Raw genomic sequence first — 113,332 nt, forward strand, 5'->3', positions numbered from 1 at the left:
TCTAGTCTAATTTAATTTAACATAGGGTTATCAAGCAATTCTCAATTCTTTTTTTACATTTGAACTTTTGTGTGTGTAAGTAGGCCTACATTTATTTATTTTTTATTTTTTTGGACTCATCTTTACAATATTCTAATGTAACTTGGCAGGGGCACTTTAAGCTGACTTAAGCTATTTCATGAATTAATTTACCTAGAAAGTTAAACACTGTGAGTTGTGTGTGTGTGTGTGTGTGTGTGTGTGTGTGTGTGTGTGTGTGTGTGTGTGTGTGTGTGTGTGTGTGTGTGTGTGTGTGTGTGTGTGTGTGTGTGTGTGTGTGTGTGTGTGTGTGTGTGTGTGTGTGTGTGTGTGTGTGTGTGTGTGTGTGTCCTTGTCTTGGAAGCATGAGGTCTTTATCTGTGCTGTTGACTACTACCTCTATTGTCTTGCACGGTGTTGAGAGGAATTCATCCTGACGTGGGGTGTCGGACCCACAGATACTCAAGAGGATTAACTGTTTAATCTGTCACTGATTCTTCTGCTGCCTCCAAATACGCCTTTGTTCTACTGCGTGCCATTTCAGTCTCCTGTCAGAACAAAATATTGCCACAAATGCCATCAAAACCACACAATGTGTGAATAAATATGAATATGCAAGGGAGATTGAAACAGGTGTGTTTTTGTGCGCGTGGGGGTGTGTGTGTGTGGGGGGGGGGGGCTGTTGGGTAGACTGAGATCATAATCTGTTTGTGATTGTGGTGACGTTCAGACAAACATGTAACTACTTCCTTTGTTTGATTGTGAATGTTAATCTGTGTAATATGTGTTTACATAGAAGCCATTGAGTACAAACTCAGACGAGGCTGGGACACATATACACACACACACACACACACACACACACACACACACACACACAGAAATCAATTACTGTGGATTATTAGCGACAAGGTCCCGGGATTGAATGACATAGGAAGCCCTCTATGTTGCAGACATAAGAGTGTATAAAGTGAGCTAAAGTAAGATTACGTCCAGAATAAGCACGGGCTGTCTGAATGGCAGCTTAGTGTTGTGAGACCAGACCGGAGGGTTTTACATGACTGCCTTTGATAAACAAAGACTTTCCAAACTACTGTTAGAGTTACATGCATTCCTCGAAGTACAAAAAGAGCGCTCTGAATGCCTTATCGACATGCTGCTTGGTCCTTCTGGTGTTTGTTATTTTGTATTTGCAACTTATGACATTCTCACAGCTCTCACAACTGGGAGAAGTTCTGTATGCATTAGTCACAATGCCCTTTCAGATAAAGACATAATCCAGAGGAAAATGTTATTGCTCAGGGGTTCAAACGTTAAAACGTTAGATCTCAGATGCCTCTCTTAATATGATCAATCAAATCAGACCATTAATAATACATAATAGTAATGTGCAGGGATGACGTCAAAACCCGGAATACTAATTCGCCACTGGTTCCCTCAAGATTTTCCTATGGGTTTTAATTAGGGGGGTTTTCAATATATAAGTAAAATAATGTCTGTGGTAAACATAAATTAACAAGACTTGTCAAGTCACTGTTATTTATATAGCTCTATTACAATGTACAATAGGCCTATTGTTTCAAAGCAGCTTTACAGTGATAACAGGAAAATGATTCAATGATGCAAACAGAGTTAATTTCGGCTGTACAGCAGCTCAAAAAGAAAATAGTTGTGCTGCTTAATACTTTTGTAGAAACTCTGATACATTTTACAAAAAGTTCAAAAGGAGAGCATTTATTTGAAATATAAAGCTTTTGAAACACTATAAATGTTTTTACTGTCACTTTTGATCAATTTAATGTGTCCTGGCTGAATAAAAGTATTTATTTCTTTAAACACCAAACTTTTGAACGGTAGTATATTGGACATGAAAAATTCTATAACATTGTATTTGCACTCTTGCTTCTGGTTGATAATTAACATGTTAAAAGTCTGCTTTTAAACTGCCTTGAACATTGATCCTTGACCCAATATGTATAGTGAAAACACAATAATCATGTAACCAGTTTCTGCTTCCATCTGAGATTAACAATAAATAGTGAGGAACTAATTTAGATTTAATTTATGTATTTATAGAGGTGTGCTTATGTGTGTGTGAAACTGGTTAGTCTCCCATTACATTATTTCTAAACATAAACCTGTTTGTACCTTCCTCATCACACGTCTGAACATTTCCATGAATCTTTTTACTGTGTCAGTTTGGTCTGTGTCTGAATGATCATTTGAAGCACAAGTACTACAGGTTTTGCTGTGTGTGACTATTGCCCAAATCGCCATGGCAGCCACCATTTTCTGTTTTTCTTTCCAGCTCAGAGCAAAACTTTCTGGGGTACTCCCTAAACATTTCCACCATTTCAGTCGCAGCTTTGAAACTGGCCATTCATAATGCTCCTTAAAGGTATAATTCATCTGAAAATACAAATTCTGCCATTATAAACTTACCGTCACGTTGTCCCAAACCGGTATTACTTTTGTTCTTCCATGGAACACTAAAGGAGAAGTTTAGAAGAATGTTCACGCTGCTCATTTCCATATGAATTCTGTCAAGGTACAAAAATTAGAGCATAACAACACAAAAAGCTACCATGTGTCTTCAAAAGACCTGGAATATAATATATAAATAATATACACAACTTTTATAATACTTTCATGGTGTGTTTTTGTCTTTTAAGAGCTTGACAACCCATTCACAACCAATTATACTGAGAACAGCCCAGAGATTCAGTGAGAATTTTGTGTTCAACTGTAGAAAAAAATAGGAATGACATAAGGGTTGGTAAATGATGACAAACACACAGGAAGACTATTAATGACTATTTCATTTTGCACTATTTCTGTATTTCGGATCATAAGATTATATACATTGCCTTTTAAAAGAGTCTGTGATTCAAGAGAGCTTCACTGAATCTTGGTGACCGCACAGTTTTTAACCATTCGGCTTCATAACATAGCTTAGTGTAAAGCCTGTGTAAAGTCCAGCCAGACACAAGATTAGTGCATACAAGGTCGGGTGTGGCTATAATGGCAGTATTACCTCAACACAACAACAGCGATAAAAACACTGTATTATAAAGGGTGGAGACACACAGTGTATGTTTCGTCTGTTTGAAACGGAGCCCTATGAGGGCTCATGTTTACATTTTCCCATGAATCCCCAGTGGTTTTAATGGTGTCTTGCAAACAATCTCCTCTCACAAGTGATCAACCTTTTACCTTTAACCAGAAATATTCCTCATCTCAACAGATGTTTCTCCATGAGGCTTTTTCCATCAGCTGTGACATCATTTGCTGACATCATGTGGCCAGCCCTCTCTAATACCGCTTAAACCCGTCTCATTTGTGGGGGAAAAATCCCACATCATCCTGCACAGCTGTAGGGTTTGTTGTTGTGACCAAACACCTTGACACCCCATTATACTTTGACATCGTTGATGGTGACAGGAAGCCGCAAATAATCAGACCACCTCGCAGGACCTCAATTAGCATTGGCATAATGAGAATCCTCTCACAGGTCTAATATCGATCATTATCTAAATGAGGCCTCAAGTCACGTGTGGCCACAAATAAGTGAGGATTTTCTGGATTTCACCAAGGGGTCAAAATTGTCCTTGTAAACGGACCTGAGACAGATAAGTCAAGATTAGGATTCAGGTTGGGAAGCATATCAAAAGAAATAATTGCAATTATTATTGGGAACATTATTCAGGCAGATGGCACCTCATTAAACTCAAAGGCATTACAACACAAACACACAGGCATAACAAAGTTTTAGAGGGAGTATTGTACTCGTTGTGTCAAGGTTATATACTGTAGTTAACTAAAATCAAATAAAAAATGTATTTACTTGAAATAAATAATATTAAACTTAAAGTTATTTTATTTCAACTAGTTGTCAAAGCAACATTTCTCATTTTTATCTAGTTTAATTTGATGTACTAAAATAATGAAAACTAAAACTGAAGTAAAAATGAATATAAGCATAATGACAAAAACGCACAACAAAATGACTAAACCTTTAAAATTAAAACTACAAAAATAAAACATTCAAAATATAAAATAAAATAAAAAACTATAATAGTATCTCAATAATACTAAAAAAACACTAGTGTCCATGATACAGATGTAAACAAGGCTTCCGACTGACTTAGTCATTGTCGTTTATTAATATTTGATGATTATGTGGTTTGTTTGAAACAGCAGTTTACATTTATATGTTCTTCACTCCATTAATAGGTGCAAGACAGAAGAACTGAAGGCTTGACTCTGAACTTGGCATAAGTTTACTGGCAGCATTTAATATTACTATTTGTGATTACAATACATTATAAGTCCATATAGGGATTGAAATGTTGCCTTGGGGCTCACAGCGTATTGTTTATGTCTGTTGGGCGTGGGGTGTTATATCATCGAGAAGGATGTCTGGCTCACTGTTAACAAACAATGTTGATTAGGTCTGATATTGTTTAGCCGTCTCTCCCCTTCAGGGATATCCTGTATCTCACTAACAGAGCAGAACATGGGTTGGTGTGATGAGAGGGAGACCTATGCGATTTGAATTCTGGCTCTGCTACTGATTATGACGGTCAGCCCAAAAACGCCAGTTCCTTCTGGTGATGTTGGAAAAGTACAGCAAGAAAACCAGTGAGAATACATACATTAATTCTTTCCAATTTGTATAATTATTGAAATATATTTCCAATGAATTACATATATGTAAGGGATAATGGCATGTTGCCATGAATAATTATGGGGATAAGTGTTATTGATGCATGATTGTAATACAGTTCCAATATATATGAATACTGTATATACAATAGTGACGAAAAGTGTGTTCATAATTTATTTGTATTAAAGCCTGGCCAAATATTATGTCCTCAAATTTGACGTTTCATTGCGTCATCACAAATAAAACAATTATCCATCCATCCATCCATCCATCTACAGACAGACAGACACCCTAAATTTAAATAAAAATCAACAAAGATTGAATGTTTGGCTACTAGCCTACTAATGTAGGACTTTCTAAACTCTTCCCACAGGGTTTCAAGCAGGTCATATTACAGTGTCTATTAATTTCAGGAAACTCTGTTTTCTCTAAGGCACTGGGTGTCACATGTGTAAAACAGGAAAATTGGCGATGAAGAGCGACAACCAACAAAAGCATCATCTCTTGGAACACATTAGAAACTGCAGCACAGCTGAGGTCTGAAACCGAGAGTAGAAACACTCAATGCAAAGAAGTATCAAATGCATCACAGTAGCCTCCTTCCTCTAAAAACCACCAGATTAACTTTCAGAACAGCATAAAATCAAATGCTGCTGCTGAAGGCCATGTGAGATTCTCAGAATGCAGTATAAAACTGTGAATATTCCAACTCCCATTCTACAAAAACCACAAATATTCATATCAAAGGCATTTATATTTAGTAATTTACATGTGCCTGTCCAACAGCAAACATTATCAAATGTTTCCGTGTAAATATGGTGCCATTAATGAAAGAACAAATTCATGTAGTTATGTCATGTACACATTATGCTATCTAAATGCAACAGATGTAACTACTCTGCAGTTTTTAAATAGATAAAATCCATTAAAGCATCTACATCTGTCTGGGGCCAGATGCTGTGGAGGAGTGACTGATCTGAGTCTGTACCACTAAATCTTCAAGTTTACATATGATATAATCTATACCACTAAAGATAATCACCCAGTTATGGGTAAAAATAGATGCATTTGACGCCATCCGGAACAAATGCCTTTAATCCAACACCTTTAATGTGTTGCCCTTAATCCAATATATATATATAATATGTGTTGTTTTTAGTAGTGGCCAAAAGTGATGTCCGGAGGGGATTTGTTTTCAATGACCCGACAAGTTTGATTAAACCATCAAATTAAGAGCATGTGTATGAAATACTGTGTACTGCTGTTTTATATAAATGTCATGTTTTCCTGAACAACATGCTCGGTGGAGAAAAATCATCAGAGTAAATAAGAGCAGCTGGGTTGTTTCATAGCCAATGTGTAGTGGCCTTTACAAAGCCACGCTTCAGGACAAGTATTGACTATTTCCTCGATCTCCACTGCACACATGGCACGTCATGCCATCACCGGCCCTCTCGTCAGCCGGCCGGACTGTTGTCCACTTATGATTCATTCACACTCTCTTTGTATATACACTATAGCTGCCACGTCCATCTGTGTCCACACAAACCCTCTGGGATGAATTCACATAACAGAACAAAACCTGCATCTTTTTGACAAACCAAATTTAATCAGATGCCATCTATGCTGGTATATAAATAATAAAAAAGCAGAACATAAATACTTTCATAACAATCATGAATACTTCCCTTCGGGCTGACAACACATCATGACGTGACTGTATTAACTCAGTAGTAGTCAGAAAACAATAAATTCCACACACAGCCCACACCCACACAACAACAGAGTCATCTTCTCCGCCCACTGTCCTCCCTCCTGACCACTGAGTCACACCCTTCTGCTGCTGTAGGACACAAGAACAACTTCATCGGCCATCACGGATCCAGATCTGGCTATAAAGGAGTCATACAAAGTGTAAATGCCTCTTTTGAAAAGAAGATGTGTTGATGCCCCATTCCAATTGTGAAATTATATTTCTGTTAGTAATCTAATACAATAATTAATGAGTATTAATTAAGGATTTAAAGGGTTGGTTTAACCAGCTCTCCACAAGTGATCCTTGGCTCTTGGACAACTCTTATGATTATTCTTTTCACTCCTCTATCAGAAATCTTGCGAGGAGCACTGTTTGAGGCAAATTTATGGTGAAATGATTGTCTTTCCATTTCCGTATTATGGCCCCAAAAGTGCTCACTGGACCATTCAGAAGCTTAGAATGGCACCTATAACCAATGCCATCATTATGTTTTGCAACAATTAGGTTGCGAAGGTCTTGAGACAGCTCTTTGCTTTTACCCATCATGAGATGTGTCTTGTGTGACACCTTGGCAATTGATGTGTGATTGTGCCATAGGTACTCTTCAACTGTGAGTGACGGAATCTAAAACAACGATTTTTAAGTAACTAATTTGCATTTTATTGCATGACATAAGTATTTGATACATCAGAAAAGCAGAACTTAATATTAGGTACAGAAACCTTTGTTTGCAATAACAGAGATCATACGTTTCCTGTAGTTCTTGACCAGGTTTGCACACACTGCAGCAGGGATTTTGGCCCACTCCTCCATACAGACCTCCTCCAGATCCTTCAGGTTTTGGGGCTGTCGCTGGTCAAAACGGACTTTCAGCTCCCTCCAAAGATTTTCTATTGGGTTCAGGTCTGGAGACTGGCTAGGCCACTCCAGGACCTTGAGATGCTTTTTACGGAGCCACTCCTTAGTTGCCCTGGCTGTGTGTTTCGGGTCGTTGTCAAGACCCAGCCACGACCCATCTTCAATGCTCTTACTGAGGAAAGGAGGTTGTTGGACAAGATCTCGCAATACATGGCCCCATCCATCCTCCCCTAAATACTGTGCAGTCGTCCTGTCCCCTTTGCAGAAAAGCATCGACAAAGAATGATGTTTCGACCTCCATGCTTCACGGTTGGGATGGTGTTCTTGGGGTTGTACTCATCCTTCGTCTTCTTCCAAACACGGCGAGTGGAGTTTAGACCAAAAAACTCTATTGCTGGCTTGAGCAGGGGGACTTGCGTGCACTGCAGGATTTTAATCCATGACGGCGTAGTGTGTTACTAATGGTTACTAATGGTTTTCTTTGAGACTGTGGTCCCAGCTCTCTTCAGGTCATTGACCAGGTCCTACCGTGTAGTTCTGGGCTGATCCCTCACCTTCCTCATGATCATTGATGCCCCTTGAGGTGAGATCTTGCATGGTGCCCCAGACCGAGGGAGATTGACCGTCATCTTGAACTTCTTCCATTTTCTAATAATTGCGCCAACAGTTGTTGCCTTCTCACCAAGCTGCTTGCCTATTGTCCTGTAGCCCATCCCAGCCTTGTGCAGGTCTACAATTTTATTCCTGATGTCCTTACACAGCTCTCTGGTCTTGGCCATTGTAGAGAGGTTGGAGTCTGTTTGATTGAGTGTGTGGACAGATATTTTATACAGGTAAGGATTTCAAACAGATGCAGTTAATACAGGTAATGAGTGGAGAACAGGAGGGCTTCTTAAAGAAAAACTAACAGGTCTGTGAGAGCCGGAATTCTTACTGGTTGGTAGGTGATCAAATACTTATGTCATGCAATAAAAGGCAAATTAATTATTTAAAAAATCATACCATGTGATTTTCTGGATTTTTGTTTTAGATTCCGTCTCTCACAGTTGAAGAGTACCTATGATAAAAATTACAGACCTCTACATGCTTTGTAAGTAAAAAAACCTGCAAAATTGGCAGTGTATCAAATACTTGTTCTCCCCACTGTACGTCACAAAAGGGAAGAAAAGAATATCACACTTTCGTTTCATACCGACTATAAAGTCCAAACCACTTCTGAAATGCAAGTATATTTCTCAGTGAAACAGGAGAAACATAAAGCGGGGTGGGATTTTATCCACCAGAAATGTATAAGATCACAAAAAGTGGGTGGAGTTTGAATTAATCGGTTATAATGATCTAATAGCCTGCACAGTCTTGGCGACATCAGCCCGAAAAGAAAGTTGTTTCAGAGCTGGAGCAAGTTATTATATTCTGATGAAAGATTATGAAGACAAAAATGTCTCTCTTGTGTATCTTGATAAATCAAGTACACACTGTAAAAAACAAAACAAGAAAATACTATTTCATTCTTTCTACTTCAAAATTTTACATTTAATTCAATTGAGGATTTTTTTTATAATTTATTTGTAAAATGTACTGTGAAAATTGTTTCAAAGTAAACTTCAGTGCTATAGACCTTAAGTAGCCCCGCCCCTTTTCAGCACTGCGCTGGTTGTGTTCCGTCTTCTGGTTTGTATTTCCACAGCATGAAGGTAAGATCTTACGGATTTATGAACGAGACGATCGTTCTAAAATCTTCCCGGTCTAATGACATTTGTTAAGACATCTGCTTCAAACATTAAAATGCTCATGATAACTTTTGTTAACTTTACAATACTGTAGGTATATCCACTTCACCAAGTAATTACTCTTCGACAGCGATGCCATAAACCAGTTCAAACTCAAAATTTCTCTGCCGCAAAAGGTCTATAATTAAAAAGTGTATTGAGAAAGTAAATCAGGTACATTTTGATTGTTTCTGGCCAAAACACATGTAATAGGTAGAGAATAAAATGTTCGTTTCATTAGAACTATCAAGTAAAGCAAATAAAAGTACACAGCACCTATGAGTGTCTATTAAACATTAAAAAAACATCCAGTACAGTGCCAGAACAATTTTCACAAGCTTTTCAGTTTTTGAAACTTAAACAGATCACTAGCAACTTTCCATCTGTTAGAAGAGAATGAAGTTAGAAATGACTTGAAACTGAGATGCTAGAAACAAATAAAAGTGGCTCAGTGCCAAACACAGACCGGTAGTGCATTTAAGCAACTCTTCTCGGTCCAAACATGTCCCAACACATCTGAACACTGGTAGTTTTCAGTAGCATATTTGAATATTAAAATGTCTTGAAACATAAAACCGTGCCTTTTTTCAAGTATTGGTCCACAATGTGCCTTCCAACATTCACACTTGTCTTTTAGCTGTCATTTGTCTTTTACACAGACCCAAACTCGGACATCCAGGTCTCATACTTCTCCAGGTCTGAAGCCGAGACGGATTTTGAGATCTTTTTGAGTGTAAGCTCAAAGTCCTCCATGGTGACTGGCATCTGCAGCTCATCTTTAGAAAGAGCACGGATCTCCTCCGGACTCAGACCCTGGATCCTCCTTCGCATGGCCATCATTGATGCATCTCTGAGAGAACAGACACAAGTTCATCAGTCAGATCAACATGTTTAGAGCTTACACAGCTTCATTTAAAGAGGACCTATTATGCTTTAGCATTTTAGCATGTCAACAATCAGTGCCGTTTTTTTAAGAGTGGCGTAAATGCACAAGGGATCCCCGGAGTATGATGCATGAGGGAACTCAGTGAAGTAGTCATTCTCCCGACTAAAATGCAAGTTTGATCTGTTTTAAATGAAAGCAATTTGCACTGATATGTCAGTGCCATTGTTTTGTTTCAAGATGCACACCATGTTTTTTTTCTCAGGCACGTTTATAAAAGCTGCTTAAATGTCCTAATTTATCTAAGGCCTAATCCTGACTTAATCTAAGCCCTGTCTGTGAAACCAGGCCATTAGGTGCCACGTTCATTACAGCATTACTCCTCCACCTGCGCGTGACATGATTAACAACAGTCCTATATAATTGAACCAATGTGGTTTAGACGACAGAGGTGCGACCATGTTACTGCGGTTTTAGGTAACAGTGGTGACTAGTTGGTTCGTTTTTCCAACAATGCATCATACTGTGGTAGTTAATCAGCAAAGTTACATTACTGTAATAATGTAAATATTTGAAAAATAATTAGGTTTTCATGCCTGAATGTTAAAAAAACACTTCTAGTAGACCCTTAAAACAAAATCAAGACTTTGTATAAGGGTATAATATGGCCTTATTTTATATATATGAAATAAAATATATTAAAATATTTTCTCTCACCCCTTAATATGCAAATACAAAACATATAAACCCAGACTGAATTGATTAAATCTTTTTCAGTGCTATTTGAGATTTGTCCCTCTAAAAACACACTTTGTCCTTTTAGCTGAAGCAGCTGGAGCTGGTTGGTTTGGTTCAAGATAACTCTTCTATTCAGGAATTTTCTGCAATGCTGAAGGAAAAATGAATGGAAAATATACTAAAGGGCCCCAGGCAGCCACAGTTGGGCTTGAGTCTGTTTGGCTCTGATTTTGTCGCTTTGCACTGCATTACATTTTTACCAAGGGCAGGAAAATGACATGATGCTTGAAGCATTCAGTTTGGACAAGGTGTTATCTGTAATCCTGAAAACATACTGTACCTGCAGACGTTGGTGATGTCAGCTCCTGAATAACCCTCAATTTTCTCAGCAATGAGGGGGAGATCCACGTCAGATTCCACTTCAACTTCCCGTAGGTTGATCTTTAACAGTTCTGCCCGTCCTTCAGCTGTGGAGTTCAGTAATGGTTTGATGAAAGCCATGTTTTTTATTTTAAAGATTATTAAGCTTTGTTTACTTTTTTTTATTATTGTTCTCCTGTTTTGGTAAAAAAAAAAAAAAAAAAAATTCTACAAATAGACAGCCTGTGTTCAAAATATTATTTTGACTACCATATTTCCTGGAATATAAATCACGTTTTTTTAAATAATCTGAAACATGCTGAGACTTATATTCCAAAGCAACTTGTATAATGCAATTAAAGTAAAGCAAAACAAAGCCAATACATTTGGATTCCAGCTGGTATGTGAGCCCAAGTTTATTTGGATAGCGCATTTCCCCACATACTGGTACATTTAGTTTGCCTTTAATAAATGTAATTTACAATGAATTCAACAATAATTTATGTTTGTTTTATATTTATATTTCTCATTCCTGTTCTGTGAATACCGTTAAATTGAAAGGATTTGTGGAGTGAGTAGAACTAATACATGTTTATAATGTCTGTAAATGTTATTTAATGTTATTTTACATTATTTCTGAAAATTAATAAATTGTGACTTAAGTGACAAATGTATTCTTTCTCTCTCAACAATGCAATATTGATCCAGTGCGACTTATTTTCCATATAATTTGGTCAATATATATATATTTTTTTGTTTTAAGTAAAATGTTATAATACAAGTTATTTTAAATCAGCAATGAAAATTCTAATAATTCATATTTCAAAATGTGCATAAGTATCATGATAAAATGCCAGTTTCGAAAATCCTAAAAATAATCTCCATTTTATTTATAAAATTTCTAATTTTGTCCTTTTGGTTTCAGGAAGAAATATGACCTTTTTGAAATATGACCTTTTTGTCTCTCAACATATTTGAAATTCTAAAATCCAGGCCCTTTAACTATACCAAAAGAGTTGCATCAGACAATGAAAGCTCATGAGTAATGACTAACTAACTGAACTACACAGCAGTGTGAATGGATAGAAATTAGTCAGGCAGGTTCATTTATGAGTGGGTGAGATGCATGGAGAAATCAGAGGAGCCGTGACTGCCTGGAGGATGTTGTCCTGTTGATGGGCGTTTGTGTGTGAGGGTGTTAGATTACCAGTGGGCAGTGGAATGTAGATCCTCTTCTCCAGTCGTCTCCTTAGAGCCTCATCAATGTCCCAGGGGAAGTTAGTGGCAGCCAGGACCATTACCATTTTAGAGGGATCGTCACTCTCTTGAGAACCTCCTACACCTGATGCCATTACACGGGTAGGCGTTAAAATACGGCTGCATTATTATATCATAACAGGGTCGTTTACTACACAAAACTCACCATCCATCTGCACAAGTAATTCGGACTTCACTCTGCGACTGGCCTCATGTTCATCTGATGTGCCCCGCCTCCCGCAAATAGAGTCTACCTCATCAATAAAAATTGTTGTGGGAGCATAAAAACGAGCCTGTTAAAACAAAAAAATAAGACTATAACAAGACAAACATTTTTAATTATCAGATCTTATCAGGTATTATCATGTTATCATACATGTACTTAAAGGGGATGTCTAATGCTATTTCATGCATTCTGGCTTATTTACTCTGTTAAAGAGTTGGATTCTCATGCTAAACATGGCCAAAGTTTAAAAAAATTAGTTGGACATACGACAGGGTATTTCTGTGCCAAATACACTACTTCAGGATTCGTATAAGTTTTGGAAAGTTTTTTTTTTTTCGAGTATGGCCCTGTATGACGTCATAAAGAGCGAAATTCCTTGTATGGGCACTTCTCCTGGAAGAGCGTGCACACATCAACCAGAGCCCTGAGAGCAAGAGCACGCACATCAACGTGCTTCGTTCGGGTTACGGAAGCCGTCGGCAGTGCTGTCATTTTGTTTTTAGACCACGAAATCAGTGTGTTATCCAGGGATAATGTGTACCTGACTCTTTATAGCTCCGCCCACGACACGCCTCCAGGAGCTTGACTGTTTTCGGAAAGAATCGGTACAGCGTATCGGTCTTTTATAAATCTGATAAAACTAAAGATTCTTCGGAGATATGAAGGTGGCAATACTACTCTATAGGAACTCAAGATTAACCTGAGATTGGCAAAAACTGTGCGTTATATCCCCTTTAATTAATTTCAGGAAGTTTTGTTGTAAAGTGGCTCACAATCAGAATCACGATTTTTAAAGAAGCAATATTTGACCCCTGAAATTGATTTTGCCATTAGTAAAGGCATATGTTTTTTTCTATAATTAACTAACTAAGCTTTTTTGCTATACTGTTGTCTAACTAGCTATAAAAGTACCTGTAAATAATACTAAAGATATCATGGCACAGTAAATAATTGGTCCCCATGTTAGAATACACAGGTCTCTACTGTCGATCCATGTAGATTTTGTATGCAATCGCTGTTTCAGTTTTTGGTGTTGTTTGAAAGTGGACAATGAACAAACACTATCACAGTGTCTACATTGCTTCCTTGGAGATCACTCACCATTTCAAAGAGGAGCCGCACCAGTTTCTCAGATTCTCCCCTGTACTTTGAGGTCAGTGTGGAGGACGACACATTGAAAAATGTTGTCCCACATTCGGTCGCAACCGCTTTAGCCAGCATGGTCTTCCCTGTACCTGGAGGCCCCACCATCAGCACCCCCTGACAGTTTAAGAACAACATGCATTGGTATCATCTTCACACGGGCACATATTTTAAAAACAACAACGATGCAGTTGATAGTTTGTGGAAAAAAACACTTCAGTAGACCAGATGGTATGTGAAAAACAAACTGAAGTAGAAATATATCAACCCGACTCAATCTGCGACGAATGATACAGTACTAATGAGAGCTTGTGTTGAAAAAATGTTCAGTCTGTCCTACATAATAAACTAACTTAACAGCGCCCCCTGGTGGACTAAAAAACTATCATCACAAGAAATAGACCTACATTTTGGCAAAAAACAATATGACAGACTATGCATCCATATGCATGTATGCTCAGATGTCAAACTCTGGCATTAGGTGCCATCTAACATATTAACCTTCCACGGGCGGCGGATCCCCTTGAAGAAGTCTGGCATCCACATAGGCAGGACCACTGCCTCTCTCAGCAGCTTTTTGGCATCTTCTAGATCTGCTATGTCATCCCTGTAGGAACAGTAACACATGACAGCTTGCCTGAATCACTGTCCAACACTGAATCACTAACTGCCACTGTGACTGACAGCTGTCGCTGACTCAACACACAACAACTACACTCTGGAGAAGTACGAAAACTAAATTCACGACGTCGCTATTTATACAGCCAGTGCTTAGGCCCAGAAGGAATTTGAGCTTTTTTCACATTTTCTGGGCTGATTTTGATTTTGTTTTGTTTTTTAGTGCAGAATGGACTCGAATCTGAAAAAATGTGCTACAGCGAACTGAAAGTACAAACTCTTTTTGGATGCTGAGAGGATAATCAAACTAGCCAAAAAAAAAAAAAAAAAAAAAAAAAAACATTGTCTCAAGTCGTTTCAAACCCGTAAGACTTCTGTTTATCTTAAAAAAGAAAAAAGAAAAAAAAAGATATTTTTTATGAAATGTGAGATTCCTGTCCCTCCATTGACAGCTAAGCAACTACCACTTTGTCGCTTCAAAATGTTCATAAAGAGATCGTAAAACTAATTAATTTGAATCGAGCGGTTTACTCCAAATTTTCTGAAGAGACACGATCACTTTATATGATGAAGAGATTTAATTTAGGTTTTTATTTGATCAGCGAACATAAAAAGAAGCTCAACCGAACTTGCTTGAAACATGAGAAAAAACGTCATTGGTTCTTGCGGAAGCTCAAACTTTCTTTTACCATATCTGATGTGTGCGTTGATGAATGTTTATATGTGAATGAAAGTCTAAATTAAATCTGTTCATCATATCAAGTGATCGTGTCTCTTCAGAAAAATGTGGACTAAACCGTTTAATTCATATGGATTGGTTTTACAATCTCTTTATGAACTTTTTCATAAAGTGGTAGTTGCGTAGGCGTGTATTGAGGGACAGAAATCTATCAGATTTCATAAAAATATCTTTATTTGTGTTTCGAAGGCAAATGAAAGTACATTTACATACTGGCACATTTTGTACTTTAGTATGTAGTGTTTAACAGTTATAGGTTAAATGTTAACAGTTATTGATTTACCGGTACTGTCTGATCGTGGTTATTTGATCTAATCACAATTATTTGAGAGAACTGGGATAATTGTGCAGTTTAAATTTCAATCAAATTTTTCAATTCAAATAAGGGAAATTTAGTGCATATAAAGATAATGCTGTTGCATCAAATTTTTCTGCATGGTAGGGAAAAGCACCACAGTGCCAGATTTCGGTATCACATCGATCCATTATTTAAAAGGGAAAACTCAGTTCTTTACTCACTCTGGTTTTGTTCTATTGAGCCCCTAAAGGGACATTTACATTTACATTTATTCATTTAGCTGACGCTTTTATCCAAAGCGACTTACAATTGCTATATATGTCAGAGGTCGCACGCCTCTGGAGCAACTAGGGGTTAAGTGTCTTGCTCAGGGACACATTGGTGTCTCACAGTGGATTCGAACCCGGGTCTCTCACACCAAAGGCATGTGTCTTATCCATTGCGCCACCACCACCCCTATATGGTGGACATGGTGATGAAAAACAATATGAGATGTGTAGAAAAATTATATTTTTATGCTTTTGTATTTGCTCAATACAGAGCCCCACACATGACATAAAGACAAAAATATTAACATAAATGCCACCAATAAGAATTCGTTCCCACAACTTAGGAATTTGTTTCCTCGTTTTAGTAAAATGATGGCCATGTTGTAATAGTTTGTTCCCTTGTTTTAGTTCAATCAGAACAAAGAACAAATTAGTATAACTTGACCGCAATTTAGTGAAACGAGGGAATGAATTAAGGGAATGAATTCTTAATACATGACCACGACATATATACATACATACATATACATATATATATATATATATATATATATATATGACGTGTTGTGCTCTGTAGCTCACAAACCTTTTGTGTTCTCTCACGAAATGTATCACATATTATTGAGATTTGCTGGGCTCCAGTGTGAGATTAAAGACCAAGATTTAAGTTAATTTAATGATAGTAAATGATCATAAAAACTGCATAAAAAACATTTATTTTGTAAACTATATGATCATAAGTACTTGAAAAGTAAAACTAGTAGTAAAAAGGCACAATACCAGTGGATATTGAGATTCCGGGACACAATATCTCTCTCCAGTGCATCCACCAGATCGCTGTCATACCCTGTGCCATCAAACTTCCTCTGTTCCACATCAGCAGCACCCTCCTGGGAATTCTTCTTACTCTGAAAACACAGACAGATACGACACATGATAATAGGTACCAAGACAAATTAAATGGTCCAGTCTGAAATGAAATCAACCACAATTCCAATTCTCATTTCTTCATCTTTATTTTTAAGAGTAATTTTAAGAATTATTATTATCATTATTATTATTATCTTGTACATTAGGCCTAACACTGTGTCTACACTGGACGCGAACGGCACGATGTGACGCGACAAAAGACAGTAGAGCCCATTATAATAAGTGATGAGACACGACAAATCCCTGACAGTAAATTGATGCCTTGTTCTATTTATGATATACTCCAAGCACTCGTGATACTTCTCATAGGAAGGACAAATGGATTTGCAATGGTCACTTTGTCGCATCCAGTGTAGACAGCTTCTAGCTGTTGCAGTGCGACGCAACCCATTAACGGTCGCGTTCGGTCTAGACACAGTGTAATAGTTTGGGTAACTTACTTTATCCTCCTTAGCTTTATTTCCACGGCCGTCACGGGTGTTCGGTCTATCTGATCTGACGTTCGGCTGACCCCTCCCCACAGGTCCGCGATGCTGCATCCCAGGTGACTCTTTCCTCTGAGGCTTTGATACAGGGACCGGCTTCTTCACCTGGACAGGTCCCCTATAAACAGACAGTCTCATATCCTCAGGTCCATGTGACCACATGTGCAAACAGATACACTAAATTTGTGTTAGTGCATTTTGTTTGGAGTTTTTGGTGCTTAATTTATATAATATCAATCAGATTAACTGATTTAGCCAATATAACTTATACATGTGTATAATTTACACTAACATTAAAAAGTTTGGGGTCGTAAGATTTTTTTGAAAGAAATTAATACTATTCAGAAAGAATTCATTAAATTGGGCAAAAAGAATCCTGAAAAAATCCTGGCTTCCACAAAAATATTAAGCAGCACAAAAGTTTTCAACACTGATAATAGGAAATATTTTTCAGCATCAAATCAGCATATTGAACTTAGCAAAAAAAAAACCAAAAAAAATCCAAATAACTTTTACAGATTTTAATCGGAAAAGGTTTAAACAATGTTATATAAAGTTGTATATGACTTTCTTCTTTCAGCCAAACACAATCAGAGTCCAAGAACTCCAAGAACTCCTCAGGGGTTTATGTAATCAGCTGCCTATTCTACCTGTGCTCCGCTGGGGTTGGGGGAGGCCAGACATCAGGGTCCCTTGGGCTCTCTTCAGGCAAAGGGTTGGGGAAATCAACTGGTTTGTCCATCTTGAAACTCTCCAGGGTGTTTACAATGCTTTTCACCTGCTCATATTCCTCTGCCAGTTCCTGCCGAATCTGGACTCAAAGCGGGTTGATCCATCAATCAATGTTGGATTGAGTCCAACATATACATTTACTGTACCAACACAACTAGCCTATATTCTTTAGCTAAAACCTGTTCGAGCAAATATAAATGGTCATGAACACATATCAGATTAAATCAGAGCCTTACTTGATGCCATTTGACTTTCAGGGCAGGATCTCTGAGGGACAAACAGTGCTTATGGATCTGTTGTATAACACCTTGGTAGTACACCATGGACGAGTCATAGTTCCCCAGTAGTGCATATTCTCTTCCTTTCTTAGCATTGTCGCAAATCTCAGTCAGATTCATGATGAGAAAGAAATCAAACTGAATGTTGCTTAAGCGCTTCAATGTGACCAGAGTTCACAGCGTCATTAAAGAAGCTGGTTTGAGTGCGGTTGATTGAAGGCCATGAGTCCTAAACATGTCAGAGCACAGAGAATCTGATGAGATGATGCAGAGCCAAATCAAACATTTATAATAATAGTAACAGAAGAGGGGTAAAGTTGGGTACAGTACATCACTTTCTGGCAAATCATCTAGAGCAGCATTAAAATGTCTCTGCAGTCTGCACATTTCCAGACTCAGAGTGTAAAGTCAGGTCTCGCCTTTTATTTTGTTTAAATATTTAACAAAATACAACCCAAAAGCTATTTAAAGAACTATTATGCTAGAAGTCAACCTTTGTGTCAAAACTATTTTGCTTGAGCAAAATGTTCCAGGGAATCTGCACAGCAAAACTTTCAGATAGAATGAGTTGGATTTGTCTGTGTAAGAATAAGAAATGTTTATAACATTAAAAAACAATGCAAATTCAATTCATTGTTACTATTCTGTACTAAACTTTTATGTAGAGTGTGTAAACATTTCTGTGTAGAATTACTTTTAATTATTTAAATTTCTGTACAAATGTTTTTACTGATAATAGTTAACTATAAAATGGAGTGTATGTAAGTGGGAAATGTGTGTATGGGCACATTTATGGAAGCAACATCCATGCACTATAAATACTGACATAAGCTGATGGTAGTAGATAAATTGTGACAATAACTAAATAGTCTTTTTCTTAAAATTATTAGGTTTTTTAAAAAGAAAAAAGAAAAATCGTAAATTTAAGCTATCAATCATGATGCCTTACTTTTAGATGTCCAATAGTTTCTTATTAATATACAAATCTTATATTAAAGGTTGCAATGTTAGTCCATTCATAGGTTTTCCCATTCAGCCTCTGTAAAATGTTTTTTTCTTGCTCTCTGTAGAAAACTAGGACCAATCAAATCAGGTTATAAATATAAAGTAATATTATTGCATCGGTTTAAAACGCAGTGACTGAATCTTTATTCACTGATAACAATCACTATACTTATCAACGGGTTTGGATGCAAAGCTGCAGTTACTACTACTGCTGCTGTACTACACTTTGGTTTATTAACCTTTGCCCTGACCACACAGTCAAAAATAAGACAATTTCGTTCGTTGGACACATGACGTAAAAGCACATAATAAATACCGTTCGGGACACCTCAAAATGCTTGAATAATATACATTTCTTTTTCTTTATTTTCTTTTTAAATAACCCAACAGTCGACCATGAATGATTCCATTCAATCATTTTTTCCAATAAAATCAAATTGATCAAGTCGTGTTTGTATGTAAAAACAGCTCAAACGCCACCCCTCTTAGATATTCCTTTGCAAGGGACTTGTAGTTGTTTTATGTTTGCCTTAAAGTACAGACAAATAGCGAAAACTGCCATAGGGAACTACATTACCCATAAGGCAACAGTGCAAGATGCTTAAGATGTAGGCCATTGGTAACAAAAAGGATTTGCAAGGAAACAAAATACGAAGTCCTTTTGTTAGTTTATGGATCCTTCTAAGGACATGCGATATGACAGATATGTTCTATATTTAATTCTACGTTTGCATGGGAATGAGTAAATGTCTTACCTTTATTCGAGGCACTTTTATATTCGAGCGGTCCACAGTCCGTTGCCCACTGATGTTGCCATGGCCGCGGAAAGACGCTGACTAATGAATGTGTGCATGTGTTGTAGGCGGGGCCTGGGCAAATACAACTCAAACCGCTTGATAAACTAAAGGTGAGACCGGGGGCCCGTTCTTCTTACGTGGGTTACTCAGACTGCAGTTTTCCTGACTGTTTGACTTGATCCAGGATTGTTAGGATCTTAATCTGAAAATAATACTATAATGTTGTGGTGTCTACCATAATATACACAGACAGTTTTACTCACTGAGAGATGTATTTGTGAGGGATTAATTACATAATAATTTTATTGGAGTCTTACACACAGTTAGTCTGTGCTGTGCATTCATTTGAATGGTGACCCCTATTGGGAGTGGCTTATGCAGAGATGCAGATAACATAGTTACTTAGTTAAAACACTGTCTGATGAGCCATTAGAAAAATGTTTTTAACCCATAAGCAGTGCAGGGGCCTGTTACAATAAGGAGGTTCAACCAATTCTGATTTAAAACTTGAATTCTGAGTTGATTTACCCTGAGATGGAAAACTCTGAGTTTTCTGTTTCAGAACAGCTGAATAGAATTAGTTCAGTCAACTCTGAGTATAGGTTGACTCTGCACCATGACTGTGAAAAGCCATGTTCAATGGAGCTCCGCAATTACGATTCACCATGGCAACAGAACTCTATACGCAAGTATAATTCTTATTCACTGTTATAATATCGGGGTGAAAACCGGCAGAACAGCAAGTTATTGAACTAATACTCATTTTCATGGTATCAAGAAGGCAGAGGACCTGCACCACCTCTGATAGATGAAGAGGAGATACACAATTGGAAGAATTGGAAGAATATTAAAATCCAACAGGAAAAAGAATTAGTTGCTTTTGTATTTGTAGGAAATAAAAATTACCAAATAAATTGTGAATAATTCATATATCTCTACCCTTCCATCTGGCATCCTCCCAATGCATACAGTAATCTGCTTCATTTTTGGAAGGTGCAATGATGGGAATATGCGTGTCATCAATGCATCCAACCACACTGGAAATCCTAAAGGAAATTCTAATTATTCGGTTACTTTCAGAGGTCACAGCAAGATGTTATCAAGTGAACGTCCTTTATCAGATTAAATCGTTTAAACCGATTTCTCCACCACTGACCTGCAATCCTGTGAATCTCCTCTTTGATGGCTCATACGGGTTTGTGTCCGGGAAACAACACAAAAACTTTCAGAAAGAGCGTGAGAGCGAGGCACACTTTCCTTCCCGCTCTGATACAGTGGCCTTACTAATGTGCTCTGCATCTCCGATTTAATGTTATATAGAAAAATGTGCAATGAATGAATGAACTGCACTGCAAAAATACTTTTCTTACTTAGCCTTATTGTCTTGTTGTTTCCAGTCAAAATATTTAAAAAAATATTAAATCAAGATGCATTTACTACATAAGAAAAACCCTGGGTTTACCGAAGAAAACCTGCTCCTGACCAGGTTAGGCTCTGAGTATAAGTTACCTCTCTTTCAGAAACGGACTTGACTTACTCTGCTTTCTCGGGTTTGACATACCTCCCATTCTGAAACGGAAAACCCAGAGTTTCCCTCATTTCAGGGTTAACATACTCAGAGTTTTCACTTAACCTCCTTTCTGAAACAGGCCCCTGGTCTTTATACGCAAAGTACGCAAGTTGCATAGATGCCCAGAACCACCAGGGGGCCCCTTTCTCTCAATGATGATTTAATGACTAGGGCTGAGCGAGCAATTGAATTTTTGTTTCATTTTTGATTTTGGCTTCCAATGATTATGAAAACATGATGCTGCATTTCTTTCCTTTCCTTTAAAGCAGAGCACTGTCTCCCTTCCTACGTAGTTCAAATCAGTCTAATCATGTAAAGTGACTGTCGTAATATAGGGCCTACAGTCTCCTCCCGGACGTGCTCGACTAAAAAAAAAGAGTTAAAAGAGAATTGAGCTGTGAAAGAGGTTGTTCCCCAGACCGGCTCGATCTGAGACAGAGAAACACGTACAAGTAGCCTATAGCTTCGGGCGTGTGCTTATTTACAAATACACACAAAAATATGTCAAGATTCAGTCAGTTATGTCTTAAGTGAACATAAACAGTTGAGAAAGTAATCGAATGCTTGTCAGTGTATATGTGCATTTGGTCTTAAAGTGACAGCAGCCAATAAACCTGTCTTTGTCATTTAATGTTAATCAAACAACAAAAGAAAACGAAATAATCACTCACTGCTCTTCACTGAATAACTTTAGCAACTTTAATAAAAAATCAATGTATGTTTAATTCATACGGTGAAGACTGCAGTGTTTAATTTTTTACATTTGATTACTTTATTCAATTTCTGTATAGTAGGCTATTATGATTAGTAGGGTAAATTGTTTATTTCATTTGTCCCTTACAAACGTTTGCTTAGGACTCCCAGAAGTCTAGGACCGGCACCGCCCATAAGAAACTTTAATTAATGCTGTCATGTAAAAAATATGCTTCACAGTTAAATTAATTGCTAATTATAATATTAAAATAAAAATGTAAAGCCTGTACAAATACAAGGAATCATGAAATAATGGGAATAAGGGGAACCATGTAGCAAACAGTACACATTTTATTTATTTATTACATTTTATGTCACCACCACGGGTTAAGTAACGGTAAAAATTGCTTTAAATTACTATTTACCTCTTTTTTTTTTTTTTTTACATGGGTAATTACATAAATGTTAATCATGTTATTGTTTTTGTAGCCAAGATGAAGGGGGAAAAAACATGATAAATATCCACTGGAGTAAAAAGTGTGACAACTAGCCCCAGTCTCTTCTATAACATACCAGTAAATAGAAATTAACAATTCATGATAATGAAAGAGGTTGTTGAAAAGTTTTCTCTGATGTTTAGTTGACTGCATCATAGACTTTCCAAAAACATACGTTTTTTTTTTGTCATGTCAAACTAAATAAAATCCATCCTGCAGAGAGATGGCTGTATATTACCCACTGAAAACGCAAGCTCAAAGATAAGGGAATGAAAAGCATGAATGTAGAGCTGCTGATCTCTATAATAATCTGATTGAAGTGTCATGCCCTGTATAAACATATGACAGTACCACAAAATAATCATACGATGGCGCTGTATACCGCCGTAATATGCAGTTTAACCAAATGAACAGCAGGCGGCTCGGATTAATCGAGATTTTCATCTGGTGATACATTCATGTGTTATTTTTAAGCCTCTGTTTGTCAAGAAAAAGATGAAGGCCTCAAAACAGACTCACTGGTTGGTGTACTGTAACATACATTCAAATCTACTGCCCTAATAAAACGATCAATATGATCAAAAGAGGAAATCAATATAAACATATGAAGATATTTGAGCTTGGAATCAGTGTCTTCAGTAATAGCGTTAAATTACAAATAAAAGGTATTTAATATTTGTACATGATGCTGACATTTTGACATGAACATGACTAGACATGACAAACCAATAAACTCACCATTCACTTGCAGTATTAGAAAAGCTGCAAGTTAAATAGAAAAAATGATCTATATCCAAGTTTATTAAAACATTTTTAAAATAAATCCACTTACATTTTAAGTTTGATACAATGAGCTCCAAATGCCTTTAAGCTTTTTATCACAATTGGTGGTGATTAGATGGTAATCCGATCTCTATGAAGAAAAGTAGGGAAAATTGTTTTAAAAAAAAATGTTTTTATTGATGTCAGAAGCATACCAGAACAAAACAATTACTTTTTTTTTTTTTTTCATTTCTGCACTTACAGTGGTATTCAAAATACAGTAAAATAACTTTGATACGGCCATTTACTAATGATGATAATATTTGATCTGGAAAAAGAGTAAACAAACAAAAGTACATTAAGATATGAACTACAACCTCACATGAAACTAGGTTGTGTGCTGCGCACGTCTAAAACTCCACTGACCCCAAGACAATTTTACAACCCCCTTTTCTTTTTTACTGTACCAGGTAAGGATAGTGGTGTTGGAACCAGCTTTAAGAAATTAAACTAAGAACTAAATTAAGGTTTGGGGCATTTGGACGAACACAGATGACACTTCTGTAGTGTTAACTATACAAAAAAGGAAAAAAAAGAAACTGTACAGCTTAAAAACATATCATATACACAGCCTTATTTCTTTCTCTTTTTTTTTTTTTTGCTTTTCAGGTTTTTTATTTATTTCATTTACCCATTTTATGGCCTCAATAAAGTGTACAGGGGGGTTATATGCTTTATAGACAACAAGCTAAGCTCTAAACGTTATTTATCTACTCGTCATCGTCGTCGTCATCATCATCGTCATCCTCCTCATCATCATCATCGTCGTCATCATCATCGTTAGCCTTGTCCGGCTTGGAAGGGGCTTTGGCTGTGGCGCCTCCCACTTTTCCTTTAGAGCGATAGGCGGCAATGTCCTAAAAGGAATATGAGATGTTTGGTTAACACTGTATTATTATAATTTTTTTGGTATGATGCTGATTAGGCATGGCATCTTTTCTCACCTTCTCATACTTCTCCTTCAGCTTGGCGGCCTTCTTTTCGTATGGTTGTTTATCCTCAGATGCTGTTTTGTTCCACATCTCACCCAGTTTCTTGGCCACATCTCCAATAGACAGACCAGGGGTATCTTCTTTTACTTTGGGTCGGAACTCGGCGCAGAAAATGAAGAATGCTGATCTTTGATAGAACAGAGGATTAAAAAAAATGATAAACTTTGAATGCTTCACAAATGTCAATGCATCTTAATGAACAAGCAAGACGCTTACGGGGGTCTCTTGGGAGCATTGGGGTCTTTAAACCTCTTTTTCTTCTCGCCTTTGGGTGGAATGTAGTTCTTCATCTCCCTCTCGTAACGTGCCTTGTCAAGTTTGGCCATATCTTCAAACTTCCCTTTTTCCTTAGCTGACATAGTCTGAGGAAGGGATGAAAACAAATCATTGTTGGAAAGAGAGGGAAATTACATTAACACAATGTAAATTAAATGTGTGACTTACCTTCCATCGCTCAGAGCACTTTTTGGAAAACTCAGAGAAGTTGACCGATGCCTCAGGGTGTTTCTTCTTATGCTCCTCTCGGCAGGTCTGGACAAAGTATGCGTACGAGGACATTTTGCCTCTTGGTTTTGTTGGATCCTTCCCCATCTTGGCCTAAATATCCTGAATTGATAAAAAAAATGTTTTTTATTAAAATTTAATTAAAATTCATAATTATTATTTTTTTTACATGCATATCAAAAATCTACTTGGTATTAAATTCTACTTCCTAAATATCCTATTTAAATTTGTAGCACTGTGCTCTTAAAAATGAATTAGACTAGTGAAATTGTTCTGTTGACATGAAAACATGAACATATTTGAACTAGTTATTTTTTTTCTAGTATTTTGCATCTATAAGAAGTTTTTCTTCGCGACGAATTTGACGATTTATGATGTAAACATCATCCCTTCCAGTTTATTCCGTTTAAAAATAAAGTCTTGTTTGCACTTTTGAAACATTTGAAAAGTTGTTATAAATACTCACTTTCCAAAATCTTATTTTTTCAAAGTTAAAAAAGGGTTAAAACTGTAAAAATAAGTAAGTTGATTTAAGTTATTAAATGTGCCAAAGTACGCAAGACATCGAAAAACTCGTAAAATTTCTTAATATTCAAGTTCACTTTTGCCGTGTTCTCCGTTGAAAAGAGCCCATTTCTCCATATCTACCGTTGAAATAGCAATGGCGCACACTCTTGTCTCTCTGAAGGAAAGGAGGTCAACAACGACGGCAATATTTCTTCTTCCATTTTGTGAGAAAGCCGTCTTCATGAAAGAAAGTCCCTCTAAAATGTCTCCACCCGCCTTCCTGCTCGCTTTTGGACACGACAAACGAACGGCGTGGGTCAGTTTTCCTGACCGAAAATTGTTTCCTTCGCAAAATGCCCAGTGCATTCGCCTGGTGTATAGTAATACATTGGGTCTGTGCTGTGCAGAGTTGCAGTGGGCTCGCAATGGCCGCTTGTCTTCATGCACTAACACTGAGAATATGGCTCCTTCTCTTTGTGTCAGCGCTCAGCCATTACACTGCTTTGCAATAAGGGGGAGCCGCGCGACCGCATTACCTACCTCACTTTAACTCTCATTTTAACACCCTTCTCACGCAAGGAAAAATATCAAAATACCATGGTTGGAATGACGAAAGATTGAATTTTTATTTTCCGCCTCAAAAAACGTGTACTTTGAGCTTGGCGGGGTAGAAAACACCATTTGAAAAAGTTGAAGCGAACTGCGCCTGTCTATGGCTCTATGGCTTTGCCTTGTTTCCTATGCGAGTACAGTCAGCCATTACAGTAAAGCGCAGCTTCTGAGGTAATTTTTTTCCGCCCGTATCTCTGTCATTTCAATATCACCGAGCGTATAAATACATACACATAAGAATGGCGTTATGCTTTAATTTTTTCGCTAGTCAGTTTTTTTTCTTTCTTATCATTTCTCATAGTTCACTGTCTTCTTCTGACAGACATCCCTTATAAAGCGCTGCAATGGCTGCTTGCTGGCACTATCACCGTCCATAGACCTTGTTTGTACGCAATTCTGTCACCTAGTTGTCCGTTACATTTCGAATAGTCTGAATAATTATTATTATTTTTTCCATATTTTCAGTATTTCAACCTCTAATAAAACCGACTATTTCCGTCATTTTTTTAAGGTGTACATCAAGACAAATGAAATAAAAACGGTTATTCTATTCTGAAGGGATAATACCATATTTTTTAACGTTTCATAAAAATCCCCTCACCAATAAAATAGCTTTTTTACAAGGTAAATTTCAATTCCGTATGGTTTCCTGACCTTTTCTCGCATTTTTTGTACTTACCTCACACTTTGAAATGTCTACAAGCTTGACACTTACCACTGTCTTGTCTGGATAGTGAATGTACTGCAATGGCTGTTTGTGGATGTAATAGCGCTACGCAGTAGTCTGGTCTCTCAACCCTCTAGCATACTCTCAATAGGGCTTCCATTCCATTGGCTGCCGCCACGGCGAACATTCCTGCGATTGGCTGAGCGCTTTCCATTGTCCTAATAACAGCCGGGCTGCGATTGGCTGCCTTTTGTGAAACGTCACGAGTGTTTTAAATGGCGGGTTAATACAAAATACGGAGTGTATGTGTGTGTTACTTGTCTCAGCTAAAGCAAAGGCTGTGTGTACTATGTTGGCTGTAGCAGTACTGTGTTATATGTGTTGCGCGCGGAGTGCTGAATGAATGAGTGAGTCAATGCGGAGTGTCGGTGTTGCTGTGAGGTGGAAAACGTTGAATGAAGAAGTGGTCGGTCCAGCTGACGCCCCGCTTAGATCAAACACTATATGGACATCCAAGTCAGATTTGAACGAAAATATGCAATTATGAGTTATATTTATTAAAGTGGCTTAATCGACGGGATTCGTTTTTGAGTATCAAAAGCTGATTAATTACTACGTTTCGATATGAATCAACATGATACAACGCCAGAGGCGCTTTCTGCAGACTGTTAGTTAGTTTTTGATTTGAATAATTCAATGATAGCACCCCAAAACAATGGTAAAGATATTTGTATTACAAGTGTTAGATTAACACTCTCAAAACATTAATCTCGTTGTCAATGCATTTAGATTTAGTTAGACCACTGATATATTTACCTACATTTCATAATTACAATAGTAATTTGAGTAGATAAAATATAGATAGTTTGGAGTAGAAATCAAAGAGCAAATATGGTGCACGGTTATTATTTCTATCTATCTATCTATATATATATCTATATATCTACCTATCACAGACATAGAAACGCCACACTGATAGTAATTGTTTGCCCTGAAAAAAAAGACAGCAATAGCTTAACATAATGCATTTCTATCTAGGGCATGATTTAGAAACCAAATTAATGTAATGCCATGAGCACACGAAAGAACCAAAGCCTATGCATGTTAATGGATAAATCTTGGGGGGAAATTATGCAAATTCGTATTGTGTAGGACGGAGGGGCGCAGATAAACCGCCAAAGGAGCCTGATGGGGAATTGATGCCCATATAGCCTTCTATTGTTTCATAAGAGAGCAGCTGTAGCGCCCTACGACTCCTCAATACAGGCGCGTCGCCGCTCGAGCACGTGCTCACAGACGCACAGGCATATGATGTACTGAGCTGACAGGTCACAGGCGCTGTTACTGAGTGACACCTATTGAAAAGGTATTATCGATAAGAAATGCATTATACGAAGATGTTTATTTCTGATTATGCAGATCTATATATATATATATATATATAAAATATTTAAAAAATGTGCTTGCATGAATTATGTGGCATGCATACTTTTGTTGAAACATCACATTTAAAAGAACAAGTTTTAAGAAAAAAAAGTTTTAATTAGGGCAGAAACGTTTATAAACCGCTTGCGTCCAGATAGACCACAGTAAACACAAATCTAACGACTCCTGGTCGATTTTATTTAATCGACAAGCTAATCAAAATATTGGCATACAAATATTTTTTAAAATAAAAGTTAATTTACCAAACAATTCATATCCAGAAAATGAGACACCAGCATAATACGCTATTTATGATAAATGTGCATTCTGTAACACCTCCGTTTATTATTTTTCCACTGCCCTTCTTCTGTCTCGTTTTGAATAGACTTTAAAGTGAACACGACAACAAATGATCATGATATCGATGTAATCTTATTTTGTTTTGAAAGTCTTTCATTTCAAATGTGGGAAACACTTTACAGTAAGGTTTCATTGGTATAGCGTAGTTTAATAAGTTAACATGAACTAAGAATGTACAGTAGCCTACAGTAGTATTTATTAGGCTAATATTTGTTAATGTTAATTTCAACATTGACTAACACCTTATTCAAATCAAAAGTTGTAGGCAATTTATTAGTTAATGCACTGAACTAACATGAAAAAACAATGAACAGCTGTATTTTTTTTAACTAACATTAACAAAGATGAATAAATAGGCTACTGTAACAAATATTGCTCATTATTAGTTAATGTTAGTTAATACATTAACTAATGTTAACAAATGAAACCTTATTGTAAAGTGTTACCCAAATATGAACTGAACCCTAAATCAGCTGCTTTTAAAAGTAGGCTAATGTATACATTTTCCTATCTTATCTGTATGTTTATTTATTAAATTGTTATGTAAGCTATTTGCTCTCTCCATTCGTTTATATAATTACACTCGCACGGTGCAAATACAAACAAAGTTTGAGAGAAACTGTGGGTAACAATAGCCTATATTAAATGCTTTATTTAGCCTACTATATTTATAAACACAATCAACATTCTAAATAATTTATATCTCAATTAACCCGTTAATCTGCGTGTTTCTACTGTTACTTATAGTCTAGGCTTGAGTGTTTTGATGTTGTTGTTGTTTATTCAATCCCTGCTGCTGCCTAATTTAATTTCGACAGTATATTCAATCGTTCGATAATGCACGCACACTATCCAGATGATGGCGCTCTTGTGCTGTAAAAGAAGCTTTGTAAAAACTTTATTACTTCTTCCTACAAAACCGGAAGTAGTACGTTAAGCGTACGACTGAGCGACTGAGAGCATGCACGTTGAAATGTCTCCTACCGGCGTGCTGGAACTACCAAATGCGTGTATGAAATCCTGTGTGGAAATTTTCTACAATCGATCCGGTTTTGAGGTATGTGTTGGTTGGTCCAGATTTTTGTGCCCCGGAAATCTGTTGTGAATGCAATCTTTTAGATTTAGGCGATCTGCTTGTCATCTCAGCTCACTGTTGCCGTGGCTGTTAGCGCCCGATATTAGCCAGCAAATGAACATCATTAAATATCTGAAGATTTTGTATATGTATTTAATAAGGCAGTTATCGGAAGAGTCTTGTGTATTCGACATTACAGCTACGCTTGTTCACAAACTCAAATGTCAGTAAGAAAACAGTACTGACGTCATAAGATCGATTGAAAACCAATTGATTTGGCTGTCAGTATTTGCAAGGCAGAACATGCTAGCATTACTTCAGCATTCTGGTTAGGGTATGTTTTAAACCCGTTAAGTATTACACTTCCGTCACTGGTTCAGCCCAAACAGTTTATTTTGCAGATTATTCAGTCTTGGATGGTGTGTTTAATTTGTTTTGATCAATTTAAGAAATTTTAGATAACTTTTTAAATAAACTTTCTGATGGAACGTTCAGCATTCAAAATCTGAAGAAATTATTTATTTGCAACGCATGCTGAATTGGAATGGTCGTCGTCTTAACATATATTTGCATATTGAATTGTGATTGGCCTGAAAACAAATCGCGCGCTGATTGTAAAGTAGCCCTGAAACCAAGCTCAAAGTTAGTCACCATGAAATCATAACGGACAATTCTTGTTTTTTTTCTCATGGAATATTGCAGTTTTTGTTATAAATTATTTCCCCGTGCAAATTAATTATTTTTTAAAGTTAATGAGCCTAAATAGTTAATCAAAATAACTTGCAACATCTCTTGCAATAAGCCATAGCCATCATATAGTCTCTATATAATATCTATGGTTGAAGCAGTAGCAAACCACAATGATCCAATCAACTTTGATCGTAAGATGCCTTACATTTTTTTTACTTGTTTGAGAAGCCAATCAGATATACAGATCACAATATGGAAGAAAAAACGATAGCAAATGAATAGTTGCTATAATCTTTTCTTCCATATTGTGATATCTATCTTGACTTTAAATGCTGTTCTCTTACTGACTGGCATGCACTTGTATTTCCTTCAGTAAATGCAGATGTAGTTTGAAATGTTTGCTTTGTGTATCAGCCTGGAATGGATCAGTTGATGTCTCAGAAATTAAATATTCTTTCTCACTGCAGCGTATTCAGGCGGTGAGCCAGGTGACAAGGTTATGTCAAGTTTATGGCAGCAGGACTCATCAAAGAATGGAAACTTCAGTGGCGTGAAAATGAACAGCAAAGGCACTGGTATAGGGGCTCCGACCCCAGCAGTGGTGGGGTATTTGGGAAAAGTCAGTTATGCTCAGTTCTCTCCCTCTGTCACTCGTGCAAAGCTCCCCTGTCACCTTCAAAATTATTTCTATAGTGTATGGACAATTGTATTGATTTGATGCCCACCACAAACGAGAAACAACACTGAAATCTGATGTAAAAGGCGAAAGAATAGTTATAGAAGCACTTTAGTTATGTACTGTACACTAATGTCTTTGTATTATTCTATTGAGTGTTGTTGATTGTTTTAAAGCTTTCTGTGATTTCTCATCTGTTGTTTTTGGTTTTTACAGTGTGAAGACAGAAATGCCTCACCTGGGAACTGTCCTTGGTGCTTGGTAAAAGGTCAGACAAATGCCCTCCGCTTTTTTGCTCTCAACTTGGAGGAGACTGTTATGCTCTGTACAAATCCAGTGGTGAGTGGTTATCCATTTACACTTGAGTTTCTACAACATTACAAATGTTTTTTTTTCCCTGTTGCTTATCAGTAACTGACATTTAATAGATAATCGTGTGAATCTCACAAAAACCTGTCAAGAATATATCTGGGTCATTTTACCCTAAAATCAAAAGGACTAAATGATTGTTTTATTGAATAAATAATAATTCATCATTTTGCATTGTGAAACTTAAGACTATTTCACACTGAGCAAGATTAAGGGATGTGACTATGCAACACAATGAATCGAAACTATATATCTCTATGGAGCTATTCATACCAGGCGCAAATAATCGATGCGCAACAGCAGGATTTTTTTAAATGAAATGGGCTGTCCAATTAGAGTTAAGCTTTAGATCATAGGCCCGGAGCCTATGCTTTTTCACAAAAGGATGAGATTGGTGGCGCTATAGCATAGAAAGCCGTTTTGAAAAGTATTCTGGAAGAAAGAGAATTGGCATGTTCTGTCAATCAGCAGTGGAGTTGAAATACATTTTACAAGTGTCTTCTCTTGAAGGTTCCCCCACAGATGTCTTAGTGGTTCTATGGGGCAAATTCCAATCAGAAGTGAGCATCCTTATGCCCTACTCACTCCAAAGGGCAGAACATGGCCATAAATTATTAAATTACTTCCCTTAAGTGACTATTGCATGTTCCCTTTGCTAACGGACCTGTGGAAGGGCCCTTCGTGAAGGGATTCAGTTGCTCGCTTTCGTTTGGAACGCTCCTACAAATGGCGTCCCCTCCCCGAAGTGCCCTTCAAGGGTGCAAAAAACGCTGTTTGAAATTTGCCCATGGTTGATGCTATGCACAAAGATTTCAGTGATTCTTCTTCTCAGTGGTCAAAGACGGTCAGCTGAATAATGGGTTCCGGTCAGCGCCACCTATCGTGCAGGCATGAATTAGACTAAGGCAATCAATTGTTTCACGATCGGTGTGAACACCATTTGTCGCCGCTTTATTTTATCGTTACAAAAGACATTGGGAAAATAGAACATTTCAATTATATTTTCACAGTAAGGTAGTGTTTGTTGTACCTCGTTTGATTTATGCTGCTGATTTGATAAAAAAAAAAATAGAGGTAAGTGATGACAATCACCCCTGAAAATCTTGTGACTCAAAAAATCTGAAGTAAAATGCATGTGCACATTACAGTAAAATATTGCTTTACAGTGAGAGGGAAAATGTGGCTAATTTGTGCCTAAAAAAATGATTGTTCTAAAATTAGCCTTTATTTACTTACTGCAAAATATAATTGTTGTCCTTTTGCTTTTGGTATGAGGTGCTGAACATGTTCTTGACAAGTTTTGTGATATTGACCAACTGTTTATTGTTTTTGGTAATATGATATTTGTTGTATATTTGATGCTTGTGACTCATTTTAAAGAAGACTGATGGGCCAGTAAAATGGTCATTTACATCTGTGGTGTGTTTTTCTGTCGCTTTGCAGTGCCTTTACCCATTGGTTAGTAGATCTCTGGAAGATGTGCGTGCTGGTTTGTCTAAAGATGGATGCAAGAGGAACATCTCTTCCCTGTCCGATGTCGATGATGCATCCTCCCCTTTAAAGCGATCGAGAGAGGAGAAACTGGACATTTTGTCTGCTGAGCCTGAGCCATGTGATGCTGATGTCATTGACGACACCCTTCCAAAGGATGCTGGTGAACCATCAATACTTGGAAAGACTGTCTCTATTAAGGGCACTGAGGAACAACATCCTAAAGAGCTACCTGCTACTACCCATGAGGATTTAGATCTGTGTGACAAGAAGGATATTTGTGTATCTAGTACTCAAAATGAGGTCGAGGAGATCTTCGGAATGGATGTAGATATGGAATCATCAGAGCTGGTTCCTGTGCAACCTCATATCTTCTGGAAGAATGAGGACAACCTGTGTTGGTTGGATTCGTTGTTGGTGATGCTCGTGAATTGCAAGACCATCAGAGAGACTCCATGTCAGAATGTAAAGCTCATAGACAAGTTGACATCAGAGTTTTGCAGCAACTCCGCCGTCTGGAACCTTTGCTCTACATATGATAAGACATGTGCATATCTAAAAGCCAAGGAGCAACAGTGTGAAGGTAAAAGGAAGAAAAAATTTACTAAAGGGACCTTCGTGTTAGATCATGATATAGTTCTTTTTTCAAAAAAAAAATAATTATACCATCGAAATTTCATAATTCTCGTCACCAATTCCAATATCGCGAACTAATACTAGCCTGATAAAATAAGAAAGAAACTGATAATTACAATATGATTTTTTTTTAATATTGATTGAATACACAAAAATGAAATGGACCTACCTAAAAATCTTAAAGCATTAGAAATAAGAAACGGCTACTACATAATATGTACTGCTAATCAGATGTACAAAAACACTACATAGTCTTCACTCTAAATTAAATATACTTTCATTCTTAATATTAATGTTACAAAAGTAATTCAGGTCAGCACCGATGGCCTCGTGGTCAGTGTGCTAACATGTTGCGCTCGGGCGGCCCGAGTTCGAGTCCCGGCTCGTGGACCTTTCCCGATCCCGTCCCCCGTCTCTCTCCCGTCTCTCTCCCACCTCACTTCCTGTCAACTCTACACTGTCCTGTCACATTAAAAGGCAAAAATCACCAAAACAACAATAAAAAAATAAAAAAATTAATTCAGAATGGGGCCATACCATAGACTGAAGGCATTTTCTTTCTCAACTGTTTACATTCACTTCAGACATAAATGACCATGTTTACGAGGACACGATGCCACACAAGTGTAAATGAGCTCTTTCGCTGCTTATTGTGCTTGAATGGTCTAAAATATCTTGTTTTTCAACCTCAAGGCTTAAAAACGCATTCAAATGTTAAGCTTTTGTGATGCCGCAGAACAGCTGTGTGACATGAGCGTAACCGCGATAGAGAGACATCCACAATCTCTACTGGTTGACAAATTTCTACTGGTTTGTGTTTACTGGTATATCGTCCACCTATACCAATCATAATAATACTTATTAAATATTTAAAGAGCCCCTATTATGCAATTTTAAAGGTTTTTAATTTTGTTGTCGTGGTCTCCTACACCTAATTCTAGAAGAGTCTAAAAAAGGTTTGTTCGAAGATTAAATCTCTCCTCAGTTTTCGAGACTGGGTCAAAGTAGACGTTCTTCACGGGCAGCCAATAGCCGCTTTTCCACTGTCAGGCCAGTGCGAGCCAGGACTTTCAATAGGCCGGGCTGGACCAATAGCCTTGAACTTATAGCGCCAAGCCAAAAACCATGCTGCGTTTCCACAGTCGGACCAAAAGATCCGCAGTACAACATCACACAAACCCAAAATTCTCCCAAAAATTTTAGTTTTATCAGAAAACTAATCAGAAAAGAAATCACTGGAAATTAGCGAGATTGCAAAACGTATATGATAAAAGTAGACGTTTGTTGGCATTTTTGTTGTTTACCTAAAGAATTAAAACCCAAGCATGGATGTTTTACCACAGTTTTATACTAAGTGATACTTTGACCATAAAAAAAATATTTTTGTCAAGATTGCACATTAGTCACAGAAATAGTGTTATTTACCGTTCTCACAAAGGAAAGAGGACATTATTCAGTCGCGTCTGTTTATTTGTAGTCACAGGACAGTATGTTTATCACATTCAGAAAGAACGATAATTTCTACAAGTTTTCCAACAAAAATAAGACCTGAGGAGCTTTAGCAATCCCAATTCAGTTATATTTTCAGTCAGAGAAACACGGGAAGCTCCCGAAAAATCGAAGTTGCTTTATTTTATGACGTATGCAGAGTAGAGATGCACCGATTACAATTTTCTGGGCCGATTCCGATTTCCGATTTTTCATTAAGTTTGACCTGCCGATACCGATTTTAGCCGATTCCGATTTCATTTTTTCTGACCACTTTACAGCACACACAAATATTTATTTTATATCTTTTCTGTAATAGAACATTTTACAATTTGCATAGTACATATTTTTTTGAACAGATAAATGCTATAAAATATAACTATATAAATTACTCCAGGTGTGGGTAATTCACACACATCTAAAGTGTAGTGTTATGGAAGAACCATTTCCTTTTCACATTCAATATCCAATAATTTTTTTGTACATGTATTTAGCAAACTAAACGTCTGTATGAAAACAGGGAATGGCGATAAAATAATATATAAATAAAAAATGTAATAAATATATCCTTGCAGTATAAAGATATTTCTCAAAGCACACACACACACAGGCCTATTGCAATCACTTGTACAAACTGAATAATAAAACAAGTTTAAATGGGTACATTTTCTATAAATATTGTTCTTCGTTTTCTTTTCTGACATTGCCTACTCCAGTTCTTGTTAAAACACGCACATTCTGTGCATTTTGGGCACTTTTTTGTGAAACCCTATTTAGGCTATTTTGTACATCAAAAGTGTGCTTTCCCTTTAATTGAGCGTGAGCAGTGCAGCAAATAGACTCGGCGCCGAAACACGCGCTTCACTGCTCGCGACGCTCCTGCTTGACGCTTACACGAGCTGCTACTGCTCCCGTTGTGATTAACATGCACGGCGAAAAAAAAATATGCGCTTGCGGTCTGAACGGACGTAATTCACGAGGTTTCCTACATGTGTGTTCCGCGTGCACGTGTGATGCTGATGTTGCGCGATATTAATCATGCGGCGCCCGAGTGCATTTGACCGGCATAAAATCGGTATTTGTCAGACTGACCGGCCGGTCGCCGGTCACGGCCGATCACGTGAAAATCGGCCAATTCCGGTCACCAGCCGATCAATCGGTGCATCTCTAATGCAGAGCCAAATATGGTTATTAGAGAGTCCGGTATAAAGAGATGATGTACTGACAGATAAAATAAATACACGATTGTGATAGCCTATGTAATTTGTTTGATTTCTTCAAGCTGTCGTATTTACTTTTACTATGGTAATGGTTAGCGTGTATTGTCTTTTGCATCGCATATAATTATTTCTGCCGTATACAGTGACCAGAATCCAAATCGGATCACAAACAGAAGTTATTTTAAACACTTGCTGCTGTCTGAAAGTGAATTTTGAGCTAAAATGATTTTAAAAGTATTTAAAGCTGATGATAGCTGGTATATGAAATCATCCGGCGCTGCCGTCTCCTGACTCAGATAAACTCCGCCTCTGTTCATGACCACTCCTCAATCCCAAGCTGGCCCGCTTTGGACCAAGGTATTTTGCGGGCCAAAAAAAAAAATTTTGCGGGTCCACTATCGGGCCCGCTTTTGGCCCGATAGTGGAAATGCGGCTAGACCATAGGCTGGCATTATGCACATTTTTTACAATGTTACGTAGATATGTAACAGGAAGTGAGACTGGAATTGCTAATGACTCGTTTCGGCAGTTCAGAATCAATTCTTTTTTAGGAGATAACAACTTTATTTGTCGTGCACTTTAATCTTTAAAAATATTTACATTTACAAACAGCTATTTTACATACTCCATGAAATGTAATATTAGAAAAAGCATAAGAGTTGCACTTTAATAAATTTATATTGATATAAAATGACATTTAAAAGTTGTTTACAAATTCAAATGATTTATGTTCCCATATATCAATAAACTATAATTTTTAATGAAACTAAAAGGTTTTTATTAGTTAATTTTGATATTTTTAGAGCTTGATGTTTTTCTCTTGGCAGATAAGATAACCAGAGTCCCTGCTGATGTCCTGGATGAGGCGGAGCGGCAGCTGTCTGCGTACCGTCAGTCACTCTTCAAACTCCTCCAGCCTAAACTGAAGTGTGAAATTGGTAAAAACATCTCATAAAATAATTTTATTTCAATGTGTTGCTTGGCATTTGTATTGAGTGATAATCTTTCTGTCTGTCATGCAGGTCAGCAGGAAACGCCTGTGTTTGCGCTCCCTCTCCTTCTACGGTCAGACAAGTGGGCTCAGGATATTTTCCAGCATACTGTCCGTTGGGAATTTAAGTGCACTTTTTGTAGTTATGCTGTAAGCGACAGGTAAGGATTTACCCATTTCATTTAAAATAATTTGTATTTGGTGATTAAACGGTTTTTGATTGAGTAGATAATTGTTTTGGTGTCAAGCACATATACACACACGCAACACAACCCTCCTTTTGTCTTGCAGTGTTGAGAAGACTCTTACAACATTAACTCAGATTCTGAATGATTGGCACCCACTAAAAGCCATCCACCGCACTCAGTGCAGTAACTGCAACCGTAAAAACCAGAGGAGGAAAATGGTACTTGAACGGTAAGAGTTGGAATAACTAAATTTACCTTGTCACCTTGCTTCATCACAATTGAATATTTGAAACTCTGTTGGTCGTTGTGGTTGATTGATGATTGTCTTTCTGTAAATTTTTTGCAGGTTGTCCCCTGTGTTTGCACTGCACTTCGTGGAGGGCTTGCCCAGGAAAGACCTCTCTAAATACTCGTTTGAGTTCCAGGACGTGCACTACAATGTCAGCACTGTTATCCAGTACAAAAAGCATCTTCAGCACTTCGTCACTTGGATCCATGATCAGAGCAATGGTGAGTCTCCAGTTTGATTCTGTGAGTTCATTAGCAGATCTACTTACACTACCATTCAAAAGTTTGGAGCCAAAAGTTGTTACAAGGTATTCATATTTCAATTAAATGCTGTTCTTTTGAACTTTCTATTCATCAAAGAATCCTGAAAAAAAATATTACGTAAAAATATTAAACGGCACAACTAATTTCAACATTGATGATGATAATGTCTCGAGCATTATTATGTCTCTATTAGAATGATTTCTGAAGGATCATGTAACACTGAAGACTGGAGTTATGATGCTGAAAATGTAGCTTTGCCATCACAGGAATAAATTGCATTTTAAAATGGATTAAAATAGAAAACGCTTCTCTTGAACTGTAATTATATTTCACACATGCATTTTTTCCAGCACAACTGACTTAAAGGGATAGTTCACCCAAAAATGAAAATTCTGTCATCATTTACTCACCCTCAAGTTGTTTCAAACCTGTATGAATTTCTTTTTTCTGCTGAACACAAAAGATGATATTTTGAAAAATGTCAGTAACCAAACAGTTGATGGACACCATTGACTTCCATAGTAGGAAAAAAAAAATACTATGGAAGTCAATGGTGTCCATCAACTGTTTGGTTACAGACGTTTTTCAAAATATCATCTTTTGTGTTCAGCAGAAAAAAGAAATTCATACAGGTTTGAAACAACTTGAGGGTGAGTAAATTATGACAGAATTTTCATTTTTGGGTGAACTATCCCTTTAAGGTATTGGTATCTATAAGGTAGTAAATTATTTATTTTATTTTAATGTTGCTAATAAACAATAAGCTAAAAAAATTATCTACTGTTATCAACTTGGATTTACAGACAATTTTTCTGGTTATCTCTGATTAGTTGCTCTGGAAAATATGGAAATGTTTATCCCAAACATGTATGATTTGAACTTAATAATGGTTCATTTGATACATACGCAGATAATACATTTCTCTACCGATAGCCGATTACTCAGTTAACAACAGTGTCCAAACTATTACATTCAATTACTGTTTATTTTCAGATATAATAATTACACGCAGATAAAAACTGAAATCTTTGTATTTATCTTGGTTGCACACACGGTAGTTTTCATGAACACTTGTCTTTCAAATTTATTCAAACATGCATTTATAATTAACAGTAAATAAGCTCCTCTCTATTGTATTTTATTGCTAAAAAACGAACTGTGAACATTGGATAACTTTCCTGAGGTAAATGCAAGGTTAAGTGACATTGTTCACAAGCTGTTTTATTGATATCTTTCTGTGGCTGAAACACTTATTGAGTGATTACATGAGACATGATACATTTTGGTAAATTGTACTGTATCTTTCATCATAGCCTTCTGATGTTCATGCATGTTGCTGTTACTTGCGTTAAGTGGAACTGCCGTTTGAACTGAGTGATTCATAGGGTCAAATAGAGCCTGCTTTTGTCAAGTCACCTTTATTTTTGTATCGCTTTATACAATACAGATTGTCTTAAAGCAGCCTTACAGTCATAACAGGAAAATTATGCATTTCGGCTGTTGTTCAACTGAAGTCAGTTCCGTTGTAAAGATCAATTATTAAATAAGTTAATTTAATCTAAAAAGCAGTTCTTCATAAAATGATGTCATCGTCCGGCTGAGTTCAGTTCTCATACAACAGCGTCAGTACAGTCAGAGCAATAAAATTGTTGAATATTATTATTAAGTGTCCTCGAATTTTAACTGTTAATGCGTTATCACGTTAACTTGCCCTAAAGTCAATACAAGAGAGATTTTCTTCACACACAGTATGAGCTGCAGTTTGACACGTTTTTCCGCCCCCTTTTGATTGACAGGATGTAATCCTAGTTAATTTACATGTCTGTGTTCTGTCTTAAAGGCTTGTGGGTGGAACTCGATGATTTGAAACACCCTCACTGCAACATCCACAAGAGGTTTCCATTTCCTGCCAGTGAATTTCACATTGTTTTCTGGGAGGCAGACTCCACTAAAGTTGAAGCTTCAGAGGTTTGCTCACTGACAGCTCCCTCGGCGGTCACAAATGTCGATGATAAACTCTCGGACGAACTGTCAGACTCTGTGGCCGATGACACGTGTGTCATCAGCGCGCTCACTGTTGGAGACTCCACTGATGTCAGCACTCTGGATGCATCCATTGGCAGCACCACATTACTGGACACATTTGAGGGTCTGTCACACACAGACATTGTGACCCTCACTCTAGTTGATGTGAACGGAATCACTGAGGATCTTCAGATTTCCCAGAGCCCAGCCATCGTGCCGATCACTCTCCCTAGTCTTCCAGTAGCATCTAGTTTGTCCAGTTGTCAACCTTCAAACCCTACAAAACCTTCTGGTGTGAAGGAACTACTTTCTGTGGCCGATCCAGTTGTGGTGAAATCATCAGAGGCTACAAAAGTACATGCACCTTCACCACTTTTGTCCTCATTACTTCAACGGCATCCATCCTTCCATTCTACACCAGTGAGACTTCCTCCTCCTGCTCCAAAACCAAAACTCAGTCTGAAATGCGACAATGAAGCTCTACCAGCAAAGCCGGCCGACATGTTTGGTGGCTTCATAAGCAAGAAATTGGCAAATTCAATTGGTGCGAATCCTGCTGTACCGCCTCAACTCAAACCAGTCACTCTCCCTGGTGGTATGTGTCCACCTGTTAAGAAAACTCCAAGCTTTTCAGCAGACCAGCAGCCCATTAACACTACAGAAGCCCTCAGGCTAAAGTTGATGAAAAAGCTCAAGGCCAAGAAAAAGAAACTGGCCAAGCTAAACCAGATTCTGGGAAGTGGAGGAGAAGCTGCACCCAGACCGGACAGCACGGCCCTCTCGTCGCCCTACTCCGTCACCTCTAGCACTTCGGCTTACGACAGCCCGGCCTATGACCAGTTCTTCGCTGAGCTTTTGTCACCTGTGACGACCGCCAGTAACCTCTCACCTGACAGCACGGGTCTCCTGGAGATGTTGAACAATAGCCAGAATGGCGAGACAACAAATGGAAGCGCACAGCAAAATTCTTCAGTAGCAACTGTGGTTCCAGAAGCAACTTTAAACTATTCTTCTTCTACTAATGACTCCATATTTGATGAATATATACAACCAGGAATGGGCCAGACTTCCATTGAGAGCACTGATTTTAATGGCTTAGATATATTTTTCTGATTAAGAAAAGACTTTTAGACTTTAAAAAAACTTGAGGTTGTTCTGGTGTCTCAAGTTGTTTCTAAGAACTGTTCTTTGTAGTTTTCTATTTGGAAAGAAATACTTTTTTTTTTTTTTAGGAAAGCGTGTGGTACATCAGTTAATTGAAATCAGTTCATATTTTGCCTGATCTACTTGAAGATTAAAGAACATTTAAATGGCGCAGTGTATGCCATGTTTGAAGATCAAATTATGAGCAAGGTAATTGTTAAGGTCTGTACAGCACTGTACAGATGTCTGTTTATAAATGTTTGAGTTGTCCTTTTTTATGGTTATCACAATATTTAAGAAGTTCACATTAAATGTTCTCAAAAACTGATTACAGTGTGGTTAATGACATTTAATTTTGCTTTTGAGTTAAATGCGCCTCACAATGATTCTATATTGAAATCCTACAATTGGTTTTAATTTGATCATGGTTTTTCTAGTGTTAATACATGATTTTATGTGTCAGGGCTCAACATTAATGCTTGTCCTGGACATGTTTATTTTTTAAAGGGGAAAGTTAATTTTACTTCCACAATGACGAATATATGAGACCAATTTCTAGCCAATAAAGAAATAATAGCAATTATAATATTACACATTTCAATTTACCAATAAAAACAGGAATACGGTAATTCTACAAATAAGAAATGTTCATGTTTTCACTGAAATCCGCCTTGTCTGGTGCAGGAGTGTTTTGTTTAATCAAGTATTTTCTGCAAAATATAAATCGTGTACAGTTGGACCATTAAGTTATCCATTTCCTCATTAACTGCCCTTTAACAATATTAAAATCAATATTAAAATAATCATTATGATTGATAATGCAATATTGAAATAGTCTGGGTTTCACAAAAAACATTGGAAAGTAAACTTGAGACCATGTCACAAAAATAGGTCCACCAAAAATGTATGCACCTCTTGATGGAAATTAATGTTGTGATGTTTCCATCTAGAGGTGCATAAGAATACCCGTTTATACTTAGATTTCAACGTAGATGCTATAGGCTACTCCACATAAAAATGTGAAAAAATCTGAATGTGTAGATTGTTTGATGCGTAGACACATAATAATAACATTACCTCTGTAGGCCTCTCTGTGGCAGCAGAAACTCTTTATCCCCATCGTCCTGTGAAGATGAGCATTTGGTCAGTACATTTTATAACACTATTTGTCATAATTTCTGGTGTATTGAGTTGGCTACTTACAACTGCCTGGGGTTCTGTTGGGACAGGAGGCTCCAAAAGACAGATATTACCATCAGAATCTGTTGGGACCAACAAAAAACCCAAACCAAAGTAAAATAAATGGAAATATAAAAAATAGCCTATATAAAAAATAACACATATGTAAACCTCTTACATTTTATGAAGGCCCTTGGATCTTCGGGAGTGACTGGCTCTGAAGTCCCTCCAGGAATTCCCTCAGCTAAAAATGCTGCTGCACTGCTAGACACTGGATGCTATTCAGTTATTTAATGTCAAATGTTTGTAAAGTCAGGTAGCCTACACCCATGATATGCTCAAGCCTTACCTGATTGAATTATGTTTTTATATTTAATTTTCAGCTGCTGCCATGTTCTTTTAATGCCTGCAGGATTGCACCTAACATACTGTTCTTCCAGTTTCACCTCTGATATTATAACAGTTGGGTAAGTTACTCTAAAATAGTTATTAATTACTAACTACAAATGACATCTTCAACCACTTGAACAATACAAGAATCTGCACTTTTAATGCTTTCAAATTAATATACAATTGCATGAACTATTCTTGAATTGACCAAAGTGTGTAGAGGGAGAAGGTTACATAAAAAATATACCTTTTAAAAATGTATGTTAAATATACAGAATTGTTCTACAGTCTAATGCAAATACATCAGATTTTACTTTAAATTACAGAAGAATTAAGAGTAATCCCTTTAATTAAATTACAGTATTTAGATTACTTGGTAATTAATTACACCCAACTGTATAACAGTAATTAAAATGTAAACTGACGCTTTGACTCGAGCAACTATTTTCTCCCTAGCTAACTCTGTCCTTCGCCGCTGGAGATAAATAATAATAAAATAATAATATGTGTTCGTACTCTCCATATGCTTGCAGAAGCACATCCAGTTCTGCTGGTGAGAAATATGAAGACCTCTTTTTGTCTGGCGCTGTTGCCACGGTGACTCATAATATCTGCGCTCCATTGATAATGGCTTTTTATAGTTGTGGTGCACGCACTTAACTCAGAGTCAGTCAGAGTTGATTGAACTAACTCATTTCAGCTGTTCTGTAACTGAAAACTCAGAGTTTCCTATCTCAGGCTAAGTCAACTCAGAGTTCAAGTTTTAACTCTGAGTTGGTTGAACCTCCTTATTGAAACAGGCCCCTGGTCAAGAAGGTCCTCTGAAAATGCACATTTTGGATGTTTCCCTTATTTGGCACAACCATTGTCAGGACATGGCGCCTCACTGCTAAATAAAATATGCTATGTTTGGTGACATCCAGAACCAAGTTTCAGGGATTTAGAGTGTGAGCTAAGACCAAACCAATTTAGACCAAGGCAGTCTGTTACAGTAAGATCAACAAACTGTCCGTTTCCACTTTAAATTCAGTGTGTTGGTTAAACTGCATTTTGTCCTGAAATAGCTGATAGGATGAGCTGTGAAACGAAATGCAGCTGTACCAGGAAAGGTTTTTTCACACTGAGATATTTTGTTTCAAAAGTGACTAAATGCACCCTCGAGAAGCAGAAGTGAGTTCTAGAAGTTCTAGTGGCCCTCCCACCAGGAAACGCATCAGTTTAGTGGTGATGTTATCTGTGATACTAAAATTATCAGAGGGCAGTCAGACCAGCAGTGCTGAAACAGACCTGTTCCAGTTTATACTCGGAGAACATGGATGCTGAAGTGATGGACAACATTATCTTGTTAGTACTGGTCACTCTTCTCAGCGTTGTTCAGAATGGTAAGACATTTAGATTTTACTCTTTTTAGTTGTCTAGTTGAATGATGTTTATGCAGAATGTGTATGCAAATCATCTTTGAAAACATTGTGCTGCATTTATACATCTAGAAGGAATTAGTCCACGATGTAGCCTATACATAAACATGCAAATTCATTAAAATACCCATAATACCTAATCTCTAACATATTGACTTCTCCTTTAGTGTTCTTCGCCCTAAAGGTTGAAAAAGAGTGCACAGGGCTTAATTCTAAACAACATTCTACAGCTTTTGAGCGCTTGTCCTGTGCAAAGTGAGTATTGATTAAAGTTTCTTCACTCTGTTCATCCACTATGGAATTTGACTGAAATAATTTAAGATGATCAATGACTATAAGCAAACCAAAAAAGAGTGTTATAGATTTATCTATCTATATACACACACACAGACGAAGAATCCATTTATGAAATAGTGATGGTGTGACTTCTTTTGCATAACCGCTCCACATTTTCCTGTTGTTGGTGAAACTCACTTCCTGCTTTATTTACATAATCTTAATGTTGCAAGAGGGTTGCAGTGGTCTGTAATTGAGAGCCTATACATGTACATTCATTTCTCAAAACATTTCTTGCATGAAAGTAAATTGGGCTAATGTGGACATAAGTGAAAAAAGGCACAAAAAAGTATCTGGCCCTATTATGTATTACGCTATTCCTACATATTTTTCATTTTCTGCACATTTCACATATGCAGAATATACCATACTGAAAGCACTTACCGGTATTATCAGTTGCATATCTAGACTGTTGGGTTCTGGTTTGTTCTTTTGCCTCGTAGATGCAATCATAAAAGTGTCATTAACCACCACCAGAGAGGAAGTAACAGCTTTTTCACAATATTTCTCAAAGCTACATTGATGTAAGAACGGATTGCACACTTGTACATCAGTGTTTGGTCAAATGGAATACCAGCTGCGTGTGACTTATGCGGCGTCATTTTTTGAGACTGTATAAAAAGTTATGCTTGCTATTATAATTAATGAACTGCTTCATAATGCTTTATGTGCTTATTGTTTTTTTCTTCACAATTTAAGTCGAAACTGCATGGATACATACCCCACATTTCTGGCAGTACTGTGGTGCGCTGGTATCTGCCTCAGCCAAGGTACATGATTTAATTCATACCAACACTTTCATCAATAAAAGATGTAACATTTCTTTAGCATATTCTGACTAACACTTAATTATAGAATTAAAAGTGCTTTTGTTATTTTATCATCAATGTTCACTATCTGGTGGAAGGATAACAGAAACTACCCCTTTTGTAATGTGGTAGAAATGGTTTGCATTTATCTGCTAATAATTCATGCTATGACCCATATGCAAATATTTGTCATCATAATAAAAAACAAATGAGTTGCTAACCAACCGACGCATACATACTGCAAGTCAGCCCCAATAAAAATTCTATGAGTCAGAGAAATTACCTGTACAGTAACTGTACATTCTTGGGAATAAGCCAGCTAACAAACAGTTCTAAGAATGTTTAACTAACGTTCCTATTAAGTTATTTTGGAAAGTTCTATTAACGTTTATAATGTTAAGGTTTTAGAATGTTTTTTTTTCTTGCCAGCGTATCATTTTGGAAACATTTCAAAGTAACAAGTAACAAAAGTAAAAAACATTAGATGAATGTGCAACTAAAATGTTTCAGGGAAAAAAACCTTTCCATGAATGATGTATAAATTATGTTTTTGTGCTAATATTTTGAGAACATTATTAAATACCAGATACCTTTAAAAGAAAGTTCTGTTAACGTTACTGAAAGAATGTTTGTTTATAACTTTTCCAGAACATTATCCAAAGTTCTGAGAACGTTCCCTGTTTACCCATTTAACTATATTAATAATAAAATATTTTTTAAGTCATTTTGTAACAATTAAATATTTTTGTTACAGCTCCAGCTGCCTTTGCTGGCATTCTCTACCTTGTGGTCCGGCAGAAGTATTTTGTTGGCTACATGGGACAGACTTGCCAGAGGTACAATTTTTAAAAGTAAAAATCCATACACATGTGAACAAATAAGCCCTTTTGGACATCAGAATGTTTGTGTCCCCTTGTGCTAAAGTTGCATTAGTCAACTGAAACATTGTAAACTTTTATAGTTGTAAATTAAATTATTCAACCCCCATTGCAAATCAGGTTTATTGCCAAAATTTAGACTTTCAGCTGTTTGTAATGAACAAATCAAACAAAAGTAATTGATATAGAACAACACAACAAATGTTTCCAGTGGTTTCCCCAAATTCAACTGAAAATTCTACTTTTAATGACTTCTGCAGTCTCAAAATTATTCAACCTCCTGAGTCCTGAATAGAATCCCTCACAACAGCACAAATCTGCAAAACCGGTGTTGTCTCAAGCACACCTGATGCAACTAATCAAGGGCTTCATTAGTAGCACCAGGTGTGCCTGAGCTAGAACACATGAAATATATGAACTGGCTAGGTTTGTTAAGTGTCACATTTGACTGCATGTTAGGCTGCTTTCACACGAGCCCGAGCGCGTTTGTTCCCGGCGCCCCCCACAGCGTTGGTCTGGTTTCACACTGGTTTTCACACTTGATTCTATCTTGATTCTATTCTATTCTTGAACCCTGGTGTATATTGTATATCGAACAATATATTGTTTTTTAAATTAATTTGGTGCTATTATGCACAGCTGAGTGAACAACACAGATTTACTGTGTGTGTGTGACGCATAAGGTGGTTTTCTGCTGCTTGCAATCAAACTCTTTTGAGGAGACAGTGGATTTCCATTAATTTGTTGTCCTGATTCCACGCGCTATGTGCGAATACACTGCAGGCTCACTCTTGCTCGTATCCAAGGTAAATTATCAACACTGTCATCCTTTACATGTGTTATATTTACTTCCTGAACAAGTGCGCACCCGAGTCCGTGTTGCTTTCACATTCACGCGAACCGCGGCACGGTTTGAGTGCAGCCGAACTCAGACCACCTCCTCCAGTTAGTCTCGGGTTCGGTACCCCAGTGCGCACCCGGGTCCACACGACAGCGTTCACATTAGCGATTTTTCATGCGATCCGTGCCCCGTTCCGAACTAAACTGCCAGTGTGAATGCACCCTTAGAAATATGGCTAAGTCAAAAGAATGGTCCAAAAAAATTAAGAGAAGATATCATCGCCTTTTACATACAAGGAACACAATACAAAAAGATAGCGAAGCCACTAAATGTACCTAGAGACACAGTTGAAAGGAACAGTGGTAACACTACCTAGACGGGGCAGAATAAGGAAGCTATCAATGGCTGCAACCAGAGTTTTGAGAAGGCAGGTTCAGAAAAACCCTTGAGTGACTGCAAAAGACCTGCAGCAAGACTTGGTGGCAAGAATATTGCTGAACTGGAGGCCATTGCTCATGAAGAATGGGCTAAGATTCCTCAGAAACACTCCCAGAAGCTGGTGTCTGGTTATACATCTTGTTTGCAGCAGGTCATAACAGCAAAAGGGTGTTCAGATGCTTGCCATGAAGGGGTTGAATAGTTTTGAGACTGCAGAAGTCATTAAAAGTTGCATTTTCAGTTGAATTTGGGGAAACCACTAGAAACATTTGTTGTTGAGATATTTCAATTACTTCTGTTTGATTTGTTCATTACAAACAGCTGAAAGTCTGTCAATTTTGCCAATAAACCTGATTTGCAATGGGGGTTGAATAATTTGGATTACAACTGTACAGTAAACTTTTCTTAAGACACTAACCTTAAAACTACATAAGACAAATGTGGGCTGTTCTGCATTCCAACATCATTAGATGTTCATCATTACCTAATCTAAGTACAAATATTATTGAATCAATGCAAATGGGCTGAACTTAGATAAGATCAATGTGTCTAAACAGTTTCAACCCTGGATATTTCTTTATACAAACATGTCCATTCACCAAATTGTGTAACCCAACCGTATTTTTACACACCAGATTTGTTTACGTATATTCTCCTTGTATGCTTGACAGCACTCCTGGCTTCCTGTTCGGGAAACGAATTCTCTTTTTCCTGTCACTCATGTGTATTGTGGGAATCATAAATCACCTGATGCTCACCTATGGCAGCAGTGACTACAAAGAATACATTCAGACCATCACCAAAGCAGCGTCAACCCTTCTGCTTTTGCCATGAACTATTTTAGAAATCTGACAACCAGACAAATTCAACTTCCCCTGAGCTCAAACAGTAGAGTGAAAATGCAGTAGTCAACATTGAAAGTGTATCAAAAAAAGTTCATCAAAGTTGTCCTAAGACAAGAATGGGTATTGGTCGAAATTCATGTGTAACTTTGATGAAAGGTTTTGGTCCACTTCAAATGTTGGCTACCGTATATCGATCGGTGTAGATAAACTATTTCAGTTAAGGGTTTGTCATTTAGTCAGAGGATGTGACAAGAAAAGATTAAAGCATTGATCACATTGATAGTCACAAAAGCATTTAATTGCAAAATGTTATATACATATTATAAACACTTAATCAACACAAGAGGATAAAAAATAAAAAAAATAAAAAAAGAATCACAAGGCTGATTTTATTAGTACCATCCTAGTAAAAAGGTTCTTGAAGAAATGTTTTAAAGGGGTCATATAATGTTTTTTTTCCCCCTGGAGTCAACTTACAAGGTTTATTTTCGTTTTTTCATGACCATTTTCACACCTCTCTCTGAACTTTAGATTTAAATAGTTCAGTTTTTTTGGTACTGTGCCTTTAAATGTACCAAGTTCTGCTCATGCACAGGATTGCAGGTTTCCTGTGGGGTGAAATATAGTTCAGCAAAATCAACAGCCTCTTTGCAAAGTCTGCATTTGCATGACAGGAATACAAAATAGTAAAAGCTGAAATGTGTCGAGATCAGACTGACATGATAAGGGTCCTTGTTCAAAATAAACTTTGCAAGTTTCTAACGATTCTCTGGAAGTACATGCAGAGCAGTATTTGCTACACACAGCCAGAAACCGCACAAGAATGTGTGAACTCAGAGGGTGATGTGATGTTTTGCTCAGTGTGTCATCAAAAATATGCAGAATTATCCAGCTTGCTAAAAGTCCCCCTGTAGTCGATCATTTTATCCCTTAAAACGCATCTTTAATCACTAAAATGATATATTTAAAGGTTTTTTCCTTGAAAAAAAAATTTATTCATGCCTTAAAATAGCTTAAATGGAACTCTACACCCTTGCCTCATTTAGTATACGCAGTTCTATGAATATGCAAATTAGCCCCGCCTCCACTCACTCACACCAGCTCAAAGATCCACTCGTTGATAATACCACTTGCCTCATAATATGACCCATTTAAAGCAATGAAGGTACTTACTGTGAAGTAATGAATGTAACCCATTTCAAAAAGTGCTGTAACTACCTTGAGTTTGTGAGTATTTATGAAATTGACCTTACTGCTTCAACAGAATTATAAATAAGATTAAATTCCTATGATCTCCATTTCTTTATGATTTTATGTATTATTGCTAACAAGAGCAAAAAATTTTTAAACCTTGTCTTTTAAGGTGCTTTAATGAATTACAGTTCCATAGCTCTCATGGTCTCCTCATCTTTGGGTTTTAATTCCACAGACTGAAGTTTTCAGTAGATGTTTGCAGTCTCACACAACATTTTGGGCGTTGACCTCATCTCCCATGATAAGAAATCTGCAAAATCAGATTCCCAGTCACATTCTCAATACTATACACCCATCAAAGAGGCCTGCTGAATTATTAAAACACACCTTAAACCGTCGTTTGCTGAAGCCAAACCAGTAGGGAATGTCAAAAAGGGCATCCGAACGGTACTTGATGGTGAAATGCGTGTCTTTCCAGGTGGGTTTCACCTTTTCTGCATCAACAAGGATTTGAAAGTTCTCACCGACCCATCCCTGTAGTGCAGCACTAACATCAACCTTTACAAAAAAAGCATTTACTTTTCAGTATTTTTTTTTAATTATTATTATTATTTACCTTGCCAGTAAAATAACACTGAACCTGTACATCATAAATCATTGAAAACAAATCTCCACCACAACTCACATCAACTGTATAGCTCTCTCCAGCAACAGATGAAATAGTCCGGTCTAAACCTCTCTCCATCTCCCATCTGATCATTGGATGACTGCCATTGATTGCCACCACGTAATATCTGAGAGCTATAGACAATAATAAGAAGGGTGAGGCATTTGACTTTACAAAATACAGTATGCAACTATGTCAAAGTTTAATGATGCCTTTGCTGATAACATTGTGACATATAGCTACATTGCATTTCCTATTGACAAATTTTTACCACTTTAGTCATGTTAATATCAATAAGACCATAAATATCACTGTTTCAAGTACATATTAGTACATATTAAAATGGAAACCATTTTTTTAATAGTTAAAGGGGTCATATAATGGTACATGCACTTTTACAAGTTGATTGCACTGAAATGTCTGTTGGCAGTGCCTGTACACAACCATCCTATCATGATAAAAATCCATCCAGTGGTTTTGTTTTAATCTCCTTATATGTTTGACCATCTCTGAAATCAAGCCGTTCGATATTGTGACGTCATAAGATCGTACGCCCCTCCCGCTATTGTGATTGACAGCCGTGTTTCAACACAAGACCCGCCCTGAGCAAGCTGTGACAGCCGTCGTCATAGTAGTCCGCCATTGTTGATATGCTGGAGTAGAATGGCGTCTAAGCGATTGTGGTGTTCTGTTCTTAGATGTAATAAGGAACACAGCAGTCATTTGGATGTTCCTAAATCCGAGCCGTTGAAGAAGCAGTGGCTGAGTTTTGTTTTTGAAGCGATATCATATGCCCAAAGGATTGACGCGGGGATTCCCTCACGGGGATTCCCCACGATCTCTGTGCTTTCATGTTTGCGCAAATCATTTCACACCAGACAGCTTCACAAACGAGAAAAAACGGATCGGTACCAACGTGTTCCTGCTGAACCTCCAGAAGATGTGAGTGTAATGTTTTATTAACCTTTATATTAGTATTTATATTAATCTTTGCGAAATTTGCAAACCTTGCTGCAGGCTTCACTATGGCATGTTTTCTATGTACGAGGTTCTCAATATAATTCATAATCCCACGTTTATAACGAATAACACGTGGTTATTGTGTTAGATACGGTCAGAGAATGTCTAATATGGTGTACCCACAGAACAGAGGGGCGGGGTGAGCAAAGCTCATTATCATTTAAAGACACATGCACTGAAACGGCGTGCTGAAAACAGAGCTGTTTTTGACCAGGTAAAATTAGTGTTTTCTTACAATACTAATGAGAATTTTTAATTAAAGTATATTACAAACTTTTAATTTAGACCCTAAAGAATCATATTAGCTTGTACAAAAATGGCATTATATGACCCCTTTAAAGCAGGGTAGGCATTTTGTTTTAATAAACTTTTTTTTATTCTTATTGAAACTTTCTTCGCATCCTGATAGCAATCCATTATAGAAGTGGTCTAAATATTAAAACATGTACATAATCTTCTGTGGAAGTCTCAGCACCAAAAAATGTTCGTCCAATCATTGCATTCGGTCCGAAAAGATGTCCTACCTGCCTGTCAACATATGTATTTCCATACCACAATGCACCTGCTCACGCAGACATCACATGTAATCAGCCTGTTGTAGAGCTTATGCTGCATTCACACTATGTTGTAAGTGACGTTCTACCCGGACCTGTTCACGTCCTCAGACTCAAGATTTATGTATTTCTGTCAACGAGGAAATTAATCTTCAGCAGTCAGGTGGTACAAGTCAGCGCTCTGTAATGGCTAGTTCACACTACAAGATTTTAAGCCTGATTTAAGCCCGATTTGCAAGTTAACGAGCTCGCCGACAGGTCGGGCTGTAATCGCGTGCAAATCTGCGGGTGATCCGTGCTCGCCAATCTTTAAGTGTGAAATACTTAACGACGCATCAAAAACGCTCGCTGACAAATATCTAGCAAGCCTAATATCTGGTAGCCTGTGGTGTCACGTGTCGCGACGAGCAATGTTCAGCCGTCATAACATCAGCTTGTTATGACATTACAAAAGCCTTTTGTATTTGTAACCATCGTTGCCAAACCACAACAGACAGCTTCTTTTTCATATAATGTTTTACTCACTTCCAACTCTCTCTGACAGACAATCCCCTGCTGCCCGCACGTGCTTATCCTTGCAGATCATTTACGTAGTGTCACATAGTGTGAACACCACAACGACTTCAAGACTCCAGAGCAAGTCATGTAGTCTAAACAGCACAGCGATCTGCCGACGTTTAAAGTTGTGTAGTGTGAACTAGGCATAAGTTGTTTCCGTTCATTATTATTGTAATGTTATATGCTTTTTGAGACATAAGGACATTTATCAGCCATCTCAGACTCTGCTGTGTGCGTTCATGCGTTTTGAAGGAGGCATGGCTTTAGGAAATGCTCTGATGGAGGGTGGGATCTCATGCTTTCAAAACTAGCTTGCTATTGCCTAGCCGCTAAGAAATTGCAGGGTTCTCAAGTTTTATCAAAAGCTTGGAGTGAGATCACATGCGGTTAGGGGAGGAGCCCTAATGGAGGCCCGCCCCCGCCTGTCCCCGCCCCCCAATTTTACCCATTGTTCATAATTAACCAGCACAAATTGAAATTATAACAATTGGTAAATCTGATAAATGACAGAGCAATTCATCACATCAAATATACTATTTAATGTTATATTTCAAATTACAAATATACAAAAATATAACAAATTTCCCCCCGTGAGAAAATTTTGTGCATTTTAATGTTAAATCCATCAATCTGGTGCACTTTGAGAGTTCAAAATTAAAAGCTCCAAACTATATTCAGTGTGCAAATTAAACAAAGAAAAATGTAAACCTCTTTTAGTTACAGTGTCTATTTACATTACACCTACTACATAATAATAGTTATAATATTAATCCTATGACCGTAATAGCCATATTTTGTAAAAACAAATGCACTAAAAAATAAAGGAAACTTTCATAATTAGATTTGTACCTATTTCTATACTTGAAAGAGAAAAGCACATGATCTTTTATTTTGACGCAAACTGCATCAAGCTTTTATTTTGGCGGAAAACATGGTTTACAAACGCCTCTCATTAAATTTCTAGTGAATTGCGGTAATCGTCAAATATGCAGATATGGAAATAATCTGTAACTGGGTTATGGGTTCCTACACTCATGACATGGCCTAAGTGTTTTGAAAGTAGTTATGCTTACCGCGGATTACTCATCTCTCTCCTGATCCTCCTCACTATCATCATCATCACAGGAGCTGATGAAGGGCAGAAAACATACTGTATATTTTGACACAGTTTACAGTGTCTGCTTTAAGGGCCAGTTTATATTGTTTCACGCTATTTCTCTGCACATTCCTTGCGTTTCTTCTCCATCTCGCAGACTATTTTGACAGATACACACTGACACTGCTGCACGCTCGCTCACTCGTTTAAAGTTGTGATTGGGCCAGCCCAGTGTCAATCAAGAAAAGAACCAATGGGCCGCTGATCTACATGTTTCATGGGCTGGTCTGTCAGAAAAAAAACCCCTACTTTTTTTGACCAATGCATTACACCAGCACAAACCCAGCGCGTTCGCGCGATGTTGTTGGTTACCTAGTAACGAACGTACGGTGCGTGTGCGTGCACACTTTGTGTGCGTGCGCCTCGTACACAACGTTATAAAGCAACAACTTGGTTGGCATTGCCTTTTCAGCGTGAGAAATACATGGTGTGGCGTGTGAGCTGGTTGAATTGCGTGTGTCTCACGGCCAATGCGTGAGACTTGAGAACCCTTGCTGAGTTAATTTACAGAAGCAGATCAATGACTTTCACTGTGTGAAATATTAATAGCAATAATAAATCATACCTGGAACATCTCTGTTTCTCTTTTCTTCGACCGTCGTGCAGTGGCGCCTCCAGGATTTTTTTCATAGGGTGGCCGAAAGGGGCCAGCAAAGATTTTAGGGTGGCACAATACCAGGGCTTAATTTGAGCCGTTCCGTCACCTCCGACATTGGATCCGGAACCTTTTTTATTGCATCCGGCACCTCCTGTGTCACTAAAATAAATTGCCTAAATGAAAAAAAAAAAAAAAAAGACTGTTTGTGTAGTGTTCAATGTTTGTGACACATGACTTGCGCGCTTGTTGTATGAGTTGAGATTGCTGTTAGCCTCGATCGTTTCACTCAGGGGAAAAATGTCAAAAAGACAGTAAAGTTTGCTTAACTTTTTCAAATACGCTGGACAGTCAGATCCCAAACAAGCAAAAATCGTTTCCGCTGATCAAAAAGGAGACCACGGTGGACACAGTAGCCTAGTATCGATCGACATAATAGCTCGTTATTTCGACATAATAAGGGGACATTCTAATCTGCCACATTAAGCGTTCTTATAATGGTTTTCTGTGGGAGGAAAATAACGTGTAAATGCGTTCATATTATGGGCTCATCTGATTTTTTGTACATAGCATAGCTAGGGCCCTATGATTTCCGTGATGCGGAAAACGCGGACGGAATCACGGAATTTACACATGAAAACGGAATTCTCTCTTACACATGAAAAAATTTGCATATTTTTTGTTGACATTAAATAAACGATTTTTTTACTTCCTTCTCATTTTTTGTTTTTGTTTAAAACAACAAACGTAGAAAGGTCTCCACCTAAACCCAGAGACATATAGAGTGACACCTGTCAATACAGTTAATATACAGGGATGCAAACAGCGCGCTCTTCAGTATGAGTGCAAGCGTGAACCTTTTGCGCGCTCAAGTTCGATATTTCAAATGTAGGCGCGCGGCAAGCGCGCTCATAATTGAAGCGCCGACGCGCGGACGCGCTCATTTTTTCCAGGCGCAGCGAGATGAAAACACCTCAACTTTTCAGAATGCCGCAAGCGCACCGCAGTTCATGAGACAAGAACCAACATATCAACTTCACCCTTTCCGTAAAAACATTGAAATCTCAGTCAACATAAAGGATGGGGGTGCACCACAAACACTACGGGTGTTTTCCTCTTCTCCATAAATAAACCTTGTAGCAGAGCTACAGCAAGCGTTTTTCGGTGGTGGAAATCTATTAGCTACTAAAACTTCTTTGTCGTTGTGGAGAGCAGTGCATGGTTGCATAGCAACGTCAGACGCCATGGGAAAATCGGACCGAATTTTACTATTAATAATAAAAGATAAGCTAATATGCATTTGTATTTGTAAATGTCAGTATCATTGTAAATGTTTATCTTTTTTGACACATTCTTTTTTATAAAAGTGATTTAAAGGCTTAAATATGCAAGGTTTATCTTTTTATAAAACATTCTTTGTGAAAAATGATTTAAAAGCTAATTTAATCTTTAATTTAATACTCATCAATCCTACCTTGTAACTGTTATTTTTGGATTCTATTAGATTTGTTGAAGGTTTGGAATGTGCTTTGCTGAATATATTAACAGTTTAAATAAAAAGCTGATTTATGAGTTTGTGCAAGTAAAATTTTAAAGGTCAATACTGCTTAGAAGTGAAAAGAAAACAAGAAAAAATCCGAAAAATCCGAAAGGGCTAAAAATTATCCAAAAAAACGGAATTTGAAAAAAATAATAAAAAGGAATTTGAGAAAAAATAAAACGGATTTTATAGGGCCCTACATAGCCTATTTGTTAGGATTTTAGTATCATAATGATTAATAAATGCACGCGCAATTATCCGTGAACTTGATTTGAACAAATGCCTTTCAACTTGTGCAAAATTCAGAATTAAATTAATGTGCAGAAATTTTTACAAATAGAGAGTATGTAGGCCTACTATACTGTTGTAGCCATTTAAAAAGCGCATTTAGTTTCATATTTGTTAAAATATTATAATGCTATTTTATTCCATTCATGTTGATTTATGAAAAGTGAACAGCACGACCGAGTAGGATAGGATGTGGAATATGAGACTTGGAGCGGGTCAGACATGATTTTGACAGTTGAAGTTGTTTTGTAGAAAGCCTTTCTTTAAAGTGAATTTCGTTTTGTATAAATTGTATCTTAATTTTAATCAATTTTTCATCAACCAATTGCCTGTATTTAACGAATAGGCTACGAAACAAATATAACGGAGGCGCCCGCGCGCTCACTTGCATTGCACGTGAACTAGAGCACATCCTAACTTAACGCAACTCAGTGTATGCCTCACACAGACATGACAAATACATCAAATACACAAACCTTGAAATGTCTTAAAACGAAATAATTCAAAACGAAAAAAAGAAAAAGGCTAGGCTACTCTCTGATTATGTAACCCACTAGGCCTATTTATGTGCATTTCTCTCTTTAGGCGCGTTCACGGAGATGGCGATAGTCAACTTCATCTTTGCAGCCGAGTCGACACTTTTAGAGAAAACACTTGTTTATTAATAAAAATCAATACACGCGTCACCGGATTTACAGATGCACGCACACATATTATTTCGAAATAACGAGATATTGTGTTGAAATAACATATTATTATTAATAATAGCCTACATCTTTTAGAATAGGTCTATTTGATTGAATGCTGAATGTTGCGCTTGTTCAATTTAATAAAATTAAAACTTTAATTGTGATCATTAACATAACTGAATATTAAATATTTAGTGGCCAAGTTTTGCGCAGCTCCACGTCAATGATCTAGCACCCACTCAGCACATGCGTTAAAAATTCTCTGGCGCTGTCCCTGCAGAGAAGCTACTTAGGCAGTGTAATTATTTTTATTTTTCTGATTTTTTTTTTGTTTAGTTACCCTTTTTTCCATGTGCTGCATGCTTCGCGGTATTGCGGCTATGGCGGCTGCACGTGTAAGTGCGCGAAGTTGCCGCAATGCACGTAAAGAGGGGGAGGGGTTGAGAGCGTATTATACAGTTCATATAATACAAGTTTATTATTATTTATTTTTAATATAGTGTTTCATTAATGTCTATGTTAATTTATAAAATAAAATCACTAGCCTATACTAAAAACTCCACTCTTTCTGGTTGGGGGGGCCAATAGGGTGGCCAGTGTCATTTTGGGGGTGGCCGTGGCCCCCCCTGGCCCCCCCTTGGAGGCGCCACTGCCGTCGTGTTGGTGCATGCAGACACCAGTTTGTATGTTGTCATTGAGGTAAGTTTTCGTCTCAAATCTGTGTACTCTCCCAAAGTACGTACCGTGATTTCCCTAAAATTGCCATGAAGAGTTACAAAAAGCAAGCTATATCAAAACATGTATATTGCCATATGACGTTATTTGAATCTATTTACCTTCCTGGAGAATTACAGAAAATTATGTTTCCTTTGCTAGACTGGATTTCATCGATGAACACGCAGCTGTTCTCCTGATCCCACTTCACGACTGTGCAGCCCGCGCGACGCTCGGCACTGAATCCATGAGGAGGGCTGCTTAAAAAAGACTCGAGCTCGATAACGTCCATAACAAACCGCGAAATGGTGTTTTGACGCATGCTATTTCTTTTTAACTTCTTGAGGACAGAACTTGAGTCGCCCTTTGCTTTGGTTCGTTTGGTGGGCGTGGAGCTGGTTTATGAATCTGTCAGCATCAAAAGAACTTGAGTCATAGCTCAGTAGAAGTTTAACATTGTGACGGTAAGTCCGAGTTTTATCACGTGCCAATCTGATAAATAGCTGGGTTAATTAACCCAGTTCTCTTTTTAAACAGCAAACAAAGTTGTAAATCATGGTAAATTGAGTGATTTAGTACATCTTTCCATTAGTCACTTCAGGTCAGTAACAGACTGAAGTACAAAAAAAAAGTGTTACCTTCGGAAAATATAAGTCATTCCCATGCAGGAAAAAACAGCTTAAACCAGTCCAAGATGCTTTGCAGACTACGAAGCTGATGTGTGGATGGCTTTAGAGAGGTTTGTGTGCGTTTTAGGCTGAAATACCCATCTGAACACCAGTTTGGCCAGGCTGGAACATGTATATGATCATCCAAAGAAGTATATTAATAGTTGTTTGATAGTTTTAACTTAGTTACAGTGTCAGTTTTACATTAGCCATACAAAATACCCATATTTTTTCCCCCTATTTAATTATCATTTCCCACTTACTCAAGGCAGGCAATGATGGTGCAGCTTTTCCACAATTTCAAGCTGTTCCAACTCCAGCTGGTTTAGATGGTTGAACAAACTACAAGACAGAGGAGCTAGTAGGCCATGTGACCTGGTTAACCACAGCACAGCTTGAACAGACTGACCAAATTTTTCAATGTTATGACCGGCTATTTTCAGTAAAATATTACCATTGGGTAAACTCAATTTCTTATTAAATGATCAATAACTAGGTAGAACACCATTCAAAGTTTGGGGTCAGGACACTTAAAAATAAGAAATTAATAATTTTATTCAACAAATATGCATTGAATTGATCAAACGTGACAGTAAAGACATTTATAATGTTATAAAACCACAACTGTTTTTGTCATTGATAATGTTTTTTGAGCATGAAAGCAGCATATTAGAATGATTTCTGAAGGATCATGTGACACTGAAGACTGGAGTAATGATGCTGAAAATTCAGCTTTGCCATCACAGGAATAAATTACATTTTAAAATATATTAAAATAGAAAAGAGTTGTTTTAAATAGTAATTTTTCACAATATTAGTTTTTACTGTATTTTTGATCAAATAAATGCAGCCCTTGCCTGAGAGACTTCCAAAAACATTTTTTTTTTAAACTTACCAACACTAAGTAGCGTATACGTATGCAGATATCTACGATAAATCTTAACATTAAGTCATAAAATGCACAGACAAGCCAACAGCACCTTTACAAATGTTGTGTTTTTTAATCATTTCAAAAAACAACTATAAGGTTACCTTATCTTTTAAAAATAATTCCGAAGATGTAAAAATCAAAGTCAAATGCAAACAAGACAAATAACAAAGAAGTAAAAAATTTATTGCAGTATTTGCTCCTCCACACATGCTGGGGTTCCCTTGTCCCACTGTGGGGTGTAGAGACCCAAACTCTGACCCAATACATCAAAATCTACATTTACAAAAAAAACTCCCTTCCATGTCGGCAACAGATACTGCATGCTCTGCTTTAACGCAATAAATTATGTCCAGGAAACTCCATTTTACAGCACAAAAGAAGTAAAACATAAAGCAGAGGAGATGTTTAAAAGTTTATTTCCCTGGAAACGGAGCTAAGCTAAAGAAATCCATCCGGTGCTAGGTTAAACTCCAAGGTCACTTTATTAAGAACATCAACAGACTAATTTCCAACATTCACTTTAGGTTTATTTCTTTAAACAGATTTTTTTTTGTCAGAGATATAAACATTTTTTGTTTCTGTTTTGTGTTAAACTATGATACAGTGGAGGGGGAAAAAAATTCAAACAACCAAGTTGCTGCAGAACAGTGAAGGAGCTCCATTTCTTTCTTTTCCGTTTAACTTAAAGATGTACAGGATTCACATCTACATTTTCCAAAACAGACCACCCTTTTAAAACCGTCGGTCCTTAATTCGACCAGTTCCGCACTGGATCTTAAAACCTGTGAGTATGTAGTACTTTTCTCTCCAACTTAAGTTTACAAAACGTTGAATCCTGATGAAGTTTGGCTGCTGAAAGTTTGTTGGGTGCAACAGTTCGGGAGTTATTACAGATTTAATTAGCTGGAAGTTCCTTCCTTGGCTGCGTACAGTGAACGTAAAGTCTGCACTACTTTGTTGGTCAGTTTGTGCGCGCTCGTCAAGGCAATTTTCTTGTAAATAATGTCAGACTCCTTTATAGTGTCCACCCAAGGCACCAGTTTACGTCCGTCACGTTTCTTGGCCTCCGCCCAGGTACCAGAGTACGATCCGGCCATCCAGCGAATGCTGTAGCCTGTGCTTGTCTTCTGAATAACACGTGCTATCTGCGGCCGGTCCTTATACTTGGGGCAGCAGATAGCGATGACGTCCTTGGCGTTTACCGTTGAGTTCATGTGACCTGATGCCTCTGCGGAATCTCCGCCTCTCCTGGATTTCCGTGATGACTAGAATTGAACAAACAAATGGAGTTTTAAAGTGACGGTAACACCGAGATGCAAGACATCAACAGTCAAATAAAAAGCTTTCTTACCCCAGGAGCCTTTTCGTCCGCATCACTGTCGTCATCGTACGAGTCAGCAGCATTATTCTTGGGGCTGGAGCCTCCAAGTAGAGAAGTGATGGCTTTATTTCTTGCGTGGGCTGAAGCCTCACCCTCCTCCTCTTCCTCATCTGGGTCCAAGTGTTCCATCAGTACTTTAAACTGGAGAGTAAACAAGTTAGAGATGGTGAGTTAGATTCATTGTTGTGAGTCAGTTTAATAAAACAAAGTCTTTATTTTTTCATACTATTTATTAAAATGTTGCAAACGGTGTTATTTTAGTATTATATAGTATTATAGCATTTTTTTACATTTTAAATTATTTTTTATTTTCATATTTTCAGTTTAATTTTAAGTTTTAGTCATTCGTGCTTGCCATTTTTTATTAGTTTAAGTAATACTAGTACTTCAACTTAACCTTTTTTTTCTAATACTCATTTAGCTAAGTTTTTCATCTAATATTTCATCTAATATATTTTATTTCAGCTTTATAGCGAAAATGATTTTCAATAGTTGTAGTTAATATCAACACTTGCTTTAAATGTTGGAAAATTGTTATGCTCGTATATAAAACTGCACATTAAGCCAAATTTTCATATTATGCATGTTCAATTATTAAATAATTATTTCTAATCTTTTAATGAAAACAAGTCTTGATTATTTGACTGAAGTCCATTTAATTTTTGAGCCACTTTAGAGCAAATAAATAAATAGAGATGATCAAAAAGACTGAAAAAATATTAGCAATAATAAAATAAATTTTTTTAAATACCAAAACATTTAAAATATATTCAGACAATCATTTAGCTGCACCTAAACAGCACCTAATTATGAGGCAAAATACAAATCAAAAGAGGAAAATCAGAATGTTTACATCTAAATATTGTCTGACGACTCTCCTCTTGACATCGTAAGTTAGATCTGCATTGGACAGGCTGTTTGTCAGGTAGTCCAATGTCTGCCGTGGGTTGAAATGCACATTGGCCTTCCTGTTTACAGCCTTGTCATAAACTTTTGCAGATTCTGTAGGCGAGTACTTCAGAATTTTACTGCAGGAAGAGGGAAAAAGGCATTCGTTATGAAGCCAGTGACCATTAACATTAGTTATTTCCAGAGCAGAAAGCATTTGGACTAGCAGTTAAAGCTCACCTGTCAGAGAAGCCGTAGAGGTTCTTAAGGTGCTGCTTGAGCATCAGGAGCAGCAGGATGCCCTGAGAGGCATTGGCAAAGTCCAATAAGGGATTGGGATTGTCAGGAAGACGCAGCATCACCTTGTCCACATCCTCTAAGTCGAGGTCTGAATCAGAGTCTGAGTTCACTGCAGCAGCTCGCTTGGGTTTCTTGGGTCGACGAATGACATCGTCATCACTGCTATCACTGCTGCTTTCCCTGCTACTCTCATCCTCTTCTTCAGAGCCATATTTTTTCCCTCTCTTTTTCTTCTTTTCCTTCTTTTCCCGTGGTCTTGGCTCTTTCAGCAAAGACTGCAATACAAGGCAGGTTTGTTAGAAAAATAAATGTCAGCTCAGCTCACCAAAAAAGGGTGCAAAAAAAGTCAGAGTGAAAGATGCAGCAACCCTGTTAGCAAAATCTAAATACACTTTAAAATCTCTGTTGTTATTGTTAACAAAATATAAAACTGTTAAAAATCATTTTTGTTAATTGAAATAAAGCTCAAATAAAAATTAAATATAAATAATAGATGAAAAACTAAAATGTCCAAAAACAATTAAAGCTAACACTGAATTAAAATAAATATAAAAAAATATATACATATACACATGACAAAAGCACACAACAAAATCACTCAAATTAAAAAGACAATTAAAAATGAATAAACACTACAATAGTATGTTTAGAAAAAAATGTTTTTGTAAAACTATGCTAGAAAAATATTTAAATTATTTTTTCTAAAATACAAACCATAAAAACAAAAAAAGTATGTGATTTATTAAAAAAGGGTTTGGATTCAAATTTGACCAACATAAATCTACTGTTCAGAAAGCAACGCACCTCTTTGAAAGACTGCAGCAGGTTGCTGCCGGACACAGACAGTGTGATGTCTACATGGTGCATAATGAACAGTGGCTCTTCCTGACTCTGATATGGGAAGCAGGCGAGATTGTCTGCGATAAATAACAGCATGTTCACGTCCGACTTCTGCGCGAGAAGAAAACAAAATAGCATTATTAAAGGCCTCCAAAACACAAACCACTCAAAAAGGCTAACGCTATAGGGAAGCGTAAACTGTAGTTACCAATGATATTACTAATGAAAACACACAAGAGTAACATATGATGCAAAATATTAAAAAAAGGTCACTAACTGCATTGTCGTCAAACAGGTTGAGCAGCGAGATGAGGAAAGCCCTTCGGTGTTGCCTGTTTCCGCGCACCATGGTGTAGAGGTGGGAGCAAAGAGCCGCGCTGGTCTCATCCAGTCGGAAACCCCTGATTACTGTGTCCTTTGAACCCACGATGGCTTGCTGCACCTGATAGGACATCTTCATCCCCGCCACAGCCTTCATCTGTTTAGATAGCACATAGTTAGTTTAATAGGGCTGGGTAAAAAAAAAAAAAAAGATTTCTCGATTTTAATCGGTCAAGAATCTATCTTTTGGTCTATGCTGTTTTCAGATGATGAATGAACAGAGCATTCATCATTCATAGTGCGCCTCCCATCCAATAAATCACAATAAGCTTTTGTTTCTTTTGATATGAAACAAAGTCTCAGATTTTAAACGCTGTCCATTTTATTATGAAATTCTAACAATAAGTGCGCCGTTTAAAGTGACATGACGGATAGCTGTACCACCTCAGTTCAAGTGGCATGTGAACTGATCAACTCTTCTGCTTTACTACTAGTTACAGCATAAAATAAATGTGAATGAACATCAGAAGTTATGTTGAAAGATGCAGTACTGTACAACTAACCGAAATCCATATCATGTCTCATGCAATCGCTTGATCAGTGAAACCGTGGAAAGATGTCAATAAAACAGCTTGTAAACAATGTCTCGTCACATTTACCTCAGAAAAGCCATTTAATGTCCATAAACTTGTTAGTCAGCAAGAAAAAACTGATGAAATATATTGCTAAATATATGCACCATATTACATATTCATTATATATATTTTTTTAATTTTTTTTTACTGTTTTTCAATATTTAATGCATGTATGAATAAATCCATCCAAGTTTTAATAACAGCCACCATTTAAACGATTATATATAATATAATATAATATAGTATAGATTATATAAAATGGAGTAGAAGTATAATTATGCAATTATAAAGTTAGTATTAAACTTCCTTGTGTGTAATTAATGTTTGTTACACTAATATTATATAATATATAATATAGATTATATAAAATGGAGTAGAAGTATAATAATGCAATTAGAAAGTTAGTATTAAACTTCCTTGTAATTAATGTGTTTGTATACAAATCAGTTAATTTGAACCTTCAATAGTAAAGGTAGTGCCCTGCTACTTTTATTAATAAATTAGCTTCGCTACTGAATCGCAACATTATATTATATTATATTACAAGGAGGCTGTAACATTGCTATAAACTCACAGATTCATTGCTAGTAGAGAGATGCTGCACAGACACAGGCAATTCAAACGAACATCTCTCTCTCTCTCTCTCTAGAGAGACATGTCTCTAAAAAGAGAGAGGGAGAGAGAGAGAGAGAGAGGCTAATTCATTCAAAAGATCCACGATTTGAATGTACCTCTGCTTTGCCTCGGGCGGATCTATGCTTCCACGTCATGCATTAAAATAGTTTAATGCACAGCTATCCCTTACTTGCATCATCACACAAGACGAAGGCACGTTAGTTGCTTAAATCTACTTACGTGAATGAATCCCGTGTATTTCTTATCAATTTCCACCAGCTGTTGATCGGATTTATTCCTCATTGTGGGTTCCAAATCCGTTCCCATGGCGATAAGGTATGGAACGCACTGATGAAAGAAAAGGAAACAAGGATATTAAACTAAAGACACTTTCAGACTGGTTTTGGGAGAGTTTGTGCAGTGGATACGTACCTGTACGGGATGAATGAGGCCTTGGTTGAGCGTCAGGGCGATTACATTGAGGGCAAAGTGCCGCACGCTGGATTGCGTGTGGAAAAAGCTCTCTAGCACCTGCTTGAGGTAGAGCTGCATGATAGAACTGCTCATGCCAGAAGAGATGTCACCCATCTCCTTCAGGTCTTCCTGCTTAGACAGCTTCTTCCCTGCAATCCAAAGAAATAGAGTGAGAATGGAAAAGGCTAATTGGATAGCTACTACCAAACTGAATTAAACACAGACAAGAATGTCCATTATAAGCGACACTCACACTCCCTGTCGGCTTCCTGCATGCGCGAGTCCTCCTCCTGCAAGTAAGTCTGCAGGTTCTTTAGCACCTGGATCTTCAGATTAACAGACGTTTTCCTGTCAGCCAGGAGGAGGTTATAGAGGTTTTTCACTTCTGAAACAAACATTAGGCCTGGGTGCTGGATGAACAGGAACCCTGGAGAACCAAAAGATCCGTTATGTTGACCATGAGAGCAGTCAAAGGTAAAAACAAAAAATTCAGTGATCATGGAGAGCAAATAATTACCTAGACCAATGATGGCCTTGGTCTGCACTTCCTCATCATCATTCTTAGTGAAATACAGCAGCAGTTCCAGCACTTTGTCCTTTATGACCACCTAAAAGAGAGGAAGACCATTAACCAGAAAGGTAAAGGAGTAAATCTCATGAAAACATGTCCAGGTTACATTTGATAGAAGATAAAACACACTTTAGGACCATTAAGATGTCAATTAAGCACATTTTATCCAAAATTCTCATTACCATAATGTGTCTGGATGTTTAAGTTTTTTTTTTTTTTTATATTATTTTTAAAACACTCATTACTGTCAATTGTGTTTCTTATTAGATTCTCATTTCTGTAATACAGTACCTGTTATTGTTTTTTAAAATTATTTAAATCAGCATTAGGAGCAGAAATTATGTACATAAACGTACATTTATCAACTTATTCACATTAACCGCAATGAGAGATTTTTTGAGAAATTAAAAAAAATAAACTGATAATTGATTAAAACAAACAAAAACACTATCACTAACTATAATACATATAAACTGAGTAGAATTTATTTATTTAGATTTTTGGATTAATAAAACGCATCCTTGAATATAATATGATTACTTAAATGTTTTTAAATGAAATATGACTGAAATCATTTAAATAAATGAACACATAAATTTGACTACTTAGTTTCATTGATGTATTACAAATAGCGGTCAACTGTTATTAACGCATAAAATATTTCTTAAATACAAAACATTTATTATTAATCATTGTAATTATAATCTATATTTAAAATAATATGATATCATTTATTTGTTTGCATTTATTAATATTTATATGAATAGAATTTATGTGTTTTGATTTTGGGAACTCATTAGACCTGTTCTTTGTTTTAAATAGATTTTGGAATTAAGAAAACTCTTGAAACATTTTGTGAGATTAACTGAAAAATATAGATTTAACGATTAACTAAAGCATTCCTTGATCTAAAAAAACAAAGAAATAAATTAAATTATTAAAACTTGACTACTTTTATTAATGCATACAAATATTTCTTCAATATTTCTTAAAACTTTTATAATCCAGAAATCATGTCCTGTGACTGAGGATCTAACCTTATTACTGCCTTTGAACTCCTCTTGGTCAAAGTCAAAGTGTCGGCACAGGGCTCCCACAGTGAAGAGAGAACGCAGCAGTGCAGGTTTATTAGAGGCCAGTACGGTGCTGTTTGAGTCTTCCTGATGCTGCAACTTCAGCTTGTTTAGTGCTCCTTCACATGGAATAAGAATTTTTGAGTGATTAACACTCTCAGGATCAGAGAAGAGCAAAAGGATCCTGATAGGTTTTGAAATGTACTCACCATAGTATCGGTTGAAACAAGACCACACAAACTTGAAGTTATGGGTGACCTTATTGACGACCGCACCGAGACAACTCACACAGTGCTGGACGACCTGCGGAAAACAAATGAGATGGCATCGTGAAGCTGCTGCCGTACAAAAATGCTGGACATCAGAGCTGCTGATACTCTCACTTCAACTGACCGTCATGCCGTATTTGATGATGAGTTTCATCAGGTCTTCTTCCATGGTGGTGAGAAAGTTTTCGCTCGGATGATCCATCAAAGGAACAACAAGCTCCAAGATTTTAGCCACATTACAGATCACCATAAAATCACTCTGAGTCTGTAGGGACACAATAAGCAGCATCACTCACTGGCCTCTAGATGGCAACACAACACCACTTATTGCAATAAATCCAGAGTTTCTCTACAGCACACTCACATTACACTTTGTGGTCAGGTACGGCTGCATAGTCATGGCGTGTTTTACCATCAGCTGGGGTCGGATCTTGCTAAACAGGTACAGCGTGGTAATACAAGCCACTAGGCAATTGGACGTCATCCCCTTATTCTCACAGTCTGCATAACAAGAAAAACAACTCACCAAAAGTTCAACTAAGGTAAAGCTTTTGCTTCATAATTCAATACAGGTCTTACCAGCGAGTGACTCCTCGTATTTCACAATATGGTCCACGAGACTGTCCACCAGCTGAACACAAGCCTTCCTGGCCGGTTTGTATGCGGCGTCCTCCTCTGACTTCAGCAACTGTGAAGACATAGATCACAACAAGGGTTAGGATATAATTTTTATCCAAATAAAATGAAATTTCGTGAGAGGGAGAAAGTTCCCCAGGCAGATTTAGTTAATGTTTAAGTTGGTCAAACAAATTTGCTGCACTGACCAACAGAAAGCAGTTTTATACGCTGTGCTTTATACGCTGTGCTTTATACGTGGCTATGCTATTGACAATAGACATCTTTTTCCTGTGAAATTTCGCCTGCATCTTAATGCTGTGTTTAATTCAACTCAGAAAAAAACGGAATTAATTTAAAGTATTTTTCTTATGCATCATACCTTTTGAGGTTCAAACCTACATCCTTTCCCGTTACAATCCTATGCTGTGTTCACGCCATGTCATAATTACTGTAAACAAAGCTCTGATTGCTTTCGAATCGCTCGTGTGGTACTTTGATGTCATACACCGATCGGTCTGCACAGCGCCGCTTCAAGTCAAACACACCTTATATCTGCAGTGGTCAGGTGGTACAGCGGCTACATAGTACAAGTCATAGCTCTCACAAAATTACACGTTGTAATTTTAAGTTTCACAAGTATGTGAAGTCTTTTTACCGTTCAGAATCGTTACGGTAATCACAACATGGCGTGAACGCACCTCCAGATCTCTGAGAAGCTCTAAATAAACTAAAAACTAAGCAAAAGTCTCAAAACATTTTGAAGAAATCAAAATTGTCCTTGAACCATAGATGGGCAACTTACATTCTGAAGCAGCTGTTCAAACCAGTCGTAACCAGAATCCCTGCAGGCAGCGACCTAAGAGACAAAGATTCATGTCAGAGAGACATAATGTGACCTTAAACTTAATGAATTAAATGCACACATCTTGGGATCAGATGGTTTTAAGCCCGCTCTGCAGATCCTTACCACGTCTGTGATGTTGAGAATCTTGCGAGTCATGGCCTCTTTATCATGATTAGGTGTAGGAGTGAACCAGAGCTTCTGAAACGTCTCATTCACCAATTTCTGAACAAGAGACAGAAAAAGTAAATAAATAAATAAAAGTATATCTAGTATATAAAAGGGCTGTCTGAAAATTTTTAACCCTAATTAATTACATGATGTGGCGATTAATTAATTGCAAATTAATTGCACAACCACTTTGGCAGTAATTACCCCAAAAAGATCAATTTAACATCATTATTGTGCTAAATAAGAAAAGCATCAAAATAATAGACATTACAAAAAGTAGATTTTGAAAAAATATTTTTTTTTATTTGATTCAACATTTTATTTATTACACAATTTATTACACAAACTTTTAGGCTTCAATGGTCATGAGGTTGAGTAAATTAAAGAATTTTAATTTGTGGGTGAATTATTTTTTTTTAAATGATGGAAATATGAAACGGAATTAAAACTGCCAGTAGGAGGCGCTAAACGTCTAAATGAGTAAGTCATTGAGTCATTTATTCATTCGATTCGTTCAAACGGCTGATTCATTCAGGAATTAAGTAAATGGCTCTTTCTATGAATGGGACATTGAATCATTGGTTCAAAATGCGGATTCATTCAGAAGCGAAACACTGCTGTGTGTTGCTCAAAGATGCACAACAGTTCTACTCTGGCTTTATAGGTAATATTTTTGTTGGTAAACTTGAGCAAAAGCAAACAATAGTGTGTATAAAATATAACAATTACATTTTAAAAATCTATTTTTTTTAACTGTTCAATATCACATTTGCACTAGTGCTTTTTGGGACAAAAAAAGCACTTGTGTGATATTGTGCTTGTTACTCATGTGACATTACTCATGTGAGATTACTTTATACAGGGGCATTTTTGCCCTGATATCTTGAATTTTAGGAGCATTCTAACTGCATTCTATCGGCTACATCACGCAGTGAGTTGTTTTTTTGCCCTGATATCTTGAATTTTAGGGGCATTCTAACTGCATTCTATCGGCTACATCACGCAGTGAGTTGTTGCCCCGCTTCATGTTCTTCATCAAGCAACTTTTTGAAAAGTAAGATGAACTACGAAGGTCTGGGACGGGGTGGGGCAGGTGCGTTAATAATTTTAACACGTTATTTTTCCCCCATAACTAATTAATTAAATTAACGAGTTAAATCGACAGCTCTAATATATATTTTTTCGGTTATAATAGGGCTGCACAAAAATAAAAATAAAATTGAAAATAAATTAAATTAAAAATAAAATAATATATAAAATAACAAAAATGTAGGGGTTACATATTTGTATTTTTGTGTATTTAGGCTCCTACAGTTTTTTCATATGTATATATTAAATAAAATAAAACATTTAAAAGAGAAAACATCACAAACCTTGATGCCTTCTTCGTCATTGACCCTCCTGATCATCTTTACACACATCTCTGTGATCTTCTTGAAGGTGGGCTGCTCCAGACAGATGTCTCGCAGGATCTTAATAACCCTCTTCCTCACACTGATGCCAGTGTCCTGAAGAAAACACATTAGCCAGCACAAATCAGCCTATATTGCTAACTGGAACTAACATTATGTATTAAATTCACAAAAACAAAACAGTAATTATCGCTATATAAACCCAGACAGAGTGATGGATGTGAAGCGGAGGGGTCTCGTATCATCCTGAAGTGGTTTATTTCACGACTATTGCCAAATAAATAAATAAATAGATGTGAAATATTGATTTATAAATAGCTGTTGTTAAAAAGGGGGAGAAATACAAAACATTTGGAAAATTAAAAAATATTGTTTCTAAGATTGATGTCATACATATAGAATCTGTTAACAATATTGTAAGTAACCATTATTATAAATAAAAAAATTATTGTAGAAATAATTCCTAAAGAAAAGATTTTCTTGTATAAAGGGAAAAATAAAAATAAAAATAAATACATTTATTTAAGTTAAAAAAAAAATTGATATGAGACTGCTGACTACTACTAGAGACATTGAACTAGCTATTAAAGAAAATCTGTTAGGGTCAAGTCAAATAAATATTTTTGCCACCATTATAAAAAATAAAAAAAAAGTTCTGCAAAATGCTACAATGCTGAAGTATATATGTGCAAAGAAAAAGCACAAACCAGGATGCGCTCGATCAGCATGTCGTAATACTGTTCGGTTAGCTGGGGTCGACTCAGTACGAAGCGCCCCAGCAGCTCCACCGCAGCCTCTCTCACACTGGTGGAATTATCCATCAGTCGGCCATGAACTCCCCGCTGCATGTCCGACTGCAAACGAGAACATTAAAAACATGCACATGAGAACATTAAAAAGCATTCGAGTTAAAAATAAAAAAATAAAAAAACTGCACTCACCCGCGCCAGAATGCTCGGATCCACCGCAACCACTTCAGAAAGACACTTCATCGCTTTAGTTCTCACTGCTATGGCACTTTCACCAAGAACTCTCAAGATCTACAGACACAAATGGGGAGACGTGTTATTGAGATGCAAATACAATGGGAAATACTGAGAGATGTGGTGACCTCTAACCTGTGTGAGATAAATATCAAAGCTCTGTGCAAACGGCCTCATGGAGGCCAGATATCGCACAATAAGACACGAGTCCTCATAGTCCACAGTATCCGAGTTGACTCTACAGAAAAACGCAGAGCAGGTTTCAAAACACTTCCAAACAAGTTTTTTAACGGACTATTTAAAGAGGTCATATTATGCCCTTAAAAAAGTCTTTTTTGTTTTTGGGGTTAACTTAAAATAGGTTTTCATGCTTAAATGTAAAAAAAAAATGTTTGCAGCGCCTCTCTTCCCAGTCTGGCAGTAATGCTCCGGGGTGCGTTTCCCAAAAGCATCGTTGGCCAACTATGGTCGCAAGATAAGAAAGCTGACATTCAGTACAATCTATATCTTTTATTTAGAATACATACAAATGTAATTTATGTCTTTTAGTTTGTAAAGAGATTTAAAGTGTCATGTTCGAAGAGTGCGCATGTGCGAACGTGCTCTAGTACGTAAGAACGAGCCTATGATTGAATCTGGAAATAAAGCAAAATAACTGAGAAAAATGAGAAATAGTCCTCAGGTGCCAAGTCCGTAATTTATAGCAAAAAATCTAGAATTAATTCGATCTCAAATAGATTCATTAAAAGTAGTTATTAGGCTACTCCACCACATGCGTGACATCATTAATGCTAATGATTAATGTTTCGGGAATCAGTCGTGATTAGCTAGTTGATTTCTTCAATGATGCATCGTACTATAGTTGTTAAGCAGCGAGTTAAGTCGTTGTACGGGAAACGCACCCCTGTTTAGTTCCAGTCTCTATGAAGCCACTCCTTCCAAACAGCAAATGTGCTCTGATTGGTTGATTGGTTGGACCAGTGTGTTGTGAAACTGCTTCGAGCATGTTTCGGAAATGTCACGCCCCTTACCATAACTTCAAGTTTCAACACTACTAATGCAACTCAACCTCTTTTATTCTGTGCATGCCGTGGAATTATTTAAATGAGGAATATTTGTGACGTGCATGTTCCCGGAAGAAAACTCCAGACTGCAATCGAGGCGTTTCAGGGAGTTCTGAAACAGTGCTTACAATCAAAGAGAATATCTCTCTTTGGAGTGACTTTGTACTTTGTAACTTTACAGACTTTTTTCATGCTCAAACAGCAACATCATACACTAAAGAAAGTTAATAATGTAAAAAAGCATAATAGGTCCTCTTTAACAAAGTTGTTGTCATAGTAAAAATCGCTGCCGTTTGTACCTTAGTGAGCTGAATTTCGATGCCGTGGTCTTAATAACAGACCGGAGGAACTTCTTGCGTGCTTCGGCTTTCTGCAAGATCTCACCAGTGGTCTCGACATCTCTGGCGTGGTGCGGCCCATCGGACGAATCGTCGTCCCTCTGGCTCTGTGATTTCATGGCTTTCTCTGTTTCAGTGCTGGTATCCCTGTACCACTGCGCAATGTAGAACTTCCGTGCAAACTATTTGAGATGAAGACATCACAACAACATTAAAACCACCAGAGGCACTAGTTTTCCCAGAGAATGTCAGAAATTCAAGTTTCACAGGCAGGCTTTGTGATTTTTATCCTGTCTAACTGTGCCAAGTCTTGTGTTTTTCTCACACAACCTCAGTAAAAATTCCAGAGCAAATTACCTACTGTTTTTTAGCCAACTCAATTGTCCTCTGAGAAATCTAATCCCATCCGAATGCAAATGTCTGTGACTGCTGATGTTGTATTATCCTAACGCTTCTCCTCATGTGTTTTTGACCTGAGCTACCGTTTGGGCACCAATCTTCCGCATGCTTTCATTTCATTTCAATATCGATGGTATCCGACAAAAAAATTAAATGATAAAATTAATAAATAGAGTCAAAACGAGGAAACTGCTAGGACTGCCCATTTTAATATCAGTGTCAGGTAAGTTAATTGTCTAGATTTCTCTCCTCACTTATGTGGGTTCATTATAAACAGCCACTTCTATAAACTCATGTGAAGTTTACTTAGTGTTTTTATAATAAGTAAAAATGATATCAATAAGTAATTCATTAAAAGACATCATACGTAATGCTCACAAGCACAGCACATGACTTTCTGTAACGCCTACATGTAGAAAACACACACTCCCACCTCTGTAAGACACAGATGTTAGTCCCATCTGAATTGTTACATGAAAATCACAGAAGTTGGGTGATAAGAACTCCAACATCATTTAGAAAACTAGTCTAGATTGGGCTTTATTTTATTTTTATTTTATTTATTTTTATTGCTTGCAATATTGTCTGAATTTTCTCACCAATAGTGACGGGTCAGTCTCTACATTCTCGTTTAGGTAATTCAGCAAAGCCTTCTGCAACTGCTGAATCTCATCACTGCCTGAGCTCTGTAAAACACAAAACAACATCAGTTTCATTCAGACCAGGAGGGATTCGTCCATGTGATGCACAGATGGGCGGACTCTGCCTTTTACCTCTCCGAGGATGCGGTTGATGGAACGCTGGTCCATTTTGCTGGTGACAGCATCTTTGCGAAGACGTGCGGCCACTGTGCCCAGATAATCCAAAGAGGCCACTCTCAGAGCCATTTCCGTCTGCTTATTACTGAACTGGTGAACCTACCAAGAGAAAACAGGACTTCATTTGAGTTTTCAAGTAATGTAACTGGACAAATTGCAATCAATTGCAAAGCCTGTCACATTCTACCTCTAAAATATCAATCTGAAACTCACCAGCAGTCTTCCCAGAAGGCTTAGCAGCAGCTCTGCAGCCGGCCAATCAGGTTTATTCACCGTGGACAGTAGATCCTGAACAAAGTTCTCAAAGAGTGGCCTGTAGTCGTCCTCACCTTGCTTACTACCACACCTTAAATAAAAAAAAGACAAATGAAACACTCAACTTTCTTTTCTTTTTTTTCTTTAAGAAAAATTCTATTATGTAGCTATTATCAGAGCATCTGCTGCTTGAAACTGTGCAATAATGTTATTCAGTATTGTCCCTGACAAAAACACAATAACATTTTTAAAAATAAATAAAATGTCATACAGAATCTATGAAGAAAATTAAATAAAAATAGAAAAATAGATAAAAATTAATTAATTTAATCACAGAGTACAAAAAATTGCGTCGTAAAACTACAACAATGATAATTTAGAGATGCAGGTGCTGTTTGTCCTAGGATGGCAAGGTTAAAGGGATAGTTCACTTTAAAATGAAAATTCTGTCATCATATACTCAACCTCATGTTGTTTCAAACCTGTATGAATTTATTTCTTCTGCTGAACAGAAAGGAAGATATTTAGAAGAATGTCAGTAACCAGGCAGTTTCTGGGTCCCATTGACTTCCATAGTAGGAAAAAAATATACTATGCAAGTCAATGGGACCCAGAAACTGCCTGGTTACTGACATTCTTCTAAATATCTTCCTTTCTGTTCAGCAGAAGAAAGAAATTCATACAGGTTTGAAACAACATGAGGGTGAGTATATGATGACAGAATTTTCATTTTAAAGTGAACTATTCCTTTAAGCATTCTTAAAAAACATCAGATAAGAGTAAACCAGGTGTTTCCTGAGAGACTGTAAATACTCAGCTTAAAGCCACGGTGGGTAGACAAAAGACATACTTTACTGATTCCAGAAGGACATTGTTTAAATATAAATGACTTAGGGTTCATTTTTCCCCCAATATAAATGGGTTGAGGTGTATTGCTGGAATAGTGTCGGTGGATTTTCTTACTTTTTGAGGAAAACGGAGAGGAAGTTTTGTGCCGTCCTCATTGCAGTCTCATATGAGTTTGTGATCAGTACATCCTGATCAACCTGAAAAAAAATTATAATAATTGAATAACTGTATAAAATATGCCTAAAAGGTATAAATATAAAACATTCTTGGAAAGAACTTTCTTACCAAAGAGACTCACAATCACATATTGTATTGTGACAGTTATTTCAGCATGTAGCTATTAGCCAAGATTACAAACCAGAAACTAAAATGTGCTAAAAAAAATCCCTTAAACAGGCTTTTCTTGCTACTGTAACTTTAATACCTCAGTCAATATTAAATACGACAACATTCAATATGTAAATGACCTCTGCTATGACTGTCTACAATATTTGGAGTCAGATTGTTTTAAAAGAAATGAATGCTTTTATTCAGCATTATTGATCAAAAATGATAAAGACTTTTTGATACAAAATGTTCTAAATGCAGTTCTTTTGAACTTTCTATTTAAAGAATCAAGTTTCATGTATCATGAAAACAAGTATCATGTCTTTGACAAAAAAAAATTAAGCAGCACAACTGTTTTCAACATTGATGAGAAGAAATGTTTCTTGAGCAGCAAATCAGCATATTAGAATGCATTCTGAAGGATCATGTGACACTGAAGACTGGAGTAATGATGCTTTATTTATAATATTTCACAAATTGAAATAATATTTCACATGACTGTTTTTACTGCAGCCTTGGGTAATGTATGAGACTTCTTTAAAAAATTTTTTACTGAACCCAAACATATACTAAGAGTATGACATCATACCTGTGACATATTCTGAATTTTTGCAACATAGTTTTCAAAAATGTTTTGGATGGACTGTAGAAGCTACATGGACTGTGGAAGCTACGGTGAAAATCAGGTTAAGTCAAAACAGTAGGGAAAATCCACTTTTCCATGATATGGCCCCATTAAAGAAAGTGCCAAAAATGAAAATTCTGTCATCATTTACTCACCCAAGTTGTTTCAAACCTGTATGAATTTCTTTTTTCTGCTGAACACAAAAGAAGATATTTTGAAAAATGTCGCTAACCAAACAGTTGATGGACCCCAATGACTTCCATAGTAGGAAAAAAAAATACTATGGAAGTCAATGGGGTCCATCAACTGTTTGGTTACCGACATTTTTCAAAATATCTTCTTTTGTGTTCAGCAGAAAAAAGAAATTCATACAGGTTTGAAACAACTTGAGGGTGAGTAAATGATGGCAGAATTTTCATTTTTGGGTGAACTATCCCTTTAAGTCAAGAGCAAAATGTCACTACAGAACCACAACACATCTGAAGACAAACTATACTCTTACCTTTCTGTCATTATCATCATCCGAGTCCTTATCAGAAGGCAGATGGACCACACACTGAATGAGCTGCAGAACCAAAGCCGTCACCATCTGAATGTACATGGGCTCCCCATCCACATCACTGCTATTCAGTCTGAACACACAATAAAGTCAATCCACACGCTCAAAACATACCCTTGAAAACTGGTTGACTGGACAGCAGCAGATACCTGAAATTTCTTAAGTTTCTCTTGCTGGTTGGCAGTCTGGCGAGTGAGGTAAAGATCTCCTCCAGGATCAGCTGCCTGTGCTTCTCGTATCTAGAGAACACCTGGGAATCGTACAACATTACAGTGTTAGACGCAGTTAGCACAGGAAAGCATAGCATAAAGAAATCTGAACTGCACTGGTACTTACAGCTGTCACTAGTTTAATGGCACAAAGCTGCAGTTCACTCACATTCTCAACAAAGAATGGAGTGATACCCAGAGACGAGATCTGTATGGAGAGAAATACAATGCAGATTTAATCATTTTGCTAATGGAAAAGCTGATTTTTGAGTCAGCGTGAAATGAAAATTGACTACAATTATATTCTAAATACATCTTTCTCTGCTTAATTCATTGGTGCATGAAATGTTTGTCTTCGAAATATCTTGTGAAAATGTAACTAACTAACTAATCTAACTTGCTCCACCTCTGAAAAAACTTTTCTTTTTGTAACTGCAGGGTTGAGGGCAGCATTTGGGACAGAACATGAGGATGTTATCCAGAAGAAGCAGCAGTCAGGAATCAGACTCTCACCTGAAGGATGGTCGTGTCAGTCAACAACTGAATCTCCAGGAGTTCAGACAGGTTACTGATAACATCACAAACTTTGTTGTAGAGCATGATAGTAACTCTCTGCTTGTGCGTTGAGCACTTTGCTCGCTTGGCTTTTGAGCTTAGTGTTCCACCTAAAATAGAGAAAGAATGGATATACAAGAATTTAGAAAATTGTGGTGATGACAGGCATGTGATCAGCTGAGGAGCAATGGACAAAAAAATTATAATAATAGTTTTTTTTTTTATTATGATTATTCCAATATGAATATTTATTTTAATATAAATTAGTGCTGTCAATCGAGTGCCTTATAATCGAGTGATATATCAGGGCTCAACACTAAGAATTTTTTTCTACTGGCCCAGTCAGGCCAGTTTAGATTTTTACCTGCCCTGCTAAAATTCACAAAAAAAGTTATTGTTTTCATTGTTTTTGACCCATGTAACCTTTATCAATTATAAATTGAATATAGATTAATCCTTGATTTTCTCTTTGTCTGTTTTTTTTTTATTTGTATTAACATTAATGACACTGACAGCAGCAGGCTTATTAGGCTACTGTCACTTTAAATTAATGTAAGGCTGTGCTCACGACGATACTCGACAAAACGGGAATTTTGACATAATTTTTTGTATTTTTGACCATTCAAGCGTGGAAGAGAACTCCATGCAGCACAGCGCGCCAGTACAGATTTGAGTCAGTACAGATTTGAGTCTTATGCTTGAATGGTTTAATAGCACGTAAGACAGAAAAAACAGATAATGCGGTAATTGCGTTAAACATTTTTAATGTGTTAAACTGGAAAAAAAAAAACCAGCAAAATTAACATGTTAATTTTGACAGCCCTTCTATAAATCTTTATCAATCTTAAATCTTTATATATTATCATTACAATGATACTATTCATCTGCATCCAGTGTGGAGAGCATCACTGATTATAATGGGTTCTATTTTCTTTTGTCATGTTGTGCCGCTTATGTCTGGTTTAGACATGGAGAAAGGGTGTTCTGTGCATAGCCGGTAAATAGCGCTACTAGCTTGTGTAGTTTTGTCAAAAGCTATGGTATACATGCCACTCTAAAATACATTTATTTTAAAAGCATTTGAAAAATGCATTTTCTTCAGATTTTCGCATTTTACGCAGGTCATAGTTCAGGCCTGGAAAATACGGAAATTAGTATAAATCACATCCCAGATGGTAAATACACTTAACGTCCATCTTGTCTTAATCAGTAAAGTTTCCAGCAACAATCAATTTTTCAGTCCACAATGAAAGCAATACGATAAAATTGCAGCCAATGAGAACATATTAAATGGAAAGGGATTTTTGCCAATGAATTTTACGGTAGGTAGGACTACACAGTTTGACGGGATAAAAAAAAATATAAACAAAGCAACTGACAAGACGTCTGGTTGTACAATACTTTGTGGCGCTGCCTCAAGGACAAAAACTGAAGTTAGCACGGAATAGAAAGGATATTGAACATTAGGACAATGTATCAAGGTGCTGCACTGACCGCCATGAGGGTTCACCCTGTAGACGGGGTCATACTGTGGGTACAGCGTGTTCTGTAGATGGAACTTGGTGTACTGCACGACCCTCTCAATAACATCCTCAATGTAAACGGCCTTCGGCATTCGTGCTGAGGTCATGATGTTAAGAGCCGTTAGACAAGCATCAGCAGATTTGGTGACACGTTCCATGATGAGGTCACGCCACAAACGCTCCTCGTCGTCCCTGTCGTTGCCCTGAAATCACAAAGACAGGGAGGCTGTCAGCGAGATTTGACGGCAAAGCCATTTTGCCAATAGAAACTACAATGATACTTACATGATTCATGAGGGTGGAGAGCTTTGCACCATCCTGAATATTTTTTTCCAAAATACTCTGGACTTTCACCATCTTATCAGATGGTATCTGAGGATAAAAGCAGTAAGCATTAAAAGATGAGGTACACAAAAACCTGCTTTGGTATTTATGTCTCCTGTCTCTTAAAACTGGTCTCAGTCTCTCCTGTTAACAGAGATAATCCAGTACCCACCTTATGCATGATGCCCATGGCCTTTATTTTGGCTGATTCACTGCTCAACTCTGTGAGCTGGTGTTTTCCTAGCAGCAGTTCCTGAGGAATCTCGTCATCATCTGCCGCCGCAGAAAAGTTAATTAAATCAATTGCTGTCAAACTCTCCATGTCAAATGTAATAATTTCTCCATATTTGCACATTTACCTAATGATGTCAAGTCCACATCTTCAAGGTTTTCAAGGATGTTGTCAACACTGGTGGAAAATCTCTTAAATGTGGAGGAGTCCATCATTTCTGAGAAGCACAAGGTGGATTACTAAAAATCTTAGCATCTCAGATCGCTCATAGTTGATTACGAACTGCAAACGTACCGTCCTGAGTCAGTTTGGGCTCGTAGGATTTCCTCTTTTTCTGTTTTTCCTTCTTCAACTTTCTGGCGACTGGATTTGAAGGATGTCAGAGATCAGTTATTTGATTTCAACACTTTGACCCATTTTTTGCAACAAAACTGCCAACATTACCAACATAATAAATGCTAACGCTTCTATCTAGTCACTTACGATCACTCAGGCTGGGAGGGGGCGAATCTTCTTCTGAGTCCACAGGACTACATTCTCTGTAACGACTGCCTGAACCTCTCCGACTGTCGTGATGACCGCCACTCCGCCGGTGCTCTCCAGAACCCCTCCGGTCCTTTTCTTCACATTCCCACGTTCTGTCTCTGTCCTTTTTTGACCGCTTTGGGGCCACTAAAAGCCAGGAAGGAAGAAAATTTCAATGGAAATACATAAATCTCTAATATCTATGAAGTTCTCAACTCAAATAATTAAGCAGAGGAGACATTATAATTCAGAAGAACGATTGCTGACAGCCAGACAAACTGTCACTTTAACAGTAAGGATTTTGATGCAGACAGCTTTGATTATTCATCAAGATTCTTAACAAGTGCAAACAACTTCCAATTGTACTAACAATAATGATGAAACCCTGATATCTAGGAGGACTAAGTCTGAAAACTACATTAGATTCAGCATAATTACGTACGTTCTACAGAGCTGCTGTCATCATCTGAGCTGACTTCGGCATACTTGGGCTTCTCATTAGTGGCGCTGCGTCTGCGTTTATTCATTTTCACCCTCTCACACAGTGGCATACGGGAATCCATTTCTGGCAGGACATGACGAAGTTCCATCAACATTAAATCATCGAATCCCCCTACAGAGAGGGCTACTTAAACTTCAAATGCATATTCAGACAGTCTGTCAAATCTGTGTACAATAAACTAAACACTCTCCGGTCACGAAAAAGCAAGAAAAGAGGGACTTACCTCCGAATGATTTGCCATAAGACGACTTGCTCTTGTTTGATTTAGAGCTGCGCGAATTACTGATCAACTTCTGGACTTCATCAATGGAAAGTTTCTTCAGAACCACAACAGGTTTAACACCCTTATTGAGGTCCTCCACCAGGTCCAATTTTTCTAATTTCACACATGGCTCGGAAAACAGCTCTCTTCGCACTTCCTGCATGACATTACCATCTTTGTCCCGTTTTAACTTGGGAATGACAAAATTCTTTAATGCTCCCGATTTGCCCCCCAGTAGGTAGTTGGGAAATTCTGCGGTTTTACTGTCTGAGGATGGAGGTTTGTGTCCATCGAGTCGGTTCTTGTTGTCGCCGTTCCGTTTCTCATCTTTGTTGTTGGAAGTTTTGTGGACTGACCGCTCAGGTTTTGTTCTGGATTCTGCTCCCATACGGGGTTCTTGCTTCACTCGAGGGCTGTCAGGGCGCGAGCGCTGCTCAGGGGAACGTTTGTCTCGGTGCTCTGTTGATTCTGTGGGTCGTTTTTTTTCTTGGTCTTGATCCCTGTCCCGAACCCTTTCCCGATCTTTCTCCCGTTCCTTGTCCCGATCTTTCTCCAGTTCCTTGTCCTGATCTTTCTCCCGTTCCCTGTCCCGATCTTTTACACGCTCCTTGTCCCGATCTTTCTCCCGCACCTTGTCCCGATCTTTCTCCCGCACCTTGTCCCGATCTTTCTCCCGCACCTTGTCCCGATCTTTAACCCGCACCTTGTCCCGATCTTTAACCCGCACCTTGTCCCGATCTTTCTCACGCACCTTGTCCCGAACTTTTTCTCGCTCCTTGTCCCGATCTTTTTCTCGCTCCTTGTCCCGATCTTTTTCTCGCTCCTTGTCCCGATCTTTTTCTCGCTCCTTGTCCCGATCTTTTTCTCGCTCCTTGTCCCGATCTTTTTCTCGCTCCTTGTCCCGATCTTTCTCCAAATCCTTATCTCGATCTTTTTCCAGATCCTTGTCCCGATCTTTCTCCAGCTCCTTGGTCCGATCTTTCTCCAGCTCCTTGGTCCGATCTTTCTCCAGCTCCTTGTTCCGATCTTTCTCCCGCACCTTGTTCCGCACTTTCTCTCGCTCCTTATCCCGATCTTTCTCCAGCACCTTGTCCTGATCTTTATCCACCTCCTTGTCTCGAACTTTCTCCCGCTCCTTGTCCCCATCTTTTTCCTGCTCCTTGTCCAGATCCTTCTCCTGATCCTTGTCTCGGTTGTGCTCTACCCGGTTGGACTTAGATGTGTCTGGTCGACGGACTTTAGAGCTTTCACTGTCTCGATCTCTGTGCCTTTCCTCTTTGCCCTCTCGAGTTGACTCCAATCGTCCTTCGTGTTTTCGAGAAGTTTCGTGACCTTTTCCCTCAGGCCTCACTTTGTCAGGTTTACCATCATGTCTGTGCTTGGAGAGATCCGATCTTTTTTCCGAACTCACTTTGTTTGAGATCTCCCGGCGGTTTTCATGCTTGTGTTTAGGAGTCTCTGGTCGTCCATCTGAAGCGGTTTTCTGTGGAGTGGTTTCTACTCGTTGCTTGATGACCTCTGGCCGACTGTCTAGTGTCTTCTGCACCTCTCCATCTGTTTTCAATTTGAGCCTCAAGACCCCGGTGGATTCAGAGCCTTCCTCTAGCCGGGCCTCCGTTGCAGGGACAGGACAGGAGTCCACTGGCCCTTCCACCCTGCCTGCCTGTTGCAGGTCAATACTGACCATCAAGGCTGGCCGACTGGCTCCATTGCTAGCAGCACAAGCCTCTTGAGGTACCAATTTGTTCCCAGCATTGCATCCACCACCCACGCCAGGTGTTCCAGAAGCTCCCGTGGTGCCAGCGGCTCCTGAATCCTGCTTTCTCTTCTTCAGAGGTTTATCTGTAGAGTTACAATCAAACAGATAAGAAGCAGTGTTCAATACTAGTTATTGACACTTTCATCAAGAAATTTGAGTGGTGTTTGCCAGCGCAAAACTTGCTAACTCTATGCTAAGGTTTTCTGTAATTGCAAGGGCACTGCTATGCGGTTGTTAAGCTATTTTGAATGGTTATTAGCATTTTACTATGTGCAGGGCCTGAATTTCGTTTTGGAAAATGGGGGGAAATCCCCCCTTAGGTGATTCTTATGGGGGGGATTTTTTTTTATTTAAATTGCATGACATTACCATCTTTGTCCCGTTTTAACTTGGGAATGAACCGCGGTAGCTTTCCTGTAGCTCAAACAGTAGAGCGTTGGCGCTAGCAACGCCAAGGTCATGGGTTCGATTCCCAGGGAAAGCAAGAACTGACAAAATGTAAAATGTGTACCTTGAATGCAATGTAAGTCGCTTTGGATAAAAGCGTCTGCCAAATGCATAAATGTAAATGTAAATGTAAATTGGGGAAATAAATCAATTCCAGCCCTGATGTGGTTCCAAGGGCCCTGCTATGTGGTTGTTAAGCTGTTTGGTTATTAACATGTTAATATGCTGTCATTATGATGTTCTGGGTAGTTACCAGGGCTCTACTTTGTGGGTCCCTAATGTGTTCTGATTTGTTGATGATATGTTACTATTCGGTCACTAGGATGTTCTGGGTGGTTTCCAAGATGCTGCTATGTGGTCCTTAATGTGTTCTGAATGGTTGCTGAATGGGCGAGCTGAAAGCGCCAGCAACTCTACTGAAAACACCTAGCTGTGAGCGTTTGAGCACTGAGGCAGCGCAGCATTGGTTCTTTTCAGTTGAGACGCTTTGGTTCCTATGATATGGAATATCCACGGAAGCGTTATGAGTATCTGATTTTGCAGACTGTTTGTTTCTTAATATAAAAATGTCAATACAATGTAAATTATTTGCTCTGGCTCTTGTTTTAAATGATTTTGTTTCCGTTGTTGTGCTGCTTGTTGTCGTCCATTGCCGCTGTACAAGCAGGATTTGGCGGTTGATCGGTGTGGTATTTGTTTTGCCGCTCCTCCACTGTGATTGGACGGCTGAGTAAAAGTAGGGCTGCACGATATATTGAAATTATCGAAATATTGCAAATGTACATAAGCGAATGGCTTGCGATATCTGAATGATTTTAATAGGCTACTTCTACTTGATGTTAAAAAGAGTTATTAAGATCAATAAGCTGCAGAAAACAGCTCATTGATGTACTCGCACTGTCTGACACCGCACACAGAAAGCCACCTCTCAGACAGCGTGATCCCAAATTCAATTTCTTTAGCGGCTTATTTCACTCGAACGGTCGAATACACACAGTTATGTCAGAATTGTATTGGCGAGTATTCACCAACACAGTCAGTAATGTCTTAAGAGAACGTAAACGTTGGGAAAGAAGTCAGATGTGTGTCAATAGGATCCATGCATTAGGTCTTAAAGTGTCAGCCTAATACAGTATACCTATAACATATGAATCAATGTGTATTTAATGTGAAGACTATGTAGTTTATTTTTTACATTTGATTATTCAGTTTCTGTTTTGTTTCTCACTTAAATGCTTCTGTTAAATAGAACTAATGTAGTCATACCTGACAAACTTAAAGCACTGTTTATTTCATTTGTATCTTTGTTTTATTGTATTTGTCCAATTGTTTGTAATTTGTCTTTGTTCTTATTTTTAATAACAAATATAAATTAAAATACCTTCTTGTATTTTATGTTCTTGATGTTAAGTTTTCAGGTTTATATAACTATATATTACAAAGTTGAGCAAAGAGTTGAGCAAAGAGTTGTTGGTATTTAAATCGTTTTTTTTTCATTGATGTTCAAATGACATTGTCAGATTTGTGACATAAATTTATGTAGGCTAATGTTTAAACACTGCTGTTCACTTTCAGAAGTTGAAGTGATACTTTCTTTTCCCAGAAAGAATGTGAATTTATTGGTTATATAATTTTCATTTTTAAATATATTTAAATTAATTTTACACACTTAAAGCAATATCATATTTTATATCACATTATTAAACAAGATAAAGTATATCAAATTTTTCTTCAATATTGTGCAGCCCTAGTAAAAAGTGACAGCGATGAGCGCTGCGTTTTACCCAAAGTTTAACATTCTTCAAAAAACGACCATTGAGAGAAATTGAAAAAAATACACTAGCCTCAGGAAAAAATGCTTTGGTGGACACACGGCCTAAGGTGTTACTTGCTGTTAACAGTTGTGATTCTGAGCGTTGATAGTTACATATTTACAAGCACCACTAATAAATGCTTCCATACAGATTCATGCATTTAGATTAATTGATCAAAAGCATGCACGTCAAGTGATAAAAAGAAAATAAACACAACCTTTATCTTGAACTTCCTTAGAGCAGCGTTCTCGTTCTATAGCGGATTCCCTCTCAATCCTTTCGATCTCAGCAAGAGCGTCCAGCTCTGCCTCGTCGTAGGGGGTTCCACTAACGACCCCAGGTTGCTTGGCTGCAAGTGCCCCAGTGTTCTGTAATACAGGAACCTGCTGGTAGGCCGACTGCTCCCCCGAAAGACACTGGCCAGCAGAGAGCCGCTCCTGGGGGTTCCGATGGTATGGTAAGCTATTGCACGATAGCTCGTTCTCAGCGTCTGAGCCATGCTCTAGCGCCGACAACGGCTCAGCTGATTGCTCCGTCTCAGATGACTTCACTCGAGACAACTTTATCGTTAGCTTTGTGGAGTCTTTAGTGGGCGAGCTGACAATGTCATACATGGCACCTTTCCCCCCCTCCTCTTTAATTAACTTTTTCTGCTTCTTTTTCCGTTCAGGCGAGTCCAACAGGAGGTCAGGAGCAGCATCTCTTGGAGAGGTGTAGGGTGGAGGAGACTGAAGAATCAAGGGTGGCCGAGATCCAACTGAAATTGAAACAACAAAGAAGAAAAACTTCAGTGTAAATGTTTTGGTGTAAAACATTTTGTCAGAGTTTTTTTTTTTTAGGGTTGGTACAATTTCTGCATCTTTGCACACCCTATCACACTCACTCATCCAATTGTTAATTCTGACATCACGCATCTCAGTTTCCTGGTCCAAACACTCTACCAGATCCCAAAAGCAAACCACATATGGAGATAATATAGTTAAGTCACATTGATTTATATAGGGCTTTTTACACTACAGATTGTTTCAAAGCAGCTTTAGAGAGATAACAGTAAAATAATGCAACAAAGTTTGTTTCCAGAAAAAAATACCATTACAATCCAGCTTAAGTAAGTTCAGTGATGTTTAATTTTTGTTGTAAAAAAGTTATTAATTTTGTTCATTTATATATATAGCCGTTCTGTAGAAAACCATGATGTCTGTATATACTGATGAATACATGATGAATATACACTGTAACGGTGTGTGCAGTAATAGGACCCAAAAATCATGATCCTAACACTATCTACATACCAAAATCTCAGTTGGCCAAACAGTGATTCATCTTTCACGAATTGTTAAAGGGTTAGTTCACCCAAAAATGAAAATTCTGTCATCATTTAATCACCCTCATGTCGTTCCAAACTCGTAAGACTTTGTTCATCTTCGGATCACAAATGAAAGATATTTTTAATAAATCCTGAGAGATTTCTGTCCCTCCATTGACAGCTACGCAACTACCACTTTGACGCAGCGGCAACAAAAAGTTCATAAAGTCAAGTCAAGTCAAGTCAAGTTTATTTGTATAGCGCTTTTCACAATACAGATTGTATCAAAGCAGCTTCACAGTAATAAATTAAAATAATACAACAAAGTTTGTTTCAAGAGGAATTTATTGATTGATAAAATTAAATTAAATATCCCCAACTGAGCAAGCCAAAGGCAACAGTGGCAAGGAACCGAAAAACTTCATCAAGTGACCTAATGGTGTCCTAAAACTCCATCAGGTGACCTAATGGAGAAAAAAAAAAAACTTGGGAGAACCCAGGCTCAGTCGGGGGCCAGTTCTCCTCTGGCATTTATGAGCTAGAGGCCGGATTGTAGTTTGAACTGTAGGATTATATGAATGCCTGGCTGAAGAGATGCGACTTTAATCTAGTTTTAAACTGGGAGAGCGAGTCTGAGCAACGAACAGTATCAGGAAGACTATTCCAGAGTTTTGGAGCCAAATGTGAGAATGCTCTCCCTCCTTTGGTGGTTCTGGATATCCTAGGTATGACCAAAAGCCTTGAATTTAGTGATCTTAAAGAGCGCGATGGATTATAGGGTGATAAAAGATCCGTTAAATAGACTGGAGCTAAGCCGTTTAGGGCTTTATAGGTCAGTAGCAATACCTTGTAATTAATACGGAACTTTATAGGTAACCAATGCAGTGATGATAAAATCGGTGTTATATGATCATATTTTCTTGATCTAGTAAGAACTCTAGCGGCGGCATTTTGGACTAACTGTAGCTTGTTTATTGAGGATGCAGGACAACCAGCTAGTAAAGCATTACAGTAATCCAGTCTCGAGGTCATGAATGCATGAACTAACTTTTCTGCATCAGAAACTGATAGCATATTACGTAGCTTAGCAATGTTTCTAAGGTGGAAAAATGCTGTTTTTGTAACAAATGAAATATGAATATGATAAAGAAATTGTAAAACTAGTCCATATGAATTGAGCGGTTTAGTCCAAGAGCCACGATCACTACATACATAACAGACTTAATTTGAGCTTTTATTCACATATAAACAGTCATCAACACACACATCAGTTATGGTAAACGGAAGCTCAAGCATGCTTGCTTAACGTGTGAGAACCAATGAGGTTTATTCTCACCCGTCAAGCATGTACGGTTGAGCTGCTGTTTAAGTTCGCTGATCAATGTTTATATGGGAATAAAAGCATAAATTCAATCTGTTCATCATATAAAGCAATCCTGTCTCTTCATAAAATTTGGACCACTCAATTTATATGGATTAGATTTAAGATCTCTTTATGAACTTTTTTTAATTGTCAAAGTGGTTGTAACTGTCAATGGAGTGGCAGAAATCCCTCATATTTCTCAAATATCTTCATTTGTGTTCAGAAGATGAACAAAAGTCCTACAGGTTTGGAACAACATGGGGGTAAGTAAATGAAGACAGAATTTTCATTTTTGGGGGTAATCTCACCCTGGTGTCTGGGACACTATATGCCCGAAGACTTTAGTTCTGTCAGGACCACTATCGTCAAATACGATTGACAATTAGCATACAGTTTGGATTGGCGGTTTGGTTCTGTTCTGGGCAAGAACTCCCTGCGAATCCATGCAGCCTAGCATGGATAAGAGCAGATAGAGCAGCAATAACCGCCCTTAGGGTAAACAGAATCAACATGAATGCTGGGGATGGATGAGGGTGATTAGCTTCTGAGAAACGCGATAGCTGCTGATAATACTGAAGGAGCTTATATATGGATGCTGTGATAGGCATCGTATTCCTATAGGTAGACATGGATCAGCTGATGCAAGCTTGACTAACGTGACCTGCCAGAACTAACGCTACGCTTGATTTTACAACACCTTAATTTTTTTTAAAGCTTAGCTTAAATGTGTGCTATAAACAAATAGTGCTCATAAACAGCTGTTCTCAACTGAAACGAGTAGAGGCTTTGACCAGACACAGTATTCCTTACATCACTACTTAAGTCAATGGTATCATTTCTCACAGCTTCTTGTCTCTGAATATATTGTCTTTGGGAAAAGCAAGCATGCTATACATCCACGACAGACAAGCACAAGTGTACGTATAAAGTGTGTACATTCAAAATGAAAATAACATGAATAAATTCTTGCATTATCTCACCCGGAGTTGTTACCTACTTACTGTGGAACACAGCTGCCGCTAGTTAACACGATGACGCAAATGTACCCAAAGTACAATGTGAAAAGAGACCAATGGGGAGGAAGGAGAAGCTTAAGAGTTAAAAAATAGTATATGTACAAAAATGGAGGTGCAATCCACCTTTCGGAGTCCCTTCACTTCCAGCAGGAGAGCAGACGGAGCGTACAGAAAAGGAGGCATTTCTCAAAGCGGGGTCACTCTCCTGTGAAAACACAGACAACATGAGCTGTCAACATGAAAAATGTGCCAATCCAGGCCCAATTGAATTAAGAAAAATTCATTTGGAGACTGAAATATTTTTAGGCAAGTACTCTTGTTGGCAAGCACTCACTTCATTTCCGAGTCTCTGGACGATGCTGATGTACTCGTCGTTGGAGCAATGCCTCGCATTGTGGTTGGAGTTGCCCGACACTTGACCAGAGACTTTGTTGTCATGGATGTTTCTCATGCCACTAGGAACTATTGGACTGGATACGGACACTGCAACACACACACACACACAAAAAAACAACTCATTCACTGATTTTTATTTCGAAAAAATCTCCACCGATTAATTGTTCACAATAAGACCTGGAACATGCATTAAGAAAGTAAATACACATTTCATTTTTCGATTTTAATAGCCAGGGATGGTTTTCAGTCGTATCATTCAGAAATGGATAGGATAAAAGAAGATTCACTACTAGCAAATCCTATTAAAACCACTTTTCCTTGAGCCTTGAGGTGTTTTAAGACTACAGACACTGAAAATGGTGACAATCCTCTTGAGGTTCTCTTCAGAGAGGAGAGCGTGGACTCACCTTGCTGGATCTGTTGGTGCTGAGGGTAGCTGGGTGGGTGGCTGTACTGCATGTAGCCTGCGGGGCTCTGTGGTGCATATGGGCTGGGCACTGGGCTGTTCTGCTGGGGAATGTACCTGGTACCAGAACCCGCCTGAGGTTGAACATATCGGCTGTCGAGTGAGAGTGGAACTGGTCAGTATATAGGGTGGAAATGGAACCAGTTTCTTTTTCTGCATATTTTAATTTCTTTATTCACAATGATTGCAGTTAAAATTGTATGCTGTTGGCCATTTACCTATTTAACCCAAATAAAAAGGAAACTGGAACAGTACCTGGGAGGGCTTGGAGTGATAGTGGTTTGCTGGTAGTTTGGCGCCGGACTTCCATGCATGGAATTCGGAGGCATCTTGTACGGTGGTATCATTGGCTGTTGCATTAAACCTTCGAAACATAAAATAAAGAGTCAACAAACCATGGTTTAAAATGTTGACTTCATGTGGCAAGCTGTCTGACTAGAACTATAACAAGTAAAATTTGTTTTATCTTGGTCAGCAATAAAATAAAATTGCATTTTGTGATCCAAATGTAAACTAAATAAACAACATACAGTACAGTCCAAAAGTTTTGGGTCAGTAAGATTTTTGTAAACTTTAGAATTCAAAGAATCCTAAAAAAAACAATCATCACGTTTTTCACAAAAATATAAGGCAGCACAATTGTTCAACATTGATAATAATAATATGAAATGTTTCTTGAGCACCAAATTAGCATATTAGAGCAATGGCTGCTAAAAATGTTGTATTGCCATCACATAAAATACATTTTAAAAATGTAAATATATTAAAATAGAAAGAAAAAAAAATCACATTATTACTGTTTTTATTGCATTTTTTTTATTAAAGCTGTTGTCCGTAAAATTGACAATTTATATAATAAGCGAGTACATCATGAATCCATTTTCCAAATCGTGCTTTTGTCTTATCCTGAATCACTACGATACACCTTTAATAAGTGTTTATATTCAGACTATTTTAGACTGGTTCGGGTCGTACCACAGCGGAGTAGCCCAGTAACTGCGTGACTCGTCATAGACATAAACAGAGAGAAGTAGCTCTGGCTAAAATGTTCCTCCGCAAGGAGCATGCAGTTCGGTTTATTAACCGCTAGAGAGCCAAAAGTTACGGACTGCGGCTTTAAATAAATGCAGCCTTAGTTAGCATGAGAGACTGTTTTTAAAAACATTTAAAAAATCTTACCGACCCTAAACTTTTAAACGGTAGTGCATGCAATAGAGCCAAAATGTAAAAAGATTACATAATGGCAGTTTCAAAGGCATTTGATTTAATTTGTCTAAAATTATAATTGATGTTACCACTAAATAACACTAACTACAGTCTGGAAACTAGGAAAATGGGATTTCTAATCCAGGGAGCTCAAACAGAGGCCACAGAGTAAAAGCATGCCCAGACTAAACAGCTTTATTTCTGCAGTTTCTCCTTACCGCCCTGAACCCCATATCGGGTGGGCGTACTTTTCTCCCTGAAGATATTGGGGTTCCTGGACAGCACCGTCTGTAGCAGTAGAGGCACATCTCCTTCCGGGTCATCACTGCCCAAGTTGTCCTTCAGCTCTCTGCATGCAGAATTACAAAGACGGAATGAGACACACAGATATTTAACATATCATGCAAGATAAACTCATTTGGTGAGATACCCACATGTGCTCAGTGGACACCTGGTTGAGGCTGTGAGCCAGCTGGGACACAAGAGTGTCGTCCCGCCGGGAAAGCAAACAGCTGACCTCCTCGGCGATCCTCCCATTATAAAGCAGGCTCTTAGTGGTGGTGGCAGGTAAAGGGGAGGGGAGAGGCAGCTGATTTAACACTAAGAAATAAACACAAAAACATGAGTTATTCCTTATCACAACAGGAGTTAAATATTTAACTCATTCTTTGGGACTTTCCATTTCGATTCAGGCACAAAGAAATGTATTGCCTTTACAAATCAAGTCCAATTGATTTGAAAGGTACAAACAGACATTTAATCCAAATCTCCAAAAGCCAACTAAAAAAGGTCATTCATCAGTATATACTTTTTCAACTGACTTTAGAAGTAATTTTCATACCAAGCTTTTTATTTATGCTTTAATTGTTATACAAGCTTTGGATTTGTCATACAAGTTCAGTTAACAAAAAGTTTGCATGACTTACGGTCGGTGAGGCTTGCGATCCCAGCGAGAGTGGTGATAGGAACATGAGGCATATCCCCATTCATGCTGAAGAAGGGCAGGGAGCTCGCGTGGATGCACAGGTCGCTCGGTGTCGCTGCTCACTGATCCACCTTTACATCTTTTGCTGCAAGAGGAAGAAGAGGACATAATGACATCATCATCATCATCATCATTTTCAGCATCCACGAACATTGAAATAACAGCGCTTCCCTTTCTGAGGTATGGAAACAATAACACAGTGACAGTATTATAATTAAAAATATTTGATCTAAATCTTATGATACTACAATGCTTAAGATGAGGAAAGCAAGGCTCCACAAACAGGTTTAGTTAATTGTTCATAAATGTTTTTTATTGTTAAATCTTTGAAAAAAAAATCACCTTTTTATTCAAATTTTCTACATTACCGTTCAAAAGTACGGGTTCAGTAAGATTTTTATTAGAAATTAATACATTAGTTATGCAAGGATTAATTGAGTTAATCAAAAGCGACAGTGAAGACCTTTATAATAATTTACAGAACATTTCTATTTTTAAATAAATGCTGTTCTTTTTGAACCATCTATTCTATTCATCAAAGAATCCTCAACAAATGTAGCGTGGTTTCCACAGAAACATTAAGCAAAACAATTTTTTTTCAACATTGATAATAAGAAATGTTTCTTGAACACCAAATCAGCATATTAGAATGGTTTCTGACAGATCATGTGACACTTAACAACTTGAGTAATGTCAGCTTTGCCAACACAGGAATAAATTATACTTTAAAAATGAATATATATATAAAAAAATAGAAAACAATTATTTTAAATTACAATAATATTTCACAGCATCACTGTTTTTACAGTATTCTGCATAAGAGATTCGATACGATAGCGTATATCTTTTTCACTGCCACTTCTTGCATTCATAATAGTTTAATAGCAATAACTTTGCAAACCCCTCGTTTTTCTCATAGCATGACTACTAGCTCAAAATAACTCAATGTTTTGATCAACATGATAATGTTTGCTAGCATTGACATCGGGAAATTAAAATGTGGAATTTCTAAAAAGAAGTAACTATCCACCAAAAAAAGTATCAGGTCTTGTGTTCAGTAAAACTCTGATCATTGTCAGGTATACATTACTTTTGTGAACACAATGTTACCATAGCCATATACATAAAAACAAAAAACGTAATTTTAAACTTACCATATGCATTATGCTCAGAACAAAAGAGGTACCAGGCATGGCCAAAACTACACGCGCATCTGCTCATCAAATGGGCTTTATTTTGTAGTTGCCCCTCCCCCTATGCTGCTAGAACTGCCTCTACTACTCTAGGAGAGTTTCCCATCAGGCACTGGGACAGGCTGCAGGAGACACTGTCCTGTTGAAACAGGAAGGTCTTCCCCAGACGGCTGCAACAAATTTGGAAGAAGCCGGAGTTTGGCTTCAGCTGCATTCAGCTGCTCAAGAGCCAATCTCTTCCTCTACTGTAAACCACCAGAGTCTCAGCGAGACTCCAACATCAATTCCAAAACATAAAAGGCATGCAGCTGCCTGTGGATGCCCTGCGTTTTACTGCTATAAGAGCAACTGGAAGCAGTAGAATGGAGAAAACATTCATAAAATACAACCAAAGAAGGAAGAAATTACTTGCGAGTAATTGCAAAAACTATTTTTTTCTGATGATAATGGCCTATGTAAACAAGAACTGAGATTGACCTTTCTTTTTTTTTTCTTTACCTTTTCTTTGATTATTTTTATGTTTAAATGTTCAATAACTGATATTTAGGGATCAGGATCATTTTTCATGTCTTATTTCTGCTTTTTAATTACAATAATAAAAAAATGATATTCTAAATATAAATTACTAAAGTAAATTATTACTATTGATAATAATACTTATTAATAATAATAAAATATTTACAATGCATAATGCTTTTATTATTATTATGCATATTATATATTATGTAATAATTATTATTATTATTATCATAATATGCACACATTTTTGTAATCTGAAGAGAATGGATGATTATTATTTGCATTTAGAGATAGATTTGTAGAATCTGCACTTTTAGGTTATTTATTATGATGAACCTTCAGCATTCGATAACATCAGGTACAATTTTTATATAAATAGCAGGACAAAAAACGTACAGAATAATCCTCTAAGGGTACGTTTACACGACAATGATGTACTAAAAACAGAAAAGTGTTTTTGGTGTTTTTCATGTACATGCAACAACATTGTCAAAACAGTCCTCGTTCACACTGACCTGCGAAAACGATTAAAAACGCTGTATTAATCATGCCAAGCCAGTAGTTGGCGATGTCACTTTGTAAAGAAACACAAGTACGCTCCTATAGATTGAACGCGTAATACGCATGAGCATGCCGACACAGTTTTCACAAATTCGTGTTTTTGTAGTTTACACAGAGAGTATAACGGTATCGTTTTTGAAGCACTTTGAAACATTTTCAAAAGTTTGAGTTTTCAGGCCCTGAAAACTACGTTGTCGTGAGAATGAACGGCCAAAGCACATAAAAAGATTTCCGTTTTTAGTTGAAAGAAGCATCGTGTAAATGGCCCCTAGTTCTTCAGGTGGTATTCTCTAATTGAGGGACAAAATAAAGTAATATTTAGACCATAATTGCACAACAACAAATCAAAAAGGATCATACATTGTGCAACACAAACTCAGACGTGCATGAGAGGAAACAGCGCTCTCGTACACATTTTGTCTGTCTTTGGATTACATTCTAGACTGGTAGTATATACAGCAATATAGCTCAAATATGACGGCCGCTGTATTGATACTCCCAACAAACAGACTCTGATCAGTTCTAGATATCTAAAGCTATATACAGTTCTGAGTAGATTAATAAAATTGTACTCCATTACTGAATACAAATTAAATTATAAAAATTGTAGTTAGTACTAGTGTTGTCACGGTACCAAAATTTCAGTATTCGGTACCGATACCAGTGAAAATCCACGGTTCTCGGTACCAATTTCGGTACCAAAGCTTAATTTAGATTAAATTTACATAATTATATTAAAGTGTATATCACAAAGATGGAAACTGTAGTATTAAAAACACTTTACAATAAGATTCCATTTGTTAGATAACATTAGATAAAATGACCTAACAAAAAAAACAATAGTTATATACTGTCGCAATTATTCTCCTTTAGGGGTTCATTTAAAAAATACATTTTTAAAATCAAAAGTTAACATTATTTCTGTTAACATTATTTAATGCACAATGAATGAAGTGAACAAACATGACCAATCAAGTGTTTTGTATTAAATAACATTCACAAACATTAATTAATGTTGTAAAAATATATTGTTCACTCAATGTGTTATGTTAGATAACGCATTAAGTGATGTTAATGAATGGTATCTTATTGTAGCATTACCAAACTATACAGGAGATAAAATATGTTTTATTTGACTTGACTATATATATACTTTTATTTAATCCAAAACTGTATTCATATTTAACTTTAAAAGGGCTTTTTAAACCTGCTAAGAGTTATCCAGCCAAGAATAAGACTAGAACTGCTTTTCTGACGGACTGATATTAATGACGGCTTTTTATTTCTCATCTCCATAAATATATCTAGTAGTAAAGCTAATGCAAGGGCTAGAAATCAATTAATAGGCCTATGTCACACTTCCTCGTCGTCATGGAGAGCGCAGTTCGCACAAGCGTTTGTACTCCCGTGGCGTCTGTCGTTGCTATGCATCCATGAACGCACATGGAAAAGCGAGCGCGCCGCTTCTATTATGAGCGCGCTTGCCTCGCGCCATTTGAAATAACGTATCTGCACGCGCAAAAACATCAGCACCACATCAGCAGCAGCACCGCCGATCGCCATCAGCGCTTTTATGAAGAGGACGCAACTGCACGCGCTTCGGGCATGCACGCGCATCAAGTACCGGGTTTGAGAAAACCTGGTACCGTGACGTTTAAAAAAAATTAGTACCGACTTGGTACCGAAGTACCGGGTCTTTTGACAACACTAGTTAGTACAATTGTTAGGTAATGTAATCTGACTGCTTTTTGATTACGTTTAGATTACTTTTGACCCAACTTGTTTTTATAATATTGACTTGAATAGAATCTGTATTCTATTGATAAGAAAAATATCAACAACATGAAGTGCATTAAAAATTACATTACGTCAGGGTTTCCCTAACTAGGGTTTGGGAAGAAACTGCAGAGGGTTCATACATTTACAAAAAGCAAATAATGAATTAAATCATAAAAAAAAGTTACATTATAAGAAAAAAATAATTAGAAAATAAAAACATTATTTTAAAAAAAGATTAAATATGTTATTTGTTTTATGCTGGGCGGCCTCTTCTTTTCCATTTAATTATAGTCGCCTGATTAGTGAGTCAACTTTTGAGAAAGGAAAATTGAAAAAATAAAAATGAAGAATTAGGGAGAATCAATTAATTTTGAATAATTTACTGCCATTTTGTGAATATTAGTAACCATGTAATCAATAAAAAAGTATCTGCATTCTGATTGAGTATTTTTTAAAATAGTACAATTTAATTACAAGTACTTAATTTTTGGAATCTGATTACATAATTCAGATTTACATATAATCAGTTAGGCTACTACCCAGCACTGGCTATATAAATAAATATATAAATACACATGACATATCATGTTGCCTTATAGACTAGACAACAGTGCAACAAAACTCGGGAAAAGTGTGACTGTGAAGTTATGTACAGTACAGAAGATGATTCAATAAAACAAAAAAATATTTTCTTGAGTGCCTATACTTGTTATTACACAAACATTGATCCAAGTACAAATGAAATAAAGTGAACTGAACAGCAAAAGCATCAAATGATGGTGAACTGGTAAGTTATTAAAAAACACTAAAGTTCAGCTCAGGACAATCTCTATCACCTGTTTTATTATGAAAGGTTAGGCTAATACATTAACATTGGTCTGCTATGTGAAAACTCATTCATAGATTACAGCCACAGCTCAATGTTTCTCCAGCACTAGCTGCTCCAATAAAACACCACAGCAATTTAAACAACCAAATCTGACAGTCTTGTCATAAATGCGAGCGATTTCAACTGTATTCCTTTCTCAGAATCTACTGCAATGAATCCAGAATCTTGTCAACAGACACAAAACTTTGAATTTACTTTCAGTTTTCAATTTGTGCACATATATGCGAAACGAACTGCTAAAGCTAACTAAACCCAAGTAGCATTTCCTTCATTCATTCATTCATTCCTTCATTCCTAGCTGTCAAAATAAATAATCTTATTTTTTCAAACCCATAATATTTTTAAATGAACAAATCTCCAAAGTTCTGTTTAAAACACAAAATATTTTAAATATTTAAAAATATATATTTATTTTCTATTAAAATAACTAATTTAACAAAAAAAAATATTGTTTATAAAAGAGGTTAGCCTATTTCATTCTGTTATTTATAAAGCAATATTACTACATATATATGAATATTACTAGCCATATCTATATTCAAAGATTGAGCATTATAAATGTGCACAATGTTTGTTTATGATCATATTAATCTCACTAGGGCCTTAATTTGAATATCCTTTACATTCTCTTCAAGTCAGAGTTAATTAACAGTAAACGAGTATAGAAACTCTTCGCCTTTGAAAATGAAAAGAATATTGAGCTGCAGGTAAAGGTCTTTACATTTCAATAATTTATTTATATTCCCATCACGCAACCAGCTAGTTATGAATATTTTGATAACGATTCTTTTCTGTTTATAAATTGTCTCTGATTAATTAAAGGCCAGTATTACTCAATACAGAACTGTATTGTTTGCTCTTTACTTTGACAGATGTTCAAAGGTTTGCTATAATGCGAGGTTTTGATACTCATTAATGAAACTATTCTGATGTCCAATAAGTGCAGCTCTAAGAAGTGTGTTTAGTTTATTCTGATGTATAGCTAATCAGGTTTGCTATCTAATCTAGTTGTTTATGTTATTGTTTACTTCGCTAGAAGGTAAATAAGTTGAGCGTATAGCTTTTTTTCTGTCAGACAGTTAATGAGGGTTGCTGTAGTATGACTATTGTTTACTCTGATGGCTAACAAGTTTGCTCTAATATGAGAGTATTGTTTATTCTGAATTTAAGTTATTAAGGATGTTTCTGGTATGATTTTGCCTCCTCTGACAGATGCTGAAAGCAGTTTTACACTAAAAGCACAGTATTGTTTACTCTGATAGAAGGTGAATGAGGTTTACTCTGAGAGGACAGTATTGTTTACTCTGGTCTGCGGAGCTGCAGGCCTGTATGACTCTTATCTCCGGGCTTCGGGTTCAGCTCCACACCTGCATCTCCAGACGAGCCCCCTGGACCGGTTGGGTCCGTTTAAACGGCCCGTTTTGGCCTTTCGCTCGCGAACCATCCGAACCGCGGATTCGCCTGCGGGCCCGCACCGAGCTAACGCGTATGCTAACACTGAGCGAGGGCTGCACAACACTGATAACCTTTCGAAAAGTCCGAAGCACGTCTCACCCCGACACTTGGCTACTGTGCTCTCCCACTCGGAACAAGCGAAACGGGTCCGGCGCGTTTACCTGAGGCTCTGTTGTTGAAAGCTGAAGGTGGAGGGGTTCGGGCTCGCTGTGTCCCTCTCACAACAATAATCCGGGTCGCACCGCTTCCTCTCACTGCGAACATGAAGACGGACGGGCGGCGGTCATTCCTCTCGTAGGCGCCCGCGGAAGCTCGCACTTTACTCCGGACGATGGCAGAAAGGATTCGGTTCCTAAAGGCTCCTGGGCGCTCATAAAAGAATCCACACAGAGTCACTCTCTCTCTCGCAGAACAAAATGCCGACCGGAAGCACTGCTGCAGGAATGACTCCCTCCACCGGCGCCGAACCAACCAGCAGCGACCCGCCGACTTCCGCTGCCTGCTCTCCTCCCCTTCCCTCCTTCTCCCATCCGCTGCTTCCCATCCTCTCCTATATCATCCTCCACTCTGCTTTCATCTCCCTCCTCTCTTCTTCTCACAGTAATTCAAATATCTGAGGTGTGTGTTCATTAAACGTGTACATTTGTATCCCGTGTATACAATTAACGTGGAGCTTTATAAGCAAAATACACCTTTTTAATCAAGGTAATTAAGACTACAGGCAAGCAAACCATTGTTTTTCATGCTCAAGAGATTTTGGGCTATTTTGCTTCCATAACATGTTTGCTTCCATAAACATTCTTTCAGACTAGTGGAAAGGAAACATTTAGGTGTTTATTACAGTAGCCTATCACACTTGATCTCTTTGTGTCTGTAGCCTACATTTCAATTACAATACATATATTTTCTCAAAATTATGTTTTTCTCATGCAGTGATCCAGAAATTTAAACTTCAGTTGCACTTTTATGCACCAGACTTTCCATTTTTATTTGAAAGGTTTTTAGAGGAGTTTGTTCATGAGATTCTCCTGATTTCTATAACATTTTACTCCTAATAAGTTTTTTTTTTTTTTTTTTTTTTTTTTTTTTACTGTTTAAAGCATTATCTAAAATCCCCTATGTAAAAACCTTGAACTCTAGTATGTCACCTAAATTAATTTTGAACCTGGCTTTATCCAATAATCAGATTTATGGTCTGTAAATATGCAAATTAGTCATAATTATTTTTATTAAATTACGCCCCATTTGCCCGTTTAACATAACATTTCAGAAAACGTGTAATATAAAATTGAATGTCTTAATTTCTTGCGATTAGGCTAATTAACTGGGAATATCAATTAGTTAAACATATTCACCAGTGGTGTCTTGCCTTTAACTTTTTCAACTGATAAAATTAATTAAAATCAGAACGTTTTGATGAATGAAAATGTGTGTGAACGTAGATATTACACAAATATTTGACTGAACCAACGTGATATTGTTCATGGTAGTGTGTACAGGCATCTGGATATGAGTTCAATATCGCCACCTCACGGTACTAAACTAATATTTCAGGCATAATAGTTTTTACATCACTCTGAATATTTCTCAGTTAGCTTCTGTATAGGCACATACCTTAAGCTACAAAAAGGCTTTTAAACATTTCCACCAGGGACAAAAAGATGCAGTTCATTGAACACCCGTTGGCCTTCTGTGACAACATGCCCCAATGACAAGACATATTGTCACACTATATATGAGGCTAATTGTCACTATGAAACCTGCAACCAAACAGTTGATAGACCCCATTGACTTCCATAGTATTTTTTTTTCCCACTATGGAAGTCAATGGGGTCCATCAACTGTTTGGTTACCGACATTCTTCAAAATATCTTCTTTTGTGTTCAACAGAACAGAGAAACCCATACAGGTTTAGAACAACACGAGGTTGAGTAAGTGATGACACAATTTTCATTTTTGAGTGAACTATCCCTTTAACATTTTTTTTTAGCCTGATTTGAACAGTAAAAAAATGGTCATGTGTGACTATGTCCAATTGACTAAATTGGCTAAATGCATTATGCACCGCATTGTTATTAAAAAGCTCTAATGAAGGAACATTATAATAGTTAAAGGGATATTTCACCCAAAAATGAAAACTCTGTCATCACTTACTCACTCTCAATTTGTTCAAAACCTGTATGGTTTTCTTTCTTCAGTTGGAAACAAAAGAAGATTTCTTTGAAGAATGTTGGAAACAAAATAGTTGACAATAGCCATCGACTTCCACAGTATGGAAATACTAGGGCAGTCAATGGCTACTGTCAACTGTACTATTCAAAATATCTTCTTTTGTGTTCAACAAAACTCACACAGGTTTGGAACAACTTGAGGGTGAGTAAATTATGACAGAATTTTCCTTTTTGGGTGAACTATCCCTTTAAGGAAAAAGTTTGCTTGCCTCTGTCATAACGTCTTAAATAACACCTTTGTGCCTTCATTGAAGTGTGAAGTGTAGTTTGACTTCAATGAAGGCACATAGATGTTCTTTAAGACATCATAATAGAGACAAGCACACCCTTTCCTTAACTATAGCACAAATTCACCTTCATTAGAGCTTTTTAATAACAATGCGGCGCATAATGTTTTAAAATAGTTAACTACTAGAATACTAATGACATTTTTTTTTTGCCTGAGGAAAATTATTGCCCACTAGATGGCAGCATGAGTCCATTTAGAATTATCCACTAGGTTAGAAGTTTGTGTTTCTTGTCTATTGATCGTTTTAATCTTTCCTTTATTTGCAGAAACTATTAATCAACATTTTCTGGCCTTTTTTAAATAAATACATTTGAATATATTAATTATATTCCACATTCTGTTCATGTTTAATTAAGATTAATTCTCCAATATCAAAAGAGTTTGTTGAAAAAGTTGGACTGTGTGAAAAATATAATAAACCACAGCTACTCACCTATCATTAATCAAAATTCCAACACAATGCATCACCACTCTCCATTTTATTCAAAACTATATTTAACACACAACATGCGTATGCTCTTTCTCTATAGTTCTAATCACCCATTTTGCTTTAGAGACAGGAAATATACAGCAACATGAAAAAAAACTAAGAATTTAAAAAAGGCAAATATAAGATCACAGTTTCCAGCCGAGTACATGTGAGTCCAACCTGTGTCTATAGCATGTTTTCAAAAGATTTACATTTTCAAAATGACTTCAGTGTCACTGCAATCACAAGACTGTAAACATTCAGTCCTTTTTTTCCACAATGGCGATTCTAGGGGGTGGCCTGGGGTGGCCGGGGCCACCCCTGAAAGCTCATTGGCCACCCCTGTGGCCACCCCAGATCTGATAGGTAGGTCAAGTTCGTCAACACAAGAAACGAGAAATGTTGTCAATCAGTGATGACAGCTGATCAACTGATTTAGGGCCAGTTTCACATTTTTAACTAACACAGTAACGGTCGTACTGAGACTGTGAGAGCTGATTTCTGCTCAGCGGACGTTTGGCCATGCAGGTCAGATGACCCATGAGATAAGAGCACGCGCGCTGCACGGTGCACCTGCTGCTGCTGGTCCGTGAAACAAGAGGACGGTCACACAGTTGCAACAATACAACAACGATAAAAACGCTGGAATCAGTCGATTGAGAGGTATGGTCGGGACCCAACGCAACAGAGTGCGGCACGGGAATATAGATCTGATGGCCGAGTGCGGGCGCGGGCGGTAATGCACTCGTGTGTCGATTCGCGGGAGTCGGGACTCCCGCAAAATAGAATTATCTATAAATTGAACAAATAAAAACGAATAAATTGTCATTCATCTGTTGCACAAAAGCAACAAGAACAACTAAAACAAAATAGAAACGATTTACAGGCCAGAGTCTCTATTTATAACATGTTTGCAGCGTTGAACAATGTAGCCAATCACAGACATATGTGTTGATTTCTTGAACGCAATGGCCAATCAGATGCATTTAAGATAGAATCCCCTCACCACTCAAAATGGACTTTTTGTTCAGTGCTGAATTCTGCATACTGGCAAATCATCTATTATATCAAACAAAGTGTAGATAATATGAAAGATTAATTATGCAGCCAGTTTCATTGATAATAACAGAGATTTGTGAGATGGCGATGAACTGAGATGTCAGCTTTTTAGGAATTATTAAGTGAGAAATCCGTCCTGCGCAGGTCTCTAATGTAGACTTTAAAAACAAACCACTAACATTATATTTACATTAACAGTAGCCTAGGCTGCAATCTAGTGTATGTAAACCTTTTTGCAGATAAACACAAATGCATTTTCGGACAAGTTAATGGCCAAGTTAATTGAGTAAATCATATCCCCCACTATGGCAATTAATAACAGACTATAGTAAACACATTTCCTAAATAGGCCTGTGACTGTATCTTACATTTTATGAAATAGTACCATTATTTAAAAATAAAGTTTGCACTTTGTTACTATTATTAAAATCCTCTATTGTTCATAAGAGTTTAAAGGTTTACATAACATTATTTTATAGTATATATGGCCACCCCACTCTAGTTTTGTGTCCCATCTTGGCCACCCCAGTAAAAATGTCCTGGATACGCCACTGTTTTTCCAACTATTAATATTCAGTAGCACTTATTATTTCTATGTATCATTAATGTTAGCAAATGGCAATAAAAGGGTCAGTGGATGAACTATAGGAAAATAGAAAACAATAATAAAAAAAAAATCTCATAAACGCGTAAGTATTTGTTTGTTCAGTTAGGATTAGTTGTGCGAGCTGCAGAGAAAAGTCAAATAGCTGCTGAAACACTGAGGAATATCGATGAGTCTTCTCATACATAAAGATGTGTAAAGCAGCTTTCAAAGCTAAACATAATTTTCTCTTGATATTTACAGTAATACATATTTTATACTCCACTTATAGATGATCACATTACAAACGGAGCCCAAAAGCTTTTAATCTTGGTCTCCTGCTCATGTTGAACACCTAGTGCAGAACTTGGCATAAGCAAAGTGTAATGAACTTCTGTCTGTTCATCAGATGAAGCACTGACATTCATTTCTGCTTAAAATCAGTCTTGTGTACATCCATGACCCTGTTCGTCTTAACACTCTTGTAGCTTGTGTGTCTAACGTTGGTCACCAACATACCAATGCCCCCCATATCCTACAAAGATTCACATTTCAGCTAATTATTAAAATAATGAAAAAGCAATTCAAAAGAGGAATGGTTATGTTTTTGTAAAGGTAAAACTCTCCTGCCAAATCAAAATAACAATCGGTATGACCTGGAGAACCAAACCAAAGCACAACAGTAAAAGGAAAAAAGAAGGCAAAAAAAAAATATATACTATATATATATATATATGTACACGGGCCCTAACAAATATTTGGACACTTTTGACACGTAAGCAACACTTCACAAATGTATGAATTTTATTTCATAGCAACAGAATTTGCATATATATATATACAAACACGTATGTGTATATGTATATGTATTTTATAATGTCAAGTGTAGTTCATTTCCCAAATTTCCACAATCAGAAAGTGTCCAAATACTTTTTGTTTAGCTTGAATAGCATGCTTATACAATATTTCTTTAAAATAAATGCATTTAGTTAGATTTTTCCTTATATAATGCAATTAAATTCTTACACTTTTTAGTGTATCTTAAATGTTCATATATTTTCTGGGGCCACTGTACATATACAGACACAAACACATAAAATCCTTGGTTGTGTGTTGAATATGCAGGCTCTACATCTTAGTCTCGCTGTCTGGTGGTTTCTCATTCTCATAGTCGTTCTCCTGAGGGATCTTCTGATAAGGTTTCTTCACTTCATTCTCTTCCAGCACAGAGCTCCCCAACTCCACATCACCGCCCTGAAGCTCATCTTTGGACAGGAACTCTATAATTCCAGCTCCTATAGAATCTCCCAGGACGTTAGTCGTTGTGCGCAGTCGATCCCTGTAAGTGCAACAGAAAGTGAGTAAAACAGGAAATGAAGAATCCATTTATTTACCTGTATATTTCACCCTGAGACAGTAAAATATCAGCGATACTTGATTGGTTGTCAAAAAGTTTTCTACTTTCAGCTTAGTTTTTATCCTAGTTTAAATAGCACTTTTAGCTGTGTAACTTGTGGGAAAGGGGATCTATCTGGAATGATTAATTTGGCCAACCTAATTACGTTTCTATGTTAAAACCTATTGAATTACATGAAATGCATTGAAAAATGGAGCAAGTCTAATGGGAACATATCAAAGTGTGTCACCTGGGTTGATAATGAAAAAAAGAAAAGACGGGAGTCCCAAATATGTGCCAAACACAGTCATTTTAGCAGAAGATTTTGCCTTGTTTTGCAAAATACTTTAAATTAATATATTTTTTGCATTGTTATTCCCTTTTTAAACCATATCAAATCACGATTCTATAAGAGGTCACTCACAGGAACCAATCAACTGCAATGATGAGGGTGATGTCATCGGTTGGGAGTCCAACAGAGGTCAGCACAATCACCATTGTGACCAGCCCAGCCTGGGGGATTCCGGCCGCCCCGATACTAGCAGCAGTGGCTGTGATGCTGCATCATTAAAAAAAATATCAATCATATGTAGAAAATTGTGATGTATATATCATTCTGTTTTCTTAATGAGTTATTTATATTTTAAAATCCCACCTAATGGTAATGATCTGCCCAAAGTTCATTTCCATGTTGTTAACCTGGGCGATAAAGATGGCTGCCAGGGCTTCATATAGTGCTGTTCCATCCATGTTGATCGTGGCTCCAACGGGCAGCACGAATCGAGTCACGCGTTTGTCGACTTTATTGTTCTCCTCCAGGCATCTGAAGGTAACCGGAAGAGTGGCAGAGCTGGGGGATGGAAAACGTAAAAGTGAAACGATAGCTCAATATTCATGATTTGGGCAGCTTGACTTTGTCGATCCTACCTGGAAGAGGTGCCGAGAGCCGTGATGAGGGCCTGCAGCAAACCCGTGATGAAGATGAAGGGGTTTTTCCGGGTGATGACGAAGTACAAAGTCGGTAGAATGATCATGCCGTGTATCATGAGGCCGATTATCACTGTTATCGTATACATGCCGAGTTGACCGCCCATCTGAGTGATGTCATCCATCTCCACGATTTTTCCAGCAATCAAAAAGAGGATACCAATAGGTGCATACCTGGGAACAGGATATGGAGTTTAAAGACACGGTGCACTCATTTACCTCCATTCATTCTCAGTCACAAAAGTAAACTGGCAAATTATAACAGTGGAAAGAAAACAGATTAAGGATCAGGGATGGATCTGCATCCAGAAGCATCACTTGTTAATAAGGTTTCCTAAAATGTCAATGAGTTAAACATGCAGATGAAAAGGAGGTCATGAAACAGGGTCACAAAAAATGAGAGCACAGGGCACATTTCTGTCCAGACAAAGAGGAAATTAATCTAATTCTACAGTAAGGTGAAGGTTATTATGAGGCATTTCTGTTATGAATTATGATCAATGTCTTATTGTAAATTACTTACATTACAAGCCACGAAGTTAATCTTGAGGCAGATTTTTGTTAGGCCTCCTAATAAGCTACTCTTTCCAATACATTACTACTCCAATAAACAAATAAATACCAATAAATTTGAATAAATATTTATTACCTATCTGTAATTATAATGGTTAATATGGCTTATGCTCACCCAGGGTACATTTGATCAATTATACAGTAAAAACAGTAACAAAATAAATATTTTAAAATGTAATTTATTCCTTTGACAGCAAATCTGAATATTCAGCATCATTACATCATGTCACATGATCCTTCAGAAATCATTCTTTATGCTGATTTGCTGCTCAATAAATATTTCTCATTATGATCAATGTTGAAAACATTGTTGTGCTGCTTAATATTTTTGTGGAAACAGTAATATATTTCTTTTCTTTGATGAATATAAAGTTCAACAGAACAGCATTATTTAAAATAAAAATCTTTTTTAACATTATAAATATCTTTACAATAACTTTTGATCAATTTAATGCGTTTTTACTGAGTAAAAGTGTTAATTTTTTTATAATAAAATGACTGATCCCAAACTTTTGAATAATATAATATAATATAATATAATATTTTTAATTTTTAATTTAAGAGATAAAAATGTGATAAAGAATTAGCATGGCAGGATTATAAGTTAAATATAATGCTACCGGTTAAGAAACACTTGATAAAATGTTATGCTCCCTGTTGAGGTTTATTGTAAATTAATATGTTTTTAAATTAGGAGCGAATATTGGAAAACCCATCCTAGGCTACATTAACACAGTTTTTAAATGAGTTTACTTTTTAAGCACGTTTTTTTCTCTCTCAAAAGTTTGTGTGTCTTGGTTCACTCACCACATAATAATAGCAACAAGTCGCATGATGGCCTCGTTGAGGGAGTCGAAGAAGTCTTTCAGAGCCTGTCCCTGTTCCTTCATACTCCCAATGATCAAGCCGAAGCACATTGAAAACACCACCAGCCCGAGGGCATTAACCCCGTTGGTGGAGCCTGGGAGAGGAATCACTTCCTCTTGGGAAATCTCCTGGGTGGCGTTAGTTAGGTTGAATATTGAATCGTTCACGATCATCTTCACCTTAATGATCCTCTTGCCATATTGGGTCTTGAACTACAGGAGGAAAAAGAGAAGGAAGAAAAAATCAACAAGAATCAATCTGATTTAAATTTTATATGACAAGATCCTGTTCATATTATTTTAATTTAATTTAATTATTATAATATTTTTTTTAGATCTGGTTGACTACAGGGTGTCCCTGTGGAGTGTGTCCGGACAGACTGTGAGCCACTGTCAGGCTTTTCAGTGTTATTGTCTGACCATTTCTGTCCCATTATATCCGACTGTGGCACCATCACAGCTCTGCCTAAGCTCTCAGCCGGGCCAAGCACAGCTGTGGGTCGAAATCAAGCCAGACTCTCAAAATCCTAAATGGAAAAAGTCTATTCCTTACATGCTAAGTTAACTAGCCTGGGCCAGCAGTAGGAAAAATGAAACATTGTCACACTTGTAAGCAGTATTGGTACAATTATAAATTCAAGGCCTCAAACTTTTTGATCCAAGAGTGATAAATTACAAGTTTCTGTCCTTTGAGATGTCATCAAGCCTCATCAAGTCTTAATGATGAATTGATTTCCTGCTGAACAGGGAAACATATTAGAACTTCGCCCCAAATTGTCCCCTGAACACCTTAGACCTCACAATATATATATATATATATATATATATATATATATATATATATATATATATATATAGGGGTTTGGTCCTGTCAGCAATTCTGATATTTTCTCATTTTCTGGCAAGGTGCACCACACAATAAAATAAAAAAATCACCCATCCAAAATTATTATTCATTTACTTTTAAAAAAAATTCCCCAAGATTTATAAATTTTGTTACATGAACATTTATTATTTCTATCTATATAATTTATATAATTATTTATAAATATTATTTATATAAAATTCCTTTATAAATATAAAATTCTCCTAGAAACAACATTGACAGTGTAATCGATATGGAGCCAAATATTTATATTAATTTATATTGCAGTTATATTTTATGCTTTTATTTAAATGTTATTGTATCATTCATTATTTGTTTAGAAGTTGTTGTACATTATTGATCTACCTCTTTAGTATTCACTTAAATTACATTTTAAGTAAAATTCTATTCAATTCATTCGCTTATGTTTTTTTAGTGATAAAGATCATTTTAGGCAAGAAAATGTACCATTGCTAATTTCATAATGCATGCAAACAGCTAATATATTATCATTGTTTATGATTATTGTTTATGATAAAACAGAACTGAGAATTTTGAGGGATAGGATGAAGGGAAAACATTCATACCTGTTGAGTGCAGGCTTGAACCAGATTAGGTGGAAACATGTTTCTGCAAAAGTAATTCAGCATATGTGTTGAATAAAGTAATTGGTTAATATCAGTATTTGAGTAAATGATGGGCTACACCTGTCCCGTTACCTGATGAGGTCCAGGAAGGCATCAGCTGGGCTGATCTTCTCGATCTTCTGCTGTTTGGCGAATTCATCTTTTGAGCCTTTGCCAGGGTGGATAATCAGAACCATAATGATGCCGATAAACACTGCGATGAAAGTGGTGGTCATATAGTATATCACTGCACGCATGCCCATCTTTCCTGAGGCACGACTGTCCAGCGCTGCCATGCCTAGACAGAATGAATACGATTTTAGCATTTTCTTCTATGAGAATGAATCCAAATCACTTTTCAATAAATAGATGGTTCCATGTACCATCCCTGCTGACATTTTTTTTTACTAAGATTTTGATACAAAAACCCAACCAGAATTTGTACAGACATGAAAAATGGTGGTGGTGAAAAGTGAAAAATTCATGTTATAATCTTAATTTAGCTGAAAAAGGACTATATCGTTTGACTTTAAACGTCTTGGGATTGATAGAAATCTCAGCAGAAGTCAATTTGCTTAGGCAAAATGACTTTGACTTGCCCAAAAAAATTAAGGTTAAAATTTTGAATGAGTCCTTTCTGCTGTCCTGATCCACAGACCAGAAAGAGAAAGCAGCCATTGTTTAGTCCTCTCGTCCTCCTGGGGGCCCAAAACTCCAGAATCTTTTAAACTCCACAGCCTTTTAAGTTTAGCCTCTCAGTTCACAATTTCCTCTGTTCACACTCTGTATCTCTCGACCATACTTCTCTCTCTCTTAAATGGCATTCGCTCATCTCTCTCTGTCCTGGACAGGCCTGGGAAATTCCTCCACCGGCCTGTGTTTCAGCGGTCATGCCACCCTCTCTATGTCTCCAGGGCAACAGCAAACAGTCTCCCAATGCACTTGTATCAAACAAAAGAAATGACTCATATTGTGCAGCTACAAAGAAGTGAATAAATAAAACGGCACCCTCTTACACTCAGGTGTGGCACAATAACCAAATAAAATGACCAACAAATAATTTAATAAAAATAAAAATAATAATATTCATAATAATGTAATAACTTAATTGAAATTATTATTATTCAAATTATTATCAACCAATTAGAGTTTGCATAGGCATCAGTCTTAGTCTTAGCATTAAAATAGGCCAAAATAACAAAAAATCTAGATATTTCTTAGTATTTTTTTTACATATATATATATATATATATATATATATGAAACAAATATTTCTAGTTATGCCAAGCTCAAAATATTTTATAGGGTAGAAATTGTATGTGAAGCAGCAGGGGTGGATGGGGCTGAACTTGTCATTACAACCTCTGCCTCATTCTCACTGCCACTTTTAATAGAAGCACAAAGAGGTCACTGTCTACGAACCAGAAAAGTCTACAAGTCCAGCATAATGTCATGCTTTCTTTATTGTTGTTCTATAAACTTCCCCCGGTTTCACAGACAATGTTTAAGTTTAGTCTCAGACTAAAATACATGTTTGAGCTGTTTTAACTGAAAGCAACAGGCATATCTTAAAATATGTCAATGCCATTGTTTTGTCTCAAGATGCACACCAGTAATGTTTTTTCTAAGGCATGTTTATAAAAGCTACTTAAATATCCTAATTGAGCTAAGGCCTAATCCTGGCTTAATCTAAGCCCTTTTTGTGAAACCAGGCCTGTGACTGATTCTCTTACATATACAGTGACTTGAATTCCATGGCCCTTTAATTACTGAGCTGTTTTTTCTCTGTGTTGGCATTAATTGGCCAGTAATTTCCTTCCTTTCCATGCCTTTTTTAATCCCTTTTCTCTTTCACATCCTATAGAATTACTTCAAAAGTCCAGCCACTCCCACAATTCCAAATTCACATCGTTCTCATTCTATCAATGTCCTTGCTTTACTATATCCTTACTTCACTGATTTGCCCTTTTCCTCATAACCAGGTCTGTCAGTAAAATTCACAAGGACTGGGACAAGGTTTTTATGGGTAGGTCCCATCAGCTCAGACCCAATGCGAAGATACTGAGGATCTTCCTACCACCCGATTTTCACTTGTATACTTTTCATTAACTGTTTCACAGACAAGGCTTAAGCTAGTCCCAGGTGAAAAATGCATGTTTGAGCTGAGTTTTAACTGAAAGCAACATGCACTGACTTATCCTAAAATATGTCAGTGCCATTGTTTGGTCTCAAGATGCACTTTTATACAAGCTACTTAAATACCCTAATTGAAAGTCTAATCAAACTAAGTCTAAGCCCTGTCTGTGAAACCAGGCCTAAGAGTTCGAACTTAAACTTAAATTTCCTGTTTTTGTATGAAGCATTTTTATTTTATATTATCGCTGTAACATTTGATTCAAAACCTGAGGTCGAACTGTTGCACGTCTGGTAAAAAATATTCAAAAGAATAATACATCATACCTGTAACCAAACTTGAGATTAGAAGGGGAAGCACTAGCATCTGCAGCATACGCATCAATAGTTCACCAGGAAAGGAGAAATACTTCACTTCCCTGTATGACATCTTATATGGCCTCAGGGCAAATCCCAGCGCGATACCTGAATAAAGCATAAAAAAACAATTCAGATGCAAAGATCTGTCAAAACCCCTTTTCTGTCATGTATCAAATGTCATCCATTGTCAAAAGGAATCTAAAATTCACTGCAAACTGGTGGCTTGATATGGTGGTTAAAGATTTTGAGTGGTAACGGATGGCTTGTAGATGTGTGTCCCTTGAGCAAGAAACTAACTTCAGTTTAGATGGCTTCTTTAGATGGTTAGAACAAACTTTTAAACTGTAAATGAATGTATGTACAGTTAACCAGGTGCACTTACCAAAGACCACAGCTCCAACGGTGAACAGCACAAAAGCATTTCTTCTCAGAAAGGACTTCACGTCATCTTTAGTGATGTCTTCGACTTTCTTCCTCGCCTTTAGGGAACGCAGTTGCATTCTCTCACGGAACTGCTGCACGCGACTGCGCGACCGCGGCTTCTCTCCAGTGGTTTTGGTCATGCTGGCGGTGTCACTCAACACACTGAGATCAAGCTAGCTGGGCTGAACCGGTGACCCAAAAGAGACCCTACACTAATAGAAGAGAGAATGAGACAAACTCTAGCACACCCACTGCTCTAAATCCCAAATCCTAAAGTTAAAATGGGAAAGAATATATTTAAATATGTGATATGCAATTCAATTTCTTGTAAATGAAAGCTTTTTATCAATGCAATAAAATAAAACAAAGTAAATAAATAAACATACCGTGCCTATATTTTTCCAATGCATTATATATACACTATTAAATACAAATGCAATGTATATGCAATATTACATTTCAAGTAAATTAAAGGTTTTTATTTTAGAGATGAAAAAATAAATTTACTCCATAGTTATTTGATCTTGTAGCTTGCAGTTGAGGTTCATCAATTCACAGTGAACCACATGAATATATCTGTGCATTTAAATGGTACAGGATATATATATGTCAATTTGCATTAAATATTTTTGCCACAGATAACTTATTGTTTAATTATTTTCCAGGCAAATGCTCCTCAGGCCATAAAAAAACCCTCCATAGCTAGCTACAAGTAGCTGAGAGAACAAGAGCTGCTTACCTGCTTCCAGTGAGCTCTTGTGCTGAGAGATGCCCTGAGTGAGCCAGTCTGTGCTGGGAATTTAATAACCTTCCACCAGTAAGAAGCTCCTGATACTCAGGATCTCAAAGGGGGAGGAGCTTGCAAACTTCAAATAGGAGATGTTCAAGACAATTTAAAGGGGGGCCCAGTTGTGGTACATGATGGAATGGCAGGAGGGGTCCTTGCTTGTTTCTCACATGAAACACACAAAAAAAATATGTTCATCTTCAAAAGCAGATGCTGTCTGCTTTCCAAGCTTTCCTTGAGAAGACACATGAGGTGAACCTTAGTTTTTTTTCTGTGGCTTTCAACTATAAGAGATCAAAACTCACATCGTGTTTCACATTTCATCCTGAGAGACGATTTCAATGGCTGAGAACGAACACGTTAAATCAGTTAGAAGGGGAAGAATAAACACTTGACTCTCGGCAGGTCTTTGAGCTATTCAGATGACACTCGTGATGGGACTTCCTGAGGGGTGAGAGTTGTTTCACACACTCACCTCTCCCACAGGCCTGACAAACAGAACTTCCTTCATTCAATTTGTGAACCGTTCCCGTCCCGTTGGGTGACGTCACCCTGTGTAATTTACATATTCAGTGATTCAACCCAATTAAAGGTTTTATGCGTTGTGCATACAAAAATTACAACAGGCGACAAATTATTTTGGACTTATTTTATTTTATTTTATTGGATCTCATATTGCAGAAAATATTAAATAGGGTGACATTGGACTTGCTTTTTTTTTATTAGTAACTATTCTATTTTAATATATTTAAACATACAATTTATTCTTGTGGTGGCAATTTCAGCAGCCATTTCTCCAGTCACTCAGAAATCATTCTAATATGCTGAATGTTGAAAACAGTTGTGCCGCTTAATATTATTTTGGAAACCTGAAACATTTTCTTCAGGATTGTTTGATTAATAGATAGTCCATAAGAACAGCATTTATTTTAACAATACTTTTTTGTTGCATTATAAATGTTACATTGATTTAATGCATCCTTGCTGAATAAAAATATACATTTCTTTTAAAAAATCGTAATGTTCCCAAACTATAGCTTTCATAGCGGTTGCAGTGTTAAGTATTTTAGTAGATCTGTATTGACCAGCAGCATCCAGGAGAGCAGCTATCCTATCCCTTTTATAATGGCATTTTTATGTGACTGCTCAATGATACAGAGGCATATAAAGGTTTTACATGTTTCTTCACAGATACGGTCTCTTCATGCCTGAGTTCAGAGGAGTGCATATGAATGATGTTATGATGTAGGTCTCTGTCTTTCTCAGAATGAGTTTGTCCTCTTCACTGGGCTCTTGGAATGTCTCTGCTTTTGTCTGGCCTTTGTGAGAGTAATCATAAACAGTGCTCGCCTTGAATGTGTAATTTGGACCAAACACTTCCAGTAACCCCGCTCTCCGATCCCCATCACCCTCCCGTTCTCTCTCTCTCTTCCCAGTCGACAAAGAGATGAAGCACAAAAGAAGCTTTCAGCCTTTCTGATTACAGTTCTTTTGAGAGAGAGTATTTGAAGACTCATAGTTTTTGGGGAAGCAGGGCAGTTGGGTGAGTGCACTGGGTTCCCTGAACTTGAGTCTGAGAGTTTGGATGCAATAGAATAGAGCTCCAGCGCCTGAAGTTATCAGTTTTACAGTCCATATGAAACATCTTAACACACTCAAAATATCTAATATCACTTGTTTCATGCTAATTTCCTCTTGACCTTCAACCATCAGTCATGTAACTAGGACAAGCATAAGGCCCATTCACACCAAGGACGATAATTATAAACAATAATGATAAAGATATAGTTCTAAAAATCGTTTTAAATAGAATAGAATAGCAGAGTCCTCACATCACAAATATAACTATATCGGCACAGAGAAAAGATATCGTTGGAATCATATAGGCCTATTATGCTACATAGTTGCCTTATCTATCGATACATAATTCATCCGCCATATTGGAACGGTCAGAGCGGGTCCGTGAACACTCTAGAATGTGCGTCTGCATCTGCAACCGTAGTTAGACGCGTGTATGAATATCTATATCTGCATACACCTCAGCAGATGATTTTGCTAAACTAACACAATACAACACGACAAAGACATAAAACCTATAATATTGAGTTACAATAAAAACAAAAACAAACCTATGAAACCAACACATTCTTAACAACCAGAAGCTGCGCAATGTAGCGACACAGATTCTTACTGTTGAGTGAAGACCATGATGAAGACACGTTGACCGTTCCAACGGTCCAACCCGTCCGATGGCGGGTGCACCGACGACTCTGAAGGATTTTTTTTCCCAGTTGATGAACGATAAAAACAGCAAATCAGAATCCATTCTGCTATTGTTCATTGGTATGGGCGCTAATAGCTATGGTTATGGTTATTTTAGTTATCGTTCTTGGTGTGAAAAGGCTATAAAACTGTAACGGGCATCTTACAGAGATCAGGGATCAGCGATCAGGTGCTGTTTCTGTGTAGATTAAAAATTTTTTTTTTAAATAAATAAAATTATAAAATTAAATATGAAATGAATTATATGATATATAAAAACAATAATTATTATCATTATAAATTATTATCAATATTTGAAGAAGTATTTTTATTATTAGAATAAACACCTGCAGAAATGGTTGCTCAAAATGGTTACTACTCTCAAAAATAAAGGTTCCAAAAGTTTTGTTTCTTTTGCAATAGAACCATTTTGGTTTCCCCAAAGAACCTTTCTGTGACCAGATCTTAAAATAAATAAATAAATCACCTTAGTCTGGAGAACATATTCATATTTCAACAAACCCTTTTCCACTATAAAGAACCTTTTGTGTAATGGAATGTTTCCATGGATGTCAAAGGCTCTTGAACCATCAATGCCAATAAAGAACCTTTATTTTTAAGAGTGTGTCTGGAGTTCTCACTTATGTTTCAATTAAGTATATCAGCTTTGTTCCAATTGTATCTGCTTATATTCTTTGGGAGAACTAAAACACACACAAATGACATTTGCACATTTGGCAGATGCTTTTATCTATAGAACGACTAACAATTTTATAAGGATCCAT

At 37.2% G+C, this 113,332-nt stretch overlaps 7 protein-coding genes and 2 long non-coding RNA genes across 13 annotated transcripts; 4 read left to right on the forward strand and 5 right to left on the reverse strand.

The window, feature by feature from the left end:
* Window positions 1-9,281: 9,281 nt before the first annotated feature.
* Window positions 9,282-19,911, reverse strand: katnal1 (katanin p60 subunit A-like 1). Its single transcript, XM_082158468.1, has 11 exons — window positions 19,784-19,911; window positions 17,982-18,252; window positions 17,664-17,824; window positions 16,969-17,131; window positions 16,379-16,506; window positions 14,176-14,281; window positions 13,633-13,791; window positions 12,472-12,598; window positions 12,256-12,390; window positions 11,029-11,155; window positions 9,282-9,917 (listed from the first exon to the last, which is right to left on the reverse strand). Exons 2-11 carry the CDS (start codon window positions 18,141-18,143, stop codon window positions 9,719-9,721), a joined length of 1,467 nt encoding a protein of 488 aa, XP_082014594.1. The 5' UTR covers window positions 18,144-18,252; window positions 19,784-19,911; the 3' UTR covers window positions 9,282-9,718.
* A 4,082-nt stretch (window positions 19,912-23,993) lies between these two features.
* Window positions 23,994-26,757, reverse strand: hmgb1a (high mobility group box 1a). Its single transcript, XM_082158489.1, has 5 exons — window positions 26,738-26,757; window positions 24,844-25,005; window positions 24,616-24,761; window positions 24,352-24,526; window positions 23,994-24,264 (listed from the first exon to the last, which is right to left on the reverse strand). The coding sequence occupies exons 2-5, from the start codon at window positions 24,988-24,990 to the stop codon at window positions 24,118-24,120; spliced, it is 615 nt and encodes a 204-aa protein (XP_082014615.1). The 5' UTR covers window positions 24,991-25,005; window positions 26,738-26,757; the 3' UTR covers window positions 23,994-24,117.
* Window positions 26,758-29,373: 2,616 nt separating this feature from the next.
* On the forward strand, window positions 29,374-41,346 carry uspl1 (ubiquitin specific peptidase like 1). The gene is made up of 9 exons (XM_082158466.1): window positions 29,374-29,531; window positions 30,707-30,858; window positions 31,132-31,254; window positions 32,728-33,358; window positions 36,947-37,057; window positions 37,142-37,271; window positions 37,402-37,527; window positions 37,645-37,808; window positions 39,691-41,346. Exons 2-9 carry the CDS (start codon window positions 30,739-30,741, stop codon window positions 40,986-40,988), a joined length of 2,703 nt encoding a protein of 900 aa, XP_082014592.1. The 5' UTR covers window positions 29,374-29,531; window positions 30,707-30,738; the 3' UTR covers window positions 40,989-41,346.
* Window positions 41,347-43,810: 2,464 nt separating this feature from the next.
* On the forward strand, window positions 43,811-49,450 carry alox5ap (arachidonate 5-lipoxygenase-activating protein). The gene is made up of 5 exons (XM_082158490.1): window positions 43,811-43,969; window positions 44,173-44,260; window positions 45,041-45,111; window positions 45,905-45,986; window positions 47,979-49,450. Exons 1-5 carry the CDS (start codon window positions 43,900-43,902, stop codon window positions 48,139-48,141), a joined length of 474 nt encoding a protein of 157 aa, XP_082014616.1. The 5' UTR covers window positions 43,811-43,899; the 3' UTR covers window positions 48,142-49,450.
* medag (mesenteric estrogen dependent adipogenesis) lies at window positions 49,081-57,449 on the reverse strand (the record flags this gene model as incomplete). 2 transcript variants are annotated; one of them, XM_082158484.1, is made up of 6 exons in its annotated part: window positions 49,081-49,656; window positions 49,734-49,904; window positions 50,032-50,147; window positions 53,867-53,896; window positions 57,066-57,166; window positions 57,250-57,449. In XM_082158484.1, the coding sequence occupies 6 exons, from the start codon at window positions 57,447-57,449 to the stop codon at window positions 49,636-49,638; spliced, it is 639 nt and encodes a 212-aa protein (XP_082014610.1). In that variant the 3' UTR covers window positions 49,081-49,635. The 2 variants fall into 2 exon arrangements, with proteins under 2 accessions (XP_082014610.1, XP_082014609.1); XM_082158483.1 differs by having other exon boundaries at window positions 49,081-49,904.
* Window positions 57,066-59,450, forward strand: LOC309489634. The gene is made up of 2 exons (XR_014202464.1): window positions 57,066-57,112; window positions 57,290-59,450. It is a non-coding gene; the product is annotated as an uncharacterized lncRNA (long non-coding RNA).
* Window positions 58,889-97,093, reverse strand: nipblb (NIPBL cohesin loading factor b). Of its 4 annotated transcripts, none has more exons than XM_082158458.1 (47): window positions 96,800-97,093; window positions 90,184-90,327; window positions 89,692-89,857; window positions 89,506-89,606; window positions 88,307-88,415; window positions 87,993-88,144; window positions 87,524-87,672; window positions 87,313-87,394; window positions 83,722-84,261; window positions 79,446-81,326; window positions 79,163-79,285; window positions 78,679-78,867; window positions 78,490-78,558; window positions 78,323-78,412; window positions 78,136-78,236; window positions 77,925-78,011; window positions 77,611-77,842; window positions 76,075-76,226; window positions 75,689-75,769; window positions 75,502-75,602; window positions 75,296-75,425; window positions 73,956-74,038; window positions 72,951-73,083; window positions 72,693-72,836; window positions 72,519-72,605; window positions 71,482-71,702; window positions 70,254-70,356; window positions 70,077-70,175; window positions 69,843-69,989; window positions 69,097-69,231; window positions 67,679-67,777; window positions 67,514-67,567; window positions 66,673-66,781; window positions 66,458-66,594; window positions 66,218-66,358; window positions 66,034-66,127; window positions 65,789-65,943; window positions 64,698-64,788; window positions 64,434-64,607; window positions 64,139-64,329; window positions 63,947-64,054; window positions 62,413-62,613; window positions 62,100-62,246; window positions 61,236-61,570; window positions 60,961-61,135; window positions 60,078-60,248; window positions 58,889-59,991 (listed from the first exon to the last, which is right to left on the reverse strand). In XM_082158458.1, the coding sequence occupies exons 2-47, from the start codon at window positions 90,245-90,247 to the stop codon at window positions 59,626-59,628; spliced, it is 8,499 nt and encodes a 2,832-aa protein (XP_082014584.1). In that variant the 5' UTR covers window positions 90,248-90,327; window positions 96,800-97,093; the 3' UTR covers window positions 58,889-59,625. The 4 variants fall into 4 exon arrangements, with proteins under 4 accessions (XP_082014584.1, XP_082014582.1, XP_082014583.1 ...); XM_082158456.1 differs by having other exon boundaries at window positions 79,163-79,333; XM_082158457.1 differs by having other exon boundaries at window positions 89,476-89,606.
* LOC309489632 lies at window positions 81,334-83,072 on the forward strand. The gene is made up of 2 exons (XR_014202462.1): window positions 81,334-82,240; window positions 82,431-83,072. It is a non-coding gene; the product is annotated as an uncharacterized lncRNA (long non-coding RNA).
* A 5,141-nt stretch (window positions 97,094-102,234) lies between the features above and the next one.
* slc1a3b (solute carrier family 1 member 3b) lies at window positions 102,235-110,327 on the reverse strand. The gene is made up of 10 exons (XM_082157076.1): window positions 110,238-110,327; window positions 109,458-109,710; window positions 109,043-109,180; window positions 106,676-106,880; window positions 106,544-106,586; window positions 105,033-105,304; window positions 103,593-103,826; window positions 103,321-103,515; window positions 103,090-103,224; window positions 102,235-102,608 (listed from the first exon to the last, which is right to left on the reverse strand). Exons 2-10 carry the CDS (start codon window positions 109,636-109,638, stop codon window positions 102,398-102,400), a joined length of 1,614 nt encoding a protein of 537 aa, XP_082013202.1. The 5' UTR covers window positions 109,639-109,710; window positions 110,238-110,327; the 3' UTR covers window positions 102,235-102,397.
* Between the last annotated feature and the right edge of the window lie 3,005 nt (window positions 110,328-113,332).

This window comes from Leuciscus leuciscus (assembly GCF_965113295.1).
Source record: "Leuciscus leuciscus genome assembly, chromosome: 24".
In the NCBI taxonomy this organism is placed as follows: Eukaryota; Metazoa; Chordata; class Actinopteri; order Cypriniformes; family Leuciscidae; genus Leuciscus; species Leuciscus leuciscus.

What these genes read in the sequence shown, in the direction of transcription:
- katnal1 (XM_082158468.1), bottom strand. Translation starts at nt 18,143, where the DNA reads ATGAATCTGACTGAGATTTGCGACAATGCTAAGAAAGGAAGAGAATAT. An exon ending in CGGAATCTCAATATCCACTG is followed by an intron (nt 14,282 to 16,378) that starts GTATTGTGCCTT and finishes CTGTTCCTACAG; the next exon opens with GGATGACATAGCAGATCTAG. An exon ending in TGCGGCTCCTCTTTGAAATG is followed by an intron (nt 12,599 to 13,632) that starts GTGAGTGATCTC and finishes TTGTTTTAACAG; the next exon opens with GCTCGTTTTTATGCTCCCAC.
- hmgb1a (XM_082158489.1), bottom strand. Translation starts at nt 24,990, where the DNA reads ATGGGGAAGGATCCAACAAAACCAAGAGGCAAAATGTCCTCGTACGCA. An exon ending in AGTGCTCTGAGCGATGGAAG is followed by an intron (nt 24,762 to 24,843) that starts GTAAGTCACACA and finishes TCCCTTCCTCAG; the next exon opens with ACTATGTCAGCTAAGGAAAA. An exon ending in AATGCTCCCAAGAGACCCCC is followed by an intron (nt 24,527 to 24,615) that starts GTAAGCGTCTTG and finishes GTTCTATCAAAG; the next exon opens with ATCAGCATTCTTCATTTTCT.
- uspl1 (XM_082158466.1), top strand. Translation starts at nt 30,739, where the DNA reads ATGTCAAGTTTATGGCAGCAGGACTCATCAAAGAATGGAAACTTCAGT. An exon ending in CAAGGAGCAACAGTGTGAAG is followed by an intron (nt 33,359 to 36,946) that starts GTAAAAGGAAGA and finishes TTCTCTTGGCAG; the next exon opens with ATAAGATAACCAGAGTCCCT. An exon ending in AGGAAAATGGTACTTGAACG is followed by an intron (nt 37,528 to 37,644) that starts GTAAGAGTTGGA and finishes AATTTTTTGCAG; the next exon opens with GTTGTCCCCTGTGTTTGCAC.
- alox5ap (XM_082158490.1), top strand. Translation starts at nt 43,900, where the DNA reads ATGGATGCTGAAGTGATGGACAACATTATCTTGTTAGTACTGGTCACT. An exon ending in TGGTATCTGCCTCAGCCAAG is followed by an intron (nt 45,112 to 45,904) that starts GTACATGATTTA and finishes TTTTTGTTACAG; the next exon opens with CTCCAGCTGCCTTTGCTGGC. An exon ending in ATGGGACAGACTTGCCAGAG is followed by an intron (nt 45,987 to 47,978) that starts GTACAATTTTTA and finishes TATGCTTGACAG; the next exon opens with CACTCCTGGCTTCCTGTTCG.
- nipblb (XM_082158455.1), bottom strand. Translation starts at nt 90,247, where the DNA reads ATGAATGGGGATATGCCTCATGTTCCTATCACCACTCTCGCTGGGATC. An exon ending in GCCCAAACTGACTCAGGACG is followed by an intron (nt 78,413 to 78,489) that starts GTACGTTTGCAG and finishes TGTGCTTCTCAG; the next exon opens with AAATGATGGACTCCTCCACA. An exon ending in TTGTTTCAACCGATACTATG is followed by an intron (nt 65,944 to 66,033) that starts GTGAGTACATTT and finishes TTCCATGTGAAG; the next exon opens with GAGCACTAAACAAGCTGAAG.
- slc1a3b (XM_082157076.1), bottom strand. Translation starts at nt 109,638, where the DNA reads ATGACCAAAACCACTGGAGAGAAGCCGCGGTCGCGCAGTCGCGTGCAG. An exon ending in TTCAAGCCTGCACTCAACAG is followed by an intron (nt 105,305 to 106,543) that starts GTATGAATGTTT and finishes TTCCTCCTGTAG; the next exon opens with TTCAAGACCCAATATGGCAA. An exon ending in ATTGCAGTTGATTGGTTCCT is followed by an intron (nt 102,609 to 103,089) that starts GTGAGTGACCTC and finishes TTGCACTTACAG; the next exon opens with GGATCGACTGCGCACAACGA.